General features: G+C 31.9%; 1 protein-coding gene and 1 non-coding gene across 2 annotated transcripts; both read left to right on the plus strand.

The window, feature by feature from the left end:
* Positions 1-2,604: 2,604 nt before the first annotated feature.
* Positions 2,605-73,194, plus strand: TECRL (trans-2,3-enoyl-CoA reductase like). Its single transcript, XM_075997960.1, has 12 exons — positions 2,605-2,838; positions 26,821-26,872; positions 48,670-48,714; positions 50,197-50,300; positions 56,634-56,749; positions 61,424-61,529; positions 62,829-62,901; positions 64,418-64,461; positions 68,187-68,244; positions 71,535-71,620; positions 72,149-72,194; positions 73,067-73,194. Exons 1-12 carry the CDS (start codon positions 2,605-2,607, stop codon positions 73,192-73,194), a joined length of 1,092 nt encoding a protein of 363 aa, XP_075854075.1.
* Positions 11,112-11,216, plus strand: LOC142864760 (U6 spliceosomal RNA). Its single transcript, XR_012915107.1, has one exon. It is a non-coding gene; the product is annotated as a U6 spliceosomal RNA (small nuclear RNA).
* Positions 73,195-144,179: the final 70,985 nt, after the last annotated feature.

Consider the following 144,179-nt stretch of genomic DNA (forward strand, 5'->3'; position numbering starts at 1 on the left):
AAATTTGATCCCCAGTGTTGGAGAGGGGCCTGGCATGAGTGGATTGCGCCTTGGAGGCAGATCCCTCATGAATGGCTTAGTGCTCTGCCCAGTACAGTAAGAGAGTTCTCCCTTTGTTAGTTCACAGGGGAGCTGGTTGTTTAAAAGAGCTTGGGGACCCCTCTGTTCTCTCTCCTGCCTCTTCTTTCACCACATGACAAGGCTGCTCCTCCTTCACTTTCTTCCTTGATTGAAAACTTCCTGAAACCTTCACAAGAAGCAGCTACTGGTAATCTGTTTCTTGTACAGACTATAGAACTGTAAACCAAATAAACTTATATTCTTTATAAATTACCCAGCCTTAAGTATTTCTTTATAGCAGTGCAAAATGGACTAACACATAGGGCTACATTCAGTATGTCTGTGGAAGTTTATAATTTAAAGCAGTCAAGACACTTAACCCTTGCCTGTACATTCCGTGGCCAGTGTATGTTGCAACCACAATTTTTTCTCTCTCTCCAATTGAGTCACTCAATCAAGAACCTAGTTGTTGGCAGGAGAGACCATTTTGATAGGCCTAGGCAATGAAATTCTCTCTGCCAAACACAGTGCTAACAAGGAGAATATACCCTTTCAGATTCCAATGTTCATGGGGCATAATAGAGAATTCCCAAAACTTGTAACAGGGTTCAAATTCTGCAGGCGGGAAATAACAAATGACCATACCACTATTTATAACACAAATGAAAAATATGCCTCGCAAGTTACAAGAAAGAATAGTGTAGGAGATAGGAAGAAGTCAAACTGTGTGATATTTTACTCAAGTATTTTTAATTAGGTTTGCTTAAAACCCAACTGATTTATTCTAATTAAAGAGCATATTAAATCCATGTTGTGATAAACTTTTGCTCACAAAATTTACAGTAATTGAAAAAGCAATACTAGTATTCAAAGAGCATGAAGGAAAACGGTTCCGTGTGCCGCTCAGGAATGCATAAATTAGTAAAATGTGTACTGGAAAATTATTTGACATTAGCTAGCAAAATATTTAAATTTTTGACATGACATTTCATGTCTAGGGACTTACAATTAAATGAGTAGATACATGCACAATATTTACCTATGACTATGACCTGCTGATATTCCCTTTCCCACTCTTATATGTCCTTTCCATAGTCTTAGATCTTTGTCAGGAAAAGCTCCCAGTGCACTGGGTTGTTTTGATTGTGTCATCATTTTAGCCAATGTCTAAATCATGTGCTATGAGATAATGCTTGCATATAATATAAAAGTAGAATAGTTATGCTTTTGATTCAAATTATGCTACTACATTTTTAAAATATATTGCAGAAAGCACATAGGTATGTACACATGTTGCTGAGATATACCAGTGCTAGGAAACAAAGAGCAAATAAAATTGACATACTTTTTGTAAAAGTATGTTTCATATATTTCATATGAAATGTATACTTCATATATTTCATATGTTTCATATACTTTTGAATAATCTTAGTTGCTTCTGAAACACAAAAGCATAAATAATTACTACACTTTTTTTATTTATTTATAAAAGATTAGACTCATATAGATAACAGATTTCCCCCTTTATAAATTTTGTCATTTTTCTTTTCATGCTTTCATTGAAAATAACATTCCAGGATATTGTCTTTTAATATCATTTTGAGTTATTGACAATATATTTTAGATTTTTTTCAGTTGTTTCTTCACCAGATTTACTATCTCAGTACTTAGAGTCTTTTTCTAAAACTCCTCTTGCCAGGTTATCTCATTCCATTTTTTATTTTGAGACTATATGTATTATTTTATAACTTAACTGTTGTGGAAAATGTCATGTTTTGTATTGATTTTGTATATTAATTCAGTAATTCAAAGATATAAAATGTGTCTAAATGTTAAGACAAGGTTTACTTCTTCCCTAAGTTATAAAATTGCTCTGTACATATTCTAATCTCATAGTTTGTTATCATTTTATTCCCTATATGCAGTGAAGAATTCATCATTCCGTATTATGTAATAGTTATCTTAAGTTACTTGAGATTTATAATTAATAATGATGTAAATAAATTTCTCATTTTAGAATGCTTTAAATGCACATGCACATATTATATATATGCCACTAGTCTTTACATTAGATGGTATTTTAAAATGTTATATAATAATGTGCTAGGTTTTTAAAAATTTAACTATAAGATAACAGTATGCTAATGTTAGATACATCTAAATGAGAATGTGTGCGTAATAGTGTGTGTGTGTTTGAAGATTAGTGCATCCAGAATTCAGAGATAATAAAAATGTTCTCTCTATTCTTGCTTTGGAATTTCAGATAAGAGTGGTTATATTAAGAAGCAGAGATAAAAGGAGAAAGCAAGAAATAATTCAAATGCTGGTAAAGTAATACTCTACATTGCGGCAATTCACAATAGTGTGTTATATATAGAAATAAGATCAGTCATTTTTTTCAAGCTTGCTAAATAAAACTAAACTCTTGGAATGGCATGCCATTTGACCTCTCAGGGTTCTTCTAGCAGTATTTAACTGGTGCAAGGGGAACACATTTGCAAGTGTCTATGGTTGACATGACAGATTCTCGTGTTACTTCACACAATGTTCAAAAGGCAGAAGTCCCTTGCTTCAGAACAAAAGAGAGGATTATTTTCCCAAGGAGCTACACAGTCCCTATTGAAGAATGATATGAGAAATTTTCAGTGTTTGTCGCAATTTGTACTCTCAGCGGGCCCTCTCACGGCAATTCCAGGAGTCAAACATTCAAAAACTACTCACTTTGAGATTGAAATACTTGATGCTCAAACAAGAAAACAGATATGTATTGTGGATAAGGTGAGTTTCATTTGTTTGTTTAAATGTTGCTATCTGCATCAAAGATTATTGATGACTTGATTAAATGCTGACAGGACTGTACAAAAAGTCATTCCTCACTTTTAACCTTAATTTTATGGCGAACAGGACAGATACTTTACACATTGTTTCAGGAGGAGATGTTCATTGCATCTTTCATACTTGATTTAAATTTAATTAAATGGTAGCTAATAATTTAGTTCTGGCTTTCCTGCTATCATTGATTATTGTTTAGGGGTAACATTTTCAAGATGAACTACTTAGCTTACATGAAAAATGTCTCTAGGTTTCTATCTTCATTCACTTCATTAAATATTCACATTATCATAGAGTTTTAAAAGGGTTTGTAGCAAAAGCCACAGTAACAGCTAATAGTAAGATTTAACACATATATGATAAAAGCTAATGATTTTAAAAGCTATTTTGAATTGGTTTAATTATTTGTCTTAAAAGTTACCATCTCACATTTTATGAAAGTTTACATGCTTCAAAACCAGACTTCAAGGTCCTGAAAATAATGTCATGTTTAATATTCACAGATATTTAATTAAGGAAAGATAATATATATTCTTTTTAGGTTTGAAAATTCAAACATGAACACACATATACATTTTAGATATACAAATACATGTATAATACTCTAAATATTTTCAGTTTTTCTTATATTTTAAAAAGATATTATTAGTTTAATCAATTGAGACATTGATATTTGTACAGGTAATAAAATACACCTTTATTTTGTTTTACAGAAACATTGATTAGGTTTTTTGTTGTTATTCTAAAAATAAAAATTGAATCACTTATTCCATTTTACCATGCTCTAGCTGGGTTTCTAGATAAGAGGAAAAAAGAAGAAATTATTCACTGCTTTTAATTGCCAGCAAGATAGTATATCATCTCTTACTTAGTAATTATAACACAATGACCAGTTAATTATTTGAATAATATTAACTATTATTTATAGATGGAGAAGATTAAGAACTTCAACAAGTTCCTATAGGTTATAAATAGCACTTAAGAGATTCAAAACCATTTCTATACAACTTTTACTCATATGCTTTTTCTATAGTTCTACTGGGGTCATATGTAAATGATAAATATGTACTATGTAAAATAAATTTTGATATATGAATTTCATGAACAGAATAATTTACTTCTTTTTGGTATCAGAGTAAAGTTTTTGGATTTTTTCATAGTATACAGGAATTAGACAAAACTAAAAAATAAAATTCTCATCCAGAAGTTGCTAATGTTTACAATATCCCACTATGAAAAACACAAAACTTACAAGAGGAACACATTTAAATCAGAGGAAACAATGTAATAAATGGAATGGAAAGTAAATAAGTCAAGGATTTCCAGAGACTAAGATACTCAAATTTTCAAATAAGACTGATTAGTGTGTCCTTTCTGACCTATCTTAACCTTAACAATCAACCTTAAAGTAATGAGAAACTACTGAGTTATTAATTATTTATCTCATACATTTAAATTTTATGTTATTGAGACTTTATTTGAAGGTAATTCAGGAATATTTACATTTCCAGGAGTTAATTAAATTTCAAAAAATATTAAACGTTCGGGAAACTATCATTCTTTAGAGATAAAGATTTTGTTCGGGAAGCTTGTATTTGAAGTGTGACAGCCCTGGTATTTATATCTCAAGTGACAAACCTTTATAGAGACTCAGTAGGCTAAATAGGGGATTGGCTTTGGATGTCTAACCATCCTTTGTTGCACAATCAAACCTATAGGATGTGTAATTTCCAACATCCAAATCTGTAGAATTGGACTTTGTTTTGTCTTATTTTAGTTTTGTAATCTGATGAACTGTTATGCAATAGTGATGAGACATTAAGAGAAAAATAAATCTAGATTAATTTACCTATTTTTGCTTTAGGATTGCTAACATTTTTTATTTGTAAACATTAGAAAGACTGGTTTTTGTTATTTTACATGATGTTATTCTCAGACAAATAAGAGCTATATAGTAAGGTCATGTTAAGTGCCCTTCCTTGTATTTGGTTGTTCACAGTGTACAAAAGAACTGTCGCTTATAACTTAGTCCTTATCTTTCAGTCTTTATTATGTTATAAATTAATACAAGTTAAAGATTATGTACTTTGGAACCAAATCCCTGCTACATCACTCATGTCTATCAATTATTGGGAAAGGCACTGGATTGCTGAGTCCCAGGGCCCTTATTTGGAATACAGATTAATAACATCTTATTAAGAAGGCTAATACAAGCTGATTTTGTAAACATATAGTAAAAGAGTAGGGATAAAAAAAAAAAAAGAGTAGGGATAATATATGTAACATGCTTTGAATATTGTCTTGATGGTAGTAGGGACAAAATTATTATATTTTTACTTCTAATAATCATTTCCAGAAAGTTAATGTATGTAAAAGTACAAGAATAAACAAATTATGAGGCATTTGATGACTGGCTCAGAATTTAAATTTGACTTCTTGATATTTAATTATCCATTGAGATGATTTGTTATAATGCTTCAGTTAGATAAAATATTCTCAAATATCTCAGATGAGATGTATGTATCTTAGTAATATATGTTGTAGCAGAACTTTTGTATTATGTCTATAACTCAAACTTTAAAATGGAAAAGTATGGACTCAAAATATTCATAAAACAAAAATATTGAGAAAAATCCTGAGATTAAAAAATATGTATATAATTATATTATTCCACTTCATTACACACACACACACACACCAAACAAACATAAAACCTTCTCTTGCCTCCACTATCTTTTGCAGTTTCTGCCTGTTTCTCTCATTACCTTCCCCAGGTATTCATATCGTGTGCCCTCATTTCTCTCTTCTCACTGTTTCCTAAACCCACTTCATTTGGGCATTTGCCTCCATCACTTGTCAGAGTCTGAACTTGCTGAGGTCACCAGTTAGGCACGGCAAATACTTTGCTAAATCCAACATTCCATTCTCATGCTTTATCTTACTCCATAGGTCAGCAACATTTTCCACCGTTAATCACATTCTCCTCCTTAAATCACTTTTGTCATTTGAGTTCCAGGATAATACACATTTGCCTTAACCTATCTTATTGGCTTTTCCCTTTCTTCTTTGCTGATTCTTCATCTGACTTAGCTGTGAACTGTCAACAGCTCAGTCATCAGAACGTCTCCCCATATTACCATCTACAATAATTTACTTTCTCTCTCTCTCTCTTTTTTTTTTTTGAGACAGGGTTTCACTCTGTTGCCCAGGCTGGAGTGAAGTACCATCATCAGAGCTCACTGCATCCTCAAACACCTGAGCTCAGGCAAACTTCCCCCTCCTCAACCTCTCAAGAAGCTGGGACTATAAGCACAGGCCACAGCACCTGGCTTATTTATTTATTTATTTATTTATTTATTTATTTCCATTACAGACAGGATTTCCCTATGTTGCTCAAACTGGTTTCAAATTCCTGGGCTCAAGTGATCCTCCTGCCCTGGCTTCTAAAAGTGCTAGGATTATAGGTATGAGCCACCATGCCTGGCCTAACTTAACAATTGAGTCCCATAGTTTTAAATATCATCTTCCTATTGATGACTCATAAACATATAATGGCTACTTATATTTTTCTTTTGACCTATAAAGCCCTGTATCTAATTCTCTATCTATCAATCTGGATGTTAACTAGGCACTTCAAACTTGATGTATCTAAAACTGACCACTTGGTCTTCTCCCAAACATCTTCCAGAGAGTTAATCAAGCCAATAAGTGGCAACTACATCCTTCTAGTAGGTCAAGCCAAACACTTGGAGAATCATGACTCATCTTTTAATCTCACACCCCACATACAATTCATATTCTTGGCAATATCTTCAAAAATATATCCAGACTGACAAATTTTCATCACCTCCATTTACAAGACTCCTAAATCTTCTCCCTGCTTTTGTCCTTAGCAATTTCAATATATTCCCTGTGTAGTAGGTAGAACTAGCCTGTTATATTCTGTCAGATAATACCATTCCCTCCTCCAGACTAGGCAACGCCTTTCCTTTGGTCTTAACTGTCAAATTTTCCTGTAGGAAAATTCCTCTAGGAATTAGAAATGTATAGGTGGCCCTTATAGCTGTTGGATTTGAGAAGGTAAAATTTGTAAAGAAGGATATGATGAGTAAGAAGAGTAAAGAACCAACAATAGAGGCCTGAGGATCTCCAGCAAGTAAATGAGTCAAACAAAAAGGAGATGATAAAGAAAACAGAAAGAAAGTGCCAGTGAGATAGAAACATCAGAAATGTTGCAGCACAGAAACCTAAGCAAGAGAATTTGAGTGAGGACAAGAGTAGTATTATCATCTATGTCTAAGAAGCATAGAGAAATACAATATCTATCACTTGTATTAAATACTGTGATGTTCATTGAATTATATTAAAGCTGTGTGAGTCTTCATTGAATTTAAATAGACCACTTTAAGCAGAGTGACTTAGGGGAAAATCCAACCTGAAATGGGGAATGATAATCAATCAATGTGGAATAAGAAATTTGAGTTTGCTAGAAGTCATTTCTTTTGTAGATAGTATAGATGTTTGGAGAAACTAGTTTTCATTCTTCAACTTTATACTCTTTTATGTACCCTGATTCACATTCTTGGGATTACCTTCTACCTCTTGATTATTCCAGGTTTCAGCATTCTCTACTACTCAACAGTCTCCACATATCGTTTATAATTTCCACTTCTTGAATTTGGGGAAAATTTTATTCCTCTGAGTGGAGTGTCTTCTGTCACGATCTGCCAATTCACATTTACTCTATATGGTCCAAAATAGATAACAGCACCTTTGAGTGCCACTTTTGAATTCCTATAAGCTGATGTATTCTTATACAGTTCCCAATACCAGTTCAGATATCCATTATTCACTGTATATAATCCCATAATGGTTCAAATATCCATTATTCACTCTACATAACCCAGTAGTTGGGAATGAGCATTCATACATTTTCATCACAATTTGAAAGAGTAATTTGTGTTTGTTCAATCTAATGCTATAATAATAAAAAGGTGAGGCCTGTATTTGGCATGACAGTATTTAATTTTTTTCTAATAATTTATTTTCATTGTATTTTATAAATGTGGCAGCCCATGACAAAATAGAAGTTTAAAAAATGTTACTTTGTTCTACATAGTTTGAGAAGCACTGACTTAGATGGCATAAAATGATCTTTTCAGCATTGCCATGATTCAAACAGATTAAGTGACCTAAATGTTATTGTACAATAAATACATCTTGGATGTGAAAATAGAACATGCCATATCCATGATCTTCTTGGATTTCACTCTAAGAATTGCATTCTGTTAACAGGCAAGATAAAAATGACTTTCAAAGGTTTGTTTTGTAAATATAAAAAGCAATTTATAGCTAAAATGACTTAAATTTTTAGACCAAAGAAAACTGAATAAATCCTGGTTTTTTTTGGAAATTTTTTACTTAAATAAAATAAACCTGGGAAGATAAGGAGGACAAAGAAATGCTAGCCATTAAAAGAAGAAGATCAAGTGGAGCATATTGTGCAATTAGAAGAAAGTTTACTTCCTATTAAAGCAAGATTGATGAAGAAAGTTAATACTTGAATACACATTCAAAAAAGCACATAAAACTTCAATAATATTTCTGTATAAGGAAACTAGCAGTGAAATGGGACTAAATCAAGAGAAACATACAAAGATGAGAGAGTGATGCCTATATGCCTATTCTGTTATTCAAATTAGACAAACAGCTACTTTAGCAGTGGTGCCTGTACTTTAGATCACATGGAGTTGAAAATGAAACATATTGTCTAGTCCTAAAATGCATAAATCTAATGGAAAGACAGATTGCACACCTTAAAACAAATTTTAATCTGATAAGTAGCACACACAAGTTTAACATAAATCATACTGAAAAGGTAGGGGAAACAATTCTTTCATCTAAGAGAAATTTAGGTCTGAGAATGAGAACCAAGGAATCATTCAGCTGAAGGAGGCACTTGAAAAGACCTTAAACAATGTACATTACAATACATTAGCCTGGGTGGGGTAGAAAGAGCATCCCAGGGAAAAGGATTATCATATCAAAGAGAAAGAGGCAGGAAAATAACAAGCAAGGCTCCTTGCCTGATATAATTAAGTACATGATAGGATGTTGCAGAATGGAGCAAACTGAGATTAAAACGGAATGGTTGTGACTGATGAGAGGGTGTGAATGCCTAGCATTTAGATTCTCTTCTTTCAAACAAGGTAGTGATTTTCTTTTCTCAGATCTGCCTTTCAGAAGTTAAATCTGCCAACCATGTGGAAGATAAAATGGATGGTAGAAAGCTGAAAGAGAGTTCAGTAAACCAGAGAAGCAAATCTTTCAGGAGCCTGTTCAGGACTGTCGCCTTTGCTAGGCAACATGATATCATGGGACCTACTTAGAGTTTGGAGACACTCAGCCACATTTGATGCTTAATCAGCTTGTGACATTTAGCAAGCTTATTTCCTTTTCATTTATGGTTTTCGACACAATTATATAATTGGAAACATCTGACAAATATTTTAGTTTGGTGCAAAAGTAATTGCGGTTGTAGCATTGTTGAAATTTGCCCTTCAATATTGGCATGCATTCTTAGATAAATGTGGTTATATTATACATCATTTTCATATGCATTTCTCACTTTATGTTTTTTTTTTTTTTTTGCTGATGTCTTATTACTTTCTGTTTATATTTATTTTAGACTATGGAAATGATGTTAGACAAAAAGCAAATTTGAGCAATTATCTTATTCCAGTTCAAAACGGGTTGTGTAGCAGTGAAGCCAACTCGCAACATCAACAATGGGTTTGGCCCAGGAGCTGCTAATGAATGTGCAGTGCAGTGGTGGTTCAAGAAGTTTTGCAGAAAAGACAAAAGAAGATGAGCAGTGCGGTGGTCGGCCATTGGAAGTTGACAACGACCAACTGAGAACAATTATTGAAGCTGATCGTCTTACAACTACACGAGAAGTTGCCAAAGAACTCAACTTTGACAATTTTACATTTCATATTTGAAGCAAATTAGAAAGATGAAAAAGCTCGATAAGTGGGTGCATTATTAGCAGACTGAAAATAAAAAAAAAATCATTTTGAAGGGTCATCTTCTCTTCTTGTGTACAGGGGACCATTTTTCAATTGGATTGTGACATACGATGGAAAGTAAATTTTATACGATGACCAGTGACAATCAGCTCAGTGGTTGGACCAAGAGGAAGCTCCAAAGCACTTCCCAAAGCCCAACTTGTACCATAAAAGGTCATGTCACTGTTAGGTGATTTGCTGTTAGGTGATTTGCTGTTAGGTGATCCACTACAACTTTCTGAATCCCAACAAAACCATGACATCTGAGAGGTCTGCTCAGCAAATCAATGAGATGCACTGAAAACTGCGACGCCTGCAAGTGGCATTGGTCAACAGAAAGTACCCAGTTCTTCATGACAACGCCCAACTGCATGTGTTGCACAACTGATGCCTCAAAAGTTGAATGGAGTTCGACTATGAAGTTTTGCCTCATCTGCCATATTTATCTGTCTTCTCACCAACTGACTTTCGCTTCTTCAAGCATCTCGAAAACTTTTTGCAGGAAAAGTGCTTTCACAAACATCAGGATGCAGAAAATGTTTTCCAAGAGTTTATTAGATCCTGAAGCATGGATTTTTATGCTACAAGAATAAACAAACTTATTTCTCATTGGCAAAAATGTGTTGGTTGAAATAGTTCCTATTTTGAATAATAAAGATGTATTCGAGCCTAGTTATAATGATTTGAAATTCACAATTTGAATGTGCTATTACTTTTGCACCAAACTAATACCACCTTCCATAAGGAATTTCTCCTAGGGAATGGCTGTTGCACGAAGCCTTGAATAAATTAGTACACAGCTAACAAATTCAAATTCACAAACTTGTGAATAACACGAAAATTCTCACATCTATTAAATATATTAAACAACTATAAAACAAAGGAATATTTAATGTTCACATTACAATTATTGAAGATAAATGTTTTCTTTCTGTGTATGTATGTATAAACTATGCTTGAGGAATAAGTATTAATATAAAACAGTTCAAATTAAATATAAATTATTGGGTACATCTTAAAGATACACTTGAACCTATAAGAAATAGATACATACACATAATATTTTAATCTTTACTGAATAGCAACCCTGTGTCTTAGTCAGTTTGGACTGCTATAACAAAAATACCATAGACAAGGTGGCTTATAAACAACATAAATTTGTGTTAGCTTCAGCAGCACATTGGAAATATACTGAGAAGATTAGCATGGCCCCTGTATAACAATGATACAGAAATTCATGAAGTGAAAAACACATTCTGTGTTTTTCTTCTGATTTAAAAGAAAGAAAGCAAAAGAAATTCTCTTCTCACAGTTCTGGAGGTAGAAAGTCCATGGTCAAGGAACCACCAGACTGAGTCTAGTGAGATTCTGGCTTCCTGGTTCATAGATGGCCATTGTCTCGCTGTGTTCTCACATGGCTGAAGTGGCTAGGGAGCTTTCTCAGGCCTCTTTTCTAAGACCACTAATCCCTCAATCACCTCACAGTCTCCACCTCCCAATACCATCGGCTTGGGTGTAAGAGTTTCAACATATTAGTTATAAGAGGACATAACCATTCAAATCATAGCACTACATATGTAACAAAACAGAATAATTATACTGCAGTCTCTATCAGATATAGCTACAGCCACATAGGCTAGACAAATTTATATATCCAAGTGCAATACAACTTAAAATGTGGTATTATAGGTGACAGGAATATGATATTCCATTATTTTTTTATTTCAGTTAAACTTAAACTAGATTTTACTGTTTGGATATGCAATGAATTAAAGTAATCTCCCTACATGCAAACCTAAAGTGTGTACACTAATTATCAAAATTTCAAGATGAAAGAATTCTTAGTTCTTTTATGATCTGTCAGTTCAAATAAAAAAGATAAAGTATGTTCTTAATGTATGTCTGGGAAATAGTCTTGGTTTGCTTTTTTTATGGTTTTGTTTAATTTTTATCTTGGAAATTAAATGAAAATTATATGAAGCCTATACCTTGTCTGCATTATCATTTTATTTGTGTATTTTGGTGGCCTAACAAGTATCTAATCATTACCTAATTTTGTTCCATGATGTAAGTGTATACTTTAATGATGTTATTTTTATAATTACACTATGATTTTTTATTATTCCTTTTTACTAAAGTTTTGTGCTCTAAGTTATCTAATGACAGCTTTCTTTCCTATGCATATTCCTCATAAAATTAGCATTTAACAAATGAGCAGTAATTTATGACAATGGTAAATAATAAATATTCCATTACTTCATATTTTATATTGTCTAAATTCTTTATGTAGGAAGGTCTGAAGGAGTAAATGTATAGTAAGTGGAAACTGATATTTAAAGCAATTATGACTTTTAATGTCATCATGCCACACCTTTCTGGGCACAAATTTGTGCTCCCTGAGGTCTTAAATTTACAAAATTGGAAACACAGGAGTAATGAAGTTTATATTTTTTCTAGAATTTGTGTAGTTCAGCATCTAAACAACACATCTCAGATTTATGGATATTTACATTGCACCTTTCTAGTGTAAAAATTATGCTATGTGCATGGATATATAATAAAAGTGCAAAAGTGTGGAGGAAAATTGTTGTTTCAAGATGATATTACCTCTGGAATTCTTTCAAAGATTATCATCAAGTACCTAAGAATGTCTTGCAAAGGCATAATCCTAGAACATTTTCTCCCTCCCTCTTTCCTTCCTTCCTTCCTATTTGTTCTTTCTTCAATACACATTGAGCACCTTCTAGTTAGTAGGCATTATAATAGACCCTGGGAACACCAGCATGAAAAACCAAGCCCATTAAAATATGTTCCCTACTCTTTAGATGTTCATAGTATTGTGATGTATAATCACATGTAAATAGTCTAACACAAGATAATATAACACAAGTAAAAATAGAAGTATGAAGGAGGTGCTGATTCAGCCTATATGATTGTTTTCTTTTACACTGAAGAAATTAAGAGTAGCATTAGAAATCCCTTTAAGTAATAAACAGTTCTAGTACACTGAAAGATTATCATGGGGATATCTGTAATATTAAAAGACAATCTTCCTTTTTTTGATTTGGATAAATACTTAGTAGTGGGATTGCTCAATCAAATGGTGGGTCTACTTTTAGTTATTTGGGGTATCTCCATACTACTTTCCATAGAGGTTGTACTTGTTTGTAATCTCACCAACAATGTATGAGTGTTACTTTCTGTCTGCATCCACACCAGCATCTATTGTTTTGGGACTTTTTGATAAAAGCCATTCTCACTGGGATTAGGTGATATCTCATTGTGGTTTTGATTTGCATTTCCTTGATGTTTGGAGGCACTAAGCATTTTTTCATTTGTTTGTCGGCCATTAGTTTATCTTCTTTTGAAAAGTTTCTGTTCATGTCTTTTGCTCACTTATTAATGGGGTAGTTTGATTTTTTTCTTGCTAATTTGCTTGAGTTCTTTGTAGATTCTGGTTATCAGCCCTTTAATGGATATATAGCATGAACGTATTTTTCTCCCATTCTGTAGGTTGTCCATTGGCTTTATTCATTGTATCCTTGGCTGTGCAGAACTTTTAATTTAATCAGGTCCCATTTTTTTATTTGTGTTGTTGCTGTGATTGCTTTTGGGGTCTTCTTCAAAAGAGACTTGCACTCAAATATTTATAGCAGTACAATCCAGAATTGCCAAGATGTGGAATCAGCTCAAATGCCCATCAATGCATGAGAGGATTAATAAAATATGGTATATGTATACCATGGATTACTATGCAGCCATAAAAAGATGGAGATATAGTATCTTTTGTAACAACCTGGATGGAACTGGAGGCCATTCTTCTTAGTGAAGTATCACAAGAATGTAAAAACATACACCACATGTACTCAATACCAAATTGGAACTAATTGGTTTACACTAAGGTGTACATATGGAAGAAAAACTCAGGGGAAATCAATTAGGTGGGAATGGGGAGGAGAAGACGTGTAAATTCACAACTAGGTGAAGGACATACTTATAACTTTGACTCAAACTATACAAAAACAAATGATATAACCAAAATGTGCATGCCCCCATAGAATTATAAAATAAAAAAAGTATTATTGGGAAAAAAAAGACAATCTCCTAAAATAGAAGTCTCTGCTAAATGCCTTACAATTCAGGGGTCCTCAAACTATGGCCCACGGGCCACCTGCAGCCTGCTGAGGACATTTATCTGGCCTGTCGGGTGTTTTTGCCACCACTGCCTGTCCTACTTAGCAGCCAACTTGTCCTGGGCCCACAGTGAGCATGTGTGGAATGTGTGCCACACTCTCCAATGGCCCTCCAACGAGGCTCTCCTGAGGGACAGTGAACTGGCCCCCTGTTAAAAAAGTTTGAGGACCCCTGCTACACCCTTGGCCATTCAAGCTTCAACTGAAGGCATATTGCTGTAGAGACACCTGGGGAAAATTTAGAAAGGAAGGTCAAGATGAATTCCTTACTCAAGACTTCCAAATGTGCAAACCTTACAGCTATGCATCATTAGTATATTATATTTTATTAGTGGATTTTAAAACTGGTAGCCATAAAATGATTTTTAATCTCTTGATCTGCTGGTATTCAACAGAGTAACCTGAGTCTTACAATCTGTCACCACATAAAACCTATGAATGTGGGACTTACTTATTTTCCTTTCACAAGTTAGTCCTCTTTTAGACATTTATTTTGAACTTCCTGCTACATCTAGATAACAGGTACTATATTTGGTAATTGATCTTACTCTTAAGGAATTATGTACCTCTGCCTTCTTATAAACTCATCACTCTATTATCATTTTTCGAAAATAGTACATTAATTATTACCTATCCTTTTTTCTTATTGCCCTTTAAGTCCTCTCATTACACATTTTTATTGTCTCCAAAATAACTTTTAATATTACTTCACATTTGGGTGTTTCTAACTTTGTAATTATTGGTTATTTGACTTTGAAAATCAAAATCTAATTTAATTAACAATGCATTTTAGCAAAACATTTAATGAATTATCTACTGTCTAATTGAGTCCTCTATTTGTCAATATGAATATTGACATTGAATACAAATTTATTATCTGCTTCTCATAAACCTCATTTAATAAAAACATGTTATAATATGAACTTATTTTAATCATGACTTTAACATCAAATCCAGAGGCAATAATACAGATGATATGCTACTCTTTTGTGCAGATGGAAACATTTCAAAAATCTCTCTAAAATTCTTGATAAACTATCTTTATCTTAAGAGCTATTTTTATGTAGAATTCTTTTAACTCTTTATGATAAAAAAACTCTACATGATAGAAGAACATAAATAATAAGAAAGTAGGAAACTCTGAACTTTTGATTGCTAAAATAAAATATGCTTCATTTCAAAGTAGAAAGAAGAAATAAAAAATTTTTTTTGTAATTATAAAAATAGAGCTATAAATTTTACTAATTTTCTTTTTTTTTTCAATCAGCATTTCTGGCAATGTATAGATACTCTCTTCTTTGGCCCTTGTTGGTAAAAAGAAAAAAAACAACAACAATAAAATTCTGTTAACTTAGGCTAATGGTCCACATATGACATAGTTCCAGTATTTCAATAAAATTTGGCAAAGATAGTTTACAGGATTTTTTTTTTAAATTCACATTAGTTCACTTATTAACTGTATAACTTTAGGAAGATATTTATATTTCATGATCTCAACTTTTTCATCTTATAAAGAAACTCAATATCGTGTACTTTACAAGATTATGATGATCAAGTGTCTATCTAATTTGCATTTCCCTGATGATTAGCAATGTTGAGCATTTTTTCATATGTGTGCTGGCCATTAGTCTGTCTTCTTTTGAAAAGTTTCCATTCATGTCCTTTGCTTACTTTTTAATGGGGTTTTTTGATTTTTATCTTGCTGATTTTCCTGGGTTCTATATAGATTCCTACTTATCAGCCCTTTATCAGATGTATATATAGCATGTGCATATTTTCTCCCATTCTGCAGATTTCCTGTTTGTTCTCATGATAATTTCCTTGGCTGTGCAGAAACTTTTTAATTTGACTCAGGCAGGGCAAAAGCAATACATATAACCTAAACTTGTGTACCCCCATAATATTCTGAAATTTAAAAAATTGTCTATCTGTATTGATCCTAAAGTAATAACTGTTGAATAAAAAATGCTCAATAATTTTTTCTTTGCCTTTCATTCTCTTTTTACTCTCCTCCTTCACATAGTGTAGTGCAGTATAATGGTTAAGAACAAGGTTTAGAATCAGTCTATTTGCACTCAAATTTCATCTTTAGCTTGTTAGTTATGTGATCTTGATAAATTACTTTATTACTTTGAGTCATGGTTTTCTCATCTGTAAAATGGAAATCAAATATATCTTAAGTCATACAGAGAGTGTATGGATTAAATTATTTAATAGAGGTAAAGGTCTTGGAATAGTACCAGATGCTTATTAAAATACTCAGTGACGTTTGTTATTACTGCTAGCATTGTTATCAATGATCCCCAGTGCTATGTCTCCATGATATTTTAATTTAAAAGAAGAATGAAAACAAAAATGCGACAAATGTTTTTGGTAAAATGGCAAAAATACTTAGTTTACAATGTATTTAAAAATTTTATATTAGTTAACTTATCAATTATGTAACAAAACTAGCAAGGAAACTCACTTCTGTGGTTAAAAATTCTAATCCTTATCAATGTAATAGAAAATAACATATAGCATATATCAAGCATTGAAATTGATCAAGCTTATACAATTTAATAATATTCATTTTCTTTAAAAGTTTATAGTAGCTATATTAGGACATTTTTTGTCCAGAACAACAAAAGTCAAACTGTTTAACAGTGTGATTATTTTTATCCCTGTTTCCTGGTGTACTTATTGATAACACTTCTTTTACATTTAAAGCTGTCTCGTTTTGAACTATAAATTCTATGGTTATCTTTTTTACATTTAAGTCTGTGGGGTGAAAACACTCTGGAATCCTATGTCCTCTATAACTACTGAAGATTAATTTTTCTACTTTCAAAAGAGACTGATAAAAGTTATTTTTTTTAAAAAAGCTAGCTGCATGACAGTGAGGATAATGGCATAATAGTTCTCACTTCTATACCATGAAGAACAGAGGCTAAGTTGTCTGCCACATTGCAGTGGGGAAGAAATTTTTATTCTTATTTGCAGTGATGATTTTATTATCACCATACATAGCAGGTCATGTTGGCGGTAGAAGTAACATTATAATTCATATAACAAAATAGTTGATTTTATATTTTTAACATCAAATGAGCTGACTGTTCTCACTTCTTTTATTTTGCCCAAGAAAAGAATGTCTTGGCCAAGGATGGAGTCCCCATGCATGCCATCTAGTGGTCTGGGGATTGAATCACCCCACTTGATGCCATTGGCACCTGTGCATACCTTCCAGACAACTGAGGACTGGCCTGGCCATGCTGCTATTACCCATGCACATTGTCCAGGGGCTAGGTATCAACCTGTTCTGCCAACTTCTACAGCACTCATGCGTGCCTTTCAGGGGCCTAAGAACGGCTCACCCAGTATGTAGGTGCCTGTGTACATCATCTGGGATCTTGAGGATTGACTTGTCCCCACCCATCAATTTCTGTATGTGCTTCCTGTGAGCCTGAGGATGGGTCCTCTCAGCCTGCAGTGACAAAAATTGACAGCACTCACCTGCAATTGCCACCTGGGGGTCTGAAGACTTGCCCATCAGACTGTTGCCACCACTGCTGGTGGCATTGCATGCTTCTTGGGGGCCTGAAGGTTGGCTTGCCATCACTATTGTTGTCACTGACACCATGCATGCCACCCAGGGGCCCAAGGACCTGCCTGCCTTCTTGGCCTACCACTGCCACTGCAAGAAAATGAGCAAGCTGCCATATGGCTAAGAATCACCCCATCTGGACAGCTGGTGCCTGCTTATACCATCTGGGGGTCCAAGGACAGTTATGTTCAGGCCACTTCTGCCACCACTGGTGGCCAAGGACCAGCTCACCAGGCACCTCTGTCCACAGCAAAGCCTCACCACAGCTTCCACTAATAACTGCAGCCTAAGCCACTGATTAACTCACAGATACAAGTGATGTTGATTACAGAAGACAAAAATCATATGGAGAGGAGACAAAACTTCAGTGCCCACCTAGATTCAAGCCAAAGTACCCTACTCAACAAACTCTATAGATATATCTATAGGGAAAATCTTTCCCTATGAAAGCCAATCCATAAAATTAGAAAAGACTGTTATACCATATGCACAATAATGCACAGATACAAGAAACTTGGAAAACATGACATTTGCAAAGCAACACAGTAATTCTCCAATAACATATCCCAATGAAAAGAAATGTGTGAAATGCCTTTAAAAAATAATTCAAAATAGTGATATTAAATACATTCAGTGAGATGCAAAAGAACACAGATAAATAATACAAAGAAATCAGAAAAAGCAATTCATAATCTAAATGAGAAATTTTAAAAAGAAATAGACATAAAGAACAAACAAAACCAAAACTGAAGAATTCAATGAATGAAATAAAAATATAATGAAGAGCTTCAACAATAGACTAGGTCAAGCAGAAGAAATAATTTTTCTAAACTTGAAGACAGGTCTTTTGAAAGAAAACAGTGAGACAAAAAATAGCAACAACAACAATAAATGTGTGTGAGAGAGATGGGACACCAAAAACAGATCAAATATTTAAATTTTGAGTGTTCCTAAAGAAGAGATAGAAAAAGACATAGAAAGTCCATTTAATAAAATATAGCTGAAAATTCTCCAAGTCTTGCAAGAGATTTAGACATCCATATATAGGAATCACAAAGAATCCCAAATAGATTCAAGCAAAAATAGTATTATCCAAAAGACATTATAGTCACACTGTCAAAAGTCAGAGACAAAGATAGTTCTATCTTTGAGATCATTCTATCTCTATCTCGAAACAGCAAGAAAAAAGCATAAAGTCACATAAGGAAATATCTGTGAAACTAACATTTCTCAGCAAAAAAACTTCCAGGCTGAGAAAGAATGACATGACATATTTATTCAGGTGCTAAAAGATAAAATTCTCTTAGCAAAGAATCCTATACCCAGAAAAGCTAATCTTTAAAAATGGAGAAGTAAATTCTTTCCCAGACAAGCAAAAACTGAGGGAATTCATCATCACCAGACCAGCCCTGCAAGAAATTCTTAAGGAAGTCATATGCCTGGTATCAAAAGGATAATATCTGCTATTGTGAAAACAAATGAATGTATAAAACTGTATAAAATGTCCATCAATTGATGAATCGATGAAGAAAATGTGGTATATATAAAATATGAAATACTATTCAGCCATCAAAATTAATGAAATCCTACCATTTGCAGCAACATGTTGGGAATAGAGGTTATTATATTAAATGAAATAAGGCACAGAAAGATAAATATTGCATCTTTTCACTGATGTGTGGGAGTTAAAAAGTTTATCTCATGGAGGTAGAGAGTAGAATGATAGTTATTAGATGCTGGGAAGGGCAGGGGGATGATAAAGAGAGGTTGGTTAATGCATAAAAACATATTTAAATGGAAAGAATAAGTTCTAGTGTTTGATAGCACAGTAGTGTGACTAGAGTTAATAAAAATCTATTGTATTAATATATTTCAAAATAGCTAAAAAAGAGGACTTTAAATATTCCCAATACAAAGAAAGGATAAATGTTCAAGGTGTCTGATATCCTAAGTACCCTATTTTGATCATTACACATTGTATGTATTTATCAAAATATCATATGTACCCTATAAATGTGTACAATTATTAGGTATCAATAAAATAATATTCAAAAACAAAAAAAACAAATTTATACATTTATGCATGGATTTGTGACTACATGAGGAATTAACACTTCTAACCCCTGTGTTGTTCAAAGATCAATAATACACCTGAATATACCCACACACATATGTATATATATAAACATATACACCCAATATATACATAAATATATATGTGCACACACTCACATAATGTACAAGATGTACTCCTAAATAAAGTTTACATGTAGCTTACTGGAAATAGAAAAATATATAAAAGAAATTCATTCAGATGAATCTATTTTTAAAACTTTATTAAATATTTAAAGAAATCAATTTATATGTTAATTTTTATTTTTTATGAATTTAAAATGCATAATTGATGTTAATCAAATTGTTATTAAAATTGTTATTACAATGTATAAAGAAACATTTTATATGATGCAGAAAAAACAGATATTTGTGTAAATATGTGTATATATTTTTACTTAAAAAACTCATTTTAAAGAATTCATTTAGTTTATTAAAAATAAATTTGAGATGATATAAAATATTTTTTACATTTCTTAAATAAATACAACCCAATTCTAAAATTTAATCATTATTAAAATTATTTCTTTATGTCTATAATGTTATGTCACTTTTATTAATAATTAAAATTTTTGCTATTCTGTAAAATACCAAACATGTTCTTAATTCATAAAAATTTTCCCACATATTATTTACTTATGTTTTAGTTACTATCTGAAGATGACCTTTTAATAAAGTAAAATTTGTTTCCTCAGGCCTTTCTGTTCATAGTAAATGTGTAACTATATATTCTAGTCGATAACCTAATGTAAGTTCTCAGAGTCATTTTTTCCACTTTTCTCAATTAATCAACCTTAAAATGTGATTCTCTAGGCTAGTACTCTGCTTTGTGTTCTGAAAAACAGCAAGAAAAAGCAGGCTCTTTTTAGTTGAAAACTTGCATTAGATATTTTTTATTCATGTGTGTGTGTTTCTCTGTGTGTGTCTGTACTGTCAAATATCTATATCTAATTATTTCTATTCAATTTATCTTTTGTTCTTTTTCTTTCTTTACCTTTACTCATAGACAAGTTGTTTCTTTTCTTCCCAAAGTTTATTGATTATTTCTAGTTTTATATTGCATTACCCTGTCAAATAAATTTCAAGCAGTTACTTTTTCATAAAATTTAATTTTCACTTCTTATGAGCAGGATAAGCAGGATTTTGGAGGCATTCATTCATTTCAAGAATTTATTGAGAAAGTGACTAAATCATATGTTTACAAAGTAATAATAGTTAAAAAGGTTTTCTGTGAAAAACTGCAGCAATTGTATAATGGGCAAATTCAAGCAAACCCTAGCTTATTATTTTCTTAAAGTAAAAGGGTTTTTTGTTTTCTTTTTTGATCAACTTAAATATGTGATAAAATAATGTTGACCAAACCCTCAAGTATAATCAGTTAAAATTCAGAAGTAAATTTTTGGTTTATCTAACAAACACTATACACACACACACACACACATATATATATATATCTTCTACTTACTATTTTAAGATTCAGTTCCTTTAATGAGAAAGAAACATTAATGAAGAAAATTTCAGGGTTTCGAATGTAGGAATACTTATTTCTCCCATGTGCACAATTAATTTTGATGTATGAAAATGAATAAAGTATTGTGATGATAGTTTGTCATTTATACAATGTTGTAAAACTGTATAAAAATAGAAATTATTATAAATAAAATTTCTTATGAAACCACTGAGACATGAACTTAGTAATCAGAAGGGCTTATATGCTCTGTTAATTATCTTTTCCACTCTTTATGCTCAGAATGCAGCTAACGGACTGAAAGAGCAGATTGAGCACAGTCTTGTAGCTAATTGAGTAAATGTCTGAATCATTTAGTAGCTAATTATTTTTTTCTGATTTTTTTTTCTAACATTACTTCAGAAAGTGCAGTTCTCAAAGATTTATAGAAAATCAGCACTTTTTTAACATGTAAAAGTAAAATGAAATTACAAAAAAAAAAAAAAAAAAAAAACTTTGTTAAAAGCTTCTAAGCCAACCATACTCAACATGTAGGTCTCTTCCAGATAAAACATAATCTTGGACTTGAAAATATGTAAAATCAGAGAAAAATGCCTATGTCAAATTAGAAGATTGTCCATTATTTTTAATTAATTAACTGATTAATTTCAGACTATTACAAGGGTACAAAAGTTTTGCTTAAAAAATTGCTTTTGTACTATTTGTGTCAAAGTTATAACTGTACTTATCCCACAGATAGTGTGCATGTTACTCATTAGGTGTGAATTTAACCACCCATCCCCCCTCCCACCTGCTTGATTTCCGATGAATGTTATTTCCATATGTGCACACAAGTGTTGATCATTTACTTCCAATTTAGTGGAGAGTATATGTGGTGTTTGTTTTTCCATTCTTGTGATACTTCACTTAGAAGAATGCTCTCCAGTTCCATCCAGGTTAATACAAGAGGTATTAGTTCACCTTTTTATGGTAGAGTAGTACTCCATGGCATACATATACCACATTTTATTAGTCCACTCATGTATTGATGGGGACTTGGGTTGTTTCACAAGTATGCAATTATGAATTGTGCTTCCATAAACATTCAAGTGTAGGTGTCTTTTTTATTTAATGTCTTTTTTTCCTGTGGTTAAATACCCGGTAGTGGGATTGCTGGATCAAATGGTAGTTCTACTTTTAGTTCTTTGAGGTATCTCCACACTCCTTTCCATAGAGGTTGTACTAGTTTGCAGTCCTACCAGCAGTGTATGAGTGTTCCTATCTCTCCACATTCATGACAACACTTGTTGTTTGGGGGGGTTTGATAAAAGGTATTTTCAATGGAGATAAGCGCTATCTCATTGTGGTTGTGATTTGCCCTTCCTTGATGATTAGAGATGTTGAGCAATTTTTCATGTTTTTTGGCCATTAGTCTTTCTACTTGTGACAAGTTTCTGTTCATGTCTTTTGCTCACTTTTTAATGGGGTTATTTGATTTTTTTCTTGCTGATTTTCTTGAGTTCTTTATAGATTCTTATTATCAGACCTTTATTGAATGTATTGCATGTAAATATTTTCTATCATTCTGTAGGTTGTCTGTTCACTCTAATAATTGTGTTTTTTTTGGCTGTGCAGGAGCTTTTTAATTTGGTCAGGTCTCTTTTTTTTTTTTTTTTTTTTTTTAGTTTTTGCAATGGTTGCTTTTGGGGTCTTCTTAATAAATTCTTTGCCTAGTCTCATGTGTATAAGAGTTTTTTGAACATTTTATTCTAGAATCTTTATGATATATTGCCATACGTTTAAGTCTGTTATCCATCATGTGTTAATTTTTGTGAGCAGTGAAAGATGCAGACCCTGTTTCAGTCCTCCACATGTAGCTATCCAAGTTTCCCAGCACCATTTATTGAATAAGGATTCTTTTCCCCAATGTATGTTTTTGTCTGCTTTGTCAAAGATCTGATAGCAATATGATGATGGCTTTATATCTGTGTTCTCTTTCTTTGATCCATTGGTCTATGTCTCTGTTCTTGTGCCAGTATAATGCATCAATTATTGGAGCTTTGTAGTATAGCTTGAAGTCTGACAAATTGATGCTTCCCAAACTTGTCCTTTTTGCTTAAGATTGCTTTTGCTATGCAGGCTCTTCTGGTTCTATACAAAACATAGAATAATTTTTTATAGACCTGAAAAAAATGTTGTTGCTATGTTAATAGGAATTACATTGAATATGCAGATCACTTTTGGTGGTATAGACATTTTAACAATGTTAATTCTGTCCATTCATTAGCGTGGTATGTTTTTCCATCTATTTATGTCTTCCTCTATTTCCTTCTTCAGTGTTTTATAGTTCTCCCTGTTGAGGCCTTTTACTTCCTTAGTTAAATATATTCCTAGGTATTTTATTTTCTTTTTTGCCATTGTGAAAGATAAGCTTAATCAGGAATGAAAAAGGAGAAGTTACAACTGATAGAGCAGAAATACAAAATATCAATCTCTGAATACTATAAAAATTTCTATGCACATAAACTTGAAAACATTGAATAAGTGGAAAGATTCTTAAAAACACACACTTTCCCTTGGCTCATTCAGGAAGAAATAGAATTCCCGAACAGACCAATATCTAATACTGAAATTGAAGTAGCAATAAAAAAATCTTCCAACCAACAAAAGTGCTATAGCAGTTGATTTGACACCCAAATATTAACTGATCTACAAAGAACTGGTACTTATCCTAAAGAATGATCTTATAGCATTGAGAAGGAAGAAATCCTACTTCACACATTTTATAAAGTCAACATCACCTTGATACCAAATCCAGGAAAAGATTCAACAACAACAACAAAAAAACTACAGACCAATATCCCTTATGAATATGATGCAAAAATTATTAGTAAAATCCTAGCAGACCAAATATAGCTGTTCATCAAAAAAAATAATCCATCAGAAAGATGTAGGCTTCATCCCTGAGATCAAGGGATGGTTCAACAGATGCAAATCTATAAATGTAATTTATCACCTAAATAGAAGTAAAAACAAAGACCATAAAATCCTCTTAATAGATGCAGGAAAAGCATTTGACAAAATTCAGCACCCTTTTATGATAAGAACACTTAACAAAATAGGCATAATCAGAACTTACCCCCAAATGATAAAACCCATATACTATAAACCCACATCCAATATCATATTTAACAGAGAAAAATTAAAGCATTCCTGCTTAGAACTGGAACCAGACATAGTTGCTTACTATCACTATCTATTCAACATAGTGCTGTAAGTCCTATACAGAGCAAATAGGCAAGAGACGGAAATTAAGGGTACCCAAAAGAGGTCAAACTATCTCTCTTTGCTGATAATATGATCTTACATCTAGAAAACCTGAAAGGTTCTAGCAAGGAAGTACTGGAATTGATAAATAAATTCAATAAAGTCTTAGGTTACAAAATCACTGCACACAAATCAGTAGCATTCATGTACACCAACCACAATCAAGCTGATAACCAAATTGAAAATTGACCTTTATAACTGTTTTAGCTTCATGAAAGTCCTACAGATTTTCCATACAAATGTACTTGAGAAAGATTTTGCAAATCAGATCAAGGAACTTTGATCTTATTCTATTTTCATGTAAGTTTGCACTCACAGTTTTATTTTTGACTTCTACAAAAGTTAATTAAAATTTGATTATATGCTATATTGTATACTATATGGTGAAACTCAAACTATAAAGCTAGGTCATTGTTCTCAAGTCCTTATAGATTGAACAACCACTTCATAAACAATAATGTGCTCTTCATAAAGTGCCAGATGAACACATATCAAACCCAAATCGAAAGATTATTGATCATAAAATTTATTATCTTCAAAATTACATGACCTTTGAAATCAATGATAAACAATTATTTGTTATTCTAAGGAATAGTATACAGATTTTAATCCACCTTGTCAGTGAAAGAAACATATAAAAGTGTTTGGTGAATAAGTAACATTTAAATAAAACAATAGACACTGCTAAAAAAACATTTAAAATGTACAGTTCATATATCAAAGTTCTATAACCAAATTAAAATGAAATGTGATATGTGCAAGTATATAACTATACATTACTCTCTCTATAAACTCTTTTTCAAATATTCCCCAATGTTTTTCACAGAAGAGCAGTGCTATGAAATATTTGAAAATTTGATATGCACAGAACACTTTAGAGTCATTGTGTTGTTTATCACATAAATGGAAATTTAAATCATTCCCTAGGGCTTAAATATTATAACTTTCATATTTAGTAAACCATATACAAACAGAAAATCATAAAAAAAATTTTATAAACACTTTAATGAATGCGTGGCCTTAGTCTTATTAAGCTGGGAGTAGACTATAGTAAAATAAATGTATCTGTTGTTATAAATTTATTGTAATAAATGATAATAAAATATTAAATTTAGTATCAAAATATTAATAGGAACTCCCTGGAAGATTATTATGTGCAAGACTTTCATGCATTTCTTTCCATTTAACCTTTCAAAATAGCTGTAAGAAGATTTTAGTGTATCAAAAATAAATAAGTAAATAATGTACACATATAAACATAATGTATTTCATCAATATTCCATGCTTATTCAGAGAAAGAAAATATGTTTTTTGAATATTCATGAAAATGTCTTTTGAGCTAGAATTTGAAGGACATTTGGGTTTTTCATAAGCCAATAAAAAGGATCAGAGGCAGAGGGAAATTTCATAAAGTTTGTGAGTTTGATATAAACAATGTCAGAAAATCAAAAAAGTATTATGATGATTTGAGATATTTGGATGGAACTATTGCCCTCAAATTTACCAACTTACATGGTAAAAATATATTTTATTCATATTTCTAATGTATAAAAGTTATATTTAGTAGATTAGGATCAAATATTTAGTAAAATCATTATATTCTTAAAGAATCTAAATAATATATGTCACGTGTATTTTAATGGATGTTTAGTATTTTTAGTTGGAGATTTTAATAATATAACTGGGCTTAAGTAGATTTTGTCCCATGATATTCTCATGTAAACATGTCTTTCAATAGAACAACATCCTATAGCACCTTTACTATACGTCCTTTTACTTTCTTGTGCACAGTCATATTTTTAATTATTAGTCTCCTGAGATGGTGAAAGAGAAATTGATTATTTTGGACAGAGAAAATTCAGGAATATGTTTTAAAGATAAAAATTTGAATTTGCATAATAACACTATTATTGCTGCATATAAACATAAATTTTTAAGAGCTTGTATTGTTGTAATATTTCAAGTTTATGAAACAATACTTGCTAGTATCAGATATGACATGTTTCCTACAAATTTATACAATTATTTACTCTGAATAGTTAAAAATTAAAAATCAAAAGCTAAACAAAATAAAAATGGCTCTTCTGTAAGAATTTTATGATTTGAACATATTAACATATGCTTTTGTTTTCTTAAACAAATGAAAATAAATTAATACTTTTTTATTATAATTCTCTCTATTTTACTTTTCCTTTTCAGGTGACACAAACATCTACTATTCATGATGTTAAACAAAAATTTCACAAAGCATGTAAGTTTTATGTATCATTCAGAGCTTATATTATAGTGGTTCTTTTTAACTTAATTCAAATTTATTTGTAAATGTAAGTGCAAAATAATGGTTGAAAGAGTGTATGGAAACCATATATTTATATGGAACTCAGAGGTAATATACTTAATACTTCTTACTTATAAAGATTATCCATCACATCTAATTCTCTAGGCGATCCTTTAATCTCAAATATATATATATATATTTTTTTTTTCCACAAAGTTGTTTTTAGCTCATACTTGAACTTTCTTTTATGCTAACTGGAAACTTCTTATATGTCAAAAGCATTAATTGATAAAAATACTTCTATTTGATCAGAATACTAAGCACATTTTTGCTTCATGTATTTATACTGGTAAAATTTCATTCACATAGAAATTCTTTATTTAAAATAATCCATTTATATTATAGTATTTAATTTTATCGATAGCTAAATTTACCTTATAAACAAATCTTCTACTGTGATTTACTTAGACATATTTATATTGGGCATATTTCAAATAAATGTTTATATTTACACTTTTCTAATAAAATTAACCTCAAATGTTAAACATATTAACAATGTTTATAATTACTGGGCAGCATTTTTATGGACTTTATAGTTTAGAGCAGTTTTTAGTTTGTGAAATTATTGAACAGAAAGTACAGAGATTTTTTTCCATATACCGTGTGCCCCACACATGCATAGCCTGTTCCATTCCCCCAAGAGAGTCATACATTTGTTACAATTAATGCATCTATACATACTGGCAATCATAATAATGTAATTTCCACAATTTACATTAAGATTCATTCTTAGTGTTTTAAATTTATGTGTATTGCTAGGAAGCACTTTTAATACTTTTTGATTTGTTGAACAATGCTTATTTTGTGAAAATAATCCTTTAAATCACAATTTGGTAGTACCTGAGATTAAAATAGGTAGAGCTATTGCATTATTTTCTTTTAGGAATAATATAGACTATTTACTATTAAATACATTTCTTTTGAGTTATTTATATCTTAGAATAAACATGGATCTTATTAAACTGGTAATAGTATTGCCATCTTCAAAAATATTTAGACCAATTCTAATAAAGTGGCTTCAGATTGTTTACATTGTAGTAATAAGTAAGAAAGCCTTTGAAAGTGACTTTTTTACTATAAAGTAGAATGCAACAAAATGATTATATTTAAAAAATAATGACATAATAAATATATTATTCCAATTGTTGGAAAATGAGTACATGAATCAAAGGCTAATCTATGTGTAAAAGAATGTGTAGTTGCCTTGCTGAACATGTGTAACTACTTTTACAATAATTTGTGTTAATTAATAGACACATAACAATTATATGGAATCTTAAAATTGTAAAGCTAGAATGTCTTTATTTCTTTCTTACATGATTCAGAGATTCTTAAGAAAGTGAATTTAATGAGGTTACAGAAAATGCTAGAAACTACCATCTGAAAAACAGAAAAATTGGATAATTGACCATTTGAACATAGTATGGTTAGTTTTAATAGCTATGTCAAGACTTAAGGATTTATTGATAAGTATTCTTTTATTCACTTTTGTAATCACAGTTCTAAACTTTAACAGCTGTACATAATTTGTTACCTTATCCACTTTCTCAAAATTACATTACTTTCAAAAGTCAATTGAGTTGTACATTATATTTAATATAATATATATTTAATATGTTTTTCAAATTGTGAAAGACATGAAAATTACTGCTAATCCTGAAAATCTGTGACCATTTGAACAATGGTGGGAAAAAAAACAACAAAAGTGGTGTAATGATTTCCTTAAGATCTTATTTTTTAGCATATTTTAAAACTAGATAACATTGAACACCTATTCAAATACATAAATATATATTAAAAAATTAATCATTTACATATGAAGTACAATTGTCAAGTTTTTACAAACTTACTTTCTAATTTTTGACATCCCATTAATTTTTTATGCCATTTCTGCAGTTGTTTATTTTCAGGTTCTGGAGTTATAAAAGGAATTTAATCTCAGGGGGAAAAAAAAAAGGAAAAAAAGGTTCTTATCAGAAAACTGTATTTCCTAGAGGCTGAATTCTCCTTACATGCCTTTTATCTCTATCCTTTGTTCTCATAGGTGTTCTGTCTAATGATGTTGATAAATGTTCTTCCTACTCTTTCTCTGACTTGTGTTGCTTTACATTTTCTTAGTTCTATTTTAGTGCTTTCTTTGGTGTGATTTTTCTTTTCCTGTGGAATACGCATCTTAACGTTCTTCCAAGGTTCATAATTTTTTATTTCTACTTTGTTGTAAGAGTCATCTTTTAAATTATATAATTGACACCAGAGCAAATCAGAGAAGTAAAAATATATAATAAATATCCATAATAATAAATATTATGGATACTTATTTGAGAAGGAAGTTTTAATACCATTTTGGTCAATTATTAAGTAGTAAATGCTTTTTAGTGGTTCTAGATCATGTTTCTTTTTAAATTATCAAAATTATATAAGATGCTTAAAGATTAAATAAGGAAAAACATAAGAAATAAAACCATATCAAATTAGAGTGATATATGGCATTTTCTACTCACTAATTTCCCATGGACTACTGAAATACTTGTCAATTGATAAAAATATTTGTGTTTAAGATGACTGGAGAAAATTATGAATAGTTAAGAATATGAAAAGAAAAACTTTTTGCTTGTGACATTTCTCTTACTATTGCTCTTTTTTTCTGTGCTCAAATCTAGATGTGTCCAAGAAATTATTAGAATCCCTGAGCTTTTCAGACTTTAACATTCAAAAACTTCACTCTCTTAGCTTCCATTGGCATCCTTGGGCTGGTGAGATCTGTTTTTATTGGAGAACCTATTTCCAAAACCTATAAGGTTTATCTCCACAAAACTATTCCCTGATATTTAACATCTATATTTCTTCTTCAAATGAGTTTCTTTTTGTTAAATTTCTTATTTGCTATCAATGTTTTAGCATCATTTTATCAGTTTTTTTTCTTGGTTTCTTGGATAACTGAATCACCATTAAAAGTGTTTTTTAAGTGTCTCTTATCCAGAATATTCCTATTTCTCCTTCTATGTTGGCTCACACCTTTTTATACTAGTTGGACTCATATTTCTCTTTTAAAAGAACTCATGGAATGACCAAGAAATGTATAGCTTTTTGCTCTCTATGAGAATTTCCTTGATTCCTCCAATCTATACCCCTATTTTTATATATAATTTAAAATTATAGTTAACCTCAAAGTTGAGCACATATTATTTAATACTATACATTATAATATTTCACTACTTTGAATTAATATTTATAATAATCATGAAGATAAATATAATTAACTTTTGTCAGTCACTCAGTGTCATGAACCAGAGAGATAGTTCTAGTGTAGCAAAGTTTTAAAATACTGATGACAACCATGTAATAATTAAATGCTTTTATAATGTTCATGTTACAGATAAAAGTCTTTAAAGAAATGTTATGTAACTTACCCAAGATCACATAACTAATGAGTGGCAGAGTTGGAATTTAAACTCAGGCAACATGACTCTGTACCCTGTACTATAACCACTAACATTCATTGCTTCTATTTTACTGAATCATATTTTTCATTAATTTCTTCAGAGAAAAGTTCCAACAGTACCTGTTTATTTTACTTGAGAAATGTTATCATTAGTCCTCATTTTCAAATAGAAAACCATAAAGTTGGTTTTAGAAATTGCATAATAAATAATAGTGCTGAAAATCTAAACATAATTTACAATTGGTTACAATAATTTAAATCCCAGTTAAGGTCATATGACAGCTTAAGAAAAACTAGTAAATTAAAAACAGCAGTTAATATAAGTGAAAGAGTAGAATGCAAATATAGCTTGAAATCACTAATGGAATATTCTCCTGTGAGATTCATCTTAGAATTAGTAGTACATGAACTGAAATGAAAAGTCAGTGAATGATAAACAGCTGACATGTAATTTGTACACTGATTCTGTGTCATAAAAGAAGTTTCAGTAAAAAAAAAAAAAGGAAGATCATTTTACTGATGACTTATGTGCTATCTGTTAGTTGAGAAGACCCATCAAAAGTTTCAATGACGTTTATTATCTGTTGGACTACTTGTCTCTGCAGTTCCCCAAAAGAACCATAGGAAACAAAGCAAAGGAAAGAACAATGGAATTAGCACGACTATTGTAGTTTCAGTTACGTGAAGGGATATATAATTTATTGTGACAGCTGAAATGCATATAAATCTTTGCCAAAAAAGCTAGAGGGATATAAATAATGCTAAACCATAAAAGATTCAAAGAGAGTAAGTCAGGACAAAGATAACAGAGCAGGATTTATTACATATAGTATAGAATAATGAGTGTTCTCTAGGCAATCTGGGAAAGAGCCTCCTGGACAAGGCAGTAGAATTCCCCGAATTCTCAACAAAGGAAGCTGGAAAAATGATAAATGCAACCAATGAAAGAAGTGGCAGAATGCTTTTTTCAAAAAGTCCTGTACTGCTAACTCAAGAAGTAGCTAATGTTCTTTCTATAATAATTCATTTAGTAGAAAAAAGTATGAGCCTTGTCAAAAATTTAGATGTAGAAAAGAGGTAAATTGTCACATTATTCATAATTATTCTTTAATAAAAGGCATGACTACATTTTATAAAAGCCATGGCATTTACAAAGCTGTGGCCATTCCAAGAATCTTTTAGGAACTTTAGTCAGTAAGGTCCAATAAGGCCCTATTACTAGTGAGCAGCAATATCATCATTTTTTTACATAGTACATTTTATTCCTCTTTTTTCATTGATTTCAAGATGGAGATATGTTAACAAAATCTGTTAGTGTTGATGGTCTGGTCATTGAAGAAATTCTAACAAATGTGTCTGCTGGAGAAAATGAAATGGAATTATATATCCGCTTATGAGCTGGGCATAGTAAAAGAATTCTCAGTTAACTGCATCTTCAATGAAGTTCAAGTAAATGTTTCAGGAAAAAAACATTTCTATGAAGCATATTTCATGCATTTAAAATTCCATGGATTTTCACAATTTCAATTCTTCATTTAGCATACCGTATACATATATAGCATAATTGTATACCTCATATTATTTTTCTTCAGTTTTAAAGAAAATATCATTATAATTTAATAGGTCAGTAATATTTGGTAATTTACAAAATTGTATTTTATTATTTGGCATTGAAATTGGATATTTTCTCACTGTGACTGCTTTAAAATACTGATCAAATTTATATTTCTGTATACTTAAAGTCATTGGCTACTCTCATAAGTATTGAGAATACTATTTACCTATGTTACTTTTTTGTGTATTTGAATTTTGTATTGATTTTTTTTTTATTTTTGTACATATACACATGCACAAATTCAATAAGATTCTGGAATGTATTCATGAATGGATTAGGTTAAAAGTTATGAATGTTTTACTTTATGTTAATGTTAATCAATGTTACTCTGTATGGTCACAGATGTTTTCTTGATATTTAAAGTTATCAGTATATTTTCAGTTTACCTTTGCTAATCATATTTTGAAATTGTTCAATACTTTACACATGTTAATGAAAAGAACTGTCAAGTCTCAGAAAAAGTAATTCTGGAGGAAGATGGTTTCTCTAACCTTCAAATTTCAGAGAAATTAATGACTAATTTGCTCCTAAAATGCACCAATTGAGATAAAAAAAAATCTAACATGTTTGTCAGAGAATAGAGGCAAAATAGCTGACCAGAAACACCTCCAGCCAGAGTGTCTCTGAAAGAAGGAAAGATTTTAGATGAAAGTGAAAAAAACAAACAGGCAGACAAACATAGATAAGAAGATGGTCAGAAAGAAGGGTATGGAAACTACAGGAGATGCCACAAGAAGAGGTTGCAGAGTGGAACTGGAGGGAGAAAGGCATCCACAGGGTGTAAACCCTGTGAGGTTTGGAGACCAGTGACCAGCTGAATGGGGCCATTGCAGCCCCTCCCTAGCAGGTTTGCTCAGAAGCAGAGAATAGAATTTGACCCCTGCTTACAGCATTTGAGGAGCTTGAGGGCAGGCTTACCCAACCCAGCACCACCCAGCCTCACTCTCCTACCTGCCCCACCCACAGAGGTAGAAAATAAGGACATACCTGTAAGCCCCAGAGCCTCATCCACCACCTAAGACACTAGAGTGCTTCTGCAGAGGAAGGAGAGCTGGTTACAGGACACAAAAACAATACTGTAGCTTGCGCCTCCTGGCAAGCACCATCTACTGACAGAGAGGTAAATTTGCAGTCCCTAATACTACATTTACTGATTCATCACAAATGGTGTGGTCAAATCTCACCCACAAGCAACACCTCTTGGCTCAGAGACTAAACTGGGTGTGCCATTATCTAAGTGAAAATCCAAAGGTCAGATGCAACAGCTGCTACAGATGGGAAGGAATCAGTGAAAGAACTCTGAAAGCATGAAGGTTCAAATTGAAATGACATCCACAAAGGGGAATACCAGCTCTCTAACTAGCAATGGATTTCAACCAAATTAAAAACACTAAAGTTATAGAAAAAGAATTTCTCTTTCAGAATAAGGTGATCTGAAAGAGAAAATGGATACCCAACACAAAGAAACAACAAAAATATCCAGGACTTGGAAGAAAAATTTACTAAAGAAACTGAAATATTAAAGAAAAGTCACATATAAATTCTGAAAATAAAGAATTTATTCAAAGAAATACAAAACACATTGGAAAGCCTCAAGAATAGCTTAGATGAAACAGAATAAAGAATCTCAGGGATTGAAGATAGAACTTTTCAATTAAACAAGTCAGTTGCAGAGATACAGTAGAGAAATAAGAGAAAAGAGCAAAGCCTATAAGAAATGTTGATTATGTGAAGAGGTCTAATGTGAGAATTATAGGGATCCCTGAGGGCAAAGAAAAATTTACAAAGATGGATAAAATATTTGAGGATATAATGGAGGAAAATTTCCCTGGTCTTGCTAGAAGTCTAGATATTCAGGCAAAAGAAGCTCAAAGGACTCCTGGGAGATTCATTGCAAACAGGAAGACACCATGACAGATAGTCATCACACTGGCCAAAATAAACATAAAAGAGGCCCTCCTATAAGCTGTAAGGTGAAACAAGCAGGTAACCTACAAAGGAAAACCCATTAACTAACTTTAGATGTCTCAACTAAGACCTTACAAGCCCCATTCTCACTCTTCTCAAACAGAAAAATGCCCACCATACAATCTTGTATCTTGCAAAACTAAGTTTCTTATATGAAGAGAAATAAAGACCTTCTCAGACAAGCAAAGACTGAGGGAATTCATGAAGAAAACACCTGCGCTCCAGTAAATAGTAAGAACAGTGTAACATATGTACCAGCACAATAGACACTCACCAGTGTAAAATCATCCAAAGCCAAAGGTCAAAAGCCAAATACCACAATGGCTTAAGAGAGAAAATAAAGCAAGAGAGTTCAACTCAATGTGATGAACAGAAATCTGGCCCACTTATCAATTCTTTCAATAAATGTGAATGGCTTTAACTGCGCACTAAGGAGACATAGGCTGGAAGAATGGATAAATATACAAAAACCAAGGACCTGTCATCTTCAGAAAACATATCTAACCAATATGGATGCACTCAGACTCAAGGTGAAGGGATGAAAAATAATAGTCCATGCAAATGGAAGCCAAAATAAAGCTGGCATAGTAGTTCTGATTCCAGATAACTTAGAAGTCAAATCAGCAAAAGTAATGAAAGACAAAGATGGTCCTTATATAATGGTGACGGGTACAATTTAACAAGAAGACATAACAATTCTAAATATTTATGGACCTAACTCAGGTGTACCCAGATTCATAAAGCAAATCCTACTTGATCTAAACAAATGATAAACAGCAGCACCATAATAGATGGAGATTTCAACACCACTCTGACAGAAGAAGAAAGATCGTCCAAACAGAAAATAAACAAAGAAACAATGCAGTTAAACAGAATTCTAGAACAAATGGGACAGACTGAAATTTAGAGAGCATTCTACCAAAAAACTACTGAATGTAAGATTTTCTAATTAGCTCATGAGACATTCTCTAAGATTGACCATATCTTAGGCCACAAAACATGTGTAAATAAATTTTTAAAAATAGTAATTATACTATGCATCCTTTCAGACCACAGTCAAATAAAATTAGATATCAACTCTAACAGAAACTTTAGTCTCTACAGAAAGTCATGAAAACTAAATAACCTTATGATGAATGATTATTGGGTTAAGGAGAAAATTAAGATAGAAATAAAAAGATGCTTTGAACTAAATGATAAAAGAGATGAGACACAAGTTACCAAAATATATGGGATACAGCTAAAACAGTCCTGAGAGGAAAATTTATATCCATTACTGCCTATATCTAAAAGACAGAAAGATCTCAAATCAAAAATCTAATGAATCATCTCAAAGAACTGGAAAAGGATTAGCAAAGTAACCCTAGACCCAGCAGAAGAAAAGAAATAACAAAGATCAGAGTAGAACTAAGTAGAATTCTTAACAAAAAAACTACGTGGAAGATTAATGAAACAAAAAGTTGGTTCTTTGAAAGAATACACAAAATTGACATGCCTCTTGCTAGATTAACAAGAAGCAGAAAAAAGGACTCTAATAAGCTCAATCAGGAATGGAAAAGAAGAAATTGCAGCTGATATCACAGAAATACAAAATCTTACCTGTGAATACTTAAAAAAAAAAAAAAAACTCTATGCACATAAACTTGAAAACAGGGAGGAAATGGACAAATTCTTAGAAACACACAGCCTCCCTAGGCTCAATCAGTACCAAAACTGAAGTAGCAATAAAAATCTTCCTGAAAATTAAAGTCCTGGACCAGATGGTTTCACACTCTATTTTTACTAGACTTACAAAGAAGAACTGGTACCTATCCTGCAGAAATTATTTCACAACATCAAGAAGGAAGGAATCCTCCCAAACACATATTATGAAGCCAACATCACTCTGTTACCAAAACCAGAAAAAGACACAACAAAAAAGAAAACTATACACCAATATACCTTATGAATATAGATGCAAAAATTCGCAACAAAATACTAGCACACAGAATTCAAGTGCTTATCAAAAAAATAATACATCATGACCAAGTGGGTTTCATTCCACAGATACAGGGATGGTTCAATATATGCAACTCTGTAAATGTAATTTAACACATAATAAAAGAAAAATAAAGACCATATGATCCTCTCAATAGACACAGAAAAAGCATTCAACAAAATTCAGCACCCTTTAATGATAAGAACTCATAACAAAATAGGCATAGATGAGAGTTACCTAAAAATGATAAAAACAATATATGACAAACACACAGCCAATGTCATATCGAATGGGGAAAAATTGAAAACATTTCCCTTAGAACTAGAACCAGACCAGGTTGCCCTCTATCACTGCCTCTATTCAAAATAGTGCTGAAAGCCCTAGCCAGAGTAATCAGATAAGAGAAGAAAATCAAGGGCACCCAAATGGAGGCATAAGAGGTCAAACTATAGATCTTTGCTGATGATAGAATCTCATAGAAACCACCAAAGATTCTGCTATGAGAATACTGGAATTGATAAACAAATTCAGCAAAGTCTCAGGTTACAAATTCATTGTATACCAATCAGTAGCCTTCCTATATGTAAACAACAGTCAAATCCAAAACCAAATCAAAGACCCAGTACCCTTAACAATAGCAACAAAGAAAATTAAATACCTGGGAATATATTTAACTAAGGATGTGAAATACCTTTATAGGGAGAACTATAAAAAACTGAATAAGGAAATAGCAGAGGACGTAAACAGGCAGAAAACCATACCATGTTCATGGGTCAGCACAATCAACATTGTTAAAATGTCTATACTACCCAAAGTGATCTAAAGATTCAATGCAATTCCCATCAAAATAGCAATATAATTTTTCAGAGATCTAGAAAAAATAGTTCTACACTTCATACAGAAACATAGAAGATGCCGTATAGCAAAATCAATCTTAACCAAAAAGAACATATTGGGAACCATCAATTTATTAGACATCAAGCTATTCTACAAGGTTATAGTAACTGAAACAGTTATGACTGGCATAAGAATAGAGACATAGACCAATGGAACAGAACTGAGAACACAGATATAAAACCATCCTCATATGGCCATCTCATTTTTGACAAAACAGAAAAAAACATACACTGGGGAAAAGAATCCTTATTCAATATGTGGTGCTGTGAGAATTGGATAGCCACATGTAGAAGACTGAAACAGGATCCACACCTCTGACCTCTCACAAAAATGAAATCATGGTTGATTAGAGACTTACGCCTGAGGCAAAAACTAACGAAATGTTGAAAAATCTCTTAATACACATTGGCTTAGGGAAAGAATCTATGAAGGAGACCTGAAAAGCAATGACAGCAACATAAAAAATAAATAACTGGGCTGATCACATTACAAAGTTTCTACACAGCAAAGGAAACTATCACAAGATCAAACAACCTCCAGAATCGGAGAAAATATTTGCATGCTACACATCTGATGAATGGCTTATAACTAGAATCTATATAGAACTCAGGAAAATCAGCAAGAAAAAAATCAAACAACCCTATTAAAAAGTGGCCAAAAAAGAACAGACACTTTCAAAAGAAGGTAGACTAATGGCCAAAAAAATATCAAAAAATGCTCAACATCTCTAATCATCAGAGAAATGCAAATCAAAACCACAATTAGATATCATTTAACTCCAGTGAGAATGCCTTTTATCAAAAAGTCCCAAAACAATAATGGGTGTGGTGTGCAACTTCTGGGAGATGGACACGCTTGAAGCTCTGATTCGGGTTGAGCAATGGCAATATATGTAACCTAAACATTTATAGCCCTATAATATGCTGAAATAAAAAAATAATAAAATTAAAAATAAATACATAAATGTTGGTGTGGATGTGGAGAGATGGGAACACTCATGAACTGCTGGTGGGGTTGCAAACTAGTACCATTTCTGTGGAAAGAAATATGAAAATACCTCAGAGAGCTACAAGTAGAACTACCATCTGATGCAGCAATCCCATTACTGAGCTTCTACCTGAAGAAGAAAAAAAAAGCATTCTATAAAAAAGACATCTGCATTAGAATGTTTATAGCAGCACAATTCATAATTGCAAAGCTGTGGAAACAACCCAAGTGTCCATCAACACATGAATAGATTAATAAAATGTGGTATATGTATACCATGAAGTTCTACTCAGCCACAAGAAACAATGGTGATCTAGTACCTCTTGTATTTTCATGGATAGAGCTGGAGCCCATTCTACTATGTGAAGTATTACAAGAATGGAAAAACAAGCACCGCATGTACTCACCATCAAATTGATATTAACTGATCAACATTTATGTGTACATTTAGTATATTCATCGAGTGTTGCACAGTGGGTCAGGCAGGAGGGCATGTGTATATTCACACCTAATGGGTGCAGTCGCATTGTCTAGGGGATGGACATGCTTGAAGCTCCGACTCTGGTGGGGCAAAGGCAATATATGTAACCTAAACATGTGTACCCCCATAATATGCTGAAATTTAAAAAAATAAAAATAAAAATAATTTAAAAAATTTAAAAAATAATGTGCTTGTCCTCTACCAGTACAATATCAAGAGATGTAAATATTTTGAGATAATACTATTTTGAGTAGTAAGTACATTTAAAATCTATTCCATTGTAAGATGTAATACATAATGTTAATCACAAATGTAATAACATATTACATTTAAAGCGTGGTTTCTTATGACACCGTATTAATGTCTTATGTTTTCAATTTTAGCTAATGGTATATAGCAGAATGCACTTTTGTTGACTTTAAGTCTCTTCACTTTTTCACTAAAAGGCCCTTTAACTATGTCACTAAAATTTCTCACTTAAGCTTGTAGTTTCTTTGTGGCTTTAATATAAACTACAGTATAAACCACTAGTACATATTACTCTATCAAGCTGTATTTGGTTATGAAAATAAACCTCTTCTCACTTTGACTACTTTAAATATTGATTAAATTTATATTGCTATATACTTAATGTCATCGGATACATATATAAGAATTCCATTTACCTATGTGATATATGTTTATAAAATCGTAGGAGATCAAACTGTGAGGAAGGGATGGCCATTTTGCTAGACAAGGTTCATGTAATAAAACTGTCATAACTAATAACAATTCTTGATGTGTATGAAGTTTGATACTGTCTATAAATGGTTTTGTTTCTCATTATGGCACAACATTAAAACTGTGTGCTGCTGCACAATGTCAGGGTTATTTTGATTCATCTTTTATGACATGATGATGTTTCCCAGGCCTAATATTACAGAATAATTTTGTTTTTCAATTCCCAAGCATCTAGATAGTTGGGTTAGCAATATTTTAACATGGGAAAACACATTATAAATGCCCCAAATATTAGAAGAGATAGTTTATTTCTAACAAAATCATTTATTTCCTATTTTCATTTGAACATGCAACAATATAATGACATTTAAAATTCTATGAGAAACAGATAACTGGACACTGATAAACACTGGTCATCATATTCCAAAATGCAATGCTCTCAATAGTAAGAATCAAAAATTACACAGACAAGAAAAGCATCACTACCAAAGTCAAAGACAGTGTCTCAAACATTTATAAACATGCATTATTTTCCTGGCAGCTGCTGTTTCCGATTTAATTGCATTCGTTAGCAGAGTTATGGATATAATGCATGATGAGTAATACACAAAAACAAGAGAATCTGTTGACACATAGCTTGAAGTTTCTTTAGTCTTCTTTCTTCCCTGGGATTTTTCTCATTAAGAGAATTTTCAGAAAGCTATGGAATACACCATGATGAATTCTATGTAAACGATGTATAAATAACAACATGGGTATTTTAAAGTCTTTATTAGTGACACTTCATTAGTGCAAGAATGTCATAAATTATTTGTTCTTATACATTTTCTCATAAATATACTTCATTAAAACATCTTGTATTTTTCACATTTCTTAAAACAGGTCATATTCAAAATTACTTATATACTACTTGTTATGTTAACAAATCTCTTAAAAATATATGTAACCTCACCATTAAATTCAGATGTGCCAAACTGTATCATAATTACACATATTTTACCCATTGTTCTCCAATATTTTTTCTTATTAACATATTTCCTTTATATATATATTTCCATGTAAATATATATTGATATAAATGATCAATTTACTGAAAATATACTTTTGCTTAGATGTGCAATACACATTCTTTAGAGATGCACTCAATTGTTTTCTTCAGAAAGCAATATGTTAATTTATTTACTCAATAATATTGTTTGAACATTGAAACATATTTATTTATCATTTACTATGCACCTTGCGTGTAATCAGTTAGGAATTCATCTTTTTGAGCCTCTTTATTTTTATTTGTAATAAAAATGGAAAAAATGATGTTATAAAGAATAAGCTCATTTGGAATTCTAGCATGAATTAACAATTTTTCCAAACTAAATTACAGAACCCAAACAATTATTTAGAATATATTATTTCCTTTCCCCAATAATACTGGGCATTCATAGATTTAGTAATTTATGATAATAGATGAGTGGAACAGACAGATTTCATTTAGATTAGATTCTTTGTTGGATCACTAGTAAATTAATTTCTTTCATATTTTTACTTGTGATTTACATTTATTTTTTCCAAAAGTCACCTGTGTTCATGGTCTTTACCTACATTTTTCTCCATTTGAATGCTTATATTTGTCTTCATAACATGAAAGGTATTTATAAATTAGTATACAGGTCACAGATACTTATACGCACATTTCTACTGGAAAAAAATGAATTTTATAGACCCAAACTTATCAATTATATCTTTTGTATTTTTTTGTGTGTGGCCTATTTATAATTATTTTTCTCATTTTCTAACTTTTTTTAACCCTGTCTTATCACATGTTTTTATTTTTTATTTTTATTCTTTATTTTTTTGCCCCAGAATGTTACAGGGGTACAAATGCTTTGGTTACATAAATTGCCTTTGCATGACCCAAGTCAGATCTCCAAGTGTGCCTATCCCCCAGACAGCATGCACTGTGCTGCTTACATGTGAAGTTACTCACACCTTTCTCCCCCCCCACCTGCTCGATACCCCATGAATGTTACTTTCATATGTGCACATAGGTTTTGATTGATTATTATAAATTTAGTGGTGAGTACGTGTGGTGTTTGTTTTTCCATTCTTGTAATACTTCACTTAGAAGAAAGATCTCCAGGTCCATCCAGGATAATATAAGAGGTATTAGTTCACCATTTTTTAGGGTGAAGTAATAAATACTCCATGGTATACATATACCACATTTTATTAATGGACTCATGCATTGATGGGCACTTGGGATGTTTCCACAATTTTGCAATTCTGAATTGTGCTGCCATAAACATTCTAGTGCAGATGTCTTTTTTATGAAATCTCTTTTTCCTTTTGGATAAATACCCAGTAGTGGGATTCTGGATCAAATGGTAGGTCTATTTTCAGTTCTTTGAGGTATCTCCAAATCCTATCCATAGAGATTTTACTAGTTTCTAGTCCCACCAGCAGTGTGTGAGTGTTCTTATCTCTGCATCCATGCCAACATTTGTTGTTTTGGGATGTTTTGATAAAAGCCATTTTTGCTGGAAATAAGTATTATTTCATTGCGGTTTTGCTTTGCATTTCTCTGATGATTAGAGATGTTGAGCATTTTTTTCATATGTTTGTTGGCCATTAATCTATCTTCTTTGGAAAAGTTTTCGTTTATGTGTTTTGTCCACTTTTTAATCAGGTTGTTTGATTTTTTTCTTGCTGATTTTCCTGAGTTCTCTATATTAATAGATTCTAGTTATCAGCCCTTTATTTGATGTATAACATGCAAATATTTTCTCCCATTCTGTAGATTGTCTATTCACTCTAATGATAGTTTCCTTGGCTGTGCAGAAGCTTTATAATTTGTTCAGGTCCCATTTATTTATTTTTATTGTTGCTGTGTTTGTATTTTGGGTCTTCTTCATAGATCCTTTGCCTAGGCCTATGTCTACAAGAGTTTTTCCAACATTTTCTTCTAGAATTCTTATAGTTTCATGTCTCCAGTTTGAATCTGTTATCCATTACGAGTTGATTTTTGTGAGTGATGAGAGGTGTAGATCCTGTTTCAGTCTTCTACATGTGGCTATCCAATTCTCCCAGCAGCATTTATTGAATAGGAATTCTTTTCCCCAGTGTGTGTTTTGGTCTGCTTTGTCAAAGATCAGTTGGCTATATGAGCAGGGTTTTATATTTGGTTCTCTGTTCCGATCCATTGGTCTATGACTGTGATGAATGTTTTTGAATACATATTTCTATCCTATTTCTAGATACTGTTATGTGTTAATGATTGATTCATCATTCTTGTAATTTATGCTGCTCAATTGTAGAAAATATGCTTAACAGAATTATACTGAGTCCATATTTTATAAAACAATATTCTAAGCTTGGAAAAATTCTGAAATGTTTTGACGTAAGAGACAGTGTTTTTTTAACCACTATAAATTTCTGATATGTTGAACAGTAAATTTTGTTTTTGTTGTGTTCTTGTTAATCCACAGTTTTAGTTAACAAGAAGTACGGTAAATTTTAGGTTAAAAATAAATATTCAATCATTTTAGATTCTCCATATATTTTGGAAAAAAGAAATATTAAATACTAAAGTTTTTTTTTTCATATTATGAATTAACACATTTTTCACTCCCTTTTCTTGTATAAAAATATTCCTATATTGAGCTTAAAGAATACACTGAGGGTAGATTTCTCTTCTAGATAATCCTTTTTTTCTGAACTTAAAGCTGGATTTTAATGAATTGTCTATACTTCCTTGTAAAAGTAAGTTTCATGAGGGGGTCTGAAACACTCACCTTTAATTTAAGCTAGCAATCTATACATAGCTATGACAATGGAAGGGAGGCAAAGGTTATTAAGTGGTTGTAATACCAATATATGCCAGAATTCTTTAAATTGTTTCTGTTCAAAGGCAATTTTCTCCTGAAAATTCCTATATCTTTAATTTTAATTTGTTGCTTGAATTTAACACATAGCCTCAGAAACATTTATACAAATGAAAATTCATGAATAAAAAGCTCAAATTAATTATGTTTCCTACAGAGTGAATTTCAAAGAAAATTTGAAAAGGATCAACATTTCTTTAAGACTGAACAGCTTATAAAATGATTTAAGAAAAATAATAATCAAAACATACCTCTAAATACTTTTTTTCTTTTTTGAAGATTTTAGTGTATAATAAAAGTCTTCTTCCTGGAATTTCTTTCAAAGTGTAGTTAGTTAGTATGAATTAATAAATGGATTAGTTAAAAAATAAAGACATAATTTATTTTTTAGATAGTTTATTGTGAGAGTGTAGAAACTCTACTGATTTTTGTGTGTTGATTTGGTTTCCCACAACTTTACCATACATTTTATTAGTTCTAAGAATATTATTGGTAGATTCTTTAAGGTTTTCTCTCTATATATAAGATCATGTCATCAAGAGTGACAATTTCACTTCTTTTCATATTTCGATGACCTTTATTTCTTTGCCTAATTGCTGTAGCAAGGATTTCCTATAGTATGTTGAATAGAAGTGGTGAGAGTGGGCACCCTTTGTCATGTATTGCCTTATTGTGTTGATGTATACCCCTTGTACACATAACTTGTTGAGAGTTTTTATAATGAAACAGTGTAGAGTTTTGTCAAATGCTTTTTTATTTAACTATAATTGAATTTGTTAACTTTGTACTTTGTTGTATTAGTTTTCTATCGGTGTTATACTACTTAGCTTCTCAAAACAAGAAATACACTATCTCAGGATTTTGAAAGTCATGAGTCTGGATTGGTTTGGCTGATTCCTCTGCTCTGGGTCACAAGGCAGAAATAATATTCTGGCTTTTATCTGGAGGCTCTGAGAAACAATCTCCTTCTAGTCCCTTAAGAAGCCAAATCAGCAATCACACATCCAGTCTTTCTCATGCTTTAAATCTAACTTCTTCTGTCACATCTCTCTGACTCCAGCTGATCTAAAAGACTCATGAGATTAGACTTGGCCTACATGGATAGTCCAGGATAATCTGATTTCAATAATCTTCAAAATCTCTTGAGCTATATGATGTAACCTATTTATAGGTCTGAAGATGAGAAAGTGGACATTTTGAGGGACCATCATTCAGTCTACTACATATGGTTTGATGTTTTCATGTCCATTTAATAATCAAACATTCAGTTAATTACACTATCATATTTCTGCATTTCTATATCAAAATTTGAATGGGAACATAGAATGATTACTCACTCTTTATCTTTAAAATCATGTAAAAATAAACTGTGCATTTAATTTCAAATATAAAATGAATAGTAATTGGCATTTTATCATTGCTAACACGAAGTCAATTCTCACAATTTTGGAATAAGTGAGTAACTATGTGCATTGTTTTCCAAACAGCTTTGTTTTTATGATATGAGAAGGTTTATTTTAAATATAGGTGTTTCATTGATCAGAGAGATTTTCTTTAGCCAAAATTCATTTGAAAATTAACATCTTTGTAAAATATTAGTTATATATGTAACTATTAAATTTTCTGCATTTTACTGTTTTTCTTGGTAGAAAAGTCATTGAAATTCTCTGAGCTCAACATCTTCATCTGAGAAGGGCAACATTATTATCAAAGCTGCAGGGCTCCTATAAATTTAGATTCTATCTATTTATTTATACTCATCTACTTATCACTCATCTATCTACTTATCTCTCTCTAGGTACAGAGTTGGTATTCTATAATTAGTTTTTGATGATGACTTAAGGCTATGTTCAATATTAACTTCTCAACCTAATTTTTCCAGGAGAAATTGTTGGTCTGTCTTAATGTCTGTATAGTCTAGTCATCAGTGTACAAATATGGTACTAGAATTATTTGTGTCTCTATTAATGTTAGAATTCAAAGTACTTCAAGTAATGAACTGTACTTTATTATTTTTGACACAAGAAAAACAGCTTACAATAACCATTCAATCAATATTGGTTTAAATATTTGTCTTGGCTCTAGAGCAAAAATAGTTTTAACTTAAGAATTGCAAAACAGTAATTAGGTAAACAAGAGTAGTCCAAATTTTCTTTTTCAAGCTAAGTCAGGCCTTGACCCAGCTGCTTTACAGAAATTATTATTTTGCAATAGGATTTTAATGTCACTACTTTGATCAGATTAATTAATAAAGTTTGATGCATTTAAAGCAGTGGTATTAGGCATCATTTTTTCTGTATAATAAGGCTCTGCATTATATTGATTTTTAAAGAGTAGATCACAAATGCCCTCCATAAAATAAAATGTAGCATTTATTATGTGATTAGATGTCTATTCTTTTAATTAATAATGAAAAATGTCTGTCATACACAATGTTTAAATTCCATCTTAAGGTTATCCACCCTAATATACCTTTCAGATGGCAGTACTTCCATAAATAACTAGTTAAAAATTGTTAAAAGTGATTTTAAAAATCACCAATTTCCAGGATATTCCCCAAACAACCTGTCTATACCTACTTAGTAAGTTAACTAAGGTTCTCCAAAGAAACAGAACTAATGTAATGTTGAGGGGGAGAGAGAGGGAGGGAGATTGATTTAAGGAATTGGCTCATATGATTGTGGAGGCTTGGTGAGTCCAAATGATAGGATATACTGGAGAGCTGGACACTTAGAGAAGAGCTGTAGTTTGAGTTCAAAGGTGGTCTGCTGGCAAAATTCCTTCCTCTTTGGGAGAGATTAGTCTTTATCAATTAAGACTTTAAATTGATTGGATGTAGCCGACCCATCCTAAGGAGAGCAATCTGCTTTACTCAAAATACGCCTACTTCAATGTAATCTCACCCCCCAAAACACCTTCACAAAACATCCAGAATCATACTAGACCACATATCTTAACATTGTGACTTACCTAAGTAAACATATCAAATTAACCTTCATGCCTAGCTATGTCATATGAACTCTTATTAAAGGAAATAAAATTGTCTTATGATATCTACCTCACTCAGGGTTCAGATCCACAGGAAGTTTTCTGGAAAGCATTACAAAGGAGATTGTAAGCTAAAGCAAATGTGATAATACTGCTATTCTGGTGATACTCTTGTTGTTGAGAAAATCAAGCCATGGCAAAATTTTTACAGAATAAAGTGAAACTCGAAGGGTATATTCTAATTCAGTTTACCCCTTCGTTAATGTATAGTTTTGTGGGATATTGCTAACATTGTTAACTAAATGAAAAACCTGCTTCTGTGCAATAGAAAGATGTTGATTCTTTTCTTATATTAAAATGAAAATGAGAACATTCCATATTCTTTAAACATGAATTATTAAATAATGTTAAAATTTCATAATTTCTTATAAGCAGTTCCTTAACTACCCAAGAAATTATATCTGAGAGAAAAGAACACCATTATTTTAAGAATTGAATTAGAATGTGCTGAATTTTGGGAGTAGTCTTTTTATTTTCAATCACATTATCACTTTTCACATGCAAATTCCATTACTCTTCTCCATATATATTCACTAAGGCTGTTTATTTTTGTGATAGTATTTACCTAGGAGAAATGGGTTTCAATTATGTGTACCTCTTCAATGATCCCCTGTGTACCACAGCACAATGTGATATACCCCTTAGGATTTACTCCGTAGTCCTCAGTTAACTCATTTATATTAAATTGCTTAGCATAAAACAACACGCTAAACAATATTAATGTTTTTAACTATGCCTTGGGTTATAATTTGTTTATATTATACAACATTTGCAATTGTGTAAAGGGTTAGAATATGGGCTCATCTTCAGGGATTTAACAATATTTTCTAAGATTTTGGGTTTTCACTCAAGGTAATCAAACTGTCATATTTCAAAGCAAGATCAAAGCAATGTGATCCCTTGTGTGGTGATTCTTGAATGTTTTCCACAAATTATTTTACATTTTATAGAAGTATTATAAAACATATATGAAAATTCCAGTTCTTTATTAAAAATTGTAATTTCCCAGGAAGCCTCTAATAAGGAATTTACATTTTAATCCACCTTACCTCAACAAGCAACCATGCATGTCGGTATTCACCCATCTCATTCACAGTTTGATTTGCTCAGAATGATAGTTTTTCTTTATATTTCCACCAGGAAAGCAATCACGAGTGCTATTTAAAATGATATCTTAAATGAATATTATTAAAATGGACAAAACTTGAGAGTTTATGTGTATCCATCATAAGTACTTAGTTACTTTGTGTCAAATATAAAGGGATTCTCGTAAGGTTTGTATTTCATCCAATACCCACAATTTGTTCACAAACTCAATTAGAACTGTAGAATTACTACTGTATTTATTTGTATCCTATCTTCTTTGACAGCACATTTTCACTGTGAATAAGAAGGTAGCTATTTTAAAATACTTTTCTACAAATAATATTAGTATACATTTCAGAACAGCAAATAGCTTTATAAATAGTTGCAATTATGCTACTAAATCCAAAAGAGAAATAGATTGTCTTTATCTGCATATCTCCTAAAAAACAATTTTTAAAATAAATCTTTTATTTTTATTCTTTTCTTTTTTTAATTTCAGGGTATTATGGGGGTATGAATGTTTTGGCTACATGTTATGACTTTTTAAAGTCAAAGTTGAACGTTTATGACTTACTGACTTTCCATACTATTCCTCAATTTTATTTAGAAATAATCCTAAATAGCTTTTAATTTTTACCTTATGAGTTATATGTCCATGAGAATGTCAATATATAAGTTGTCTTTTATGGAATAAATTCAAGGTGGATTGATTCTAACAGTCCAGTTGTATCACAATATCATCACATTTGATGACATTTTACAATGTAATATTTAGAAAACAAAGAAGATAATTATGAAACATTCCTTTAAAGATGTCCTTTTAAATTTATTATATGTCAGATATAAGGTTAGCATTGCATCTCAAAGATATAAAGTATGTTTTCAATAGGTACTGTAAAATAATGTATAGAAATTAATAGAAAAGAATTATATTCTGGTGATTTTGAATCAGCTCCTCATGATGGCAGCATATAATAAAGGCAATTTGGTTTTCCTACACAGATAGAATTATTTAGTATTTTATTTATTCTTAATGGCAGCATAAAGAGAACAAATTAAAGTGATGTTTCTTCCATGATCAATACATTCATAATATTAGAAGTCAATAATATATATCATTCAGATATATATTACTTTACTCCTTAGAGGGAAAATAACCCTTGCTCAGGTGCTAATATTAGATAATTTTAAAATAAGATCAAAGGTCTCCAGTTTTATATCAATATGTTCAATCATTTTATTAAAGAATAACTGTACACAGAGTAAAGTGCACAAGTCATAGGTCACACAGTTTGATATATGTCCATAATTTTAAAACACTTATTTAAATAGTCCAAGATCAAAAAGCAAAATATTACCACCCTTCAGGTTCCCCTTAAGCTATTTTTCAGTAACTATCCAGCACTGCTGGTCAGTTACCTAAAAAAGGTAATCATTATTTCCATTTCTGAACACTGGATAACAATTTTATTCATTTCCTAATGTCTCATCTGTCTTTTAATGGTAACAATTAACTTTATAATATATATATGTAGTATATATATATATATATATATATATATATATATATATATACTTTCTCTGACAATTAAACATTATTTTTTATTGAATAGATCCAAAGTGGTACCCTTCTCGAGTTGGTCTGCAGCTAGAATGTGGTAAGAACCAATTTTATTTTCACATATGTATCTATTTAATTTAGAATCCTTTTTCTATCATCAGTAGTTGACATTTGTTTACCAGTAGTTAGATATATAAATACTAGTAAATATTATTCCATTTGATGGTCAAAAAAAACCCCCAAAACCCTAATGTTCTAACTTTACAGGTGAAGAATTTTAGTCTCTAAAGATTTTTTTTCACATATTCATTGTCTGAGTTTTGGAAGCAGGATCAGAACAAATATCTTTCTGTCTATAAATCTTTACTGCTTAAAGTCCTAATTCTACTATACCTTAGTGTGTTCTCAGGAATACTGCTTAGCTTATTCAAATTTTTTATCTTTTTTTTTTCTGTTATAAAGCAGAATAAGTGAGGTAAAGAGGAACAAAACCTAATTAATTTGAAGAAATATTTTATACAATAGTAAGCCTCAAGTTTCTCAGAATTTCAAACACTAATTTCTTAGGAGATTTATCAATGGACACACTTACAAATGGGTCATATTAAGAATCATTGTGATTGACACTACTACATCAACCTGATCTTAAATTTGATATTTTTAATTCTAATGAAAGCTGTGGGTAGCATGACCATTTTTTGCAAGGTATTGGAGGGATACTTAGTCAAACTCTTTAATAGCAAATGTACAAGACACACCCATTAAGGAATTTCCATCACTAAATTTTTTCATACAATGATGAATTCAATTTTTTTTCTAGTTCTTTTGAAGATATTCAGGTTGTCCTTTCTCAGATATTATATGCACTTAAAGACAACTCTGAGTCATTCAAACATGGGTGTGTTCTCATTGCTATCTTAAACATTCCATCCTTCTCTGAGACCTGCATGTGAAAACAGTAATTCATAACATTCTTAGAAGTTACACTTTGTTCTTTCTTTTTGCCATTTTAATTTAATTATGTTCTTTATTTTATTTTAATTTTAGAATATTATGGGGTACTTGTTTTGTTTACAGGATTGCTCTTGTACTGCTTGAGTCAAAGTTATAAGTGTGCCCATCACCCAGATAGTGCACGTTGTACCTTTTAGGTATGATTCCACCCATCCCCTCTTCCTCCTCCCCCCCCAACTGACCTGCATGATTTCCATTAAGTTTTACTTCTATCTGTGCACAAGAATGTGATTGGTTAGTTCCAAAGTAATAGTGAGTACATATGGTATTTTTTTCCCATTCTTGTGATACTTCACTTTGGAAGATAGTCTCCAGTTCCATCCAGATTTTTTCAAAAGTTATTAATTCATTTTTTTATGATTGAGTAGGACTTTATGGTATAGATATACTATATTTTATTAATATATTCATTAATTAATGGCACTTGGGTTCACATTTTATTAGGCTTTGAAGATATATTGTACATTATGATTTCTATATAAAATTAATCCTTAGGTTTTACTGATTTCATGTTATAGCTTGAAATTATATTAAAATAATATTTTTCTGGTTATCTTTATTTTAGGTGGACCTTTCTTGAAGGACTATATCACCATTCAAAGTGTTGCAGCTTCCTCTATTGTCACACTCTATTTTACAGACCTTGGCCAACAAGTCAGTTGGATCACAGTAGGTGTCAATTTGAAATGCAATATACATGTCTCACATTTTACTTTAAATAATTTGATGGCAGACACTTTCTTTCAAATGAATTTATAGTGAATTGTTAAATAGTTGATTTAGTTTACAAAGTTCTTTGAGTTTTGAGTACTAAATTGTTGCACTAAAAACTGAGTTTAGATCTTCTGAATTACTGTGAAGCATATTATAATGTTTAGAAAACAACCTATTGATATATATATATATATAGTATAAACAAAGATTTTAGTATTATACTTAAATGTGATGTCCACAGACCTTTGCTTGAAGAGATTTTAGAGAAGCAGATTTGGTTTTCAAAGGTTAAAATAGTCAGAGGGTCTTTGTCCACATTTATAATGAAAAGGAATTCTGTTTACAGAAATTTTGTCAGAGTGAGCAGCATTAACGGTGAATTCATTAGAAATTCCAGCTGCATCATTTGGATAAGCACTGAGAATAAAAAGCACTGAGGTAGAATTCTATAACAATTGTACTAGAAAATTATAGCTTTTGAGAGGAAAATCATCTATGTGACAAAGAGAACTCTGGAAATAGGGAAGATATTTTTAAATAAACTCTATGGTTCACACATCCTTTTGCTCCAAATGAGTCAGTTCTATTGAATGCTAAAAATATACACATTACACTGCAATCACACCCTTATACATCAAAGGCACTATCTTACCACACAAGATATCCTGTACATTTATAAAATATTAAAATCTGTTACTATAATAAAACATTTTACAAATTATTTGGGGAAAATTATTTAATTTTAAAAGGTCAAAATAAAAATTATAATATTTTTCACCAAGTAAGTGTGTGTCACAAAATATTGAGAAAATTCTTACCTCATTTAACTTATTTAAAAATTTAGAATAAGGGTTAATATGTTAATATAATAATCCTCATTATATAAATACCATTAACTAAAAATCTTACTTTTATATTCATTCATGTGCATATGTGTGAATGTACAGTTCTATGCAATTTATCCCTTTTATGTATATTCATGTATCTACCACCAAAATCAAGATAGAGAATTGTTTCATTTATTAAGTCTTTCATGTTGCCCCTGTATATTCACACATTCTTTTTTTTCTGTCATGGGAACATGTGGTATTTGACTTTCTGTTTCTGGGTCAGATTCACCTAAGATAATGCCCTCCAGTTCCATTCATGTTGCTACAAAAGACATCATTTCATTATTTTTTTATGGTTGAACAGTATTCTATTGAATAAATATACATTTTCTTTATCTAATCATTTGATGATGGATACTTAGGTTGATTCCATATCTTTGCTTTTGTGAATAGTGCTGGGATAAAAATACAATTGCAGATATCTTTTTAATATGATGATCTTTTTCCCTTTGGGTTAATATGCAGCAGTGGGAATACCAGATTTAATGAAAAGGAAAAAAATAACGGGTGGCAACAGAGATGTGTTGAAAAGGGAATGCTTATGTATTACTGGTGAGAATGTAAATTAGTATAATCTCAATGAAAAATACTATGAAAATTTTTCAAATTGTTTTTTAAAATTCCTTATTAAACTTTTATTCTTGGGGAATATTTTTACATAAAAATATTTTGATGCTGGCAGTTACTTTATCTTCATGTCACAAAATTTTATTATTTTAATCTTTGATGCCCATTGTTTGTGCTGAAAAGTCAACTATGCTCCTTTGAAAGTAATTTGTCTTTTCTTTGACATTTAAGTTTTGTTTTTGTTTTTGGTTATCAGTAGTTTGGCTATGATATGTGTAATTATGATCATGTTTCTATTTATCTTGCTTTGTGTGTATAGTGTTTTTGAACCTGTCATTTGGCATATATAAATACATATATGTATGCATATTTAGTTTGCAAAATTGGTTACCATTATCTCTTCAACTATTGCTTCTCCATTATTCTCTTGTATTATCCTTGTGAAATTCATATTACATTTCCATATTTTTCTTTTCAAAGTTTTCTCATATCTAAACTTGTCAACCTTTTTTATTTCTTTGAATGAATAAATTATATATATATATTTAAAAATCTATACCTTTTAATCTTGTTATATGACTCTTCAATTTATTTATTTTGCATTTATACTATCTCTCTTGATTTTGGTCACAGTATCTTCAGTCCTTATATACCTGCAATTTTCTGACTAGGTTTAGGGAATTTTATGTGAAAAATTTTAAAAATAACTGAATCTGGGATGATGTCTTCTTTCAAGATAATTTATTATTCTCCTGAAATATTATTAGCATTATTGGGCTCAGGATATCTTGATCCAATCAATGATTGAACTGATTTCAGGCTGACATTTAGTACTTGTGAATATAGTTTCTATAAGGTCACCTTCATCTTGGAAGATGATCAGCAATAATTTCTGTTCATCCATTCCTAGGCCTGGTCAAAAGATCTGCTCTTCTTACCAGGCTCTTGTCAGGCTTCACATTCTAGGTTCAATCACTTTTTCTTTTTTAGCATAAACAAGGGTATGAATGACAAATGTTTAGCTTGAGAAGGGTAAGAATGGGGCCCCAGTCTCTTCTGGGATTTTTAAGGTCTCAGTTGAGAAGTCTGAAGTTAATCTGATGGGTTTTCTTTGTAGATTACCTGCTTCTTTCACTTACACCTTCTAGGAGGGCCTCTTTCATGTTTATTTTGGCCATTTTGATGTTATGGTGTCTTCCTGCTTACAATGAATCTCCCAGTAGTCTTTTGTGCTTCTTATCCCTGGATATCTAGATTTCTAGCAAGGCCAGGGGAATTTTTCTTTATTATATCCTCAAATAGTTTATCTATACTTTGTGTATTTTCTTCTTCTCCCTCAGGGATGTCTATGATTTACATATCAGGCCTCTTCACATAATCCCACATTTCTTGTAGGCTTTGCTCTTTTTTCTTATTTTTCTGCTCTTTCTCTGCAACTATCTTATTTAATTGAAAGGTGACATACCTGATGCTCTGACTCTGGTGGGGCAAAGGCAATATATGTAACCTAAATTTTTATACCCCCATAATATGCTGAAATAAAAAAAAAAAACAGAAAGGTGTTATCTTCTTCAATCCCTAATATTCTTTTTTTCTGTTGGATTTACCCTATTCTTGAAGCTTTCCACTGTGTTTTATAATTCCTTGAAATAAATTCTTCATTTCCAGAAGTTCTGTTTTATTCTTGTTTAATATTTCAATTTATTTAGTCAATCTGTCTTTCAATTTCTGGATTTGTTTTGTGGCTTCTTTATGTTGGGTATCCATTTTCTCTTGCACATATTCAGTTTTCTTACAATTACCTTTGAAGTTCCTCTTCTGTCATTTTAGTGTTCTAAATTTGGTTGATATCCATTGATAGACAGCTAGTTTTCCCCTTTGGGGTTGTCTTTTCAGTTTTATTCTTCATACTTCCAGAGTTCTTTCATTGATTACTTCCCATCTGGAGCAGTTGTTGCTTCTTACCTTTGGATTTTCATTCTTTATAGCAATCTTGAACCTTTCAGCAATCTTGACCTTCTAATTCTTCATTAACAGTGATTCTCTGAGGACTGAAAACATTTGTTAAAAAATATTTTGATAAATTTTTTTCTCTGGGATCATTAGTATGTTATTTCCTAGTATAGTTTTTTTTTATCATATGATATTTATTTATCAAACTCTGAATAAGAAAAAAGAAAATCAATCTTCAACTTGTATGAAACTAACTTCATTAGTATTCATTAAGAACAAAGTGATGTTGCTATATTACTATTGGGAAATACTCTCATAATTTAATTTAGTAGCTGTTTCATCTTTAGGAAATTAAAGTTGGAATTATTTAATTTTTGTTGTTAATTTTTAACAACTCTGAAATATGCAATTTGTTTTCTTTTCAAATACCAATTCTAATTTTGGAAAACAAGAGAGTAAATTCAAAAACACCAATAATAATATCCCTAATATGATTTTTTTCAAGATAGAATGAAATGCATTCAGCATGGTTTAGATACACGAGGCCTAAACAATTCACAATTGCAACTTCATGTTTCAATTCATATTTTTAAACAGATTATTGCCTTCTTCTCTTTTTAGGATTCTAGAGAGGTTCCAATGTCCCCAAGTAACTTGCCTAGTAGAAGTAATGAATTTTGTATTTAAAACATCTGATTAGTTCAATACAGAGAAATTTTTAGGAAGGACAAACATGAATACAATTTGATAATAGAAATAAATTGGAACTTAAATGTAGCATGCATCTTCAAAATAAGAATAAGTTGTTTCTACCTTTTTAGAATATAAATTCTCCACTAGATTTTCAGATTATAATTGTGTTTTAATTTTTGTAAGTTCTTATGGTTTGCTTAAGTTACATAATCTGCTTGTTTGTTTATATTTGTTTTTACATTCTATGTTTTGGTAGAAAAAGAGCAATTTCATTTTCATAAGGCTGTCTTAATATTTGTCTATTTATTCTTTGTTTTCCTTACTCTTAAACTATTTTCTGATTACTTTCTAAGTTTAATAAAACATCTTTCCTTCTTTCTTCTGTTGGCATGTAAACAGATTTTTTTTAAAAGATGCATTGTCCAAAAGTTTTTCTAATATCATTCTCCAGTTCTTTCAGGGTATATCCCTCATATCTTGGTACTATTTTAACCTCCATGTTCCAGCATGAACAATATTTGTAATAAAATACTGGGCCTCCTAAAACATATTTCTATATGTGAGTAGGCTTTCTGGAATTATTTTTAAGAGATGATTGAGATAAGACTGTAGTTCAATTTCCTCTGATCCAAAGAAACTTCATATCTGTAATAGCATTTTTATTAACTTAATAAAGAGTGACATTGGTCCAGATTCACTACTGTTCATAGTATTATTCCATTCCTGGTATACTCCTAGGGAATTTGGTCAAATTTGACTTTAATAGATCAAGTGGTGTTGAAATAAATATATTAAACTTCTTGTTGTTTTTAAACAATCTCCCTCTTCACTGTGTCAGAGTATTAATATTCTATCATTATACATTAACAAGTGGTAAACATTCTCTTTATATCAGAATAATTAGGCATATTGTAAGCCATAAAGTAAGACAGTCTCTAAAATGAGGTTGTTTTTATAATTAATTGATCAAATGTATTGTTTTTATTCTTACATACAAGTATGTATTGGCTCATGAAAAAATATATATTTCTAAAAGGCAGACTTATAACTGAAGAAACCTTCATATATACATAGCTATTGATATATGTGCATATAATTATATATATGGATAAACCTATATATTTATAACTGCAAAGATATATGTGTGTGCATATATATTATGTAAAACCACCCACTAACTATAACTGTATAGTTATACTAACTATATAGCCATACAAAATTCTCATCAGAAACGTGAACATTAATTCCTAGTCAATGTGCACAACTGGATATTTAGCAAAATTCAAGTTTTCTACTTCAAAAAAATAATGATAACAAGTGAAGGCAAGCAAAGTTGATAATGGCAATCAAATTTATTATTGTCATGTGTGTATTTTTATCTTCTCTTTGAACAGTAAGAATTAAATTATTTTCTCCTCTCTGTCTCTATATTTCAGAAGGAATTCTGGATTTAGCATCCAAATAAAACCAAATAATTGGCAGTCACCAGATTCAGAAAATGAGTCAGCTAATTAATCTTTCTGAAACCGAGCAGTCTTATTTTGTGTTATTTTTGTTTTAATCTTGTTAGTGTCTCCCTATAGTTCAGATATCTCTCTCCACACATATGTTTACTCCAGCTCTAGTATTCATGAGTCAGTTCTTTTAACTACACAACTGAACTTGTTAGAATTAAAGTATAAACTTCCCAATAGAGAGGACTGAAATTTCAATTTGAATCAGGACCAAATCAATTGAGTTCAAGATGACAGGGCCATGAAAAGAAAAAAATAAAACGAAGAAAAAACAAAGGTAGTGTAGCACATTCCATTCATTGAATGGGATAGTTCATATAGAAGATAGAGTGCATAGTGGGCTAGGAAAACATAAAAACATATATTTATAATAGTTTTTAACTCAAAATCTTCCTTATACTGTTTCTAAAGAGATCAGTTAATTAGGTTAAACATTTGTTTGCATTTTCAAATTAACTATTCATATAGTATCCTTTCTCTTTAACTCTAGGCTTGTTCTTTCAAGAAGACTTATTATTTGCATTGAAAACAAAGCAAATTATTTTAAAAGAATAAATATTCACCTGTCTATTTCACCAGTTTATGCAGTATGCTAATGTTCATAGTCAGAAGTAAACCTTAAAAATCTATAAAAATATGCTGTTTAATCTAAATCAACTTCTTACTTTTAGGTATTTTTGGCTGAATACACAGGACCTCTGCTTATATACCTCCTTTTTTATTTGAGGATTCCATATATATATGATGTGAAAGAGAGCTCTAGAAGATTACGCCACCCCGTGGTACAGTAAGTGATTCATGTAGTGCATACAGGTTAAGGAGGAGTTGAAATAGTAGGCAGATATTATATCAATAAAGGTTGTCTTTAATTGTTAATCCAATTAAAGTAGATTCAATTTTATGGAAATATACTTTATATAACTGTAAACAGTACATACAAACTAGCTTGCAAATTCATAAACAAGGAACTAGTAAGCATATCTTAAAGTAGAAGTAATTTAAGTGAATAATGATCACAGTTACCAAGGGAAATCACAAAGAACAAATATGGAAGCATGGCATTACCAGACTTCAAAGTATATATACTACAAGGCTATAGCGACAAAGCCAGCATGAAACTGGCACAAAAAAAGAGACATAGATCAATGGAACAGAACAAACAATCCAGGTATAAAAGCATCCACATACAGCCAACTGACTTTTTTATTTTTTGAGACAGAGTCTCACTCTGTTGCCTGGGCTAGAATGCCATGGTGTCAGTCTAGCTCACAGCAACCTCAAACTCCTGGGCTCAAACTTCTGTCTCAGCCTCCCGAGTAGCTGGGACTACAGGCATGCGCCACCATGTCCAGCTAATTATTTTTCTGTATATTTTTAGCTGTCCAGCTAATTTCTTTCTATTTTTAGCAGAGACAAGGTCTCACTTTTGCTCAGGCACGTCTTGAACTTCTGAGCTCAAACGATCCACCCGTCTGGGCCTCTCAGAGTGCTAGGATTACAGGCGTGAGCCACCACGTCCAGCCAAACCAACTAATCTTTAACAAAGCAAACAACAATATACATTGGGGTAAAAGAAGCCCTATTCAATACATAATGCTGGAAAAATTGGATAGCCATATGGAGAAGAATGAGTCACGATCCATATCTCTCACCACTCATAAAATATAAATCAAGACTTACAAAAGACTTAAATGTAAGGCATGAAGCCATAAGACTCTAAAAGAAAATGTAGGAAAAACTCTTCCAGATATTGGCCTAGAGTAGCAGTCCCCAACCTTCAACTTTTTTCTTTGGCACCAGGGACCTATTTCATAGAAGACTGGGGTGGGGAGCTCAGGCAGTGATGTGAGCAATTGAGAGAGGCTTTAAATACAGATGAAGCTTCAAGAGCTTGCCCATTGATCACCTGCTGTGTGGCCCACCATACCTTCCTAAATTTTATGGAAGACAAGTTTTCCATGATGGGGGAGTGTGGCCTGGAAGTGGTGGTGGTCTCTGTAGCAGTCTGCAGCCTAGGGATTGGGGATCACGGGCCTAGGCAAAGAATTTATGAAGAAAATCTCAATGGCAATCACAGCAACAACCAAAATAAATAAGTGAGACCTGATTAATTAAATAAAAAAGATTCTGCACAGCTAAGGAAACAATCAGCAGTGCAAATAGACTACAGAATGGGAGAAAATACTCGGAAGCTATACATCGGATTAAGGGCTAATAACCAGAATCTGCAAAGAACTCAAGCAAATCATCAATAAAAAAATGAACCACCACATTAAAAAGTGGGCAAAAGATAAGAATAGAAACTTTTTAAATGAAGATAGACAAATGGCCAATAAACATATGAAAAAATGTTCAATATTACTAGTCATGGGAATACAAATTAAAGCCACAATGAGATATCACCTTATCCAAGTTAGAATGGCTTTTATTAAAAAGTCCAAAAACAATAGATGCAGAGATAAATGAATGCTTATATGCTGTTGGTATGACTAAAAATTATTACAACCTCTAGGGAAAACAGTATGGAGAGTCCTCAAAGAACTAAAAGCAGAACTACCATTTCATCCAGCAATCCCACTACTGGGTGTTTACTCAAAGGAAAATAAGTCATTTTATCAGAAAAACACCTGCAAGGGAATGTTTATTGCACACAATTTACAATTGCAAAGATGTGGAATAAATCCAAGTGTCCATCATTTCTTGAGTGGATTAAGAAAATGTGGTATATTTATATACCATGGAATACTATGCAGCCATATAGGAAGATGAACTTAGGCCTTGTGCAACAATTTGAGTGGAACTGCAGACCATTTTCCTAAGTAAAGGATCTAAAGACTGGAAAAACAAACACCACACATTAAATTGGAACTACCCGATGACCATACATGTGTACAAACGGAAGTAAAACTCAGTGGAAATCAAGCAGGGAAGAGAAAGGAGGCGAAGGTGAAAACCCACCTGATGGGTACAATGAACACTACCTGTGTGATGGGCACACTTATAACCCTGACTCAAGCATAACAAAATCAATACATTTAATCAAAAACATTTGTAGCCTGTAATATTTTCAAATAAAAAAACCACATACACACAAAAACACAAGAGAAATCAGAAATATCATCAAAACAAGCTTTAAATTATAAAGTTGAAAGGTCATGGATAGAACTCCACATATAAATACTTCTCTAAAACACATTGGCAACATTGCATAGGGAATATATAATGCCTTAACTAATAAACGAGAAAAAAATTCTACAAATTACCTTTTATAAGTCAAAATCCAAAATTAAATAGAACTTTGAAAAAAAAAGAGTAGGGTAATTATAAAGAAGACTATATAACTATGGTAGTTAGCAAATTGTGAAAATAATCCTTTCTTTCTTTCCTGTCTCTCCCTCAGAAAGGTGTGCCACATGAAAGAAAAAGGGAACAATTAGTCAAGATGTTAGATTGGAATACAGAGTTAGCAGTTTGTTAAAAAAGAGAATCTGAACATCAAGTGAATTATGAAGCAAAATGCAAATACTTAGATCATTTGGATACCAGAAGATAGAGAATGAATTTGACCCTGACTTTCTCATCTCAAATCAAGCTTTCCCTACCTTTAATCACTCCACTCCAGCCAATGACCTTCCTTCTTGTCCATGGATTAACTACAATGTTCCCTTTCACACAAGGGCATTTATACACACCATTCCCCATGCCGTGTTCTCATTACCTCTTCCCTTCCTCTTATAGAGATTTCAAATAGAAGTTCAAAACCTCTTACTTGGGGGTTGCCATTCCTACTCCTTTCAAAATATCCTTCTAAAATGATTTTTGTGTATACAATTTATTACTTTAAGGGTACATATTCACATATCTATTAGTTTGTCTACTTTCTTCAATAGAGTTTAAATTTTACAATGGATGTACTTTGATGTCCAGTTTATTGCACTGCATAACACATTATCTGACATATAGGAGATAAGGCACCCAATAAAAATGTGTGTGATGAATAGATAGATAAACCAATTATATATATATTATGTTGGATACTTTGAGAGTATAAAAGAAGAGAATTTGACCTGGATGGGAGTTCTGAGATGGCCTGTCTAAGAAAGTGACATTACAAGTTTTTTTGTTTGCTTCCTGCAGGGGTGAGTTAGATTTCAACTAATGAATAAGGAATTTTCACATGGAAATAATCTGTGGTACAAAGCAATTTGGTGCATTCTAGCAGTAGAAAGAGAGCTAGTGTAGCAAGACACAGAAAGGCCAGGGGAGATTGGCTTTCAGTAATAATGGTCACATCAGAAGAGATCAAGTTGTCTAGAACCTTTTAGAATATTAACGTTTTTCTTTTTTCTAAATCATGGGAATGTCCAATTCATTTAGAAAGAACCTGGGGTGGAAAGTTTGGAAAGATAATATAGTAGCACTTATTTTTTAGATTAAATATATAATTTTTATCAGATGTATAACATTAGCATGAGAAAAGAACAATTGTTTCCAGGGACATTCTCAAAGGAATCCACTGACATTTGGTTACTATTCTTAAATATGAACGCAGCATGTTTTATAACATCTCAGTGACAAACGTATTTGTGCCACAATGTTCCAAAATAGCAAATATGTTAAGTTTATATGAAATCATTCCAGAATAGATACACGCAAACTGCTTTTGAAACGTAGGCCTCTAGCAGGCATTTATCAAATAATCATTAGGCTTCTAAGGCACCTCCATTTCAGGATGATGTTGTTTCTCAAGATTTAGAAGATCAATTTTCTAATATCACATCTAATTGCCATATACACAAATCTTAAATATCCATAAATGGCTTAGAATCATATTATAGAGTCAAAATTATTTTTCCTTTACGTTCACATGGAAGGCAGATTTCTACCTGTGACTCAACCACGACAACGTTCTTTGGATCTCTTAGAGGGGAATAAGGCATATATCTCCTGCAGGATCTTAAAACAAAAACACAAAACAAAAGCCTGTATTGTGACTGGATAGAAAATGAAATTTAAACTTTCTCACTCTTCGTACATGCTAAAGGACAACCAAACAATTAAAAAGTTATTCTGAATATTATAAAATGTCAAATGCATTCTAAGTTGGTTTTAGATATTTTTAAAACTTGTAAATTGTTTCAATGGAGGCATTTTGATATGAACACATTTTCAATTATTATATTTATACCTCATCCTGGGGCAGGTGTGAGCATAACAGCTTATGATTGGTAGTATAAAATATTTGGAGTAAATTTACAGAGATTCTTAGTTACTTTTCTTGTTAAAAAATCAGAAAATTTCTAGAATAAAATATTAAACACTTTTTTTTGTTACCAGAAACTATATTTCCTAATAAATAGGATATTGTAGTGAACTAAAAAAAAATTAAATTTCCCATGCATAGGGCAAGCAAGTATTTTGGAAGGAAATTTAATGTTTATTTTCTATTTTTTTTTTCCAGCTTGGCTTGCTTTTGCCATTGTATACACTACATCAGATACCTTTTGGAAACCTTATTTGTTCACAAAGTTTCTGCAGGACATACATCTTTGAGAAAATTGTTAAAGGTCGGGATTAATGTGTTTTGTGTTTTATATTTTTAATTGTTATTGAGGAATTTTGTATATTAAATCCTTTGAAAAATATTCAAACATTTTTCCTCCTCAGGTCTAGATTTTCCTGTTCAATTGTGTCAGCAATTGAACAGCAATTTCTTGTTCAATTGTGTCAATGGCTGTAAAGCCATTTTCTAGGTGATCTATTTCATTTGAGCTTAACTTAACAGAAATATTTTTTTATGATTTTATGTTTCAACACAAGCCAAGAGCCTTTTTATTTTGGAAATACTTAGCATTGAATTCAGATTCTTTAAGTGTCACTTGAAGAGGAAGAATCTCACATTTGAATACTACCACAAATATAGATTTATGTATGGTTAAAATGATTATACTATATTCCATAGTTATCAATGTGATGTCAGTGACTTTGCTGTTTCTGGACATGATGACTGCAACTGTTATCAACCATTAAATAACTATGAAGAAAATGGGAAAACTTGTGAATCGTTGAAGTGGAAAAGTACATTAGGGGACATGTTGCACTTCACTTCAACTTATTTAATTTAATAACTTATTTAATTTAAATTAATTAAATTTAAAATTTATTTTAGTTCACTTTCAATTAAAATCTATTTTCAGAAGGAATTATGGCCTTACCAAAATTTTTCTTGTTTTTTGGAAAATATCTGCTTTCTAAAAAGTTCAATAAGGCAGTCATTTTACTGTTGCCATTACAATAAAACATAAAGCTCTAGAATTCTGAGATCTCACAAATCATTTAGACTCACTTCTCTTTTGACAGAAGATATTACAATTTATTATATTAGTTCAAGATAAGCATTATAGCCTAGGACTCCTAAATCCATGTCGTTCTAGTCAATTGGGGTGTGTTACTACTAATTATTTAATAACTCATTCTTTTATCCACTTACTGTTGGAAATAATATTAGTATAACTTTTGCAATAGATAACTTATTTAATACTTTAGTAATTCATTCATATTTATTACTTGATAGACAAAAACATTCTTGATAAATCTTTCTAAAATATGCTATTACATTTGACTATATCCCAAATGTCCATAAGAGTGGAATAAAGGAATGCATTTCCTTGGTGATATCAAAATAGGACTTTTAGAGTTCTACTTTACTGGGCAAAGAAGCATTCTATTTATCCAGCTTAGACAATTTATACCATTTTTTATATAAATGCTGTGGTGTGTGATATAAATGTGTGGGGTGGTTTCAAATGATATCATATATATTACATATATTCCCTAACCTTTATTTTGTTTTATTTTGTTTGTAGGGTTGTGCCTTTTACTGGGGATTCACTTCTTGGATTGCCTACTACATCAATCACCCATGGTATACACCACCAGGTATGAAGGAATTTTTGTTAACTAACCATACTAAATGACCAAAATCAAAAACCTGCTTTAAACCAACAGAAAATGGTGAACAACATGGCACAATGAAAGGAATAAATAAATTATAAAAAGATGTCAATTTTAATTGCTTTGATATAATATGTGTTAAATGTTTGTGTAGACTCAAAAGACCAATTTGACTCATATATTTTGATTTATTTTTCTTTATAAGAACTCGAGGATAAAAATATTGGTTGATTGTAAACCACCAAAAGGCCAGATCATAAAATGAAAAAGGCAAAGATTAATAAGAGAAATTTCATAAAATTATATAATCATGTACTAATCAACTATCACATTTTAAAAGTAAGTAATAAGAAAAGAATAAATCGTGCTCTTTTAAATATGATTCAAAGAGGGAAAATAGGTAATTTTTTTGCTGTGACATATTGGTTTCTACTTATGATTTAATTTATTAAATATGTTGGCCCCTGACTCAGATGAGCAATTTGGTTGAAAGCACACTGGACCAATCCTAAATCCCCAATTATTAGTCCTGGGGATAAAAGGCCTACCATGATCAAAGAATTCCATTTTTTTCTTCAATGTGGACTTTTTTCTCTTCAATTTATTCTGCATCCCATAAGGCATACAAAAACAGACCCCAGTAATTAAATGGTTTTTCATTTAATTGACAATTATTTTGGAGTCTATTTCTGGTATTTATAAAATTTAAGATAAATGTAGATAAATGGTATATTTAAGATATATTTTAAATTTTAGAAAATAAGCTTGATTACTTTCTTTGATGAAGTAGTGATATAAAGAATTATCTTGTTCAGGGTCTTTGCTAAGATAAAGAAATTTAGTTCAGGCTGTGAAGTGAAGGGTAATTGATTACAATATGTAAAATTTAACTTATCTAAATATTAACAATTAACCATCAATATTAAAGAAGAAAATTTCCTATCTCATATAACTTATTTTTCAAATATTTTATTAGAAGATGTACTTATTAGCTTTAGAAACTTAACAGATAGGGGCATTTGCCCCAGATTATGTTAAGAAGAGCCTCAGATATTTGTTATTTAGGTAAAAATGTAAAATACTTTAAACTGTGCCTTTTAGAACTCATTAATGCAAAAATTCAAATTATTATTATTATTATTTTTCTTTTCATTGTTAAACATTAAAATGGGATATTTTGGTATCATTATATTATAGGCCATACTAAATACAGAGAGATTAAATATGCCTTCAAATAATTTATAATCATACAACTTAATAATAGATTTCATTTGTATTCTAAATATCATTAGGTTATTAGAAGAAAAGTACGAGTAGAAAACAAAAATATTTTCAGCACTTTAGATTGCAAAAGTATCATCCCAAAAGGTCAATTACATACCACACAGTACTGCTGATTATAGAACACTTATAACCAATAACCTCTGCTTGAATTATGTCTACATATTTGACAATCCAAAATATGAATATTTGCATGACATCATCTTTTCCTATTCTCTAGCATTTGGAAACAGGCAAGTCACAGTATCTGCTCTCAGTTTTCTGGTATGTATCATACATATTATTTGCTATCATGCTTTAATTTTGGTAGTGTTAAGAATACAAAATAGATTGCATTTGAGGATTTGTCATGTAGAGAATATGATCTATCTTTATATCATATACATTATGATATAAAATGAAGTAAATCAAATAGCCTCTCATAATCAAGTCTTTAGCTCTATAAATCTTTTAATCAAAATGTTGTAATTATCCATAAAGGATTATTAGAATTATTTGAAATATAGTAAATAACTGAAAAAACATACTCAGTGATTCTTATTATTGTCTACACATTTACCAATTTACAAGCCTATAAGAACAAAAATTTTTACAAATCTAACAGATTAACATCCAAAAACCACTTTGAAAAAAATTATTAATTTAATTTAAGATGAATACAAAGTTTGCTTATTTTAACAATACATAGCTCTTTCTAAATTGTTCTCAGTCCAGTTCTTTATATCATTATGTGTAACTAAATATATACATTTACTTAATTGTACAAGATCAAACTGGGTACATCAGATTCTTGATTATTTCTGTAATGCATTAATTATTGAATTAGACATATTTATTTAGCTCTTATATGCTTTATAATTCTAAGCTTTCATCCTTCATTTATATTCTTCCTTCATCTCTCTTCTTGATAAATTAATAAAATCCCATGATTCATGTACAAGTCCATATCCGTTGTGAAATTTGTATTCAATAAGTTATCTCCAATCATTTCATGCAAGGCATAAATCACTCACTACACTTGGTAGACTCTCACATGACCCTATCTGTGTGTGTGTGTGTGTGTGTGTGTGTGTGTGTGTGTGTGTGTGTGTGTATATAAGCTAATAGGTTAGGTAATAACATTATCTACTATGGTTGGCTTTGTGAAGGCCAGGTCTTGCTTTATCTTCCCAGCACCTAGTTTTGCATAGGAAGAACTCATTACTTGCTTCAATAAGTGATACAAATCATTCATTTATTTAGAATTTCTTTATTAAATATGCTGTAATATATCACACAAACTTTTAATTTTCCATATGTATAAATTGTTCATGGAGAATAATCCTGCAGTTCATTTGTTGCAATCACTTTATTCCTAATCCATATTTTACCTAGCCTAACTACTCAGTAAATTTGAGCTAATGGAAGAATGAATTCATGAATAAACAAAATAATAACCACATATTTGGTCCTTAAGTATGTTTTAGATTAATATCTGACTATTCCTCTGATTTTTATCCTCATTATGTTGTTCACTTTTTTTAAACAACTTGTTTACTATAACTTATTTCTGTATATTTATTAAGAACACTCCATTTTCATTCAATATTATTGATTTCTTCCCTCTTCTCAAATACAGTATGCTATGTATTCCTTCCCTTTCCTCAAATATGTTTGCCATTGGTATAAAACAAAAATTTTAATAAAGGTCATTCTCACTGGAGATAAGTGATATCTCATTGTGGTTTTGATTTGCATTTCCCTGATGATTAGAGATGTCGAGCATTTTTTGATATGTTTGTTGGCCTTTATTATATCTTCTTTTGGAAAGTTTCTGTTCATGTCCTTTTCCCATTTTTTGACAGGGTTGTTTGATTTTTCCTTGCTGATTTTCCTGAGTTCTAAATAGATTCTAGTTATCAGCCCTTAATCGGATGTGTAGCTTGTGAAAATTTTCTCCCATTCTGTAGGTTGCCTGTTTGTTCTTTGGGTATATAGTTTCTTTGGGTATGTAGAAGCTTTTTAATCAATTTACCAGACTTCAAACTATACTACAAGACTATAGTAATTAAAACATCTTTGCACTGGCACAAGTACAGCGACATTGACCAGTGGAACAGAATAGAGAACCCAGATATAAAGCCATCTTCATATAGCCATCTGAATCTTTGACAAAGCAGACAAAAACATACACTAGGGAAAATAATCCTTATTCAATAAATTATATTGGGAAAACTGGATAGCCACATGTAGAAGACTGAAACAGGATCCAATCCTTTTACTTCTCACAAAAATCAGCTCATGCTGGGTAACAGATTTTAACCTAAGATGTGAAAATATTAGAATTCTAGAGGAAAACATTAGAAATACTCTTCTAGACATTGGCCTACGCAAAGAATTTATGAAGAAGACCCCAAGGGCAATCACAGCATCAACAAAAATAAATAAATGGGACTTGATCAAATTTAAAAGTTTCTGCACAGACAAATATTATTTTTAATATTTGGTATATTTGTTACATTATATCCTGATATAATTAATTTATTGAATTTGATTATTCCAAGTGACATGTTTGCATAACAGTTCTAGATGATGAGAAATTGATTTTATTTTCTTTTTAAATCCATTTCCTTCCTAAAATTTAGAAAGTATTGAAATATAAGCCAATTTTTCAGTATTAGAGTCATCTAGAAATTAGGTAGTTCTGAGAGTTATTATTATAGTTCTTAGAACTAGTATAATTACAGTTCTGTAGAACTATTAGTATATGTGAAGAAAAATGCATACAGAAATGGTTGGAGAGAAAAGAATAAAATCATACATATTTTAAGGCATTAGTAGCATTAAAGGCACTGAGTTAAAAGGGTGCTCAACTTTTGGAACATATTATAGTTAAAAGTTGACTAATACTAAACGATAAATATTTTGAATGGCATAATCTCTTATCAATAATATAGTACTGATATGTTGAACACATACTTTGTGTTAAATCAAATAAGGTATATATGGCAGGTAAAGGGAGGATTTAACCTTCACAGGATACATGTTCCAAATTGGGAACATTATGTGTACCAGGAGATGGTGGTAAATCCTGATTTCCAATGGCCTGCTAAAGGGGACAGCTAGTGGAGTATACATAATCAAGGGATCATCTGACAGACAATCAGCAAGTGTCTCGAGTGTCTTTGTGGGTCAATAGCACTTATAATAGGTTTTCTAAACTAAGCTGAAACCTCCTGCGCATCAAACCATCACCCCTGTACTAGAAAGGTCATTACTACGTTAATGAACTTAGAATATATAAACTTATGCCACTGGTCTTCAACAGCACGAGTTGTCACTTAATGGTATGTAATCTACCTAGATTAAGAAGTACAAAGCAGGCCAGGCACAGTGGCTCACGCCTGTAATCCTAGCACTCTGGGAGGCAGAGGCGGGTGGATTGCTCAAGGTTAGGAGTTCAAACCAGCCTGAGCAAGAGCGAGTTCCCGTCTCTACTATAAATAGAAAGAAATTAATTGGCCAACTAATATATATGGAAAAAATGACCCAGGCGTGGTGATGCATTCCTGTAGTCCCAGCTACTCGGGAAGCTGAGGAGTTTGAGGTTGCTGTGAGCTAGGCTGATGCCACAGCACTCACTCTAGCCTGGACAACAAAGCGAGACTCTGTCTCAAAAAAAAAAAAAAAAAAGAAAAAAGAAAAAAAAAGAAGTACAAACAGATAATCCGCACCATCTGATTAACAAGACAATTTGACCTGGTTATCAAAAGGGGTCAAGAATATCTTCAGAATTTTCAAACTCATGGTAACTAATTATTTTGATTCAATATATGCGAACAAACAGCTTATTTCGTTGTTATAACATTTCCTTTTCTTAGAATTATTCTAAAAGTATATCTCTGGAATATTTAGAATTAATGTATGACATGAATGTTGTATGCCTTTAGAATACATTTTTAAAAATAGGAATGGATATATCACACTGAAAAGGTTACAATGTTTTGCAGATTTGTGAAGCTGGAAATCATTTCATCAATGTGATGTTGTCTCATCCCTATCACACAGGTTAGTTTTTAGTTACTTTTTATCTTTTCTAGAGTGGATTATGTTAATAATTATTTCAAAAAGCCTTACATCATCAATTTTTAAAGAAGGAAAATAGCAATAGTTGGAAACTCTTAATAGGGCATGCCATTCTTTTTGCCCTTTTATGTCTAAGTTTTCCAAAGATTTGTATTAAATCATATTCCTTAATAATTTTTCTAAAATGAAGTATGTATGCACATAATCTGGCCCACCTCCACCATACACTAAACAATAATCTTGCTTAAGTATGTGGAAAAATAGAGCTGGGCATGGTGACTCATGCCTATTCCAGTGCTTTGGGAGGCCAAAACAGGAGGATTGCTTTAGGCCAGGAGTTTAAGACAAACCTGGGCAACATAGTTAGACTCTGTCTCTACAAAGAAAAATAAAAAATGTATCCAGGCATGTTGGCACCTGCCTGTAGTTCTAGCTACTTGGGAGGCCAAGGTGAGAGGATCACTGGAGCCCAGGAGTGTGAGGTTAAAATGAACTGTGATTGCTCTACTGCACTGCAGCCTGGGTGATAGAGCAAGACCCTGTTTCTACTAAAAACCAAACAAACAAAGACACAAACAAAACCCTAAACCTAATTAGTAAGAAGTAAAGCAGGCAGACTGAAATCAACTGATGAATATTCAAATTACTTAACTCTCAATATTGATTTAATTTGCACAATATTTGACATGATCCCATTATTTCAAATGACTTCTTAACTTTTTTCCTAGTGAGAGTGATCTTGCATTGAAAAATTGAAATAAAAATGAAATAAAAGTGCCGATGAAATAAAAATGCCCGAGGGAGCACTTAAGTTTAGTAGTATGTGCTACATGTATTTGAAAAAGTTTATAGTGCCCATATCATTTAAAGATATTTTTTGTAAACCAGTCATTTCCTTTAGATTCACTCCTAGGTAAGCATTCCCAGCTGCTTACTGTATATAATACATATTTTAATTATAAATTTCAAATAGAAATGGTCAATATCTAGACTTTATGTTATTATGAATTCAGCTGAAAACATGAGAGCATATTTATCTTTTCAAGTTTTTTTTTTATTATTTCAGCATATTACGGGGTTACAAATGTTTAGGTTGCATATATTGCCTTTGCCCCACTAGCATCAGGGCTTCAAGCATGTCCATCCCCCAGATGATGTGTGCTGCACCCATTTGGTATGAATATATCCATCCCCTCCACCCCATCCCACACGCCTGGCACCCGATGAATGTTACTACTATATGTGCATGTTTAAGTGCTGGTCAGTTAATATCGATTTTATGGTGAGTACATGTGGTGCTTGTTTTTCCATTCTTGTGATGCTTCACTTAGAATGTGCTCCTTATGAGAATCTAATTCCCGATGATCCAATATGCAGCTGAAGTCGTGATGCTAGTGCTGAGGAGACGCTGCAAATATAGAATATGATTACTAGAGAGGTTTGACTGCACGATAAATATAATGTGCTTCAATCATCTGGAAAAATGTTTCCCCCCTCCCTTGTCCATGGAAAAATTATCTTCCATGAAACCAGTCCCTGGTACCAAAAAGGTGAGGGATCTAGTTGATATCTTCTCCATTTGAGCTAACTTCCCATATACTATTCCTCTCTTGGAAACAATGCCTTCCAACGCAAAAACCTCTTGCCCTACTACTTTCAAATAATTTCATTTCAGTTCTTTATATCCAGTGTTCTGATATATTGGGTCTCAGACCTTTGTTCAAGGTGTAACTTTGTCTTCTGATCATCAATGCTAGCTATCCAAACACCCAAAGATTCTTTTTCCTTACATAAAATCCTTATCCAACTATCAGTTCCTGTGTGAGCTCTAAATGAGTCTTTGCCATGCGTGGCTTTTTACTTCCTCACATATTAATTGAAGTTTGTTGTAATATCTATTAAATATGCTTAGGCATGGGCTATATAGAGAAGAACCATTTAATATTGATTGTACAAACAAGGTGTCACAAGTCATGTTATCCAGTTGGCAGAGTTTGATATGAAAAGTAGTTTCAAGGAAGCTTATTGGAAAATGTGGATAAGAGGGAAGGACATTAAAGTAGCCCTAGAACAATATTGTAAATGTATAGTATTGTCCATTTTAAAGAAAAGGAAACTGTTCTGATCCCCTTTTCTAATAGAGGTAGGAAAAAAAATACATTTGTTAACTCAGAGTTATCTCCATTTTTCCAAGACTGGGTTAATCTGCTTTGGCAAAGATACTGTATCTGGTAATTAGTTGCAATAGTAGATAATGAATGATCAATTTTGCAGTAACTCACTGTTATCCTCCAACAAACATCTGACTTTTGCAGGGGCTAGGGTACATGTATACATATTTATCTTTATCTTAAAATGAACAGTGCATGAAATCTGCACAACAGTTAGTATATTTTTCCTTTGATATTTCAACAATAGTTACAATTTTTAAAACAACATACTGACATTTCATTATGACTTTAGAATTATAACTAAAAAGATTAGTTGATTTATTATCTGATTAAATCTAGCTCTGGAGAATGAAACAATTTTATAATGCATATATACTTTCACAAATGTCACAGCTCAAAGTTCAACTCGAAATCATGATAAATGTATATCTAAAACATTTAAAGGAGAAAATTAAGTAACAAAAATCAAGTGATAATGAGCTAAGTATAATGATAGATGTAAATAACAATCCTGATTGCTGAGAAGACATAATTTACATTGTATTTCAGAATATTAACTATACTGATATTCCAGGTAATACTGTCATGAGAAATTTTCACACTTTTCTTATATAAATTACATCCTTACAAAATTCCATAGTATTTTCACTAATCAATACAAAGGGAAATTTGAGGTATTTAATAATCTCTACCAATATAGTATACCTTCTTTAACACTAAAGGAGAATATGAAGAGGCAAGCAATTATTAAAACACATTTCATAATTTCCATATGTAATGCTATTACAAATATGTTATACAAAACAATGCTTATATATTATTTTATTTAAAAATTTAAAGAATTGATTACTCTTGTGTATTCTGTATTTTTATACCAACATAGCTATAGCTATGGTCAGAAAGTGACAGCTATTCTATTTGAGTTAAAAGTTCACAGCATTTTAAACTGGGTCTCTTCTGAGTAATTTGTGAAATGGATAGCTATAAATATGTGATGACATTTCATGTGGTATGTAATTATTCTTGGGAATTTAGTATTATAGGAATATGATCGGTTTGTGATATGCAGCATCATTAACATTTTACTTTTCTTTCTAAAAGGAAATAATGCCTGTTTCCCAAGTCCAAATTATAATCCTTTCACATGGATGTTTTTCCTGGTTTCATGTCCTAACTACACCTATGAGGTATGTCATTTATGTGTATAAATAACTGAACTTTATTTGATGACATACTAAATACATTTGTTTATATGTTTACATGTATTATAAATTAATATATATGATAAAACATATGTAGGTGTTATCTATAGATATGTGCACAGAGAATGATCATAGAGACATAGCTTTCAATTCTAGTTATAAGTGTAGGAAAATAGAACATTTCAATTTTCTCTGCAGATAAAGAAGTATTTGTACAAAAATGATCTATATTTAATGAAGATTTTGAAGTTGTCATATAAAATGTCTTGAGATATTTCAGAATTTTAGTTTTTATAAAATGTTTTAGAACTATGTACTCTGTTATGGATACTATTTTTATGAGATTGCTTATGAATTATAAATGTAAAATTAAATTATTAGTATTTTGGAAATATATTCCTTCCTAAAGCTGTTCTAATGTTTTCAGCCTTAAATTGATCTGTTTAAGGCCACAAGTGAACAAATTACTAAATTAACCATAGCTACTTGTTAATTTATGTTTTAATATAATAGATTGGATCATGGGTTAGTTTCACAGTCATGACACAGACATTGCCAGGTAAGACCTAGGTTTATTGACAATTAATCAAAGTGAATGTACCTTTAACATAAGTGGTTTCTGAGAATAAGTTACTATAGTACTAATGTTTGGCATGTTTGCAAAAGGATTTTATGTTCTTGTATTGATTTTGATTTTTTGAGTTGTATTTAAAATATACTGAACATTATTTGTTGTTTAATGTTACTGCTCCTTAATCCAAACTAGGAAATGTTAATGTAAATTTATTATTAAGCAATGAGTTTTCATTAAAAAGAAATTGTGAAACTCACTTCACAATGAAACTCTTGGGTATACGCACAGAAACTTGCATGTGCTGTGTCTTCAAATGGCCTTGAGTATCTGTGATGGAAGGGCTTGGAATATGAGAGTATAATCTTGAATAGTGGGCATTTTAGCATACATTAAGAAGTTGAAATGCATGAACTCCATGTAGTAGAAGAGATATATGTAATATTCATTTGATCCATTCTTTGTTGTATTGCACAAAAGTTTTGAATTATAGTTAATGTTGTTTATTATATTATGTGCATGGATATGTGTGGGTGTAGATATTATATGCATATAGACAACTATTGAAAAATTCAAAGACAAAAAATTCTTCATTTGACAATATTTTGTGGCAGTGGGATATAAAAACATGTAGCTTTATTTTGAACTTTGCTATATATTTTCTATGTTTACTCATCCATGCAATATTGATTGAATATATGCCGGGCAATGATTATAAGTAAAGGAAATAGATAAGAAAATATTTAATATATGAGAAATATTTTAAAAGCTATATAAGGTAATGATTATTTTTCTAATATAATTTACTATATCCATCATAGAAATAAGAAAAAATAATAATTATTTGATTTTTCTTCTAGTTGGAATTTTTACACTTCTGATGAGTATCCAGATGTCTTTCTGGGCAAAAAAGAAGCATAAGATTTATTTGAAGAAATTCAATTCATATATGTATAGAAAATCAGCAATGATTCCATTCATATTGTAATAAAATATAAGTAATTTTATCTTATATAGAAAAATTCACTAAATCAAGCTTAGTCACAATGGTTAACTCTTATGTTCTAGTAATACATAAACAATAGTATTTTTACTGAGTGAAAATATAAATTGGTTGAATTTTGCCTTATTTAGAATTATAAACTTGAGGTAATAAAAACGGAAATTATAAATAGAATTAATGAAGAACACATTGAATATATTTGCATAGGATTGTTCCCTTCACAAATTTTTTATTACATTAATTTTTCACAATACTATTTGCATACAATAAAATATCAATAGCAAAAAGAAATCTGATTACGAATGATCAAAAGATCTGAACAGATCTTTGTTAAAAGAAGACATACAAAAATATGGTCAACATCACTAACCATTAGGGAAATGTAAATCAAAACCAAAATGAGATATAATCTCATCCTAGTTAAAATGGTTATTATCAAAAAGACAAAATAACAAATGCTGATAAGGATATAAAGAAAAGGGAATTCTTATACACTGTTGGTAAGAATGTAAACTAGTACAACTATTATGGAGAACAGTATGAATGTTCCTCACAACTAAAAGTAGAACTACCGTATGATACAGCAATCCCCCAACTAGGCAATTGTCCAAAGGAAAAGAAATCAGTATGTCAAAGAGTAATCTGCAACCCTATGTTTGTTGCAGCACTATTCATGATAACCAATACATAGACTTAACCTAGGTGTCCAACAATAGATGAATGGATAAAGAAACTATGGTATATATTCACAATGAAATACTATTCAGCAATAAAGAAGAATGAAATTCCATCATTCATGACAACATGTAAGGAACTGGAGGACATTATGTTAAGTGAAATAAACTAGGAACAGGAGGTTAAAAATCACATGTCCTCACTAATGTGTGCTGTATACAAAAAGAGTGATATAGAAGTAAAGAGTAGAACAGAGGATACTTGAGGCTGGGAAGACAGGATAGGGAGAGATTTGTTAAAGGACTCAAAATTACAGCTAGGTAGGAGAAATAAGTTCCAGTTTTCAAGAGCACTGTGGGATGACTATAGTTAACAATATGTTATATAATTTCAAAGAGCTAGAAGGGAAAATATTTTGAAAATTCTCAACACAAAGAAACGATAAATATTTGAGATGCTGGATATGCTAATTACCTTGATCTAATCGCTGTACATTATATGTATCAAAATATCACTGTGTACCCCATAAATATGAACAATTATTATGTCATCAAAAATAAAATTAAGTAAAAAAGTACCTGAATTCTAAAGTAAATATTTTTAAAAGTTATGACATTTAAATTACTTGAATATCTTACATTATTTGACAGTAATATAATTTTTTTCTTTATTGTTCCATCTACTACAGGAAAGTATCAAATGTCTTATGCTAGTAGTTCAATTGCATCATGAAATTGTGAAAATTATACCTATATTAAAAGTGAAAGATTTTCACTTAGCCATGGGTAATATATTTACAGTCTCAAATTCTAAAGTTTTCACTTGTGCATTTTCAATAATTATGACTTTTATGTTAAAGTAAAAATTGTGTGGATATTAACAACTCAAAAGTTCCATGTTGTCTATAGAAAAATATATATAGGCCTTATTCCTAATTTACTAAGATATATATATATATATATATATATATATATATATATATATACATGATATCTTCATAAGAACAATATAAGATTGGCCAAGAAGGAGTTTTGTCATTTGGGAATGGGATGCATTTAATACTATCATAAACCATACCAATTAGAGAACAGTTCTAAGATGCTGCCAATTCACCTCCAAGTTTTTACATTCCATTTATTGGTGGATTCAGTTATGGGATTGAATTTAGGATGTGGACAATCAGTGAGAGTAAAGGAGGGTACAATGCAGCCTTGCTTTTTAGATAGTTTGTTTATTTTGCATACAAAAGTTGAGTCATGATTGAAATTCTAATCATATTTGCTTTCTTAATAACTGTGCTAAGCTTTAAATTAAATATCATTAATAATATGCTTGTTTTAGAATGTAACATAAATTGACAACTGTGACCCTGAACATTTTCATATGCCTTGGAGCTGTTTTACTTTTAGCCTAATCAGAACACTTTTGGTCCTTTCAAATCATTCCACACTGCCCCCTTTTGGGTTTTGTGGAATTCCTGTTGTTTTCTTGTTATTGATGTCAATTTTATAACTAGTAGATGACCAAAGGTTCTTAAAAAAAAGTATTTATCAATAATCATGCCTAAAGAAATACGGTTGTCATCAAACTAATTTATTATGCATTGTGTCACTCAAGAACACTTAAACACTGTACCTTCCCTGCAGGAGACTGCAAACATTGAATTAGGATCAAATCAGCAATTTGCAATCTTGTAATGTAGAAATAAGTTCATTTTGTACACTTACAAATAAAGCCTAACTGGTATATCCCAAACAATTTCAATAGAAAAAAATAATAGGATATATGAAAATTTTAAAAAGCCTTTAGTAGAATTAAATGAAATTAATTAAATTACATATAGTAAAAGCAATATTATAGTTTATTCATGTTTTATTCCTTTATTCCTTGGGTTACATGGGATATAATAGGATAGATACTAACTCACCATGCAAATACTTCTTTAAAATGTATGAAATTATGAATTTTATTCCCATGAACAATCTTCCCCAGGGCCATTTTTCTATTTATAATTTCTTAGAATGCATTTACTCTTCATTACTATAACTTTTGAATAATGTACTGTTTATAAAAACATAACAAGGCAAGCAAACAAACAAAAAAAAAAACCTCTAAAATCTAAAAGTATACCAATACTTGTTATTCTCCAGAGAAATGTATAGATTTGTGAATTCATGGCTGATGATATCTTCAACTATTGAGTTATGCATTGGTTTGCTTGGGGTTTAGTAACTCTTTTCTACGTCCCCAAAGATAAGTCAGTTCAGGGAGACCTCAGCAGGATTATTACTGGCGAGCACTCATCCTTGGTTCTTGTATTTGGAGACAAAGTATTGAAACCAAACACCAAAGCAGCAAAACAAAGCAAAAGACATTTGTTAAGCAAGTACACCTCCAGACACCAGACACCTGGCAGGGGCTGTCAAGAAGGACTAGCCAGTGGCATCACACTCTAGAAGGAGGGACAGAAGTGAACACATGGCCCAGCCCTGAGGTCTTTTCAGGTTCCCCTTTTCTTTCCTCTGATTCGGTCATTCTTGTGTTGCCGTCCCCCTAGCCAGTGAGAATGTTATCTCCTCCCATCCCTCGGGTGGAGGAATATTTTACTTTAATTGTTCAGGCCTGGATGTGGCATGGCTTCCAAAACGCAGCTGGGGTGGGCAAGTTGCAATGCTCATTTGTGGTAATAATGGTATAATGAAGTCAGAGTCGTTTGAGGACACTCTTGTCCTTCATCTGCGTAGGTGCCCCCCTCTCCAACTTACCCCAAACTGTAGCAACCAGGGTGTATCTACAATGGGTAGGGTCTCAGCTGGACCACAGCTTTTGTTTTCACTGATCTGTAATTCTAATTTTGTTCCTGTTGTTTTGTGCCACCTGAGGTCTTTCTGGGCCACCTGTGTTCCCTATCCTAATCTCCTGGCTCAGGATGAGATACTCAGAGACAGACTGGACCAGGTTGGGAGATAGATTTTTTTTTTTTTTTATCTTAACACCTGCTGTGTGATGGGAGATAGATTTTTACATAAACTTGTATCCCATCAAAGTAGAACTTACTATGCCTTCCCTCCTAAATGCCTTAGTCTAAACAAAGATTGGAGATAATCTTAAGCAGAATGGAAAAATATAATCACAGGCCTCTTGTAGCTTGTGAATCTTGTCGAGCTATAGTTTTGCACCTTCCATTTAGAGTGCTTTAAAGAATAGTAGCCAATAATTTAGATATTTAAATTTTATGAATATAATTAAGCATATGAGATTTAATAAATTAACCTCAGAATTTTATAATACTAGATAATGATAACATATAATATTAAAAAGAAACAGCACAGTTCATTTAATCTAATCATTACATTGATTGCTACTTTTAAGATAATTGTATGAAATAATACTTTATCCCACAACAATTTGCAAAGAAATGACATTTTTTACATAGCATATCTTTTCCTACCTATTTACATACCTGTATTTGCCAAACATGCACCAAAACTACATTTCCAGTTGGAATGTGTATGGCTTTATAAAAACTCATGAGCCTACACAAATTAATCTTTCTGGAAAGACTGATAGGACACAAAACTCACTATTCCAGACACATACACTGGCCCTTAGGAGAAAACCACTCCAGGAATTCTGAAGTGTCCAACATAATAACTGACCATATATATTGATCAGTTGGAACAGTGCAACCATCAAGACAAACTGTTGTGGTCTAACCATCTGAGACTAGTGGATTATTTTAGCTACACAAAAATCTGGACATATTAGGCATACAGAGTGCTCTAAGGGGCAGGATAAATTCAGCAATCTTTATCACATAATAATTGCTGATATAAGGTCCAAAGAACCCTCTAATAATTTTCCTACAAAAATCAAAGATTTAGTATATCCTAAAACTATGATGTATATTCATATGTAGTGGTGCACATCTAACACTATTTGAAGGTTGAGAATTTTACCTAAGAAAGTATAGTATACGTGCATATGCATGATAATACATTAGGTAGGTACTAAATATAGACTAAGACAGAAATGGATTTAGCAAATCAATTCATGCTGTAACCAGTTACATAGTCCTATGTAGCTTTTAAAATATGCATACTATGAGTTTTAGTTGGTATATTAAATTCTCATATCAAATATTAAACAAAATAGAATAGAAAAATAGACTAACACTTTCTCCAAGTGTGTAGGTATTTTACAATTCTTAGTAATAATTTTTTAAAAATCCTACCACCCGGGTTGGGGAGGGGAGGAAAAACCCTTACCCTTTTCCTGGGCTGTGGAACTTTCTAGAATTAGTTTGTGCCTATTACTCCCTTCTATCTTCCTCTCTCAACTGCTCAGTTCTTCCTGGTGGTGTTCCTGGACTGCGCTGGTGTCTAGCCCCGGGGTCCACTTCCAAGCAGTAATCACTCTCTGTTCTCCTTAGCATAGTCCTCAACTTTTCTGCTGGGACAGTCCAACAAGCTTTGTCTCTAGTCGGCCATCTTCTGCTTCTAATTTGCTAAATTTGGACTCTATTAAATATCAATTCTTCTAAATTTAGACTTTAAATACTATAGGGATAATAATTTGAAAATTACAAAGCAGTGAACTGGCTCCAACTATCTTGAAATTAATTACTGTATATATAGTAAAACAAAAGTAATATATTTTATCTGTATTTAAGAATTATGCAAAACCATGTCAAAACTGTGTTTAAAATGTTATGGGAGAATGTATTAGAATCCATGAATTTCTCATTTGAAAAAATTCCCCAAACTACATACATAATTCGTAAGTACCATCAATACATATATAATGTTCAGTAAAAATTGCATCCTATTTTGGTACCGCTTTGGAATTATATTTTGACTTTTAACTTCGTGCACAAAAATGTATTTACATTTCTCTAACCTATGCCATTCTCAGGCCACTTTCCAGATTGTTATAGACTGTCCTGCCAAATTGATTTTTAATTCTAGTCTGGAGATTGAGAACCTAGTGTATAAAGTTATCCCATGACAGTGGCAGATCTTGATTAGAGTCTAATTTCTCATTCCTGAACACTCTAGGCATTTGTATCTACTGGAACATTTCCACATTTCTCCTCTGTTGGTACAGATAATATTCTGTGTATCAATTCCTTTGTGCACGCTCAGCATTTGAATACATAATCTCTATTAATTGTAACTGCATGACTATCCAAAAAACTTTTACCAAAAGCAACAAGACAAAACAAAACAAAAAGGAATGGAAGCAAATTATTCTCTGAGGTATTTTAAATAACAGTTTCCTCCTATCAACTTATTACCTACTTCTCTGATTATAATAAATGTGTCCTATTACAGGTGAAAAGGTACATATACACTTCTAAATGTTAAGATTCTAACAGTATTTACTAGTCACTATTTATTAAGCATTGCTAACTCAATTACAATATGGATTTAAGATAAATTTAAATGTAACTGAAAATAATGCTCTACTTTCTTGTAAAACAGTTGCTAAGACAACAAACAACAGCAAAATATGGGGCAAAATTTTAATATTCAAATGTTCCTTGAAGACATTTGTCTTACCTAACTTTCACTAGCCTTTATTGCAATTAACTTTGTGTATGTGGATGTGTTTATGTTTATCCCCAAAATGAAAAACCATAATGCAACAAAATCATTTTTAAAGATAATTGTCAACTTCTCTAACCTAACTTTCCCTAACCTAACCTTTTGTTTTTTTCTTCTTATTAAGCATATTATGGTTGTTGTTTCTTTTAGGCTCCCAAATATACTCTCTTATAATCAAATACGTTCTGTTATAGCATTTCATATGCCATGTATCATGTTATACGTACTTCTTATCCATCTGCCTTAGTAGATGGTGTATCCTACGCATTTTCTGAAGGCAAATATTAAGCGTTAATCACCCTTGTATCTGCAGTGATGGGCAACGATTCCAGAACATTACAAGGGTTTAATCTATAGATGACATAACTACAAGAGTTCCATTATAGCAATCTTTATTTATTCTTTCTTTCATTCTATTGGGGATGTTGAAACAAGAGTTACTAATCTGAAATTAGTTGCTATTCTACCATAGTATAATTGAGATGAATTATTTTTTCTGGCAACTGCTACTTGAGGAAAAGTCCAGTTTTACACAGCTGACAACTAGACTGTCATTCACTAAATGTTTAGAAAAGTGATCACTTCCAACTGCTTGAACTCAGTTCATGTAAGGGCACTAAATCTGGAGAAGTATAACAGGCTACTTGGAAATGCTGAGCAAAGCAAGCAGTTTTATGTGTGAGGACTATAAAAATACATCATATGAGAAAATATCTTAAGTTTTGACATTGTTAGAGTGAATATAATGGATGATCACACTGCTTCTATGCTATTATTTTTGAATAATGTATTATAAAACATGATGACAAAAAGTTTGCCCCTGAGAAGCACTGAGAATATCATTTTTCAGAAATACATTGCAAATAAAAAGACAATTCTATTTCTCAGACCACTCAAAATATCTTGTTGACATATACAATCTATGGACTACTTATAACACAGAGAAGCTTACATATCAGAAAGAAAGAAAAGAACAAAAAGAACAGTCATATGTGGTTTTATATGACGAAATAAACTAATAAGCTGAGAATAGACTAAGTAGTTTGCTAAAATTTGCCAAAATACTATTAAATGTGTGTGGTATTGAACTAAAAGTGCCAGACAATATTAAACTAAAATTCAACAGCAATACAATAGCCAATTCAACATTTATATTCAGAAACCAGTGATGTGGGAATTAAAATGTTAAATGACTCTACAGATATTTCTAGTCAGTGATTAAAATAACATTCTGTTTGAGGAGGTTTATTTGCATTGTATACTCTCCTGAGTCTTTTGACTCTTCTATTTTATTGAAGTATAAGTTGATTTTTTTTCTAATGGATGGTGGTGGAAATGTAAGAGTAGAATTAATACATGGTTTTATTGGCAAAATATATTTGCATTATAAATTATGAAGCCCTGGATTGGTTATTTCTTCCTTTAATCCACTAAACAAGAAGGCCTTTTTAAAGTAGAGATAGATTATTTTAAAATTCAAAATAATATTAATATGAGAAAAATGGAAACATATTTAATATTATGAATTTTAAATCAATACAATTTAAAACACAGCACAATTTAATACACATTTAATTAAAGAATATGATTAAAGACATGAATGTAAACATCCAAGATTCTCAATGAACTCCAAGTAGGATAAGCTCAAAGACACCCACACTAAACACGCTGTAATCAAATATCAAAAGTCAAAGACAAAGAAAAAAATCTTAAAAACAAAAAGAGAAATGATTCATCATATGAAAAGGCATCTTCAATAAAACTGTCTTATTTGAATTAAAATAATCTGAATAGACAATGCCTATGGGAATACATATATTGCCATGTATCACTTTCACTAATATAAAAGGCCCATCAACCTCCTAAATAGAGCTACCTAGAAAAGTAAATATATTAAAACCATGCATTCATAATTGGTTTCACACATATGCAAATAAATATTTAAAATAAATGAGATTTTATTATGCTTGAAGCATACATTTCCGAGCAATTTCTAGCACTATTTACTTTTGAGCTAATTTTATCAGAAGAAAATTATGTGCATATGTCCAATTCTAGGTAAAAACCTCAAAAATCTCTAAAACCATTTTAAATACCTGAAGTTTACAAGTATTGTGTTTTTTAAAATATATAATAGAAAGTAAATATTTAATTTGCATAGATTTTGCATTTCAGATTTTGTTTCTATTTCGGGGAGAAAGGATGTACCTGGTAACAAGATAAGGTATTTGTAAATTCAACACAAACTCATTTTAAAAACTTTTCTTAAATTGGAATGCATTTTTTCCCTAAACATTCTCAGTTGCAAAACTTTGATTTGTAGCATCAACTAAAGTTGATTCCTGAGTGGATTCAGTTTTGCTCATTCTAACCAGTTTATGAAATTTTAAATCTTATTTTCAAATGTTTCATTTATAAAAATAGAATTATGATGTCAAATTTGTGATAACATTATTAGATTAAGTGAAATCAGATTCATATACATAAAGCACCTGCCACATAATAGGTGCTCCATTAATACTAATAACTTTTCCAGTCATCCCCACTTAAGTCTGCCCATTGATAAATTCCCTGGGTTTTAGCCCAGTAAGCTTCAATCTTTTCTTGCAACACTCAGTATGTTCCTAAATTGTTTGATGAGATTTTCCTTTACTCATTCTTTATATTCATTTTCTTCTGGTTTTGAAGTTCTGCCGGATGTGCAGCCCATTTTGTGTTAATGAAAGTATTTATTAAACCCATATTTCTGGAAACCTGCAAGTTGCTTGTCAGAACTTTGATAGAGTGTTGGGTTAACCAAATGGATTGTCTGGGACCTACACTACAATACAGCACAATAAATATCACTATAGTCCCCAAACATCAACTCTCATTTGCTCCTACTTTTCTGCCAAGAGAACCCGATAAGCCACACAATTCATTCCACCTGGCTTGAATTAAGTGATTTAGTCTTTCTGCAGGAAAGCCTTGAAAACAGATCTTTTTATTTCAAAAATATTTGTATTTCAATTCGGTTCTGTCTTTTTTTCCTTTTATTTCATTATATTATGAGGGTACAGATATTGTTAGGGTTACATATGTCGTCTCCCCCCCCTACCGTGCCCGAGCTTCACGCTTGTCCAACTCCCAGATGGTGCGCACCACACCCATTATGTAAGTATACACCCTTCTTCCCCCTCGCCCCCCCCCCCACCACCCAATAAAAGTTTTTTTTATTCTTCTTTTTGGCATTTTGGTTACCTTGTATATATTTGCCTCTCCCTAAGAAGTGTTGGGGGCATTCCCTCCCCCCACACACAGAATGCTTGACACATCCCTAGGATGTGGGTCTCCCCCCCCCCAAATCCTTGGTGAGTACTGCCACCATTCCAGCACCATAGTTTTAATCAGTCAGTACTAATTTGATGGCGAGTACATGTGGAGCCCATTTTCCTGATCTTGTGTCACCTCACTTTGGATAACAGGCTTAAGCTTAATCCAGGATAGCATAAACGGTGCTAGCTCACTGCCATTTCTTAGAATTGAGTAATATTCCATTGTGAGCATATACCAAATTTTAATTATCCACTCCTGAATTGACAGGCACTTGGGTTGTTTCCATGACCTTGCCATAATGAGTTGTGCTGCGATAAACATTTGGGTACAGATGTCTTTATAATAGAATGTCTTATGCTCTTTTGGGTAGATGGCCAACAATGCTATTGCTGGGTCAAATGGTATTTCTATATCTAGCTGTTTGAGGTATCTCCAAATTCTTTTCCATAAAGGTTGCACCAATTTGTAATCCCACCAGCAGTGTAAGAGTGTTCCTGTCTCTCCACATCCTCGCCAGCATTTGTTGTTTTGGGATTTTTTGATACAGGCCATTCTCGCTGGAGTTAGGTGGTATCTCATTGTGGTTTTGATTTGCATTTCTCTGATGATTAGAGATGTTGAGCATTTTTTTATATGTTTGCAGGCCATTATTCTGTCTTCTTTGGAGAAGTTTCTGTTCATTTCCCTTGCCCATTTCTTGATGGGGTTGTTTGATTTTTTCTTGTTAATTCTTTTAAGTTCTAGATAGATTCTTGTTATTAGGCCTTTATCAGAAGTGTAGAGCAAATATTTTCTCCCATTCTGTGGGTTGTCTATTTGCTCTAATGATAGTTTCCTTGGCTGCACAAACTTTTTAATTTGATCGGATCCCATTTGTTTATTTTTGCTGCTGTGGCAATTGCCTTGGGGGTCTTCCTCAAAAATTCTTTGCCTAGACCAATGTCTGATAGGGTTTTCCCAACATCTTCTAGGATTCGTAAGGTTTCATGCCTTAGGTTTAAGTCTGTTAATCATCTTGAGTGAAATTTTGTGAGAGGTGAGAGATAGGGATCCCGGTTTAATCTTCTGCATGTAATTAACCAGTTTTCTCAGCACCATTTGTTGAAGAGGGATTCTTTTCCGTATTGTATATTTTTGTCTGTTTTATCAAAGATTAGGTTACTGTATACTGAAGGTTTCACCTCTGGTATCTCAGATCTATTCCAGATATCGATGCTTCTGTTCTTGTGCCAATAACAGGCTGATTTAACTATTAGTGCTTTACAATACAGCTTGAAGTCAGGAAGACTGATGCCTCCCAGTTTGTTCTCTTTACTTAAGATTGCTTTGGCTATATGAGGTTTTTTCTGGTTCCATACAAAGTGAAGAATTATTTTTTCTAGATCTGTAAAGAATGCTGGTAGCATTTTGATGGGGATTGCAATTCTGTAGATCACTTTAGGTAATATTGACATTTTAACAATATTGATTCTACTGATCTATGAACAAGGTAGATTTTTCCATCTGTTTAAATCATCTGACATTTCTTTTTTTAGTGTTTCATATTTCTCCTTGTATAAATCGTTTGTATCTTTTGTTAAATATACTCCTAAATATTTAATTTTCTTTGGGGCTATAGTAAAGGGTATTGAGTTTTTGATTTGAGTTTCTGCTTGGTGGTTCTTGGCATATATGAATGCTTCTGATTTGTGTATGTTGATTTTATAACCTGAAACTTTACCAAATTCATTTATTAAATATAGGAGTCTCTTGGATGAGTCTATGGGGTTTTCTAGGTATAATATCATATCATCGGCAAAGAGCAAGAGTTTGATCTTGTCTGTTCCCACTTGGATGCCCTTAATATCCCTTTCTTGCCTGATTGCTATAGGTAGGACTTTGAGCACTGTGTTGAAAGAAGAGATAGTGGGGATCCTTGTTTAGTTTCAGTTCGAAGAGGGAATGATTTCAATTTTTCCCCTTTTAGAATGATATTAGCAGTGGGTTTGTCATACATGGATTTCATAAATTTAAGGTATGAGCCGTTCTGTCTTATGTGAAAAGAATCAAGGTAATATAGGCAGAATTTGAAAGATGCTGTACTTTAGATTACAACACTTTCTAGTTCCTTAATATCAAATTCTCAATTGCATGTGATTCTGGAATTAGGGGAAAGCACTGAACTGGAAGGCAAATTTTTATTTTAGTTAAGTAATTTTGTTCTTCAACAAGATAATTATTACACTTCTTGTTTCTCATATAAAATGAGGCTTTTGAACAAAATCACTATTTTTTTTTAAAGTTCTCTCTTTTTTTTCCAAAAATAATTCAAGCATCTCTTAGTAATTTGAATAAAATTATGCAATTATATGGAAAATTTTTCTTGGTTTTCTATTACAAAAACTCAGATCAGACTTCTAAAAAATATATTATAAAAAGAATTAAAATATTTTCTCAGTACCCTGAGAAGGTACAAAAGAGAGAACTGCAGGTCGCAATGGAAAGCAAAAGCACCTACATATCCTTTCTATACATTTATCTTTTCAAAGACCTATTCATAGTTATAGCTCCTCTCACAAAAAATTTTACCTTTATCTTTTCCTTCTCCTATATTCTGGTTGTGTCATTTTTAAACATAAATGGATACATGATTTTTCAATACAAATCTGTTTAGATGTTTCTTTTACATGTTCATTTATATGTTCAATGCGCTCATACCTCCTTCCTTGCAAAATTAAACCATAATGCTCAAAGATCTTAAATGAAAGATTAGTATTAAGACAAAAATACCTTAAAAGTCATTCCAGCAATGGTGAGCTAAGAGCACATTCTAATTAACCATAAACAATTACAAAGAGGAGAGGCTGGAGTTGTTTCTATCTCCTATATTTATAATTAATTTTCCCTGGGTTTGTTATATTATATTTGTATTTCTTAATGTTAATTTCTTGTGTTTATATCTAAACATATTTTAATGGAAGCAAGGATCTCATCAATATTTTTTAACTTACTTTACAAATGTTGACAAGTGTAAGCCTCATGTTTTCTAAGTATGAAAAATTATGGTATTTCACTGAAAAAAAAGGAGGAGATCAATTCTTCTGGTCCAAGTTATATAAATAAAAGGAAAATAAACTTTTATAAATAAATCTTATACATTTCAATATTGAATATACAACCATGTGTTTCACCATAGTTCTTTCTCAGCAGATTATCTTGGTATAAAAACACTTACATATTGATTTCACTTCAGAAGACTCATGTCTCTGATTTACCTCCACTGGAGTTTAACTTTTGTCTTTCTCAATGGCACTAAAGAGTACTTCCAATTATAATATTTAACAAGTATTGTTGTGAAGTCAATCCAATAAGCCTAGAGGAAAATATTGGCTGTCTGCTTCATTAGCATGAGATGCTGTACCTTAGTGTCTTCAGTGTACAACATTATTGATTCAAGTACACATAATTACCTGATGGCTGAAGTGAAATATCTATGAGTAGCTGCTGGCTGAAATTGATCTTAGGTGTTTAATAGCTTGGTTTGTCTGAGAGGGTATCACTGATACTATTATATCCTATTCAATCCATTATCCTGATCAATGTAGTATTGCTTTTATGGTTCATTTGCTAGACTTTTCTTGAATCTGAAATTATAGCATTTTCAAGTTAGAAGAGATTTTACAAATAAAAGAAACTAAAGATACAGGAAGGTTAAGTGTGTCTTTTCTTTTATTCACTCTTCTGAAACTGCATTATATTTTATTTTTAACTTGAATATTATGTAAAGATAATTAGAAGTATGCCCTGTTAGGTCTCTTTTAGTCTAGCCCAGATCTATTTGCTATTTGAGCATGCTCCAAAAGCTTGCTTTTTTTTGGTATAAAAATACTTTTAAGGAGAAAGCCATCTAAATAACAAAATCAATCATGTAAGCAAGGAAAATTTACATGAGGCTTGTACAAATGGCATGTAGTGAAAACAGTTGCTCCCTGGCACATACTTTTAGAAAACTTCATTACATCACAACCCTGAAACATTTTTATAGCTGTCCTATACCATGAGATCACAGGTCATTCTAATGGAAATTTCTGGTTACAATATTTATATTCATCACACAATGTTACTTATTCATTCATTTCAACAGAAATCATGCTTCTCCTTTTATTACTTTTAAATTCTATTTAATACCATTTTGCATGTGTTATGAAAATTGTGTCTAATATTTAAAGACTTTCATACTAGAACAATAATTTTAGAATCTCAGTTACCAAAATAGAATTAAAACTCTTTATGTTGTTTTTGTTTTGTTATTGTTATATGAAAGAATAAAAATTGAAAGTTATATTTTTAATCTTAATACCATAGCAATCTTTCTTCTGTTAATGATTGTTTTGGCTCATAGTTCCATTTTTAAATCTATTGATATCTGTGCACCTTTTACAACCAGAAATGAAAAAAAATGTGCCTAATAATGCATAAAACTTAAGGGGATATGAGCATGCTACAAATATCCATGTATCTCAGTGAACCTTAAATTTAAAATACTTGCCTGAATTAAATTTAAAGTGGAAACTATCTTTAAGTAGTTAGGAAGAAGGCAGACATTCACTTTAAATGTGTAAAGTTTATGCTCAGTATACTTACACAACAACAGCTGTAGTTGATAGTGCTTTAAAATGTTTAATAATGTCAGGTCATAAGTAGGAAAAAAACAAATCCTCCTGAACAGTTGCTGTTCGAAGTCAGAACGTAGCAGTATAAATATTGAATAATATTTCAATTCTTATGTAAGAATGGATTTTGTAAATGAAAATGTAAATCACCTCTCAGAGGAGTATATCATATTATTCAAAACTCAATTAGGAATATTTGAAGATGAATATATTAATTGTTTGAGTGGCATAAATAATGCGTATGGATTTATGCCAACTAATGATCTACTTTAAGCACTTTGGATATGGTATAAAAAGAAACAGCTGGTTGTCAGCAGTGTTTACTGTGACTTTAGCAGACAACAACAGCTACTGAATGCTAAACTTTAATGAAAGGGAGGCTGTAAATCTGCCTGTGGATAGAATTACAAATGTTTCGAGAATGTCATAGTAATTTGTTTTCTTTTAAGAACAACCAAATAAATCTGAGATTCCATTGCCTGAAAGAGGTGAAGACTACAAGAGGCAAATGTAAACAAATTCTTTAGGCACTTTGAACAACAGTTTCATTTATTCTTGCTATTTTTCGATCCTTAAGTGTTAAATTATTAACATGGAGCAAAGGGAATAAATCCTTGCATTTGTATGACGAGCTAAAGTTCAGTACTATGGGGCTCTATCAATTTGTATTTCATGTGCCACTACTTCCATTGACATTTTACCATTGGGGGATCTCACACATTTACCAGGTTTCTATAATGAATACAGGAGGATATAGAATATAATGAGCTGATACACAAGAGATTAAGAGAGCATAAGTCAAAGTAATTTGTCAGTAGATATGTAGAATTAGATCTTAATTGGAAATGAGCTGAGTATTTCACGTCCTTACAGCTTTTTTGTATCATCCATTATTTTTCATGTCTGAATATTTTGAATAAAATATTAATAAAACTTATAAAAATCTACTTTATTGTCTACTTTTTCCCACTGGCACATTTTTATGCTAGATTTTAAGGGAATTGAAATGCATAAAATTACACAAAAAATCTTACTCTTATGAGTTTTAATAGCAAACATAAACGTATACAATCACAAAGCCTTAATGGCAAAACTAACCCAATTTTGCATTGCTTAAAAATCATGTCCTTGAAGAATATTTAAAGAATAGTAACCAGCTATAGTAATATCATCATTGGATTACATAGTTAATAAATAATATTAATGAATAAATTACAATTTCCCATATTTACATAAAATTATTTAAAAACTCAAATTATGAAATACAGAAGTCCCACCATCTGTAGGGGTTACATGAAAACCCTCAGTGGATGCCTGAAACTACAGATAGCACTGAACCCTATAATATATTTTTTCTTCTATATACACAGCAATGACAACGGTTAATTTATAAATTAGTCATAGTAAGAGACTAACAGCAATAACTAATAATAAAATAGAACAATTATAACTATACATTTTACTAAATTTATGTGGATGGGGGAGCAAGAGGGCATAGTAGAAGCAGCCCACAGAGGCCACTCTCAGGGAGAAGATGAAGAGTTGCAAGTAGTTGCTTAAGTAGAGATGGACCTAGCTTAATCTCCAAGATGGTGGGTGGTACTACTGAGTAGGAATCAGCTGCGCCCTGTTTGCTTGAGTTGGAAGGTGCTCTGCTTAGCTAGGGGTTGTTTCCCCTATCATTGATTGAAGTTTGTATGAAAAAGCTGGCTGCTGAGATGGTCTTTTGTGCTCATGGTAAGCTGGTCCCCCAGGTGAGACACATGAATGCTCCAAGCTTTAGGAGGGACCCTGCAACTCTCCAGAGGTTGCTTGATCTCTACACCCCATAAGGTGGGGGAGGAGAAAGACAAAGGATGGCTGCATTTGCAAAACCTTGGTGGGGCTCAGAGGTTGCTTATCCAGAGGTTAGGGGGAGCCGCTGCTATGAAGTTTAGAGCAACCCCTACAAGCTGGGAAAGCTGTCCCTGAGAGAGGGGCCTAATCTCTTGACCGCTAAGGCTGCCCCCAGGGTATTGCCACCCTTGTCCACTAGTGCAGTTTCTGTGCCGGGTGGGGTGGGCACCTTCCCTATTCGCTCCCTGGAACTCCAAAGCACTTTCCTATTAGATCAGCCCCTGTGTGTGCCCTCACCGCCCAAGGCCAGCTCTGGAACTACCCCTCAGTCCCTGTGTCTGACCCACTAGCATGCGTCTCTGTGGGGGGCTGGCAGGTAGGGGCATCCCCAGTTGTGCATGTCTGTTCCACCAGAAGAACTCAAGGGGAAAGAGGTAGGCCTCTCTGTCCACACGGGCCGCTGCCAGGGGCATGGTCCTGCTGGGGAGAAGTGGCCACTCACAAGGGTCTCCCTCAAGCTGCACTTCCGTTGTAACCAGTGGAGGGAGGGTCTCCTGCTGGCGTTCATCCAGCATGCTTCAGGCATTCGGTTGTCTTGGAAACCAGGGGCGAGGCCCACCTCCAGTGCCTCACCCCTATCCAATATGGCATTGCTCCAGTGAGGGTGGGGCATGGTCATGCTCAGAGAACCCCATTCTTCAGCCCCCCCTCCCTCCTGTTGGATATGTCCACAGGGGCTTCCTTGCCAACCCGAATCCAGGAGATCCAGGCCTCTCCCCTGTGTCTCCCTGTGCCGCTCTTGTGTCCAGACAGCACTGCGGCCCGTCCAGCTGTCTGGGCCGCCAGGGCACGATCCCCCAAACGGCGGTGGGCAGGAAGCTCACGGATCCCGGCAGCCCCACTCCCAGGGGAAGCTTGGGCGGGAAATGCTCGCACCACGGAGAAGCAGCCAGCAGTTTGTGTGCTTCCCGGTCAGAGCATTCCAGCGCTTGCAATGCGGGGGAGGGGCAGCGGCCACCAGTTGGTCGGAGCTAAAATTACTCCCTCGGATGCTGCGATTGAGCAGGTGCAGAGGAAAGAGTGTCTAGGTGTAAGAAAGTGGGCGATCTAGAATCTCGTGGCACTCTCCCGGGGAGTGTCTTTTTTGAACTCCTGGGGTTCGCTGGTTCACCCCACTATTCCTATTTAGCTGCAGTGCTTGGGCTCATGGAGGGTGGAAGCAGTCCCAGTATGTTTTATGTCCTGCCGTTCACTGAAGGTGCCACGTGGGGGAGGGGAAGCCCCTCTTTACCCTTTCACCGGGCTCTGAGCCTGTCTGGGCTGGGTTTGCACCAGTGTTCTATCTTCCTTCTCAGCTTTGCAGTTTTGCCCAGGTGGGTCCCCAGACGTCTCTGTTTTCTGTCCCTGTGTGATCCACACCTGAGCTGCCACTGCTCTCCGCTTCCCTCAGTCCAACATTGCACCTTCCAGCCAGGAGGACACAGGTGATGTCCCCAGTCAGCCATCTCGCCTGATGCTATTACAAGATCTTTAAAACGTACAAAGTAAGTAGTAATAGAGCAGATTTCTTAAAATATGCGCTGTTACTCTTTCAGTTTGGAAGAAAAAAGTAGGTGTCACTTTGTGCGTGGAAACTTTTTTTACTAAATATTGTTATGATTTTTTTTTTCTTTGCAAACAATAAATATGTTGCATGTAAAAGACGTGGTAAGACAATGTTGACTGGTCAGGAGGATCTGATAGATAAATATTTTAAATTTTTTACTTGTATTAAATTTTCTTTCAAGCAACAAAAAGCAAATAAACATTTCCTTATTTTTCATTTGAGTCTTAGGAAGGAAACAAGCTCATGAAAGATGAATGATTTTTTTCAACTGTGGCAGCCTTGTCTCAAGACCCTTGTAGATAATTGATGTTCAAGAGTAGGAGTTTGTCTGAAAGAACAGGAACAGCAGGTTCTCAGTCAAGGATGAGGCTGCTTTGTTAGGAACACTGTGTGTTTATATTATTTTTGTGATTAAATCTTACATTATCAAGTAACAAGAAGTATTCAAAAGCTGGGGCACAGCTAAATATTGTTTCAAGGGAAGCCATTGATTCTACATCATGTTTATATTCACACATAATCTCATCAAAAGTAATGACAAAGATAATGGTAGATTCTGTATTAAATGCTAGGATGGTATAAATGCAGTGAAGAGTGACATCACTTCCATTTTGGCCCTTTTTTGTTTTCACTCAACCTTGAGGGGCCTGCATTTTATTGGCTCTCATTATACGTGAATAAAAGACGCCTAAGCTTGACATACATGCTCCGTTATAGTAGAGGTTCCTGTTCTTCCTCAGTATTCAGGAGATTATTGCTAGAATATTGAAAGGATTATTTTTTGGTTTTACTATTCCTAATTAAAAGTTATTAATTATTATTTTCCTTAATCAAAGTTATTAGTGCACAGTTAAATGGAAGGGATATTCATATTTTTAAAATAAAAAATGGATGAAATTTTATGTGTGTAATGCATGGAATAGTAATAGTATTAGAATTAAAAAGCTAAATGAGCAGGAATTACTTTTCTATTTTATTTACTATAGTATCCCCAGGATCTGTGTTTAGAATAGTGTCTGCAAAGAGAATATCAATAAATATGTATTGACTGAAATTGTTGATGAATAAAATAATTCTGATGTACTGTGCAGGAAACACAAACTTGGTTGGAAATATTAGGCAAATAGATAGGTTTTTATTTTTTCCCTTTTTTACAATTTTTAAATGAAGATTCAGAGTGATTGAATAATATATAGCTAATGTATTAACATTAAAGCATAATATTAAAATTATACAAAAATGATAGGATTTTTAAAAAATGGCAATATTGGGTATGTTGGATGGCACTTCCTTTTTTATTTTCTTTTTCAAACTGGATATATATCATTTAATCACTCTTTAAATCTTCATTTAAAAATAGTTATAATTTAATATACTAATTTATGTTCTACTTAAAATAATTTTAAAAAGTGGATTTGGAATGTTCTTACTACAAAGAAATAATAATTGCTTGGGGTGACAGATACCTCAAATTATCCCAATTTGATTATTGCATATTGTATGCTTATATAATATTGCAAACAATATTAATTTTTACTCTTTATTTGTCTTTCTTGAATAAATTTTTAAACGAGATAAAGCCTAATCATTTTGGTTTTTTAATCTTAATTGTTGTCAGAATCTTTCTGCAGGATGGCTGGTTTTTTGAGCTCTGAAGTAACAAACTGAAATCAAATGCTAAGGGCTTTTGTTATTTTAACCAAACCCATATATTTAAATAATAATAATTTTGTTCAAGCATCTATCTTCAGATATGTTAAAATCACATGCCATTTTTGGAGCAGATCTCAATCACTCGTGCTTTAGTACATCCATCATCCAAAATATTGAAATCTTAGCTTAGCTTTAGATCATTTAAAATATTTTTCATTAAATTTCAACAACTATGACAAATTTAATCTTTTTTATCTGTGTTCCATAACATTCTGTCTATACCGATTATATTTGTTTGCAAGATATATATTAGGTATCATGCTACTAGATAGAGAATTATTTTTTTCACATTCATGTTTATATTACTGAACTATATTTTCTGGCTCAGGAGATATATTTAGGGACTAATAAGCAGTCACACAATGTTAACCTACTCATGTGTATATTTATTTGTATATTTGAACATTTTAGCATTCACTACCTGAGTATCTCTTATGTCCTTTATTATTATAAACTGTGCAAGAGCAGAAACAGATTCTTATTTATTTTGCACATTTTATATTGCCTCCCAGACTGCTTGGAGTCTTTAAAAAACATTTTATAATTAAAAAGTAAATAGCAAAAATAAATTTAAAATGGTCCAAATTCAAGACATAATAGAAGAAAAGTCCTATTTAATATAGCAATAAAAAGGATAAGTTATCTGGATGATACATGTAACAAAAGATTTTTATAACATAAATGAGAAAACTTCCAAAGATACAGAAAATACGGTAGAACAAATTGACAATAAATATTATGCTCTTCGATAGGAAGACTCAGTTATGAGGGGAAAAAAATGTCAATTCTCTACAAATCAATTTATAAATTCATGACATATTCCCTATGCTCTCTAAAAAAACATTGATACATCCCAACCATTGCCATATGACTTGTAGTGTTTCATGGAGGTTGGAATGTACTTTCATGCCCTATTGAGGGAGACATGGCACTCTTGAGCCACTTGCTTTGGCAAAAAAAAAAAAAAAAAAAGTAAGGAACATTGAGCTGTGCTGCGTCAGAGCAGAAGTCTGAAGAACTTTCTCACGGTTTTGCCATGCTCTTTCTTCTTCAAACTCCGCTTCAAAATTGAAACAGAAACTCTATCCCTTCATGTGTTTTCAGAATGAATAGCACATGGAGAAGAGTCAAAGCTTATATTGGCATATGGCTGATGAGATTAGGGGATCATTTGTTTTTATAGCAGAAAACTAATAAACAAATCTGGGGGAGTGGTCTGTGTGAATTCATTGTAATCTCTGCTTGTATGTATATTTGAATATTTTAAAAATAAATTATTGCAAAATATGAAAAATGGTATGAAAGCAGTATGACATGCTTTCATCAGAAAGACATCATCAATGATTAAGTCTAAAACTTTATCACAAACACCATGCTTCATTTCATTTGAGAAAAATAATTGTTTTATTTTCAAGTCAAATGCTAATATGTTTTTATAGAATATATTAAATATGCCTTTACCTGAAGATTAGTATTTTGCAGAAGAGTATTGCACATGCACATTTTAAGTACTTAAGTATATTCCAGGCTGCACAAATAGGATGTCTCATTTATTTTTTAAAATTCTGTCAGTTGTATATAATTTTATCCATTTTCTAAAAGCTCATGTTCTTTTATAGAGTACAGTTGGGTTTAAAAATTTGTACCTGGTCTATTTTCATTTAACTAGAAATGCTTATTATTATTCAGAAACAATCCAGAATTATAAGTTATTAGTTTTTTTAGTTTGTTTTATTATTTTCTCCCCATTTTTAACGTGGTCCATAATGCTGTCAACTTCTTTCAGAAAATTATCTCCTTATTTCAGTTTAAAAAATGTTTTTCAAAATAAAAATGGAAATAAATAATAGCTGTAAAGTTTCTTTTTAAAATAAAATCTTCAAGACATGTTTTTGATAACCATTATATCAGGAACAGATTTGTTTCAGAATGAAAAACAAAGCTTTACAGAGACATGAATATTTCAGAGTCAACATTTTCCATAATTAGTTTTCATGTATTATATTTCAAACAAGTGTTTGTTACTAGATTAGTTGCTCAATAGATTAAATTTACTTTCTTGCAAACTAGAACTTAAACAAAAGCAGGTGCCGTTTCTTGATGGCACACTATAAGCCTATTTCTATAATGAGTTTTACAGACACATAAATCCTCAATACACATACTGCATTTCATCAAATTTCCCCACTACTAAAACCTTCAAGAGAACTGCAAATTTTATATTTGTCTTTAATTTGAAGGCCTTTGAATATTTACACTATAAAAAGACAGTTTAAAATTCCATGGCATTTCTGCAGAAGCATCAGTCATTCAAACATTTTTATTACCAATGAAAAAAAGTCAGGAGATTATATAATGGTTTACTTCAATAATAAACCTTGAAGGCATTAAGGGATCCTAATGGAAATTTCTCATTTAACAGATTTGTTGACAGGCACAACCATTGCAGAAAATTTTTATAAAGCATCTTTAAACTCTGATTATCTATTTTTATACTGAAGACTTCTTGCTAAGAGTAAATTAGCATTTGACAGTATTTGAGTTATTTCATTACTAGTTTGGTACAGTATCAACAGAGATATAGTTATTATTATCTATAATATTTTAACAGTCTAGATCTGAACCACTTAACCGTTAAGTAACTTAGTTCTTATTTTTTCACCTCTCACAGATGTTTTGAAAGTAGCAATGGGAGATAAGGAGGAACCATACTCAACCTCTAGGACATATGATAAGCAGGGAGTCAGGAAAAAATAGCCAATATTTGGTAGTACCAAAGTGGAAGGAATATTCCTATAGAAGAAGCAGAAAGCAAAGAGGATAAGTCCCTGAACTGGGTAGCCCTTCCTTAAATCTGAGGAATAATTATCCAAATTGTAAAATTCATTGTTTCTATTTTTAATAGATCTCCTTTATAAGAGAGTGTTCACAGCATAGTAAGCTCTTGTCTTACTTGAGTATTGTTACTCCATGCCTTTCAGCATCCTGCCTTTTCATGGCAGAGTAAACTACAGAAGGCTGCTGTTCTGTTTCGTAGCATTATGACACGTAGCAGGTTGGCTAAAAGTAGTATCAGGTACCACAGTGAAAGTTATAAAAACAGAGGTTGGTGAATATCATATATAATTAGAGTGAGTATTGTAACCTATTTGGGGTGAGAGGTGAGAGGTTTTGATTAAATCTCTTCCTGGTGGTGAACTCTACAATATAAAACAAGACAGAAATTTGCAAGGGAATGAACATACCTGATAGAAGATATGCAGAGGGTCAGAAGAAAAAGAATGGGGCAATTTCTGTATATGGTGAACAGTTGGAATGAGAATGGAAGGTTTACAGTTAGATAATTAAATATTGTTATACACTGCTGGTGGGACTGCAAACTAGTTCAACCTCTGTGGAAAGCAATATGGAGATAACTTAAAGCAATACAAGTAGATCTACCATTTGATCCAGCAATTCCACTACTGGGCATCTATGCAAAAGATCAAAAGTCACTTTATGAAAAAGATACCGGCACTCGAATGTTTATAGGAGCACAATTCATAATTGCAAAACTATGGAAACAACCCAAGTGCCCATCAACTCATGAGTGGATTAATAAAATGTGGTATATGTATACCATGGAATACTACTCAGCTTTAAGAAACAATGGTGATATAGCACCTCCTGGATACAGCTGGAACCCATTCTAATAAATGAAGTATCTCAAGAATGGAAAAACCAGCACCACGTGTACTCACCAGCAAATTGGTATTAATGGATCAACACCTAAGTGGACATATAGGAAAAACATTTATCCAGTGTCGGGCCCGTGGGAGGGGGGAGAAGGGGATGGGTATATACAAATACAATGAGTGAGATGTGCAATGTTTGGGGGATGGTCATGCTTGAAGCTCTGACTCCAGGGGGGAGGGGGATGTGGGCAATATACGTAACCATAACATTTGTACCCCCATAATATGCTGAAATAAAAAATAAATAAATAAATAAATGAGCATAAAAAATAAATATTGTTATAGAGGAAAAGTAGACAAAAATCGACACTAACTATATACAGGGATATTTTATACTATATGTCTCTTTTATTATTTCAGTTAAAATATTCAGAAATTGGATAAAGGGTAGAGTCAAATAATGGCCAACAAACATATGAAAAAATGTTCAACATCTCTAATCATCAGGGAAATGCAAATCAAAACCACAATGAGATATCACTTAACTCCAGTGAGAATGACCTTTATCAAAAAGTCCCCAAACAACAAATGCTGGCGTGGATGCAGAGAGATAAGAACACTCCTACACTGCTGGTGGGACTGCAAATTAGTTCAACCTCTGTGGAAAGCAATATGGAGATACCTCAAAGCGATTCGAGTAGATCTTGATCCAGCAATTCCACTACTGGGCATCTAACCAAAAGATCAAAAGTCACTTTATGAAAAAGACACCAGCACTCTAATGTTTATAGCAGCACAATTCATAATTGCAAAACTATGGAAACAACTGAAGTGCCCATCAACTCATGAGTGGATTAATAAAATGTGGTATATGTATACCATGGAGTACTACTCAGCTTTAAGAAACAATGGTGATATAGCACCTCTTGTATATTCCTGGATAAAGCTGGAACCCATTCTTCAAAGTGAAGTATCTCAAGAATGGAAAAACCAGCACCACGTGTACTCACCAGCAAATTGGTATTAACGGATCAATACCTAAGTGGACATATAGGAAAAACATTTATCAGGTGTCGGGAGGGTGGGAGGGGTATATACAACCACAACGAGTAAGATGTGCAATGTTTGGGGGATGGGCAAGCTTGAAGCTCCTACTCGAGGGGGGAGGGGGGCATGGGCAATATAAGTAACCTTAACACTTGTACCCCCATAATATGCTAAAATAAAAAAAAAAAGAATTTTAAATAAAAACATAAAGAGGTTGGATTTTTTTCTTGGGGTTTTTGAAACAGAAGAGCAAGATAAAACTATTCCTATGGAAAGCATGACTGTGGTAATTAATGCACTATAACACTGGAAAAATAGAAAGCATAGAGACCTTTTAGAGGTCAGGTAAAATTCTAAAAGAATGGGAGCAATACCATTGAAAACAAGAATTCCTGTGTGCTAAGTCAATTATTTTTAGTAACCAAATAGCTATGGGGTATAAATGAGGGCTTGTTAATTTTAGGTTTGACTACACAGAAAAATGTCAATGAATTAAAACAATAAAACAGGAAAACACTCACAAAAAGCTAAATCTAGAATTAAGATGGCATGTTTATGTTTGTATGCTTATTTTGGAAATGCCAACAGTCATAGGGGAGATACTATAAGGGAAAGTTCAGTGCAAAAAGTTATACAAAATGAGATAAAACTCAGGAATGTGCATTTGGGAATCATCCATTGAGTGATGGTAGGTAAGATGGAAAAAACAGAGCTATAAACACTGTATTTGAAGGAAATTAAAATTTGTAATAATGATTAGGTATTGTTAAGTTCAAATTGATTAAATAATGAGTCATTGTAAATGACTGAATGTCAATGTTGAGTGCTATTGCGGACAGTAGATAAAATAGCAACGATTGTAAAAAAAAAAAACTTGATTCTTGCTGTTGTGGCAACAATATTAAAAATTCAGTTGTTTGATATTTTGAACAACACGTGTGTCTTAACAATTAAAAATACAGCTAAAAGTATCTGCTCTGTATTGAACCTATACATAATCTCTTTGGAGCCATGTATATGTAAAACAGATGTGAGGGCAGATGGTAGTAAACAATGCATGTTTTCTTTTTATAACTGATTAACAACTTTTACCAAATGCCAGTGGTAATAATGAACTTTATCTTGGACTATAAGGAATTAAATATTCAGTGATAATAAACTCAACTATTTTGGTTTGCCTGATATGACTTAGTCTCACTGAGTGATGATAAATACTAGCAACTTGATCTAAATTTAGCTTTGCTTTTACATGGCTGTGTTTAGCTCAGTAAGGCAGCTATTGTATTTTATGAAGGCAAGATAAATCTTTAATCAATTTTGTCATGTCTTGATTATTTGCAAAACAGGATGACCGATAGACAGAAAAGAAGAATTAAAATCTGTCCAGCATAAGTTGAAATTTATTGCTGTAATTTTACAGAAAGGCCCCTTTGATGTTGTAAACTACTAGAATAAAACATGAACTGTTTATTAGAAAACATACGACTTGTGAGATGAGATTGGGGCTGTTATAGTGCTGCACACCATATATTGGATAATTCATTCTTTCCCCATTGTAGAAAATAGTAAATTGATTTTGATTTCATATGTAGCTGTCCCATTAATTTTCAAAGCATAACTTTATGAAGAACAAAGTAGTACAGTTTGCTGACATCAGCTTCACGACTGAGAACTTATCACTCCCTGAAGGGGAAGAAAAAAGATAGTATTATCAAGAAACACATCTGCAAGTCCAGCTATTGTCAAAGAATCATGACATATAAATTATTGAAGTGGCACTGTTGATGTATCCATTTTGCTAAAACTGTTAACAAAATATTTTAAAACTCAGGAAATGAGAGTCAGAATTTTAATAGTATGATCAGCATTAGGACTTTTTTAATTGAAGGGAAGTTTTATTTTTATCATCGTAACACTCAGTGCATTTTCACTAGCTCTGTGCTAGAGATATCTAAGGACAAAAGTTAATTTAGAGAAATGAGTTAAGATACAAATGAATGATTGAATGAAATATTTATTTTATAATAAAATCATTTTCTATTTGGTTGTGATACTTTTGTTTGAGTCAGAAAATATACCTTATGTCTATGAAATATAATAATATTCTCAAGATGTTTTGCTCTTAAATATATATATATATTATATTATATATAAAGCTAAGCAAAGTGTTTGTCTAATTTATTAACTCTGTATCAAGGGGCATGAATCTTTATATTAGCAGAGGTAAGTTTTTCATCCAGTTCAGGATTTCTATACCTAACTTTACACTTGAGGGAAGGTAGAATCCACTTGCCACTTTAATCATTTATTATTTTGGTCTCCTATAAAGCCCAGAGAGAATACCTTCAGAGTATCCAGGAATCAATAAAAAAAATTATATCCCATTTGTGCTATTTTTATTATCTAAAAGTTTCAAACATTGAAACCATGTGTGTACATTTAGATAGGAAAACAATTGAAAAATTCTGCCTAGCATCTCAACAAGGGAAAGCAGTTTTGAAAAATTGCTTATCATTTGGGTCTGTGGTTCATTGACAGAGGTAAATCTAGTGTAAGTACATTATGAAACCAAAGACCTTGGCCAAATGTGTTAACTTGTTATTCAGCATAACTTGCCTCATGATACTAAGGCAAGTGTTTGAATGCATTTTATTTTAAATCATGCTTGAGATTCATAAAACCCCATTTATACAGTGTGTGTAACTGTACGTGAAAACTGGGAAACACTCTAAAATGTAACTCATACTTCCATCTCCCAGTGATTCTTTCCCTGTTTTGTAGATTTCAATGATGTCACCATTATTTGTTGTCATCAAAGCTCGTGTACAAAATCTGACTCCTTGACATCATACCATTTATACCTAAGTCAATAATTAGTCATTTTTACTGGAATTCCTAAATATGCCTGGAAGATATTTACAAGTTTCGAATTTTTACTGCCATTTTCCCAGGAAAGGCCATATCATCTGGAACATGGGTTATTAGAACAGCATCCTAACTTTTATCTTCTCCCCATCCATAGTGTAATTCATTCTCTGTATTAAAATCAATATAAGTTTCTTATGATTTTTGTTCAGATAAAGTTTATTTTCAGAACATATTTATATTTACAGAAAAATTTTGAAGATAGTACACAGAAATCCTATATATTCTGTACCTGGTTTCCCCTAGCATTAACATCTTACATTTTTATAGTAGAATTAATGAACTCTTATTCACAAACTATTAAATAAAGTATATGACTTATTCAGATTTTTTTATTTGATAGCAATTTTCCTTTTTCTGTTCCAGGATCTCATCCATGCTACCACATTATATTTACTCATCATGTCTCCTTAAGCTTCTCTTGGTTGTGACAGCTTTTGAGTCTCCTTTTTGTTTTTGTTTCATTTTTTTTTAATGACTATGATAGTTTTGTGGAGTAGATATTGATCAGATATTTTGTAGAAAGTTGCTCAGTGGAGATTTGTCTGAAGTTCGTCTCATGATTTGACTGAAGTTACATAATTTTGGTGGAAGAAAACAGAGTATCATTTTTATCACATTCTCTTCATTCTTCTGTTTCAATTATCATTGCCTTTCTGTGAGTTACTTGAACATTTTTAGGATCCCATATTAATTTATTAATGATGTTTTGGGGTACACAACTTATATGGCTTTGTTAGTAATGCTCTTGGTATTAAAATACACATATGTGACCTTACTTACTATCTACTGGAAATAGAGGAAATAAATAAACACCAAGTAATAAAATGATAGAAAAGCTCTAACCTATAATGTAAATATGTAACTATAAATATGTAAATAGTGAAATACACCAATAAAAGACAAATATTGGCAGACTATGTATTTTTACATGACCCAGCAAGAAATCATTTACAAGAAACTCACTTTAAATTCATTGACATAATTAAATTGAAAATAAAACAATGAAGAAATATTTACTGTGAAAATATTTATATATAAAAGGAAGCATGGTTAAATTAATGCAAGATAAAGTAGAATAAGAGTGAAGAAAATGACTAGAGACAAAGAAGGACATTATATTATGATAAAAGGCTCAATCAGTCAGAAAAAACATAATGATCCTAAATGAGTATGTCCCGAACAACAGAGCCTCAAAATATGGGAAGCAAAATATCATTGAGCTGAAAAGAGAAATAGACACATCCACAAATATTATTAGGACCTTTATTAACCTCCTCACAGCAATGGATACAAATGCTAGACAGATAATCAGCAAGAACACAGAGTATCAAAATCTAAGCCATCAATGACATCTAAATCATGGCTTTTAAAGCAAATATCCATATATGTAAAATAATTGAATTCACACAGAGTATATTGTGTGACCATAATAGAATCAAATGGAAAATCAATTATGGAAAGATAAAAACAATTTCAAACAACTTGGAAATAACATAATGTATATCCAAATAACATATGGATCAAAGACAATGTTTCAAAGGAAGAAAAATACATAAAACTGAATGAAAATGAAAATTCAATATGTAACATATGTATAAGCCAAGCTGAAGAAAAGGCATAATCATAATAACAGAAATCAATGAAATTGAAAACAGGTAAACAACAGAGAATATCAATGAAACAAGACTATTTCTTGTTTCATTCAAGAAAGTTCTAGGGAAAGAATAATAAATAAAAATGGAGAAGAAATAAATCACTAATTTCAATAATGAAAGTGGATACCATATATCACAAAAGATCCTGCAACAATTGAAGGGTAATACCATAATATTACAAAAACCATTATACTCATATGGTCCAGAACTTTTCTTTTTAGGAAGGTTTTTTATTGCTGTTTCAATTTCATTACTTGATATTGGTCTGTTCAGGAATTCTATTTCTCCTTGATTGGTCCCAGGGAGGCTGTGTGCTTCTAAGAATTTGTCCATTTCCTCCACATTTTCCAGCTTATGTGCATAGAGGTTTTTATAGTATTCATAGATGATATTTTGTAGTTTCATGACACCACATGGTTTCACGCCCAAATTCTACCAGACATACAAAGAAGAACTGGTGCCTATCCTGCAGAAATTATTCCACAACATCAAGAAGGAAGGAATCTTCCTTAACATGTTTTATGAAGCCAACATCACCCTGATACTAGAACCAGGAATGGACACACACAAAAAAGAAAACTACAGACCAATATCCCTTATGAATATAGATGCAAAAATTCTGAACAAAATTCTAGCTAATCAAATTCAGGTGCTTATCAAAACAAAAAAATATCCATCACAACTAAGAGGGCTTCATCCCAGAGATGCAGGGATGGTTCAACATACGCAAATCTATAAATGTAATTCACCACATAAATAGAAGCAAGAACAAAAACCATATGATCCTCTCAATAGATGCAAAAATAGCATTTGACCAAATTCAACCCCCTTTTATAAAAACGCTTAACCAAATAGGCATAGACGGGACTTACCTAAAAATGATACAAGCCATATGTGACAAACTCACGGACAACATCATACTGAATGGGGAAAAAGTGAAAACATTCTCACATAGAACTGGAACCAGACAAGGTTGTCCTCTATCTCTGTTTCTAGTCAACATAGTGTGGAAAGTCCTAGCCATAGCAATCAGACAAGATAAGCAAACAAAGGGCATCCAAATGGGGGTGGAAGAGGTCAAGCTATCTCTCTTTGCTGAAGATATGATCTTATATCTAGAAAACCCCAAAGATTCTGCCATCAGATTACTGGAATTAATAAATTTAGAGAAGTCTCAGGTTACAAAATCAATGTACAGAAATCAGTAGCATTCCTATATGCCAATAACAGTCAAACTGAGAACCAGATCAAAGACTCAATACCCTTCATAATAGCAACAAAGAAAAAGTGCCTATAAATACATTTAACTAAGGAGGTGAAAGACCTCTACAGGGCGAACTATGAAACACTGAGGAAGGAAATAGCGCAGGAAGGAAACAGGTGGAAAACCATACCATGCTTATGGGTTGGCAGAATCAACATTGTTAAAATGTCTATACTACCCAAAGTGATTTACAGATTCAATTCAATCCCAATTAAAATGTCAGCATCATTTTTCACGGATCTAGAAAAAATAATTCTATGCTTTGTATGGAACCAGAGAAGACTCCATATAGCAAAAGCAATCTTAAGCAAAAAGAACAAATTGGAGGCATCAATTTACCAGACTTCAAGCTATACTACAAGGGTATAGTAACTAAAATAGCATGGATTAGCACAAGAGTGGAAACATAGACCAATGGAACAGAACTGAGAATCCAGATATCCTCATATAGCCATCTAATCTTTGACAAAGCCAACAAAAATATACAATAAGGAAAATAATCCTTATTCAATAAATGGTGCTAGAAAAACTGGATAGACACATGTAGAAGACTGAAACAGGATCTGCACCTTTCACCTCTCACAAAATTAACTCACGGTGGATAGCAGACTTAAACTGAAGGTATGAAACTATAAGAATTCAAGAAGAAAATGTTGGAAAAACTCTTATGCACATTGGCCTAGGCAAAGAATTTATGAAGAAGTCCTCAAAGGCAATCACAGCAACAACAAAAATAAATAAATGGGACCTGATCAAATTAAAAAGCTTCTTCACAGCCCAGGAAACTCATGAGAACAAAGAGACAACCTACAGAATGGGAGAAAATATTTACATGTTCCACATTTAATAAAGGACTGATAACTAGAATCTATATAGAACTCAGGCAAATCAGCAAGAAAACACCAAACAACCCTATCAAAAAGTGGCCAAACAATATGAACAGAAAAATTTCAAAAGAAGATAAACTAATGACTAACAAATATATGAAAAGATGCTCAACATCTGGAGTCATCAGGGAAATGCAGATCAAAACCACGAGATATCTCTTATCTCCAGTGTGAATGACCTTTATCAAAAGTCCCAATGCAATAAATGTTGGCATGGTTGCAGAGAGATAGGAACGCTCATACACTGCTGGTGGGACTGTAAACTAGTACAACCTCTGTGGAAAGCAATATGGAGATACCTCAAAGAGCTACAAGTAGAACTACCATTTTATGCAGCAATCCCATTACTGGGCATCTACCCCAAAACTAAAGACATTTTATAAAAAAGATATCTGCACTAGAATGTTAATAGCAGCACAATTCACAATTGCAAAGATGTGGAAACAACTCAAGTGCCCATCAATACATGAGTGGATTAATAAAATGTGATATATGTATACCATAGAGTTCTATTCAGCCACAAAAACAATGGTGATCTAGCACCTCTTGTATTATCCTGGATAGAGGTGGAATGCATTCTACTAAGTGAAGTATCCCAAGAATGGAAAAACAAGCACTGCACATACTCACCATCAAATTGGTATTAACTGATCAACACTTAAGTGCACATATAGTAATAACAATCCCTGGGTGTCAGGCAGATGCCAGCGGGAGGAGGGTGTGTGTATATACACACCTAATTGGTGTGGTGTGTACCATCTGGGGGATGAACACACTTGAAGCTCTCACTCAGGTTGGGCCAGGGCAATATACGTAACCAAAACATTTGTACCCCCTTGATATGCTGAAATAAAAAAAAAAATTAAAAACATCGCACTCATAAATTCAACAACATAGAATGTGTAGACCAGTTCTTCATAAACAACAATCAAAATGCAAAATGTGATTACCATATATATTTCAACATATGAATTTGGAGGCCATAAACATTTAGTCTGTTATAATACCTAAGCTAATGTAAATTAAATAATATTTATGATAATAATGTCAGCAATTTATTCTAAAATATAAATTATTATATTTGATTAGAATTATATTATAAAATTTTATTAAATTAGGTTCTGCTTATTTGAAAAAAATGATAATTTTGGCAGAAGTTCATGCCTAGGTTATTACTGAATTATTTATAAAGAAACAGTCAAGTGAAATATTATAAATTTTTGACATGGAGAGCAAATGAAATAATTTAATTAATATCACATTCTGTTTAAATAAAGTAATTGGTAGATAAGTGGGAAGTATAGGATACACATGGCTGTTTGTAAGATAAACCCAGTACAATTGAAGGTATAAAACACTATACCTATATTTAATATAATTCAATAGTGAACTGGTATTTTCAGTTGGAATTATACCATTTTTATAAAATTTGTACAGATAAAACTGTACCATGATCATGCAAAAATGCTCAAAAATGGAGAATCCCGAGGAACATTTACTATTTACTGAAAAGAGGATTACAGGTTGAAAAGGTAAAATATATATGAAGAAATAAATCCAGCTTTTAAACAATCTTACAGGAATGTATATAGTTTGGGTTAAAAATGTCTCATAGATATTTGTTGTAGATAGTTTGTTGTAATTATCTAACTCACTCAGGCATATGCAAGTTTGCTAGAAGTCAGCTGATCTTGGCTATAGATTAGATCCAAATGGGCTTGAATTGGGATCCTAGTATGCTTATGTATCTCTCATTAACATTGAACTAACATCTCTGTTTTCTCCCATTCTAAAAGGCAAATATGCAAGAAGTAAAGCCCAAATAGCCTCTCAAAGATCTGCCCACGTCAAGCCTACTAATAGCCTATGGCTAAGCTAGTGTCAAAGAGGCAGGAGAATACTTGCTCTCCCTGATAGTGTTGGAGGAGGGAGTAAAAAATTGTTTAACAGTAATCTAATCTATCACAGTCTTCCCCCTTGTTAATAATATTCACTTTTTCTCACAGAAATCCAGCCCTCATGTCAAGTGTTTCATCTAATCATTACATCAGACTGAAATTGCCAGAACTACTAATCTATATCATGGCAAGATGTGGTTCCACTTTATTTAGAAACCTCTGCATTGAAAAGACAAGGAAGCAATCTGATCCTTTCCTCTCCTCACCAACATACATATTCAACCACACATATACAGAACAGGAACAGAATAATAACAGTAAATACCTCCATTCAAAACAGGGCAGAGAAGAGCCCAGAATAGCAAACACTGGTGCTAGTTCTGCTTCCTACGTTGTTTCTTTAGTTCATCCCTTTACTCTCCACGAAGTCCTTCTTTTTCCATCCTCCTTATTGGTAACTTCTAAAAGTGAGCATTGAAAATATGTCTTTCTTGAGGTAGGTGGATGAACAATATTAGTAGCTTGATTTTTGTCTCTAGAAAGTTAGGTGCCCAAAGATATTTTTATTTGTCAAACAGACAGTATCTCTTATGGCTGGCTGGCAGCACTTTTGTGAATACTGACTTTAAATTTTTGTGGGTTTTCTGTGTATTTGTTTCCGGTCAGCACCATATGATGAGAGCTGGAAAGGATCAACATTTCTGTTTAAGAGCTGCCCCTTCCTTTAGGTTAATGAAGGTGAATTTCGGACTCTACAGACTTCAACAGATGACATCCTTAATATTTTAGGAATTCTATCTAATTATAAGGATTTTGAAGCAATCTTATTTGTTTCACAGATGTTAAATAAAGGTCCGATGACCATGCTTTTAATTGGTCTTCATCCTGAAGTGGTGTTTTAATATCAGGACACAGAATATCTGAGATTCATGTTTTAATGGTTGTACCTTTGATCTGGTAAAGTAGTTTCACTTTCTAAACTTTCAATTTCTGGACTATTTCCTCTAAAATCTGGCAAACTAATAATTAGGTTTTTGACCTCATCTCTTTCTTGTAGTACTTTAAAAAAATCCTATTAGCTGCAATAAGCAATTGCTAGTTACAACTTACAATTATAGTATTTGATTCAGAATCTCCTATGCCAATGCTACAAACTTGTCAAGCATGTATTCTGTCTTTCAAGTTATGTGTCAGGTGACAGTTTGTCAAATGCCTTTTTACTATGCAATTTTGGGGGCTCATTTTCCAGCACTCAGTAAGAATTTCCTTTCCATTCAATACCTGTTTCTAATACCAATATCACGTAGATTATTGCCACTCTGCACTTTTTGATATGGAATTCTGTATCAGTTAGATTTTGATTTGTAACAATTACACAACCAGAATGGCATCTAGAAAGGAAAAAAAAAGTGGAAAAATAGTTTTTCTTTTCTTTTCCTTCCTCATTACCTTGAAAGTTTCTGGTATTTGGCTGATCTAGACTGAACAAGGCTAGTGTGGACTTGAAGGTAACAATCAGACAACTCAAAGAGTAAAAAATTAATAAAGATAAGGGAATGTATTATAATACTTTATTACTAAAGTCTATGATTTTAACCAAAGTAGAAATGTCACTTTGCTCATGTCCAGTTATTTCCTTTTATTTAAAAATTTTGCAGGGAAAAGTTTCTAGAATTGTTGTCACAACAGCATATTATTTTAAACTAAGTCCTGTGTATAGATATCCTATATTCCAGGCATTTCACATAGAAGTAGATAGGACTGTTATGCTATGGGTAAAATTCTTTGCTTTAGCAGTCGAGAATTTTACGTGGATATTTAGTTACTGGATTGAAGAAATAAAGGTCATGCTCTGCTGCATAGATCTCTATATTTATATCTTCTGCTTTTAGACACTCTAGATCCAATGAATCTCTTGAAATGAACCTAATTTGTTTGGATACTTGAGTCTGAATCTTTGTGAAACCTTGGAGATACTTAAACTTATTTCATAATATAGTCATTCCTATAAAACTGTTTGTATATAGTATTACTTCTTTCATCGTATATTATTGTTGTGTGCTGATGTAAAGAACATAATATTTAAGATGAGAAATTAAAATTAAAATGTTACCTTTCCGACTTCTTCCAGATATTTGTCAGAACATTTCACTGGCAGTGAAATTATAATTGGGCATTATTTAATAAATAACTCATTTGATGCAGAGTATCTGCTAGTTCCAATATGGGTACTCAGTAAACACTTTTTGTTTTTACCTTTACTTAAATGAATCTAGTTTAAAGCATATTAATATTTCTTTAATAAATGTCCTTGTAATCTTCCTAGAATGTTCTTTTAAGTGTTGGTAAATGGATTTTATACTGATAATATTTCTGATTTATAAATGCTATTTATTTTATAAATTATTTTATTTCATATCCTTATAGCAACATGTTAAGAGTTAGCTTTTTGAATCCTGAGAAACTTCCTCTGTCAAGATCTTACTCATGGTTCAAAAGTCAAGTCTGAACTAAACCATTGGCTGAAAGCTTGAAGTCATGATATCAAAAGTATACTTCGTTTAAAATAAGACAGTTCATTTACAGCACCTTTAGAAATTTCCTTCAGGATATTCTCAAATATAAGGTGACCACTGGGCATAAGCAAGGCGACCTGCCTACTGTGGTTAAAATCATAGTCTTTCAATAGCAATTATAATAATATATTTCCTTATCTACCTCAACCTTTGAGTTTTCTGAATATTATCTATTACTAAGTTGCAATAGGTGGTTATAAAAACAATATACCAAATAGATGTGTTCTTATAATTAGAAATTATTTGTTTTAATATTATAAGTATTTATTTTTGTAGTTCTGCAAAAACTCAGTTTTTACATTTTATATGCACAAGAGAAAGCAAATGCTGTGAAAAATAAACTTTACAGACCTTACTGTCAAAAAAAAAAAACTTGGAATGAAATATCAAGTCTGACATTGTTACTACAATCATGAAGTAATTTTCCTATTCTATATGAACCTCTCTCTGCACATTGAAAAATTGCAATAATAATATAAACTCACTGATGGGAAGCTTTTGAGAGAATTCTACTGCGTATCATATGAAAAAGTCCCTATGTGGTGCTTGGTACAAAGTAGTTATTAAAAAAAATAGACCATTATATTTTATCTTCAGTTTGAGAATAAAAGTTGAAGATTTCAGGAAAAGATCAGAATATGTCATGGCTCAAAAAAAGAGTTTCAAGATGAATTTCCTTCTTTATTCTGTTTAGAAATTCGCTCCTAAAACATTTCACCTATTCTGCTCCTTTAATACAACCTAAAATGAATAATCATTAAGAACTGAAAAGGTTTGTTTTCACCCACCCTAATACCAAAAGACACACAGGGCAAGTTAACATAATTATAAAGCAATAGGTTTTCCAAGACAGTTCCAAGTAATTGCTGTAATAATATCCCCAAGAATTTTCCTGTTGTTCTTTATTCCCAGACTGATAACATAAAACACTCCTTTACAATCTTGAAGACTTTTAGAAACAGGAGTGAATTAAACACTGTTATTCTTGCTTATCCTACAGGGCTGTTTCATGTGCTAACACTTCTGCTAAGAAAGCTATAAAAGAACATCATTCTTAGAAAGACCAGTTGCTAACTTATTTTTCAGGAGAAGAATCTTTATGGTTCTATTATAATACGGCCCCTACCTTAGGGCAAACCTGTACATAAATCTTTCTTAACAATTCAATTCTGAGTAGAACTCCTGAGACATCCCAAATATTTCTTCTTACCATTGATGCTTAAATCTGCCAAAAGAACTAAAAGACAAGAGTTTTAGTAAACTGTGTCTTCTAAAAATCCTTGAAAAAAGTTATTCAAAAATCTCATCACATTTTGAAGCAACAGATTACTGTAATTGCTAAAGCCAAATAAATGAAAATTGACTTGTTATTTAGCATTAAACAGCCTTGCTCAAATAATGTTGTCATTGGCAATTATTTCAAACTACTTCAATATCCCCTTTTTTAATTTCATCCTCAATATGTGATGTACATCCACATGGACATATAATTATACCTCTCCTCACATAAAGTATCCAATCACACCACCAGCTGGCTATAACCTACTAACTCTTCCCCTCTAGAAGAGGAATAATGTAGGATTATATAAGTTACTACACATTTTTACTTTCCAATTCTAACAATTATAGAATCAGCCAAAGATAGAAGCATGATATTCCCTGATGTAATTGCATTTTTTTCTAAATGCTTAGGATCCTCATAACAATGTGTTGGAAAGTAAATAAGTTGATCTCTCTATAAAATGTATAAAAGTCATCAATAGTACTTTACTCATCTTTGAATACTCAACACCTATCATTGTATTTGGCAGCTGTAGACACTCATTAGCTATTTTTTTAAGATCTTTAACAAAAATCACAAAGATCTTGCATTTCAGCTTCCTCTATTGTATCCATACCATGTTTGCTTTAGGAATTATACATTTTATTGCATGATATTTGATATAGTTGGCTATTTAATCTTTGTGGTTATATTTTTTATCATTATGAAGTCCTTTCTGTTTTAACATTTTCAATCATTGGCCCTGAATTTGACTATGCCTTGTCATAATACCGCTATTTTTTTTGAAGTATTAAAACAGAATACTAATTTTATTTTTATTTTTTTCCAAATGAAAGTAAGAAACTTTAATCTAATGCAAGATATAAAATATGGACCCAAAAGAAACAGAAAACTTGGGGTTGAAAATTTAGGGTATACTATTAGATAAATAAATGTTTTATTCTTGAAAATATTCACAATAAGTCACCATTTGTTCTCTTTTTGAACATTTTGAGTGCTAGGAAACTATCAACTACCAAAGTAGCTCATTCTAAGATTTTACAGGTCTAATTTTTTTTTTCAAAACTTTTTTTTTTTTTTTTTTTTGAGACAGAGTCTTACTCTGTTGCCCAGGCTAGAGTGCCATGGTGTCAGCCTAGCTCACAGCAACCTCCAACTCCTGGGCTCAGGTGATCCTCCTGCCTCAGCCTCCAGAGGAGCTGGGACTACAGGCATGTGCCACCATGCCCAGCTAATTTTTTTCTATATATTTTTAGTTGGTCAATTAATTTCTTTCCATTTTAATTTTTAATTTTTTCATATTATGGGGGTACAAATATTGTTAGGGTTACATATATTGCCCCTGCCATTCTTCCCCACGCCCCCCCTTCCCCCCTCCCCCCGCCTTACCAAAATATCAAGCATGTCCTACTCTCAGGTGGTGCGCATTGCACCTATTTTGTAAGTGTAAATTCTTCCCCTCTTTCCCCCTCCCATTTGCCCACCACCCGATAAAAGTTTGTTTGTTTGTTTGTTTTTTCCCCTTTTTTTGACCTTTGGGTTACATTGTATATCTTAGCCTTTCCCTTGGAAGATTTACCGCTATTTTTTATTTTTCTTCTATTTCCCTTGTTTGATTTACATATCCTTGTAGTCTCACTATACTTAATACTTTAAAAATGTGTCATAGTTAAAATATATAATAGCTAAATAGTACTAAATAATGATTAAGAACTGCAGATTCAAACCAGGATATAAACCAGACTGGCTTTATTATTTGTTAACAGTTTTACATTGTATAAAATATTAAAACTAGTTATGTTTCAGTTTTTTATTCATCAAATGAGAAATATTGGTCCCTTACTCATTGGGTAATTGTGAAGATTAAATGAGGTAATAAATATTAATCATTCAGAACAGCTCATATAAGGTTTTGCTTTAAAAACATCTTTACTTTTATAGAAGTGATTTTGTATCATTTGCATTTATTAATTGCATTTCCATTTGACATATAGTTATTACATATTTATTTTATGTTAGGGAATTTTTAAGTCATTGAGGACATTGATAAATTATCAGATATATTTCCTCACAAATGCTCATGTTCTTGTAAATATAATATTTGGGTGGATATATACAATGACAAATGAACATGGTGACTTCCGATCTTGATAAATGCTAGCGACATGAAATGTCATAATATGACCGAGGCAAAGTTCCAAGGATGGTGTTACTCAAAAAAGGTAAATTTTGAGCTGAGTTCTAAAAGAGTGACACAATTCAAACACTAAATATACCAAGGAGGCTAAGTCCAGGTACTGTAATCTGTAGACTATTTAATAAAGAAGTTAGAAACAGCTCTTACAAGACCGTTGGAAAAGCCAAGGAAGCCAAAGTTAAGGACATCTGCCTGTGACTTTTGAGAGAGAAAAATTTTTTCAGTTATCACAGGAAGTAGCCATTGATTTTCTCAGATCCCTGCAACACTGATGGGAGTGTTCTGCTAGACCATGTCCATAGTCACTGGAAAAGCCTTATTTCTGCCATATGCCATCATCCATGTGATTGCCTGCCACATCCACACAAGCAAGAATGGCATTTTCTTCTGTCCTCCTCTCTAAAGCTTTTGTTAATGCCTCTCATTAGTGGAATATAATCTGAAATCCTGACAACAGGAACTGCAGAGAAATAGAGTCTCTGGGCATATAGCTTCTAATATACAGGGAAAAGAATACAAGGAAAATTTATTATTGAGTTGTTAAAAGACAATATGGAGCAGACTCAAAATAGCATTCAAGGTTTATTGCCTTTGTAAAACAATTACATGGGACCGTAAAGATACTCTACCTAAGCACTACAATCCCCATTGCAAGGTATTCATCATCACACCTAACTATGTAATGTTTTCACAGGCTAAACCATAACTGAAAAAGAATTATAGGCTGTATATATATATATCAATTTTAATTAGAAAACCAGTGTTTGTGTTATTGAGGAAAATTTGAGGATTAACTCATCTGCAGTATTCTTAGATATTTGGACCACAGTTTATATTTAAGTCTCTCTTTTTATATGGATTATGGTAGTAGAGTTAGAGCTACCAGGGTATTTTTAAGTATTTTATATTTTTAAGAGAGGAAGTTTTATAGATCATATATCAATTATACTTATCAATAATTACCAAAGTGTAAGTCTTATTGTATATTCACTATTATCACAAATTATTGTGATAATCAATCAATTATTGTGATAATCAATTATTGTGATTATCACAAATTGCATCAAATCATATAAGAAAACAAGCAAGGTATACTAGACATAAACATATCATATGAGTGTATATGTTTCCATTGTACATATGTGCACATATGTCATATATAGTATAAGCATACATGTCTATACTATGTGCTTTGCTGTATATCCAAACACAGACGAGGCATTTTTAAGCATATTTTTGCATCCATATTCAAGACTGTGTTTTTGCCCACATAACTTCAGAGACAGGCAGTTTCAATCATATTAAAAATAAAAATCATAATCTTTGCAATTGTATCTGAGGATGTTTACATAAAATTTTAATTCCTAAGAGCACATATCTTGCAAATTATTACTTTTCCAATATGTTTGTTACTTGGTTAAAATGTGTAAGATTTTACTGTGTGGTTGATAACCTAGAATCATGTAAAAAAATAATGACATCCCTTGGCAGTTCTACATTTTCAAAACAACATTAATCTGAACACAGAGTAGCTTTATGTGACTTCCACTGGAGTGCTTATTAATATATATTTACCTGGGGGCAGGACCCTCCATGATATAGCCCAGATGTTAAAGAAAACTTGTTTTTTTTAAAGTATCCTGTTGGTTCACTGAAGAAATCATCTAATAGTGATGTCCGTTTGGATGAATGAGGCACTCTGGTATTTTATGATAAGCAGGCTGAACTTATTTGAATTCTAAATAATAAATAGCTCTGCTTCAACAGAGTTGACTATTATAGTTAAAATACATCAAGTGACCAAGTAATTTTGGTCTTGGAGAAAAAGTCACTCTCATTCCACTAACCCAAACAATTAAAAAAAATCTCTGTAAAATGTGCAAGTTATTTTAATGAGCTAGAAGCATCTCTATTCTGCATGTAGTCTTCTTGTATTTGTAGCCCTTAAAAAATATCTCAATAGCAATATTAAGGTTCTCAGTGGGATAAGAAAAATGAACCAAGGGAAGTAAAGACCAGCCAACCCTTTTGCATTATAGGTAGTCATTATTGCTAGCCAGGACCAAAAACTCTTGTAAAAGGTAGATGAGATTTTAAAATAAGAAAGAAAGAGAAATAAAGAAAGAGAGAAAGAAAGAAAAAGAAAGGAAGGAAGGAAGGAAGGAAGGAAGGAAGGAAGGAAGGAAGGAAGGAAGGAAGGAAGGAAGGAAGGAAGGAAGGAAGGAAGGAAGGAAGGAAAAGAAAGAAAATAAGAGGAAGGAAGGAAAGAAGGAAGGAAGGGAGAGAGAGAGGAAAAGAAAGACAGACAGTAGAGAAATGAAATGAACTAAATAAAGTCTAAATTTGTATAAATACTTGTATAATTGAAATTTATTTGCTCTGGATAATGCCAAATAACTCCCTTTATTAGACCATTTTACTTTAGTTAAATACTCCATTGAAAGTTCAAGCTTAAATATATTCAAAATTTGGCTGATTATTGAAATTTAAAAAAAATAAGAAGACAAAAACAAAAGATATTTCTCTTCTTTTCTGAAGTTGTGTCCATAACATGATACCAGGCACTGAAATAAAATATACACACAGATTACATAGATACATGCATACTCAAAATAGCTTATCTTTCTCAAGCCTTATAAAAATTGGTGCTATGATTTCATGTGCCATGTCTATAAGAACCCACACTTAGTAAAGCCTGTTAAGAACACTACAGCAACTGGGCCAATCTTCTGTTGCCTTTCCTGGTCATAAAGATTTTTGTTATGTTTAATTTAAAGTAAATGCAAACAATTATTGTATAATGATTGCTTATATGCATATTCAATTGTATAGGTATTGTTTATGTAATTTTTGGATAGAAGTTAGAATATTTGCTATTTGTCACTATATAAATGTTTTCAAACAAACTCGCTAATGATTCTATGAATCAGTGTGGGATTTTATTTCAGAAGGAAGCATTGGGAAATGAGAAATAGGGTAAGTGCATAGGTAGCAGTAGAGAAAGCACAGTTCCTGGTTGGAGGAAGCAACGGCAACTTCCTAACCCTGGTAAGGCAAAGTCATTCAGGTATAAATAGCTCGAGCATTAACTGATAGCTTAAGTTTCAATGGAGTTCTGTCCATTAATCTTCAGTGGAGTTCAAGAAGTTCAGCCAGGACCTTTTTTTCCCCAGCATATTACGGGGATACAAATGTTTATTGCCTTTGCCCCACCTGAGTCAGAGCTTCAAGCTCCCACAGACAGTACTCATCGCACCCATTAGGTGTGAATATACCCATCCCCTGTTCTCCGTTCCCACCTGCCTGACACCCGGTGAATATTATTAGTATATATGCGCTCAAGAGTTGATCAGTTAATACCAATTTGCTGGTGAGTACATGTGGTGCTTGGTTTTTCATTCTTTTGATACTTCACTTAGTAGAATGGGTTCCAGCCCTAGATCACCATTAATTTTTGTGGCTGAGTAGAACTCCATGGTATACATATATCACAATTTATTAATCCACTCATGGATTGATGGACATTTGAGCTTTTTTTGCCATCTTTGCAATTGTAAATTGTGCTGCCGTAAACATTCTAGTGCAGATGTCTTTTTTATAGATTTTTTTTTTTTTTCCTTTGGGTAGATGTGCGGTAATGGGATTGCTGGATAAATGGTAGTTCTACTTTTAGCTCTTTGAGGCATCTTCATATTACTTTTTTTTCCCCCAGTTCCATCAGAAAATTTTGTGAGTTAGTTTGTTTATTGTTTGCTTTCTTTTAGATTATACTTCTTGTTAAGAACATCTCGAGTGAATTTTAGTATCAGAAACCAATTATGTTAATAAATAATAAATTAAAAAAAAATAGTACCAAGACTGATTTCAGACAAAAAGAAAACTTTAAGAAAAGTAGGAATCTGGTTAGTTTTGGAGAAAGTTATATTCAAATTAGCATCCAAGAAAGGAATTTTTATAGTTCTTAGCACATGGTAGCTAAGCATTTCTTATATTTCCATCTGTTTTAAATGTTCACAGGTAAAGAATCAGCTATACTGATGTGTCTATTGAAGTAAAGGAACTTTATTTAGTAGAATGAATGCTTGCTGTCATAAATTATGATTATGGTCATAAAGTTTATGAAAATGAATCAATTGGTTGAGTACATATAATTGCTATGGAAAGCTTAAAGAAAGAAATTGCAAACCTTCCGTTTTACATTCTTGTATTAAAGGAAAATCAAAGAGCCATACAATCTCTAGGACTGCCCTAGAAAGATCACATTTCTTTTGTAGTCATAAGCAGATGTAGAAAAATAAGATATGGTATTATAAATTACTGAATTACAAAAAGTCTATGATAGAAACACTTATGCTGGATGTATGCAATTATCCAGATAATTTGAATTGAGCATTCTAGCTGAAACAGCTGGGAAGGGTAGCAATTTTTCATCCAATTGGTAGACAGCAACTGACACTTAATGTTGGCTTATTCTAAAATAAGTTGAGAGATAACAAATTATGTTGAATTATATAGAGAAATTCAAATACCAGTAGATATATAGGTTAAAAATATGTGTGAACCATTCATTATTCTTTAATTATATCCCTGGAGAGGTGCTAGAGAACATTCCTTTCCCCAAATCAAGGAAAACTGCATTGGGAGAAAAACAGGAATAGTCAGAAAAGCTCCACACCAACTGTCCTGTGAGAGAGAGATGCTACCATTGACATGACCTCCCCCCATATACATGGGCAAGGCCTGATTCAGGCTCTTAGCAACCAAGACACAAGACACAAGACAGTATCCTTGTCGGGTTGGGCAGTCGGTCAATAGTGACAAGCAGAGTCTCTTAAGGCTTTTTAGTATTAGTTGATTGTTTATTTCATCCCAGGCACCAACTTATAGAGGGCCTAGCAGGTCTTTGTAACTAGAGGGAAAAAAGACCTCTATTATGGAGAATATGGCGGATATGGTATCTGTTTTGTGAGATCCGATTTATCTCAGCTGCTTCTGGCTTGTCCAGTGCTCATGAAAAATGTTTCATTAATGTCAAATATAAAGTTTACGCAAGGTCTTGGTAAGCTAAGCTTTCTTTCACCACAGCTGATCTGACATCACTCCTTCCTTCCTTCCTTCCTTCCTTCCTTCCTTCCTTCCTTCCTTCCTTCCTTCCTTCCTTCCTTCCTTCCTTCCTTCCTTCCTTCCTTCCTTCTTTCCTTCCTTCCTTCCTTCTTTCCTCCCTCCCTCCCTTCCTTCCTTCCTTTCTTTCTCTTTCTTTTCTGAAAATAAATAAACTTGTACTTCTTTCTTTCCTAAATTCTGTGTGAGAAACCTTTCTCTACCCACTGTAACCACCTAGTATATTATCACCATTTAAAGCACAAAGCATATATTTCAACACATGAAAAAATAAAAAAACTACAACAGAATTTATAAGATCACATAAAAAAATGAAGAGAAAATAAACATTAGAAAATAGAAAAAATAGCAGAATAAATAGATAAAATGCTATTCTTTTGAAAAATTTGACATTTTAGTTTTAAAAAATTATAATTACACAGTTATAGAGAAATCAGACACTAGGATACTTTATTTTGTTTACTATTGCTCACTATCTTATAGCATTTTAGTATTGCCCTGAGACTTAGGATTAATTTTTCATGTTAAAACTATTCTTTGTCATTAGATTAGGCTTGTCTTGTCTTTGGTTTTAATTACTAAAAGCTACTTGATCTGAAACAAACAAAAATAGCTTTTAGAAACACGTTATATGAAAATAGAGTGACTGTGCTTTCATTTACTTCTTTTGATTGGCATGGAATGTTCTTACTAAGTTCCCTTAAAGATTGTCAGGAAAAGAAGAAGTGTTATTAGTTTAGTTTTTGATTGAGTCAATTGATAATATTGTGTCACCCAAATAAAGAATAAGAACATCAGCATAGAAAGAGAAACTCAAATTAATCCCAATCAATTAAAATTCTTATTTTGTTTATTTTCCTCCCAAAATTCACAAAACATAAACTTATTGCTCCAAGCATAATACTCTTACAAAAATATTTTCTTTCTATTAGAATAATTAGTAGGACTAGAAGCTTAATTGCACACTGAGTACATTAACATTCATTAACATAGTAAATGAATCATTAATACATTATAGACAAATGTTTATTTTATCTTGCTGGGCACCATCAATTTGAATAAAGTTTCCTATAATTTACTCAGTAGACATTCCTCATTTCCTACTCTTTGCCCTTGGCTTAAATGGTTTGATTTATCATTAATCATAGCTCTTGTATTTATAGAATGATCATTAAAGTTCAATTTAATTAGGAATCACAAAATTGCATTTGAGGTTTCTGATTTAGAGACTTCAACTATATTCAACCACTCATTTGTGGAAGGCAAAAAAAATCAACTTCCTTAAACTGAATGTCTTTTAAATTTTATGTCACAAAAAAACAAACAAATAAATAAATAAATAATCCTAGTTCCCTCTACCCTATCCATGTATTAACCAATAATAACTTTAGCCAGTTGCAAACCAGGAATAAGGGCTTTTTTAATTGTCACATGCTATTGGTATATAAAATCTTTCTTAGAAAAACAAGTTAACTTTAAAATTTAAAAGTACAAATGGAAATATTTTACATAAGCTGATGCATGTCATCAAAATATTCAATATGGAGTGAAACATTTGGAAAAATACAGCCATCTCTAGATTGAGATAATGGCCCATCAGGGCAATGCAGCTAAAAACAGAAGATGCAAGAGGCTTTGGGTAGTCAGAAATTCATTTGACCTTTCCTACTAATGAGAAGTACTCAAGTGAGTGCATTTTCATGTTAACCTACACACACATTATGGGTTAAGCAGTCACACTACATTTTGCTTTATTAGGTACAAACTAATTTATATTAGTGAAGTAGTTTTGTTTGCAAGTGAAGTTTTGAATCTGATTTTAGTCCAATAAACCATTATTTGAGCATAATCACACCACATTACAATTCAAAAATATGTAAGTGACATGTGATTTTTGATTGGAATATGAATAACTTTTGTTTGCAGGATAGTGCTATGCTAATGAGCTCTCAGCTAGGAAAGAAAATGCCTATTAATGTATTGCATTAACCTTAAGTAATATAGGTAAAATTTGGAGTTTGGAATATTGCTTTTTAATTTACAAATATAGTTTCAAAAATGGCAATATTTCCCCAAATTAATTTTATTATTGGAAGCTCTTAATAGAGAAGATATTCTCTAGCAAATTCTGTCATAGACACTAATCAAAATAACACTTCAGATTTTCAATATTGTTAACAAACCACAAAATATGATAAAATATATCTACTAAGCCTATATTTTAGTCAATCAGTGAATTGGTAAATGAAGATATTAAAATAATTTAATTAATTTTTATGTGGGTATCAGCATTTACTATACCAACTTTGGTGCTGAAAATTACTGTATGATAGCCTAATACAAGTCCAATGAAGTAATGTAACTAATTCATTTTTTTAAATTGCTATTTCGTCAACCTGTCAGTAAGCTTTTCTGTCAAGTAATTGTAAGACACATTAATTCCTACTTTAGAGAGAAAAGAAAAGTGCGGTTCCTCTTCTAAAGCAAGTCAGAAATAAATACACATACAAATTCATAAGATATCTTTTATTGCACAAAAATATTTTCCTTTAATAAAAATTTGTACATGTCATCTACTTAACGGGAAATAATCAAAATGTAAATAGCAAAGTAATAAAATTTTATTATCTTTTGGATCAAATACCTTTTATTTAAACTCTGAACATAGTCTCATGATGCTTTCTAACCTAGATCTTGATTTAGAATTGACTCATCAGTAGATCCTAGAGGAGAAGCTACTTAGGATCCAGATTCAAATTCAGAAAGAAGCTCTGTTTTCTCCCAACTCTCACTCCTTCTTGGTCAAGTAGTTCTCCATGCTGTTATTTGAAATCTGCGGTTTTGAGGTAGGGATCACTAACATACACTTCTTTCTGTTTTTACTTTAATATATAAATGATCTATATAATATGTTTTATGAAATAATTATATGAATATAAAGTTAATTACAAAATATAACACACATTAGGAAATATAATTACCAAGTTATTTTAGAGATTAAATATGGAAATAGTGGTTGAGAAGGGGGAAAAATTTTAAACAAAAATATTGGGTAGCAGAGAGAAAAAGAATAAGATATGAATAATAATACAAAGATAGCAGAGAACCTAACCTAGTGATTTTAACTCAACCATATTTATCCAAATATGAAATATTCAATGCCAACAAAAAGATTTCACAGAGCACTGGAAAAATTTTGCATTCAATAATGCATGAGAGAAGTAACAAAATAGAGGGAAACAAAAATTGAAAGTTGGAGCAAATTGCAAAATGCCTATCAGTGCGGAATGAAAGTGGGTGTTTTCCAAATGATGGTTATATATAATCAAATGACCTCAGTTCACAAGGGAAATTTGTATGTTTAAAACAATATTTAAGTGGAAAAATAAAGGGACTACTTTTGGCTGCCACCAATACATATCTGAAAAACTAGAAAATCTACTTTAATCATTGACATCATTATTTATAAGTGGTGTTGCATCACAATCTTTATTTGCTAAATTCTTTAGAATCAGCTGAAAAATTCACTTGCATTCTTTCAATTCCCACCTTGCTTCCTAAAGTAACATTAGACAACTAAATTCATTTGAACAGAACAGGATAAAATCAAGTGACTGCTTCGAAGAGTGAAAAGACAACAGCTAGAAAGATCATCTATTTGACCAAGTCTGAACTTGCAAATTTCCAGGCTTTGGTGCCATACTATATGAATTCCAGTGATGTGGTAGCAGTAATAGAATGTTAAGTCTCCATGAGCAAAATGAGAGTGATATAAACCCATTATTCAATATCAAGAGCCACATGCAAGTTACTCTTTGTGGTGTTGCTGATATAGTAGTGAAGACAAAGCCCCTTCCATGTTATGCTTGTATTATAAGGGGAAAGATAGAAATGAAACTAAGAGATAAATATATAAATTATAAGAAAGGATAATTGCTGACTAGAGATAAATTAAAAGTTAAGAGTTAAGAGTGTTTTTTTTTTTTTAATAATCCATAAAGTGGTCTAAGATACAGTCTTAAAGAAGGTGATAATTGAACAGTCAATGAAAAGGGGTGGGAAAGCTTGCTATTGAGACAAATCGAGGAGAAGGTGGTTTCCATCAGGAAGGACACCAAGAATGTACTCTGACATGTAGCCTCCTAAGCATCTTTAAAAACCAGCAAGAGATGGGTGAGAATGGGTAAGACCTACGCTTTTTTATGAAAACAAATATAGTAGGCAGGCGAGGTATGGGATTTCTCCTCCACTGATGGGCAGAGAAGGAGTAGGATTATTCTGCAGCATCTGAATATTCATTATGCCTGAAATTTTTCCCATTTTTGTGCAAACCTTGTCATTGCCATGAAAGTTGTTTGCACTCATTTGAACTACAAAATCAGCACAAACAGTAGCTCTGAGCATCATTAGGAAAAGTATGGATTTTCCAGAATATAGATTGAATCATTAGTGAATTTTATTTTCAAGGTATAGTCCTTTGGAACAAAGAGAATTATGTGTCCCATTTGACTCATTTCAAATTAAATATAGGCAAATGGCTTTTGAGGTCTAATTTTGCAGATTGTCTTTTTTGTTCTGACAACCTTCCTCTCCAAAGAAGTAGCCTGAGTTGGAGCTCCAGATTTGAAATATTGGATGTTTAGATTATAGTCTAATATGCCCGTTTTATGCAGATGATTTGTGTCATCAAAAATACAGTCTAATTTGTTATTATACATGCTGACTTGATTTTTCAATTTTCATTACATTTATCTTCCATGTATTTACTGGACTAAGAGATAAATGACATGGATTCAAGATCAAGTTGCTGTCACCATGCTATAACTCTCCGTTAAGCCACTATTTCTTCATTTATTTTTTTAAAATAAAGTACCAGTTATTTGCCTTCTTACAGAGTTATTCTGAAAAACAGAAGGAATAATGTATGAAAGTGCTCTTTGAAATTGTAAAGCACTGTTCAAATGAAAGCTATTATTACACCAACAAAAAGATGATTTAATACTGCCATTTTCACATGATGATAGGAAGCCATTCTATAATGGCTAAGGAAATATACCAATATGTCTTTCCACTAGTATAGAACTATTAAATCATCATTTTTCTGAGAAATAAAAGAATGTCTTTTATAATAATGTCATATCTTCAATTTGAATTCTGTATGATACTAGTTTTAATGAATAGATTATCCACATTACTATGCCTATCTAAAAAAAGGCATATAGTTATATAATTGTAAAATTATATATGTATGTTTAACAGGCACTTCGTAATTGAAAAGGCTGAAAGGAGATATTCAGAAATCTACTGCACTATAAGTGACATGTAGATTCATAAAAATATCTAAGCAGATAAATTTGTTAGTTTTTATAGGTCAGGCAAATTGAGGAATTAAGATACACCAATGATTGTAGTAGTTATTACCTACCTATGTTGTAATAATAAATCAGTCACTAAAACCTAACTAAAGTCACTTAATATAATGCATACCAATGTATCTATCAGTATGAATGTGTTATTAAAATAATTATGTAGATTTATTCATAATAAACATATTTTTATCACCCGTTTTTGTTATCACCATGTTTTGTCATCATTTTACCAAGATAGTGCCTGTAGTAAACATGTATAGCTTATTTTTCCAAGTACATAATTTTGTAAATAAATCTTCTAAAGATGAACTGTTCTGTCTGTAGTAACAGGAATGGATTAATTTGAGTTTTTTCCTTTTATATTATGGGAAATGTTTGAGATATGATTTTCACAGAAAAATATGTGTGTTTTTGTAATTATTGGATAAATACCTTTTCTGTACTTGAAAGGATATAAAGACTAATGATATACTAGTGTATGTATATATATATAACGAGGGTTAATTCCTCTCCTATTCTTTCCTACCTTGAATGCAGTCTTTTTTCTTTAACATTTTCAGTGCATAATATATTAATGTAATTGTCTTCCCCTTCCCACCCACCATTTCTCTCTTAGGATCTTCATATTATTTCAGGCTAGGGCAACTCAGGCCCAGAAGTTTGCCCTTAAGTGGACTTTTCGTTCCAGGTGGCCACAGGTGATAACTTATTTCATGTTTTAGAGATTCTTGCCAAGTACTGTCTGATTTCCTTTCTTGAATGTTTACATTCTCACAGATTTGCCATATTTTCCTGCAGTCCCGTTTTCTGTAACGCACTCTGGTTACAAATGTCTTTGTGAGAAGTGCTTCAGTCGATTTCTTTCCCCTGATCCTGTTTGTCCTCTCTTTGTACTTGAAGGCCCAATATAGACAAGAAATAAAAGATATTTGCTTCCCCCCCCCTCCAAAAAAGACTAATGATATAATTTTACTCCCACACTGAAGATGTGGGCAATGGAGAAAAAAAAAAAAAAGGGAAACTCACCTTCATCAGTCTCTGAAGTGATTCATACATTTTAGCACATACAGGATAAGAGTAGTATTATCTATAGAATATTTTGAATATAGTTTTAATAATTTCTCTTAGGGTCATTGCCTCAGATCATATGTATTATGACAATTAGCTGGGAATGTTCCAATTTAACGAAATTCCTAAGTAGTTTGCATATTTCTGGCCACTTTCTCTTCTAAATTACACAACCATTGGCCTTAAACACCAGTAAGTGAACAACATAACAAAAGAAAAACCTGTTTCTTCATTGATCCTTTATGCTATTTTTCCATTTCATCCTAGGTTGTCTCTCTCATTCAGTCTGAGGTCAGAAGGAGAACTTCTTGACCTCAAGGTAAATACGTAAGAAAGTCAGCAATGCTTTCAGTATCTTGCCAAAATTAAGCACTTAAAAATTTTATGTTCTTATATATAGTTGTGTGAAAGATTTAGCCATTTATTTATTTACAATCCAAGAAGGACTGGATAAGCAGATATTATTTTTATTTTGTTTGATATCACCAGGTTTTTGTTTGTTTTTAGTTTTTAGATTGTCACTCTCAAAAAGGGATTGTTGAAATTTTGCTGAATTTTAAAGTCATTCATGAAAGATTAAAGAATGTAATTAACATTTTCTAAATAACTACATGCCAATCAATCACTGGGAATTTTAACATATCTAAATATCCTTAAAATGCTGTGAACAGAGATATCTTCTCTCCTATGTTTCACTTATTTTTCTTTAGGGATGGGGTCTCACTATGATGCCCAGGTTGGAATGCTGTGACTATTCACAGTGAACTACATCCTCACATCCCTGGGCTCAAGTGTTCCTCCTACCTCAGCCTCCTGAGTAGCATTTCACCTTTACACACAGGTGGGCTGTGGGACTTGGACTCAGGATGGTTAAGCAGGAAGCCTGAATCTTTAAAATACATCTCACAATTAGCCTCTGAGAAATTGTAGTTTGGGCAGGAAGATGGCACTCCAAATCTACCTGTAAGACACTTAGCAATATACAACAACTTTGCATTTGAACATTCAACGCCAGAAAGTGTTCAGAAGTCTATGCATCAATAGTAGCTATCTCACCCACTGCTCGCCTTCTACTTGTACATTCTTAATGTCTGATGCTTATTCGGTGTGTTTACCTCTGGCTCCTGCACACTTTTACTCACAAGTTACATTCTGCTTGCTTTTATCTGTAATTTCAACTTTGATACATTTAAAATTCTCCCCAGTTTCTTCTGGTCTTATTTTTTCCTTGGCACATGCCTTGGGCAGAGACCGTCATCCTATCTGTTGTAAAATTCAAGTATAATAATTTCATAACAGTATACATTTCAAAAACACAATAAGATTTTTAGATATTCACATATTTAATTCTCACACCAGTTTGAATTCCTACCTTTTAAACTTTTATACACACACAGGCACATTCACAATATGTGAAGATGGCATTAAATAGTACAATCTTTCAATTTTCAGGAGAGATTTAAAAGTCCATGCCAATCAACAATGACTATACATGTATGACATTCTACATAAAAACATGTAGATACTACTTACTATTGATGTCTAAAATTTATAATTTTATAACTAGACATAGATCATCAAATATGGGGATATAGTAAATGAGATACTAGTTTATAGGAAACTTTAAATTAGCAAACAAATTATGCACAATTACATTTTTCATAGTAGAGGGAATTACATTTGTAAATAATAACATGAATTTATTAGAGAAATAGACTTAAAACTTTTATACTAGAGCAATTATCTTAGATAAAATATGTTGGCGTTGGAGGCATATTGTTTAAAATTACAATTTTAAGAATGTTTTTCTTATTCTTATATAAACACATACTAGCACACATATAAAATATACCGGTGGTCCCCAACATTTTTGGCACCAGGGACCAATTTCATAGAAAACAATTTTTCTATGGACTGGATGGAGCACAGGGAGTGACATGAGTGTCGCGTTGGGAGTGGCTGTAAATATAGATGAAGCTTTGCTCGCTTGCCCGTGCTCACCTCTTGCTGTATAGCCTGGGTCCTAACAGGTCGTGGACTGGTACTGGGTGCAGCCCGTTGGAGACTGCAGCAATATACATATATATTTCTAATCTATAAGTTAATGCACCATTCCCAGAAGTATAAAATCAAAGGGAAAGGTGTGTGTGTGTGTGTGTGTGTGTGTGTGTGTGTGTGTGTAGTCAAAGGAAAAGATTTGTACCATGTAATTTAAGGTACCAGGAAGCCAAATGACAGGAATCTCCAGCAACTATAATTCTCACCCTGTTTCTTCCCTGCAGAGTTAAAAAATACTGATTATATGGCAAATAGCACACCCAGAATGAAAAACAAGACTTACTTAGATAGAATTCTATATAGAGAGGCTACTGATGTTGTCATGCAGATACTAAAAGTTCAATTGCAATTACTGGAATGGACTTTAATTTGAAATAATATATAAGATAAATAATAAATTGATAAAAATTGAACACATTCTAATGTCCAAAACATTGTACAATTTACTTTTATTGTAACTTACAGGTAAAAACAACATGCTGAATCTCTATGAATGGTAAATATAACAATTTAGCCAACATTTATTGGGTAAATACTAAGTATAAAGATTACCTTATAAAAGTAATACGGGGCTTTGCATGGTGTTTGGAATAAAGTAAAGACTTAATAATGCAGGTCATAGTTACCCCTATTTTATAGCTGTAGCAAATCATCAATGTTTCAGCCACGTGGTCTCAGATCCATTGTGTGTGCTTCACTTCTAATGGCCTGTGTCTGAGATTTCATCAGAGGACTGTCCTGGGGCTACTGGAGTGCTGGCCACAGTGGCTCAGAGTCTACATCTCACCCAAGCTATATAGCCAATGACTGACTGGTAGATAGAGTAGGAACGTGTACCTCTCTTTCTTCCAAGTAAGACTGACCTTAAAGTCCAATTTACACTCTAGAGTTCCCCATCAGTTTGAGATTGGCTCTTTGCCTTTATGTGCACCTTTATTTAACGGCTTTTCATTTTTTTCTTCTTTTTATCCAACTCTCTTAAAATTTTCTTCTGGGTACACCTTTCTTACTAAATCACCTGCCTTCAAATTCTAATCTGACAAGCTGCTCCTGGAGAACCTAACATGAGACAACACCTAAGCAAAGTTAACACAGAAAGCCTATGTGATTGATCAGGTCAAATATTAATGAGAAATAAAGACAGGAGAAGGCTCTTCATTGAGGAGCCTTTGTTCTTATGCCACTTCTTTAACAGTTAATTATGTATGGTAGGATTTAATATAAACAGATGAAAAGTAATAAATTAGGACCAAAGAGTGAAAAATATGCAGTTAATTTCTCAAGAAGTAAAACATATTCATTGGGACATGAATAAAAATTACCTAGGTTAATACAAACAATGATTACTTTGGGTTAAACTAGATCAAATATTATTTATAATTGTTACCTGGGAAACATCTTATCATCTGAAGTAGTATTGTGTATTCAAAGTTAATCTTTTTTATTTATTTTTTTCTACTTTTATCCATAAAAATTCAAGATTGTTAGGCTTTATAACAAGGATTTCTACTCATATTATTTTACTTTATTTTGGAAAACTTCTTAATTATTTTTGTATAAATGAAACTATATTTTTGAAAATGTATTTTAAGCACATAAGGAAAAGTCAACAATCAGTTAACTTATGTCTAATAAAGCATGTATACACACATGCACAAAAAGAGAAGGAGAAAGAGAGAGTATTTGAAGGGTCAGCAAACTATAGTCCATGAATTAAAACTAGAAAACCAGTTGGTCACCTGTTTTTATATGGCAAAGGAGCTAAGATTCTTTTTAAATTGTTGAAAAAATTCAAAACAATACTATATCCTGGAAATGGAAATTATATGAAATTAAAATTCCAGTGTCCAGAAAGTTTTACCGATAAACAGCCATACTCATTCACATATTTTATATGGCTGTTTTAGTCCTACCAAGGCAGAGATGAGTACTTGTAGTAGAAACAAATTGCATTGATAAAGTTATAACTTGACTCCATTTCCAGGTTTTTTGTTTTTGTCATTTATTACCAGGGTACGACCACCATATCAAAATAAGAAAAAAAGGGAAAGTTGACTTTGAATTTCATACTTCAAAGTACAGGGAAATGTGGATCATTTTGTTATCAAATTGGATGTTAAAATGTGTGTTTATTATTATGTAATGACACTATAACATTCATGAAGTCATTCATAAAGTCACTATAACATTCATGATACTATCCTCAAAACATTGGAAAGCAACAGTCAGAAAAGTTAAAGACTGTAACAAGGACTATTTCATCATATCAGAATTACTTTATAAAAATTTAAAAAATGAAAAATGAGACTAAAACCAAAGTAAGTCTCTAAACAGCTCATTTGTTGCTAAGCAAGTGAAGTTATTTGCTGGCAATGAGTTCTTTAAATGGTTTTTGATTGCAATAGGCAGAGAAAGGTATCCAGATAAAATAAACGTGCTTAAGATTATTAGCCTTTGGCAAGAACCGTTGCTTGAAAAGTGAGGGACATTAGGAGTAAGATCAATGTTCACTTAAAAAGCAAGGAAAATGACTCAAGAAGTTTGTCTTGTTTCTTGATGAGTCCACAGATGCTACTAATACTGCAAAGTGGTTATTTGAAGAGTCAATGCCAAGTTTAAAGTGACAGAAGACTAAGCCACCGCAAAATATTCTGCATTGAACAGCTGTAGTTAAAAAAATAATAATAATAAAGAAAGAAATTACGAAAGCAATAATGAATGCAGAGCAGTTTAAAGTGGAATCTAAAATGGATTATAACTGACTTTATTCTCACTTCCCCTTGTCTGCCATTGCCAATTCTCTCTGCTCTACCCACCATTCATCTCTCAATAAAAGTAGATAAAGTCCACTTAATTGATCCCTGGCTTTAGGTGCATTATTATTACATTGATATAGGAATTGTCTCTAAAATTCCACTAGAGTAATATTTATTGGTCTTTATGTTCTTTGAAACATCTCCAAACCCAATTATCAACACACACACACACCAAAAATAGACAAACAAAAGAATCTCCAAAAATTTTCTTTCAATTGCCTCTTGATTAAAAACTGACTTAAACTATTCACTTTTTATTTAACAAAAATATTTTCTCTTTAGCTCTTATGTTCATAATGTGTTCATTTATTCCTTCTTTTATTTCTAAAATCTGGCATTATTCCATAAAAGTTATTCCTTTGACATTTGAAAGGCCTCATACCTCAATCCTTTTCCTTATCCTTTAAGTTCAGAATTAGTGCCATAAACTTAAACTTAGATTGGCTCGTCTAGATCATTAATATAATCTTGGCTTCCAGACATGAGTCAAAGATATTAAATAACCTTTGGACACATGTGCATACACCTATGTTAATTAAGCCTTTTAAAAAAATGTATGTAATATTTTCTCTCATTTATTCTTGAAAATAACATTTGTAAACTACATATAATTTGCATTGAGTTTACCTTAAATGATAATCAGAATTCAAATATAATTTGTATAACTTTATTTAAAATATAAATAAAATACAGTATGATTATGTATGCATATATGAATATACATATATAGTTGATTAATTATTTTAAAGCAAAAAGATATAAACCAATCACAAAGTATCCAGGGGTCCTCAAACTTTTTAAACAGGGGGCCAGTTCCCTCAGATCGTTAGGGGGCCAGACTATAGTTTTAAAAAAACTATGAACAAATTCCTATGCACACTGCGCATATCTTATTTTCAAGTAAAAAAACAAACAGGCAAAAACACCCACATGTGGCCCGCGGGCCGAAGTTTAAGGACGCCTGGATTACACTGTTCTATTTAAGTTTGAAATAAGCTATAGTTATCCTCTTCTTTCTTAAATGACATTGGAAAAAACTTAAATGTTTATCAAAAGGCATAAAGAGGAAGACACTTCTTATTAGCATGGTTACCCTATATCATAGTATATACTAAAATATGTCTTGAAATGTTGTCATTGAATAAGCTGCTTTTTACTGTTACAAAATTTTCTATAAGACAAATGAAACAATAAGAAGTACTAAGGCACTTTTTCCATGTAATCATTCCTGCACTTTGTTATGAATAATAAATTTATGGACATATTTGCAAATCTCCTTTCCTTAAAAATAATAAAACCTAAATTTATGTAGATGATTCATAAAGGACATGTAATTATGTCATCTTTAAACAAATCACCTTGGACACAGCAAAGGATATTCATATTTAGAGCCCTTGTGTCACTTTCCATAAAGTACATATTGAGTAATCACCCAATCAGGGAGCTAATTATATCTATACTAAGAAGCTCTTACTTAATCCTTGAACTCAGGCATTACTGTTTGTGCACTATTGAACCAAAAGACTGCCTAAAGAAATTAATATGTGATGCATTCCATACTAACTTAGCTAATGTTTACAAAATTTTTGTTCAGCTTAAAAAAAAGAAAAAAGTTACCCATGTACAGAAAATAATTAGTTTGCCAGGCTATTGCAATTATTCTAAAAGAAATAAAGAAAAAATATTTTATGCTGGAATTAGAGATGTATCTCTACAGTGAAAATATACTAATCAGACAATTACATAAAATGAACATTGAATAAAAATGTATTATCCCTAAGCTTAATTTCATATATTTATAAAATTTCACCTTTGTTCATTATAGACATCGAAGACAAATTTCTTTATGTTTGCATATGCAAAACAAAATGTGTAAAACCAATGTAGAAGTTTATTTTAAAATGTTTTTCAATGGCAATTGACATTCCTTGATTTTAAAAAATATATAAGTGGTTTGTAATTTTATTGAATAAAATGCCTACACAGCCCGTATTTTGTCAGGAATATTAAAAACTGACTTTGCTAGAAAATTGTGACTGTTATTTTGACAAGTGGTTGGACGTATAAATAGAAGTAAAGTTGTTCCTTTTCTAACCTCTGTTAATTTTACAACCTTCCTTCATTAGATTATCTGCCCTTTGTCAATAGCTTTCACACAATAAACTTTTTTTTTTCCTGGCGAAGGCAGTATTTATTAAATGGCTTTCATAAAGGTTGCCTGTTGTTGTGTTGGGAATAGATAGCTATTTATAATCCCAAAGCTCAGCAATAACATTAATTCTAAACTAAAGGTTGAAACTATAAATTTTTCCAATATCCCCTGCAGGAAGATGAACTTTGCAATCAACAAAATGAAACAATAATGCTATTTTATGACTTTTTAATTTTATTATTAAAACATGCTAAGGTAATATGTGGCTTATATAGGGAAATATGCCGTTGGCTCATCATATTTCTTTATAACCCCAACTATAAGTGTTATTATAGAGGCATAGCCCTTGATATTTATACATGAATTCCAAAAATATATATTTCAGAATAGCTTAAATTATTGCAGCACTTTATTTGACATATTGTTGATAATAAGCAAATTCAAATTTAAGCATTCCTTTGATATACATTGGATTTGAAAAAAATGTACATAATACATACATACAAATCAATTTATAGTAATTACGAAGTCTAACCAAATAGTCTTGTTTCTCTCCAGAATATTATAGATATTTTCATATACTTTAAAATACTTAAGTCAGAAGAAAACTCATTGATAAAACTCTGTGACTACTATTATTTCATGATCTTTGCCAATTTTGCCAGTATTAAGAGAAGACATAAGGAAAGTTTTTGAACATGACATATATCAGCTCCTACAACGTCCAGTCCATGGATATTCTTATAAATTTCCTCCATTGTAGCATGCAGTTTTCCAGAGATGAAGTGCAGAATTTTGCTGTACAGTTAGAATGCTAAAATGTCTCCTTTTGCCTACATGCAACGTCTTTAAATAACTCTTTAAACAGGTGACTGTGTTATTATAATATGCATGCATTTTCTTGATACATATTTTATTTGTACTCAGAGAAAATATATTGAATTCATTGATTTTTAGCGAAAGTGGAGGCTCACTTAAGTTATGATAAAAGGGCAAGTAGGGTGCAAGAAAAATTACAAGGATCCAATTAGTGGAAATGGCAATTAATTACATGAAGTCTGAGGCAAAGGAAAGACTAAGAAATGGGAGATTGGGTTAAAGAAAGACTGTTTGCCTGAAATCCAGTCAAAACGAAGGAATAGGAAAGAAATAATACGTTTAGTTGTGGTACTGAAAGTGGATATATAGAATAGATAAATCAATTATGAGAGTCAAATTTAGGATTTTTTTTTTTAATATCAATCCATGAGGTCAACCCCAGCACAAGTGAATCAGAATTTCTAGACAGAGAGGCCAGTCACCAGTGATTTATTTATTTATTTATTTATTTATTTATTTATTTATTTATTTATTTATTTATTATTTAAAAGCTCCTCAGGTTTTTCTAGTGTTAAAAATGAAATGTCTCTATGGTTAATCCATAAAAAAATAAGAGATGAGAAATACTATGGGCTCACCAGAGAGGCAGAGTTTTTCTCCCTCATATTCATATCTGTGACTGCTTTTAAACTAGTGACTCCTCTCGTCCTTCCTTTCCTCCTCCATGTGTAAATTAAAGAGTTAAAGAGATAATGAGTTTTGGTCAGTATAGCTCCTCAGATGTTACGAAGGAAGAAAAAATTAGAATATAGTAAAGTCTAGATGAAAAAGAAATATTCTCAAGTGGGATATGATTAAAGGTTTTGGGAGGTCTTTTTCATTCTACTTGGTTTTCTTTTTCGTGCTTCTTTGTTTACCACCGTCTCCCATCCTTAGAGAAGAGGAATTCTAGTGAAGAAAAAGAAAATTTTGCTTAACGTATAAGTCCAGGAAAGATGATAAATACAGAAACCAAAAAAACATTGGAAAATGTCCAGGTTGGCAAATGGAAATTGCTCATTGAGTCCCCTAGGAATTTGCAGGGTGTAGTCAGTATTCCTGAATCTAATTGATATAAAGGTACAATTGATTTTCTGGTATTCAAACTTTGTAACATACCCTTTTGCTACTGGTTATTTTGTATTTTAAATAATTAAAAAAAAAAAACTTAAAAAAGGAAATGTGATAGTATGAAATACACCATAAAGTAAATACCCAGAGAAATCATGAAAAAGTGTAAGAAATATCTGATGTACTTATGTTGAGAATTGAAATTTATTTCAATTGTTTCTAGACAAATGTAATCCATTCATAAGATTAGTTCATATTTTTCCAGTTGCTTACACACTGACTCCAGAATTTGATTTCAATATATTCATCATGTTAAAAGCAGGTTTTAAATAAAATTGCACACATTTAACTGCCTAAATACTGGGATACCGCACCAAGATTTGCTGCTTTGTTGAAATGTTCTACCTTCTGTCACATCCAAAATTAGTATTTCTTAGTCCTCATAAATTGGTTTCTATGGACTGTCAACCACCCCTCTGGGGCTCATTGGAAAGCAGAGAAATTCTGTACATGTAACATAATAGCTTATTTTAAGAGGGTCCACAGACATTTACTTCTAATTGGTCACACTGAATATATGAAAGTCAAACTGAAAGGTTAGCTATCCCTAAAGGAAGAACAAAATATTTTCTTGATTATCTATCATAATTTGTCCCATTAAGACCATCAGCAAGTCATGGCATTTTATACTTTTATAGTGTTTCCTAATTTGGGATTTTAGAGCAAAACAATATAAAACTTTTGGCATAGCCTGTGATCACATTTACTAAATATCCACTTTAGTTTTCTCATTATAATTTTATTTCTCAAATTAAACTGCTGTGTTATGATACATAAAACCTTAAAATTACCAAGTAGAATTCCTTATTTAATACCAATAGTTGATAATCATTTATGAAACATTATGAAATATTTCATATAAAAACGTTTCTCTTAGAATAACCGTATTGCAATGAATTTTCTAAGCTATGTAAAATAAGAATAGAAAAATATATATACACTAATTCAATTTTAAATAGCAGTAAATAAAGTTATTTCCTGCCTTTTATGATACTTTTATCTAAGCCATTTCCCCCATAGGATGACAAAGGTAATTCTCTAAGGATTCTTTGAACCTGTTAATATACCAAATTTTATATTTGGCTGAAAAATGGGATAGTCAAAAGAACAATTCTATCCAAGTCCTAAATGGTTAATCATGTTTTCATACTCCTAAACATTACATGCTCTTTATATATGTATCTTTGTGTGTGTGTACATGTGTGTGTATTTTCATTTAATCATTACAATATGGTTTGTAATGGCCCTTTTGCCCCCTGCAAACATGCGAATTTAGTTCCATGATACTTTTCATCGTACGTTTCAAGAAAAGTCCCTTGTTCTTTTCTGTCAGTCAAATCTTAACAAAATACTACTATCTTCTCAGAAAGCATGTCTCTGAAAACTCCATCAGCCACAAGGGGCTTGCTATCATTATGTTGAAAATTGCCTATTAAACATACCCTTTCTTAATTCCCTGTATCATAGTTCTGGGTATATGATATTTTTATCATTTATTTATTTATTCAACTTGAATGAAAGCTCTTCTTATTAATTAAATCTTAAAGCCTAGAACATTTATGAATAAATCAAGGAATATATGAATGAAATAAGGAATTCCTATATGTTTCAAATTATTATTAAAAAATGTTACCCAAATTTGATACACAAATAAATATGAAAATTATACTTTGTACTCATGAGTCTGTCTACTAAATTGTGCACTTTCATTTAACTTACATTTATTTCTTCTTATTTTAAACTACATATAATATTGCCTGCCATTGCTAGTTTTCAGAAAACATGATCTAATTGTCACTCAAAACATGGGTGTTTGATCCACCTCTGCCCCCACATTGCTTATTCAATAAAGTAATATTACATAGTACCTTACCATGGCCCATAAAGAACATTTATAATCCAAAGTCCAGTCCCATTGCTATCCATGACCCAAATATAACTTCAGGCTTTGTTCTCACTTGGCTATTCCTTGATCTTTAAAAATAGCTACCTCCTTCCCAAATTCATTCCTTTCCACAAACTGTTCATCATGTGAAAAATGCTCCTTTTTTTCCCTCACTCATTTTGTCCTCCTGATGAGCTGTTTTTCATCCTCCAAGACTGATGAAAAAGACATTCCTTGACCACCTATTCAGGAATACTTCCTTTCTTCTCCATTTCACTTTCTGATACATCATTAATAGGACACTTAACATTGTGGAGTACTTATCTGCTTTCGTATCATATTTTCTCCCTAAGGTAGAAAGTAGCCTTTTGTGAAAGCAAAAGTATTTTCTTATACTAACATTGGTTGACAAAGAAAACAATGCCAACAATTCAACAAATATTTAATTGATTAAAATGAATTTTCTAATCTTCCCATCTGTCATAAAATGAAAATTTTCCAATGAGATAACATGAAGAAATAGAATTTATGTTATCTTTTTATGTTTTATTTGTGTGCTTATCTTTCTAAGCATATCTATTTATGCTTGGAAAACAGATATTTAATGAGGATTATCTGTAAATGCTAGCTCAGTTACCTAAGCATTAGCCTTGATTAAAAAGTGAAGTTTAATCACAGTCTTGAAAAGAATAACTGGAATTTAAATAGGAGAAAAATCCTGAAGACAAATATAAAACCTTCATGTTTTAAAATTATGTTTGTCAGTACCAAAACTTGATAAATGTCCAATTATGAGATTAATTTAAATTATTGAGATATTCTTTTCTAATTTAAATACACATTTTTCTCTTTTGCTTTTAAGACTTTTTGCAAGTATTGCCTTAACTAAATTCAAGGGGAAAGGTTCATGTAACTTTTTAGATTTCTTTTTATTTCTGAAAGTATTTCATAATCTCTTTTATAAAATTATTGAGCATAATTATTAATAAAAATAAGACTAGAAACAACTCTTTTAAATTGAATACTTACTATGAACTAGACAATAAATTGAAGGCTTTCTATTCAAATCTATAACTGTAACATGAAAGTAACAGTTTACTGGTATTTTATAGATGAGAAAATAGGTTTAGAGGTAAATTGTGCATATCTAGAGATCAGTTAAATGGTCTATCTAGAATTTCATGCCTTGTCTAATTTACTTCAAAACTCACACTCCTCTGGTGTTTGTGTAATCCTGTGTGTTACATTATGATCCTAATCCATGATGGAAATTTGCAGATGAGAAATTGGGTTCTTTCTTAATGGTGCTCAGAGACTAGTGGAGCTCATAGACAAGTGAATGCATACATACATAAAGTCAAAACTACAATAAGCAAAATATAGTCTGACAAATAATGGATCTTCCATATATTACTATCTAAATTTGATCACATTATCAAGTACAGAAAAGTTGTGCCTTATATTTTGATAAATATCATCATTTTTAATGTTCCTGAGTTCTCTGTCTTGAACTTTAAATTTTTTAATAATATTTTCTGTGTGAGAAATATAATGTTTCACTTTAATGGCTGAGAATATTAACAAAGTAACAACTATATTAGTTTCTGAACCATCATACATGCACAAACTCACACACATACATGTGCATGCATTTGCTATTTATGGACTTATAAACTTCACATAGTGCTTCTGGGGAGAGTATTAATAAATACTGAGAAAGAAGTTTAATTCAAAATGGTAAACCATGAAAAATATGGAAAAAGTTTCAAATACTTGGATATTATGGATACATTAATTGTATTTTAAGAACTTAGATTAATGATGGCTCAAGACTATGTGCAGTCCTGAAGTGCCTTCAGAAATATGGCATGAGATGCAATTCAGCTCTCTTTTAGATTAGGTGACTTTGGATTTGAATAACTGAAAGGTAATTAAAATTTGTATAAGCAAAAGGGGACTATCTCTATAAAAATACATGAGTTTTATATCAAATGCAAGTGTACATATATGGTTGAATTTCAGTAACAACTAGAAATGGGAACTTTCATGGGCTGAGGACTCTCCAACTTCTTCTCTTCCCCTCCATAAATATGTTTCTTTACTTTCCCTAAATATAGATGTTCTTCCTATGCTGCTCTGAAACACAATATAAGAAACATGGATTCCATTTCAACTTTATGTTATCCTCTTTTAGCTATGAAAGAAACCCAGGCCATATACTTTATTCCAACTCACAAGAATAAAGACACACAGGATTAATGTGTCCAATTTTTGAAGACTATTTTATACCAGACCAAATCTCTGGCATGGTTGCAATTTATGTAATATGGTCTTCTTGCTAAAAGTCATGAGAAAAAGAAATGAGGTGGGGTCAAAAAGCCAGTTCCCAGAAGAAAATGTAATACAGGAAGAAAATCTTTTTTATATTTATTAAAATCTATATGCATTTTATTATATGGTATTATACTTGATTGTATTAAACATTTTTGAGAATCAATAAATAATGTCAATTAATTTTATTTAACCAAAATATTTTATGAGTCAGGATGCCTTTTCTCTGCATGATATCTAAAAATGAATTGAGCTTATGTTTTAAGTAAGAACTTCCTAATAGCTAATATGTTGTGTTCCCAAATATTTTAGAAGTTAATTATTTTGTTGACTTATTTAAAAACAATTTTCTTGTTTTTGCATCTGTATGTGTATATTTGTGTTCAAGTTGTAAAGCCTTGTGTTGTTTGATGGCTGGATAACTAAATTTTCCTTAAAATATATTTAGTAGAATATAAATGGCCCTTCTTCTTTCATTGACATCTCAAATATTATAAAGTTAGAAATGATTTCTCAATGTACAAGAAATATCACATTACATGGAACAAACTCGAGATAAAAGGGATAATAGATCCTAGATTATTTTTATATTTACCCAATACATCAACTGTTTTCATGACAAACTAGACAACCATTCATGGATTCATTCTTTCTGTCACATTCCATTTTGGGTTCTGATTGGTATAGCCAGACTGACTGGATGACAATTTACATAAATTATTAAAACTAAATGAAAGTGTATGAATCATATATAATCTCCTCTGCATTTAAGAGTATAGCTGCTCTTGGGTTCTGATTAGACATTTTTTGCATCCTGATAAACTTAGTCAACTAAATTAGTGAAGTAAACAGATTAAAATTTAAATAAGGCATAGTAAGTTTTGTCATGAAATCATGATTTGGTTTTGGACTTGAAATCCGTGTAAATGTTAATTAAATTAATATCCACAGGAGCTACATTTATATATCCACATTTGTATTTTATACTAAAATATGCACTAATTTGAAAATTGCTTGAAGATTAATCTAGTTAGGAATAACTAACCTCACCATCAAATAACTATGCCAAATTAAATTAATTTCATCGCAGCATACAAAATGTAGAGTGTAATTTTTAAATGTAAGACTCTTTAATTGACCTAGACTCTTCAGGTAATATAGACCCTTTAATTTATCAAGGATATTTGATATTTGTATTGAGATTTTTGTAAACAAAAGAAAATATTTTTGAAGGATATTACACTGACACTTTTAAAATTTCTTAATAAGCATAAGTCAAATGTTAATTAGGCATTTTGGATTATATTTCAAGGAGTTTTATTATATGGATTAATATAACATGAATAATTGTTTTTCTTTTGTATGCGTGTAATTTGTATAAAAATCAAAAATAGTAAACGTCTTGTAAGACCTTTAAAAGTATATGTAATGTTACAGAGAAAATGTATAGAACCTTTGTAAGTATACACAATTTCATAAGCCCATTAAATATTTAATGAATGAAACATACAGCAAGAAAATAACATGTAGTTATAAAAATGCATCATTTTAGACAACAAATTATAAACCACAAGATGGAGCTGGAATTACATTTTTTATAAAAAGTTAATGAAAATTCACTCAAGTCATGTTTTCAAAATGTATATACTCTATGCAGTACATATGATTCTTAAAACAGCATATAAAATTGTATTTCATAGTACATATATATTTTCAGTAACAGATATTATTTAAAACATGACTCTACAATATGCATGTAAAACTATTGTCAAAAGACAAAATCACAACAAATTTAGTTCAAAGATCTAGTTGGCCTTTATTTGTGATTCTAAAATCAAGGAAGACTTCATTCTATAAAATGGAATGAGTGTCCTGGGTAGAGTTTGGCTTGTAAGGCAAAAAGAGCTGAAGAAAGCAGAAACAGAGAACAAAAGTGGATTGGTCATTTCAAAGTTACTTTTCTTATAGGCTTAAAACAAAGGGGACTGCCTTATTATGCTGACTTGGGTTGACTAGAATTTCTTTTTTCTTTAGAAAAATTGGCCCATTTCAAAGTTCAATTTGATTGCATGGCACTCAGTGCATATGAGTTCACTCTGGTACGGTCTGATGTGTTGGAGCCTAGTACAGGAGGCTGGTCCGTACCAATGACATCTCATAACTTTATCACAGTAGATTCCATCCATAACAGTTATTCTAAAATTCCATAGAAATAGTTATACTTCATAATAAAAAGAGACAATATAACTATCCAGACTGCACATAACTTATAGAAGTGACTGCTAACATGTTTCCTTTATTAGTTACCAAATAACAAAATGATATTCACTATGGAAAGATATTCACTATGGAAAGATAATCATGATACTCAGAAAGATAATCATGATACTCAGAGATGATCAGTTAGACAACATTGCGTTCACATATATATAATGTATATGTATATTATATATATATGCCATTTAAGAGAAAACACTATTTAGTGAAGACCATTTATCTTCATCTCACTCTTTTGTCTGTCTGTTTTATCGTCTTTGGTAATTTTGTGAACTAATCTAAAATTCACTTTCTTGAACTTCCATTTGGAAAAATTCTCCCTAGACTCTTGGCTTGACTTCCATCTTTGTGAAGGAATCTCTAGCAGTCATCGTAACCACAACAAAATCTCAAAAACACTACTAACAATAACAATATATTTTTAAGCTATGTTAGGCAATTTATTACCTATGAAACTGGTTTTGTTTAATATTTTATTTCTAAGCTTTCAACAAAACACTGACTAGAAGTAGCAGCGGACTTCAACAAAAAACTAGTTTGAACTAATAAACAAATTCAATTAATTTTCAGAATACAAAATCAACAAACAAGAATCAGTTGCATTTCTCCATAAAACTGTTTTCATTTGAAATTATTAAATTGAACACAATTATGTCTTCTGTTTAAATTAAGATAATGTGTTACTCAGCAAGAACATACTCTATTGGAAGGATTATACTTTAGTAAGAGAATCTATCACCTCTGAGATATGCCAGAAAGTCTACTGTAATATGAAAATTAAGAAAAAAAAATCCTGCAGATTGGTTTAAAAGTGGAATGCAGACTAAAGTTTCTTTGTTCTATATAATCTGTATAAGGTATATTGAAACAAAAATTAAAACTATTGAAAGAAACTACCTATTTAGAAAATCATATATATTCTTAAAGCAGTGTAATTTAACTAGGGTTTGGGACAATCTTGAGTACTGAGAAAGTTCTAAGAAACTTTGTGGTTCACATTTTTGTGCTAGTCCCTCCTATATTATAATATCTAAACTGCACTCTTTTTCCTAACTATAATAACTCATTTCAGTCTGACCAATTATGAGGAAATTACTTTTAATTAAAAAAAAGCTTAGAAGAGGTTTCTGTTTGTTTTGTTTTGTTGTGTTTGTTTAAAAAATATTTATATGGTGAAATGGTTAGCTTCTTAGGAAGAATCCCTGATAGAAACAACTTCTGGAAGACCTGGGGTGAGTTTGGTGCCCTGCTATTGCATTGAATGATCTCTTCAGATAACCCAATCATGAGGAATTTGGAGGCTGAATCAGGAGCTGCTATGCAGATGAGACTAGATATATTGAAGAAGAGAAAGATCAGCATCTTAAGCAATCATTTAGTTTCTTTTGAACCACAAGATAGTTTTGTTCCAATGCTTCAATACACATGTGTTCTGCAAAGAAACTTAAGATCTGAAAAGAATAGGTTAGAACAGTGATAGTTTACACAGTATATTTCAACCTAAAACATACAAACCCATGCCAAAATTAATGCTTCTACTTTCCATGATGGAATCTATACAAGAGGAGAGAAGAAATTCTAAAGCATTAAAAAAGACTTAGGACTCCCAGAATATTACAGATGGAAGGGATTTTAAGAATAATCCCACAGGTTAATTTCTGTGCCCAAGCCATTTCCAATTAGTTGGAGGTGACTGGCTGAAGCATCTCAGGAAAATTCAGTAAAAACTTCAGGAAAATTCATATAAGGAGTGTTTTAAATTATAAATGAGACTTATCAGAGGAGTTTCTACACAACTGCTGTGCAATCAACATCATCTAAAAGCCATCGCCACACTTTAAGATGTGCCCAACATTAAATAACATTGTTATCATTTAGAAGCAAAGCTATAAACTATATTTAGTACTCAGTCCACTTTGTTATTCTAGAAGTAGCAGAGCCATGTGCAGGTAAATTTTGGTAATATATTACTAACTTGATAGCTCAGAAACAATAGGTTAGTTGTATGCTATCCATAAGATACCTAGTGGATTGTGAGTACTTTAAAAAAATCTATCCTTACAGTATTTCTTAAAATCTATTAATTTTACTTAACTTAGCAACTTTTGTGGATTGAAATATCAGATCAATTATTTTAATCCAGAACCTTTAATTGGCTTCCTGGTAGATAGAGTATACTTCCTATCCCTTTAACTTTGGGTTTATCCAAGTGACAGCCAATGCTTAATGCATTTTAAAAGATAAATTACCAAACCTTGTGACTCATTGTTTGTTATTCATGTTTATAATTTAAAGGGCAAACTCAGTGTGTTGTTATCTAAGCCATGCCAAGTATCAGCAGCTCTTAGAAGAGAAAATAATCACTATCTATGCAAGAAGGAATAAATAGATGTCTTTTCCTTAGCATTTTTGCCTACATTAGGTATGCATAAAGATAAAATGCTATTTTGCTGCCCTAGATTTTTTGTTATTCATTTTATTAAGTTCACAGTTCAAGTCATGAATAATTGTTTATAAAAGTTCTATTCTGAATCAAATTTTCTGTTAGTCTGTAGAAAATTCAGTTTCATAATATGTATACTGGATCTATATATTTTTGGTTAAATATCATGCTATTCTTATGTTATTTTAATTTTTGTGGGTCAGCAATATCCATTGCTGTGGTTTTTGACCTTGTTAGTGTGTCAGATACATGCGGAATTTTGAAAATATATAGATGCTTGGCCCTGTGTCTTGATTTAGAATCTCTTAGACATGGAGATCATATAGATTTGCTTATAAAAAACAAACAACAACAACAAAACTATGTGTATTCTTCATTGGGGTGTACAACCAGGGTTCAAAGCCACTGAAGGAAGCAACATTTATTAACTCTAAAAACAGCCAACAGCTAAAACATGCTACATGATATATGTTCTGTTCTACTGCTCTCAGAAACAGTTTACTGTATCTGCTAAACAAAAGAACTTCCACTTGTTTGCCACACTTCAAAATATTCAGAATAAAAATAATATTAATTCTGTATAGTACAATCAGAATATTAGGTAAAGATACTTAAAGATATCTACTAATCAAATGAAGTTATATCTAAAGGCATTAATAAATAAATACATATAAATCCATAATTATGAAAAATTTCCCAAAGACACAGTAAAATAAACTGTTTGAATAGTGTTAGGACATTTGCTCTAAATTTGCCTTTGATGACAAAAGGTCATGAGCCTTGAGAACAAATAGACAATGTTAAGAATAATATATGCTGGGGAAAAGAATCCCTTTTCAATAAATGGTGCTGGGAAAACTAGATAGCCACTTGTAGAAGGCTGAAGCAGGACCCACACCTTTCACCTCTCACAAAAATCAACTCACGCTGGATAACAGACTTAAACCTAAGGTACGAAACTATTAGAATTCTAGAGGAAAATGTTGGAAACACTCTCCTAGACATCGGCCTGGGCAAAGAGTTTATGAAGAAGTCCCCAAAGGCAATCACAGCAGCAACAAAAATAAATAATTAGAACATGATCAAACTAAAAAGCTTCTGCACAGCCAAAGAAACAGTCATGAAAGTAAACAGACAACCTACAGAGTGGGATAAAATTTTTGCATGCTAGGCATCCGATAAGGGGTTGATAACTAGAATATACTTAGAACTCACGAAAATCCGCAAGAAAAAATCAAATAGCCCTATTAAAAAATGGGCAAAGGACTTGAACAGAAACTTTTCTAAAGAAGACAGAAGAATGGCCAACAAACATATGAAAAAATGCTCAACATCTCTAATCATCAGAGAAATGCAAATCAAAACCACAATGAGATATCACTTAACTCCAGTGAGAAGAGCCTTTATCAAAAAGACCCCGAACAACAAATGCTGGCAAGGATGCGGAGAGAGAGGAACACTCCTACACTGCTGGTGGGACTGCAAACTAGTTCAACCTCTGTGGAAAGCAATTTGGAGATACCTTAAAGCGATACAAGTGAATCTGCCATTTGATCCAGCAATCCCATTACTGGGCATCTGCCCAAAAGATCCAATGACACTCTACAAAAAAGATACCTGTACTCGAATGTTTATAGCAGCACAATTCATAATTGCAAGGCTGTGGAAGCAGCCCAAGTGCCCATCAATCCAAGAATGGATTAATAAAATGTGGTATATGTATACCATGGAGTACTATTCAGCTCTAAGAAACAACGGTGATATAGCACATCTTATATTTTCCTGGTTAGAGCTGGAACCCATACTACTAAGTGAAATATCCCAAGAATGGAAAAACAAGAACCACATATACTCACCAGCAAATTGGTATTAAATGAGCAGCACCTAAGTGGACACATAGGTACTACAGTAATAGGGTATTGGGCAGGGGGGCGGGGGGGTGGGTATATACATACATAATGAATGAGACATGCACCGTCTGGGGGATGGTCATGCTGGAGACTCAGACTTGTGGGGGGAGAGGGGAAAGGGCATTTATTGAAACCTTAAAATCTGTACCCCCACCATATGCCGCAATAAAAATAAATAAATAAAATAAAAAAGAGTAAAAACAGAATGATGTCAATAAACAATGTTGAAGATCTTTACTAATTCTAAATAAAGAGTAATCTTTAAAAAAAAAAAAAAGAATGAAAGATGCTCCCAGCCTATTTTCCTTCACGATATTAATTTATCATGCTTCCAGTTTTTCAGTTAACAACTAATTGCTAATGGTCAGATCAGGAACTGTGGAAAAGAAGAATGTTCAGTTTTTGAAAACCAAGATTTCAATTTAACATCTCTTCTAATACAAACAAAGGAGAAGGCAACTTATATATCAGGATTACTCAAGTAATTAACGTTGCATCCATGTTTTATATGCCATTTTGTAACTTATCATCAGCTCCCCTTTTGTGTAGATGAAATGGACACAGAAAATTTTACCATAATCTAGAAATAACTAACTCGTTACATCAATTATAAAAGTCAGCAAGCCTGGAAACACAGTCTGTTTCTGCATTAGGCCAGTCCTCTGTTGGCTCATTGAGTAGTTAGTTAGCTAATTGCATTATAAAATAAGTGTGGTAAAGATAATAAACAGGAGTGCAAG

This window comes from Microcebus murinus, chromosome 26, assembly GCF_040939455.1.
Source record: "Microcebus murinus isolate Inina chromosome 26, M.murinus_Inina_mat1.0, whole genome shotgun sequence".
Taxonomy (NCBI): Eukaryota; Metazoa; Chordata; class Mammalia; order Primates; family Cheirogaleidae; genus Microcebus; species Microcebus murinus.

Bases quoted from the DNA above. Each gene is read 5' to 3' on its own strand.
- TECRL (XM_075997960.1), top strand. From the start codon at position 2,605: ATGTTCAAAAGGCAGAAGTCCCTTGCTTCAGAACAAAAGAGAGGATTA. The intron at 64,462-68,186 runs GTATGTATCATA...AATGTTTTGCAG, and splicing joins TATCTGCTCTCAGTTTTCTG to ATTTGTGAAGCTGGAAATCA. The intron at 71,621-72,148 runs GTATGTCATTTA...TTAATATAATAG, and splicing joins GTCCTAACTACACCTATGAG to ATTGGATCATGGGTTAGTTT.